We start from the raw sequence: 134071 nt of genomic DNA, 5'->3' as shown, positions 1-134071 counted from the left end.
CAGAACACAGGCTTCAGGCTCTGGCCATGCAAGGAGGAGAAAGCTGACACCTGTCCTTGCCTGTCCCTACTGGCCTCACCCTAAAACAGCAGGGTGTCCAGCCTACAAGCCTGAGGTCCCTGCCTGGCATGCCAACAGCACCCTATATTGAGAGGATGAGCAGACTGGGGGGAATGACAGGCATGTGGCCCAGCTGTCACAGTGAGCCCAGCCCAAGAAGGCCACTATCTCCCCACACCCTCCTTCCTGCCCCCAAGCTCTGGAGTTAGCGACACAGCAGAAGCTTGGGTCCAGTTCTGGGTACTTTTGGTCTAGAGGAGAATAAACTCTATGCAACAGAAAACTAGCACAGAGAGTGAATGAAGTCCACTTAGAAAAGTCAAGACACTGTATAAAGGAAGGTAGTATATTTTGTCCTCAACAGTAGCTCTAATTGAGAGGTCTGGAAGGAAAATATCCCCTTCATTCTTCTTTTTTCAACCAAGGTTGTATATGTACATCTCCCTCATTACCTGTGGTCATCCCTTCCTCTCTTTCTTTTATATTTTCAATAAAGGGTTAGAAATAGAGAGAGATAGAGGGGAGCAAGAGATGCCTGCATTAAGCTTCCCCACCCCCACCTCCCACTGATGGGGACCAGGAGCTCAAACCAAGGTCCTTGAACGTGGTAAAGTGTGTTCCACCAGGTGAGCCACAAGCTGATCCTTGCCCCTTTATCTTTCATCCAGAAAAAAACCCTGATCCACCCACCCCCAGGCATTCCATGACTTGACTTGACTGAGAAGTAGTAACAGGCTAGAGAAAGTAACTTAGTAGATATTTCTCCTGACAGGTAGAAGCAAGTAGTCCTGGTTTGAACCCCTCACATTAAAGCTCTGGGGGGAGCACCAGTGCTGTGATTTCTCTCCTTCTCTGTTTCTGTCCCTGAGTCTACCTCTATCTGATTTTTTTCTAAGTTCACCTGGAAGCAGTGCAAGAATAGAGAAACAGGGTAGCCTGGGACTCTACCATCAACTCTCAGTCTTATTTTTCTCAAATCTGAAGAATGGGCCTGCTTGGAACATGTTGCTTCTTGCTCACAGAAGGAAAAGCCCCCTGCCAGAGATCAGGATGGGCTGAAACACTGACACTCACTGTTTGGTTCAAGCCCGGCCTTGTAAAAGGAACTATCTGGGTTCTGGGGACCACATTATCAGAAAGTTTGGGCACTACTCTCAAGGAGCACTTGAAAGGAACAAAGCCCAGCCAGGCATCTGAACACTGGTTAGAAATATCCTAGCACTTCAAGGCTAGGCCACCTTTTTTCTTGGGCCAGGCACACTGCTATCTATCTGGGGGCATGGACTCATGTACATGGACAATACACGGGCTCCTGAAGAATCTGTTCAGGAAGACAAAACGTCCAGGAGCTGACAGGAAGACTGCAGTGAGCAGTGGGTTTCTGCTCTGTGACAGTCAGATACTTGAGACACTGAGAATAGCGATGGTCCCAGCACAGAGATAAGAGTGGGAAAGTTGGAGATTGCTTAGGCAGCATGTGATTTGAGTCCCATTGACCAGCCAGCATCTCTGCAAAGTGTACACTTTTTTCCTCTTCCCTAGGTCCACCAGAGCCACTCTTGGCTTAAAGTCTGAGTTTAAAGCAGTGCTGACTTTCCCAGGAAGATTGGGAAAACAAAAATCCTAAAGCAGGCACTTGTTGATGGCCCATGCTAATTTGTGTAAAGAGCAGACAATGGCCTGTACACAGAGTCCTCAGAAGAAGATGCCTGTGCTAGTGGCCAGGTGCCTGCTCTTGTGGGTATGATGTTTGCAGCACTTGAGTCATACAGCAGAAACCAAGGGCTTAGCCTGCCTTGCCCCAGCTTCAGTGCAAACACAGCCCTGAAGCCTTGAGACGGTCATCAGGTGAATATGGTGATTCTTCCTGAGGACACACCAGAAATACTCATGCTTATTCTCTGCCAGGCCCAGGATATGGGAAAGGACAGCGCACTAGTGTCCACCTAAGAAAACCAGGAAAGCACACATTAACCCTTTTCCTTAAAACATGGGGGAAAGTGTATGTTGCTTCCAGCTCAATTGACTCTTCCCAGCAAATGTATTATCCTCTTACAATTGCCTTTTAGGTACTTGAACATTTACCCTGTGTCTATATGCAAAGATGCTAACTGTAGGAACCAGGACCCACACAAGAGTCTGATCTGAATGCAATGAACAATCAACCTATTAACGTATAGAACCTCAGAAAATATACTATAGATGTGTTTTCTTTTTCTGGGTATGGAGGCTGAACCCCAAAAGGGACTCAAAGTCCCATGGTGAGGCAAATATGTCTTACCATTGAACCATATCAAAGGGAAGAGGGAGATTCATGAGGGTCCCTTCCAACACAGCTGATGGTAACACCACCCCCACCACCCCCAGGGTTATCGCTGGTCCTCGGTGCCTGCATCACGAATCCATTGTTCCTGGAGGCAATGTTTCCCATTTTTGTTGCCCTTGTCCTTGTTGTTGGAGTTATTGTTGTTGTTTTTATTGCTGTTGCTTTTGTTGGAAAGGACAGAGAGAAATCCAGAGAGGAGGGGAAGACAGAGAGGGGGAGAGAAAGACACCTGTAGACCTACTTCTCCACCTGTGAGGTGACACCCCACACACAGGTGGGGAGCTGGGGGCTTGAACTGGGATTCTCATGCTGTCCTTGCACTTTGGGCCATATGCACATAACCCACTGCACTACTGCCCAGCCCCAAATACTGAGTCTTTCTAGTCAGTGTTGTACACATACCCCCAATGCTGCAGAGCTGGTCATACTACCTGTTTCCCCATGTTGATGCTCCAAGAGGTCAAATAAATTGCACAAAGTAACATGGCTTGTAGAGTGGCAATTGTGGGCATCAGACTGAAATATAGCTTCTCACATGTGTTTCTGACCATCTGTTACCTTTGCTGCTGAGTGTGAGAGTAGTGCCCTTCCTACTGTCTGTTCGGGAGCCCTACTGCGCAGCGCATCACATTTAAGTGCCTAATAGCACAACTTCCCAAACCCTCTTGCAGCTGTCACCATCTCCCTGTGCCAGAGCCTACGTTGTTGTTCTGGTCAACTCTGCTCCTCTTCTCAAAACTGCTGCTGCTGCTGCTGCAGGAACCCTGGTAATTCCTGGTGCTCTTAAGCAGCTTAAAGTGCTTGGTTATTTAAACAGTGACTATCTCCTATTAAGAGAGAGAGATCACTCTGTAATTCCTATTTAGACTTCTAAATTATTCCCTCTGTCCTCGCTTTCTGCCATCAGATCCCCTCCACCAGTTGGAAGGCTTAATCAGTGAGACAGATATGAGCAGGCACAGATATAAAAATAGAGGCAGCGGTGGGAGCTGGCAGCATGACTCACCCACTGAGAGGCAGGCAGCCAGCCGGGGCTAAGCAGACAGCTGCAGCCTCCTCTCTTCCCTCTAGCTACCTTCCCCTTCTATCCTGCCCACTTTCTCCCCCTTCTCCTCCCACTTGTTTCCCTCTTCCTCCTTTCTTCTCTCCCCTTCCCCTATTCTCCCCTGAATCCTTCTCTTCCCTTTCTGCTTGCCCTCTTCCCCCACCTGCTACCCAAGACATACAACGTAGCTTCTCAGAGCACATACTAGAAAAAGGAGTGCTTTCTGAGACAAGTTGCTCCAAGGCTCATTTATCATTTAAAATCACTATGTTAGCATCTGAGATGGGAGGGGACACCAAAATAGCACAAGTCTCTCTTATAGTCTTTCTGGGTTTGCTTCAGAGAATATCCCAGTTCTAATGAGCTGCCCCTCCACCACCACTAGTTCCAAGGCAAGAATAAACTGAGAGGAAAAAAAGAGCTATCATGCAAGACACAGACTTTCATTTTAAGGCCCAGACTCCACACCTGCCTCTCTTCCCTCCATATCCACCATCCCTTCCCCAGACATCAGTCTCTAGTGCACCGCACCAGAACTCTCAGGCTTCTAGCACCCCAGTGTGCACCTTAGTATGACTTACACAACTGAGATTTATACAGCACCCCTTCCAGCACTCAGTGTTGCCAAGTTCGCTCTGTCTCTGCAGTGAGATACAGTCTAATGGCTTTGGGGCCCTTAACAACAAAGACAAAATGTACATTCAGTCAGAGGGTCTTCTACGACTAGGCCTGCCTCATTCTGAATCCACCTCCACCCCAACCCCAGTTCTCCCTCCTACTCACAGCCTTCTCCCTTCAGGGCTTGGATTGGCTGCTTCCTTTTAACACTTCATCATTTCCCTCCCCATTTCTCTGACATTGATCATGATCTCTACCTGACCCTCAGTTTAGTCTATACTGCTACATGCTGGGACTCTCCTTTGTCATATGTGCTAAATGTATCCACTTCTATTGATTTCTATTGTAATTTGATTTTGGTCTTCCATGTCACAACATAAGCTTAGTTGATGGCTGAGGCTCTTGGGCTTAATCTTATATTTCCTAGCATAGTGCCTGCATTTAGGACTTACTGAGCACCTGTCAGAATTCATAAACACAAGTACCAGTGACTGGAGAGTGTGCCGACAGTCAGGCAATGGTGGAAAGACAGGAGTTCTCAGTTCTCTTTGAAGGATAAGCTAAAGAGTACTTAAACTCAGTTTTGGATATCTAAACTTCTCAGGCTGAGAAAAAAAGGCAGCTCCTGCACATGAGTCCTATTTCTGTAACCAGAAAGTTGAGTGGTAGAAAAAAAAAAAAAAAAAAACTTCCCTGGCTGTGAACCATAACCCTGTGGCCTGGAAGAAACCCTGTCCTACACAGTGCCTGGATTGCCCTTTGGAAAGAAAGAACCACTCAAAGTAGAGCTGGGACTGGAGTGCAGGGAATGAGGTTCTCAGGATGCAGGGGAGACTGAGGGCCAAGCAGGTGCAAGTGGATTGTTTGTTTATTTGTTTATTTATTTATTTATTTATTTATTTTGCCTCACCAGTTTGTAGGTCCAGACCAGTGGGAGTCTTTCCAGATGACTGAGAGATTCCTGTAACTTCAGAGACTCCTATAACTTCAGAGGTGCTATGGCTTTCACATACCCTAGTCTCCAGTGGAATAGGAAGGTACGTGGATGCAGGATTCCTCCTGCTAGTACCCTAAGGGACATTCTAGCAGTCTTGAACACATGTTCTGCCTGGGGCATTGTTCCAACTTCCACCCCACCCCTTGCTCTAAGGACTGCACTAAGGACTAAAAGCCTGCAATAAAAATCATATAAAAAAAATCCAGATTCCAGAAGATCTTCCAGAAATATAAGACATGTAATAAGTATCTTTTTTTTCTTTTGCCTCCAGGGTTATTGCTGGGGGTTCGGTGCTTGAACTACAAATCCACTGCTCCTGGAGGCCATTTTCCCCATTTTTTTGCCCTTGTTGCTGTTCTTGTTATTGTTGCCATTGCTGTTGTTGGTGTTGGATAGGACAGAGAGAAATCAAGAGAGGAGGGGGAGACAGAGGGGGGAGAGAAAGACACCTGCAGACCAGCTTCACTGCTTGTGAAGTGACCCCCCCTGCAGTTGGGGAGCCAAGGGCTCACACCTGGATCCTTACGCCAGTCCTTGTACCTTGTGCCATGTGCACTTAACCCACTGTGCTACCACCTGGCCCCCTTCTTTTCTTTCTTTTTTTTTTGTTTATTTTTTCTTTTCTGATATTTTTTTTAATTGGGGAATTATTTTTTTTTATTTCTTTATTGAGGAATTAATGTTTTAAATTCAACAGTAAGTACAATAGTTTGTACATGCATAACATTCCCCAGTTTCCCATATAACAATACAACCACCACTAGGTCCTCTATCATCCTTCATGGACCTGTATTCTCCCCACCCACCCACCCCAGAGTCTTTTACTTTGTTTTTTTTTTTTTTTTCACAGAATGTGATAGTCTTCTTTTTATTTATTTATTTTTTTTAATTTAAGAAAGGATTAATTAACAAAACCATAGGGTAGGAGGGGTACAACTCCACACAATTCCCACCGCCCAATCTCCATATCCCACCCCCTCCCCCGATAGCTTTCCCATTCTCTATCCCTCTGGGAGCATGGACCCAGGGTCATTGTGGGTTGCAGAAGGTAGAAGGTCTGGCTTCTGTAATTGCTTCCCCGCTGAACATGGGCGTTGACTGGTCGGTCCATACTCCCAGTCTGCCTCTCTCTTTCCCTAGTAGGGTGGGTCTCTGGGGAAGCTGAGCTCCAGGACATATTGGTGGGGTCTTCAATCCAGGGAAGTCTGGCCGGCATCCTGATGACACCTGGAACCTGCTGATGCAAACTCTAGTGTACTTCTGCTTTCTTACTTTGGTGCCATACTCCAAACTCAGTCAATTTCTGCTTTGCGTTTCTACGTCTTCTTTTTTTTTTTTTTTTTTTTTACATGCATAACATTCCCCAGATTCCCATTTAACAATACAACCCCCACTATTTCATTCATCATTTTTCATGGACCTGTATTCTCCCCACCCACCCACCCACCCCAGAGTCTTTTACTTTGGTGTAATACTCCAATTCCATTTCAGGTTCGACTTGTGTTTTCTTTTCTAATCTTGTTTTTCAACTTTAGCCTGAGAGTGAGATCATCCCATATTCATCCTTCTGTTTCTGACTCATTTCACTCAAAATGATTTTTTCAAGGTCCATCCAAGATTGGCTGAAAACAGTGAAGTCACCATTTTTTACAGCTGAGTAGTATTCCATTGTGTATATATACCACAACTTGCTCAGCCACTCATCTGTTGTTGGACACCTGGGTTGCTTCCAGGTTTTGGCTATTAAATTGTGCTGCCAAGAACATATGTGTACACAGATTTTTTTGGATAGATATGTTGTGTTCCTTAGGATATATCCCCAGGAGAGGAATTACAGGATCATAGGGTAGGTCCATTTCTAGCTTTCTGAGAGTTCTCCAGACTGTTCTCCACAGAGGTTGGACCAATTTACATTCCCACCAGCAGTGTAGGAGGGTTCCTTTGACCCCACACCCTCTCCAACATTTGTTGCTGTTACCTTTTCTGATGAATGACATTCTCACAGGAATGAAGTGGTATCTCGTTGTTGTCTTTATTTGCATTTCTCTGACAATCAGAGACTTGGAGCATTTTTTCATGTGTTTCTCAGCCTTTTGGATCTCTTCTGTGGTGAATATTCTGTCCATGTCCTCCCCCCATTTTTGGATGGGATTATTTGTTGTCTTGTTGTTGAGGTTGGCAAGCTCTTTATAAATGTTGGTTATTAAACTCGTATCTGATGTATGGCATGTAAAGATCTTCTCCCATTCTGTGAGGGGTCTCTTGGTTTGGGTAGTGGTTTCTTTTTTTTTTTAATAATTTATTTCTTTATTGGGGAATTAATGCTTTACATTCAACAGTAAATACAATAGTTTGTACATGCATAAAATTCCCCAGATTACAATTTAACAATACAACCCCCACTATGTCATTCTTCATCTTTCATGGACCTGTATTCTCCCCACCCACTCACCCACCCCAGAGTCTTTTACTTTGGTGTAATATTCCAATTCCATTTCAGGTTCAACTTGTGTTTTCTTTTCTAATCTTGTTTTTCAACTTTGGCCTGAGAGTGAGATCATCCCATATTCATCCTTCTGTTTCTGACTTATTTCACTCAACATGAATTTTTCAAGGTCCATCCAAGATCGGCTGAAAACGGTGAAGTCACCATTTTTTATAGCTGAGTAGTATTCCATTGTGTATATATACCACAACTTGCTCAGCCACTCATCTGTTGTTGGACACCTGGGTTGCTTCCAGGTTTTGGATATTAAATTGTGCTGCCAAGAACATATGTGTACACAGATCTTTTTGGATGGATGTGTTGTGTTCCTTAGGATATATCCCCAGGAGGGGAATTGCAGGGTCATAGGGTAGGCCCATTTCTAGCCTTCTGAGAGTTCTCCAGACTGTTCTCCACAGAGGCTGGACCAATTGACATTCCCACCAGCAGTGCAGGAGGGTTCCTTTGACCCCACACCATCTCTAGCATTTGCTGCTGTTACCTTTTCTGATGAATGACATTCTCACAGGAGTGAAGTGATATCTCATTGTTGTCTTGATTTGCATTTCTCTGACAATCAGAGACTTGGAGCATTTTTTCATGTGTTTCTCAGCCTTTTGGATCTCTTCTGTGGTGAATATTCTGTCCAAATCCTCCCCCCATTTTTGGATGGGGTTATTTTTTGTCTTTTTGTTAAGTCTGGCAAGCTCTTTATATATGTTGGTTATTAAACTCTTGTCTGATGTATGGCATGTAAAGATCTTCTCCCATTCTGTGAGGGGTCTCTTGGTTTGGGTAGTGGTTTCTTTTGCTGTGCAGAAGCTTTTTAATTTGATGTAGTCCCATAGGTTTATGCTTGCCTTAGTCTTCTTTGTAAGTGTATTTGTTTCTTTGAAGATGTCTTTAAAATTTATGTGGAAAAGACTTCTGCCAATATTTTCTTCTAAGTATCTGATAGTTTGTGGTCTAACATCCAAGTCCCTGATCCACTTGGAATTTACTTTTGTATTTGGTGAAATACAGTGGTTCAGTTTCATTCTTCCGCATGTTTCAACCCATTGTTTCCAACACCATTTATTGAAGAGACTCTGCTTTACCCATTTAATAGTCTGAGCCCCTTTGTCAAAGATTAGATGTCCATAGGTGTGGGGGCTCACTTCTGGGCTCTCAAATCTATTCCACTGGTCAGTGTGTCTATTCATGTTCCACTACCAAGCAGTTTTGATGACAATGGCCCTATAATACAGTTTGAAATCTGGGAGTGTGATGCCTCTGGTTCTGTTCTTTTTTCTCAAGATTGTTTTGGCAATTCTAGGTCTTTTCTGGTTCCATATAAACATTTGTAGCATTTTTCTATTCTTATAAAAAATGTGCTTGGGATCTTGATGGGGATAGCATTAAATTTGTAGATGGCTCTGGGTAGTATATTCATTTTGATGATGTTAATTCTTACAACCCATGAACATGCAATATCTTTCCACTTCTTTGTGTCTTTTTCAATTTCTTTGAGTAGTAACTCATAATTTTCAGTATACAAGTCTTTCACTTCTTTGGTTAGGTTTACTCCTAGATATTTTATTGTTCTTGTTGCTATAGTAAAAGGAATTGATTTCTGGATTTCAATTTCTTCTAACTTAGTGTTTGCATAGAGGAATGCCACTGACTTTTGAATGTTAATTTTGTAGCCTGACACCTTACTGTATTGCCTGATGATTTCCAAAAGCTTCTTGCTGGAGTCCTTAGGTTTTTCCATGTATACTATCATGCCATCTGCAAATAGGTAGAGTTTGACTTCTTCTCTTCCAATCTGTATGCCTTTAATTCCTTGCACCTGCCTGATTGCTATGGCAAGAACTTCCAACACTATGTTGAATAGTAATGGTGATAGTGGGCAGCCCTGTCTAGTACCTGATCTGAGAGGAAATGCTTCCAGTTTTTCACCATTGAGTATGATGTTTGCTATAGGTTTGCCATATATAGATTCCACTATCTTCAGGAATTTTCCATCTATTCCCATTTTTGTAGTGTTTTGATCATAAAGGGATGTTGTATTTTGTCAAAGACTTTCTCTGCATCTATTGATATGATCATGTGGTTTTTGGTCTTGCTTTTGTTGATGTGGTGGATCACATTGATTGATTTGAGTATAATAAACCAACCTTGCATGCCTGGGATAAATCGCACTTGGTCATGACGAACAATCTTTTTAATATACTGCTGTATTCGGTTGGCTAGAATTTTGTTCAGTATTTTAGCATCTATGTTCATCAGAGATATTGGTCTGTAGTTTTCTTTTTTGGTTGTGTCCCTGTCTGCTTTTGGTATAAGAGTGATGTTAGCTTCATAGAAGCTGGCAGGGAGTATTCCAGTGTCTTCAATCTTCTGGAAGACTTTTAAAAGTAGAGGTATTAGTTCTTCTTTGAAGGTTTTGTAGAATTCATTTGTAAAACCATCTGGTCCAGGACTTTTATTTTTGGGAAGGTTTTTGATAACTGTTTCAATTTAATTGGCTGTGATGGGCCTGTTCATGTTATCCACTTCCTCTTTACTTAGTTTTGGAAGTTGGTAGGCATCTACGAAATCATCCATTCTTCCAGGTTCTCTAGCTTGGTGGCATATAGTTGTTCATAGAAGCCTCGCATGATATATTGAATTTCTGTTGTGTCTGTTGTGATATCTCCTCTTTCCTTTACCAACCAATTTATTTGGGTCTTCTCCCATTTTTGTTTTGTGAGTCTGGTTTGTCGATTTTGTTCACTCTTTTGAAGAACTAACATTTACTTTTGTTGATCTTTTGTATGGTTTTCTTATTCTCAATGTTATTTATTTCTGCCCTAACTTTAATGATTTCTGTCCTTCTGGTTGCTTTAGGTTTGTTGTTCTTCTTCGAGGTCTTTAAGATGTGCAATCAGTCTGTTTATTTGTGCCTTTTCTTGTTTTCTAATGTGTGCTTGTATAGCTATGAACTTCCCTCTCAGTACTGCCTTAGCTGTGTCCCAAATATTTTGATAGCTTGTGTCTTCATTTTCATTGAAGTCTTGAAACATTTTGATTTCTTCCTTGATTTCCTCTTTGACCCAGAAGTTGTTAAGAAGTGTACTGTTGAGCTTCCACATTTTGGGACTATTACTAATCTTTTGTTGATTGTGAAGTGTTAGTTTCATTCCACTATAGTCTGAGAAGATGCTTGGGATTATTTTAATGCTCTTGAATTTTCTGATGCTGTCTTTGTGGCCTAACATATGGTCTATCCTTGAGAATGACCCATGTGGATTTGAGTAAAATGTGTATCCCAGTTTCTTGGGATGAATGACTCTGAAAATGTCCAATAGTTCTAGTTTATCTATCTCTTCATTTAGCTCCCTTATGTCTTTATTGATTTTCTGCCTGGATGATCTGTCAAGTTGAGAGAGTGGGGTGTGGAAGTCCCCTACTATGACTGTATTGCTGTTAATATATTGCTGTAGCTCTTTCAGTAGAAGTTTGATGTATTTAGATGGCTTCTCATTGGGTGCATAGATGTTAATAATTGTTAAGTCCTCTTGATTGACTGATCCTCTGAGCATTAAGTAGTGTCCATTCCTATCTTTTTTAATCTTATCTATTTTAAAGTCTATCATGTCAGATATGAGAATAGCTGTTCCTGCCCTTTTTTGTGGGCCACTGGCTTGTTTGATAGTTTTCCATCCTTTCACTTTAAGTCTGTGTTTGTCTTGTTGAGTTAGGTGGGTTTCCTGTATACAGCATATTGTTGGGTGGTGTTTTCTAAGCCATCTTCCTACTCTGTGTCTTTTAATAGGAGAATTCAGATCATTGACATTTATTGATATCAAAGATTGAAGATATTTTAACACCATTCTTGTAGAGTTTTAGAGTTTTCTGATAGATGGCATATTTATAGTGCTCTGACTATTTATAGGAGACCTTTTAGAACTTCTTTCAGGGCAGGCTTGGTGATTGTTGATTCTTTCAACTGTTGCTTGTCTGAGAAGGTTTTGATGCCTCCATCTAGTCTGAATAACAGCCTAGTAGGTTACAGTTGTCTTGGTTGAAAGCCTTTCTCATTGAGCACTCGATAGATATCTTGCCATTCTCTTCTGGCCTGTAGTGTTTGTGTGGAGAAGTCTGCTGCTAATCTTATGGGTTTTCCTCTGTAGGTGTCTCTCTGTCTTTCTCTTGCATCCTTCAGGATCCTTTCTTTATCCTTATTCCTTTCCATTTTAGATATGCTGTGTCTTGGTGTCTTCAAGTCTGGGTTAATTCTGTTTGGGACCTTCTGGGCCTCTTAAACCTTTATGTCTTTTTTGTTGTCTAGACTAGATAAGTTCTCAGCTACTATGTCCTGAAGAATGCTTTCTTCCCCTCCTTCTCTTCCTTCCTCTGGTAAGCCAGTAATGTGTATATTGTTTCTTTTGAAGTCATCCCGTAGGTCTCTGTTGTTGTTTTCAGAATCTCTTAACCTCTTTTTGAGATCTCTTACTTCATTTAAAATTTTCTCTAATTCACCCTTGATGTTGCTAATTCTGTCTTTAACCTCATTTATTCTACTCTCTCTCCCCTCTACTGTTTTCTAGAGTTCATCTATTTTGTTACCCTGTTCTGATGCTATTTTAGCTTGTTCAACTAGTTGTGTTCTTAGCTCAGCTATTTCAGCTTTCAGCTCTCTAATAACCTTGAGATAATTAGTGTTTTCTTCCAGAGTCTCATTTGTTGTTTATGCATTTTTTTTATTGTTTACCTATCTGTCAGGAAATTGTGAGGATGTGATTGAGCTCTGCAGGCCTCACAAAGCACCCTGAATTCCTGATACTATGGCCTATCTACATAATCATTGTTTTGCCTGAAAGATCCCCACCCATTCCATTCCTTTGATCTATCTTCTCTCTACCCTCAAGACCCTCCCTGCCTGCAGGGTATTATTAATCCTACCAGTTAAAACCCTCACAACTGTTGCTAAGGAAGTTCCTACTTTTCCAGTCCCATTTAGCCTTTCTCTGCTCCTTTCCTAGCCATTTCCGTTTCCGACTTGCCACTTCTGAGTCTGCCCTTTAAAAACCTTGGCTTTCTCTTCAATAAAGATTTGCAATGCCTCGCCACCACATGTTTGGTTCCTGAGTCATCTTCCTCGTGTCACTGAGTGAGTAGTAGCCCTGGCTGGCTCCAGTCAAATTCTCTCCAACCCAGACAGTACATGCCCAGGAAGAGGCACCCCCATGCTATCCCAGCACCTATCTTTTTATTCTTTTGAGAGAAGGGGAGCAGAGCACCTCTCAGCTCTGGCACTTGGTGGTGCTGGGGATTAAACCTGCACATTCCAGTGCTCTGAACTGTCGTCCTGGCCCTCACACCCTGAATTCTATAACAGCATCCTTCTAGTTCTCCCTCTCTCAACCCCCATCTGAGCCACTTACCACCAGGAAAATCTGTTGGTCTCCTCTGTGACATATTGTGGGATTGGCTCTAGTGACTCTCACTGGAGGCTGTGGCTGTCCTGCTCCCCACCCCCAGGCCCATGCATCCTGTCCCCTCCCTTGTGTCACAAGCTGTGTTGTGTTTCTGCATTTCTGATGACAGTTCTTTCAAAATCTTTACTCACTCCTATGATTATTTCCTTAGCTAGTGTTTGGATGTTGACCTCATTATTTTATGCTTCACCCTTTGGGGGGATTTTAGCTTGACTCTTGTCCTGGTTCATTTCTCCAATATTTCTACTTGTTGGTTTAACCTTATTATATATTATGTTATGAGTTCCCTCTCTCAGGGCCTCCCTGCTGCTGCTCCAGATTCTGAAGGCAGTGGCAATGGAGACTCACAGTTGTACTTGGTGAGTCTCAGGGGAGTCCTCTCCTCCCTTGAGCTGTCCCCTTGTTGGTGGAACTGACTGGAGGTGGTGTCTCAACTGATAAACTGCTGGACTGTTACCAGCCACTTAATCTCTCCCTAGGTTCCCCTCTGTCCACCAGCCACACGTGTTTGCACTCACCAGTGATTTGGTGGGTTCCTGAAGTCATTCTAGTCCTATCTTGTTGCGGTTCCAGGTGGTCTCCTTTGGTATTCCTAGTTGACCCAGGAGAGGATAGGAGAGAAACACAGCTGCTGTTGCTCCACAGCCCTGCCTCCATGATCTAATATTCTAATTTGATCTATTGACTGATGTTCTCTGAGGTGTAAACCTCAACATATATGGAGAGAGGGAAGATGAAATAAAAATACAGGAAAAGATGATCATCTACAGGCTAAGGAGAGAAACATGAGGAAAAATAATCTGGTTATCACCTTAGCCTTGAATTTAAAGCCTCCAGAAAGTAATTAATTCTTTTTATTTTAAGTCACATGGTGTGTGGTTACTTATTGTGCCAGTCTCAGGAATATAATACAGGCACTACAAAGTAAATTAAAGAAGATGAAATGGTAAAGGTGTACAAGTGAGTTATAACTGCCCCTCAATACCAACTCCTGTAATTAGCAGCTTTTTGTATAGTAATTGGGGTCTAGGAAACTCCAATGAGTATCATGCAGAGGATATCATAATTTTATTGATACTAAGAGAATAACCAACATCTTCCTTTGTAAAATCTTCCTTTCACTCCCTCATCATCCCAGAAATTGTTTGATAGCATAATATGATGAGAAACTGAAAATAGGGGTAGGCGTAATCAAAAGAACTTGAGGCTCCTTCATCTAGTAATGGCCCCTCAACCTCAGTCACCCTTGATAAACTGAGCTCTCGCTCCACCACCTCACCCCCCACCATGTAATGTATTCATGTCCCACTAATTGCAGCTGCCATTGCTACATCATACCACCTTTGGAAGTTGTAGTCCATTGCCTGCCTGGGAGAGTAATGCTGGTTGTGGGTGACAAGGACTTAGTATTCTCTGAAGATATAATTCTAACTTCCAAAGGTTTAAATGAGAGAATCTAGGTGTAACCTCAATCACCAAAAATTTAATCTTGTCTATTTAACCTTAACCCCACTTTTAAACTCTGATACAGTTCATGTTCCCATTTTTATTCTTTGTACTTTCTTTCCTCGATTGGACAACAAAAATAGATAAGTTTTCTAAAGTAGCCATTTAATGAGCTTCAGTGAAGAGGAAATAGCCCACTAAGCCCTACTATTAAGTCTGAGGAAACACACCAGAAGCAATTAGTGGTGGTGGTGGTGGGGGGGGTGTGTGTCTTAATTACAATTCTCTCACACCTGAAAAAAAAATTCTCCAATAAGACTTTTCAGTGGAGGGGGTCAGGCAGTAGCACAGCTGTTCAAGCACACATGGCACAAAACGCCAAGGACCAGCGCAAGGATCCCAGTTAAGAGTCCCCGGCTCCCCACCTGCAGGGGAGTCGCTTCATGAGTGGTGAAGCGGGTCTGCAGGTGTCTATCTTTCTCTCCTGCTCTGTCTTCCCCTCCTCTCTCCATTTCTCTCTGTCCTATCCAAAAAGAACAACAGTAATAACAAGAGCAACAAAAATGGGGAAAATGGCTTCCAGGTGCAGTGAATTCGTAATGCAGGCACTAAGCCCCAGTGATAACTCTGGAGGCAAAAAAAAAAAAAAAAAAAATTTCAGTGGAGATTCCGCAATAACTCTATTCCATTTATTGCTCAGAACACTACTGCCACACAGGGGCTTCATAGTTTTTGTTTTTAGTTTCAAAGAACATTTGAAAATAGAAATTTCTCTCCTTTGTCAGCACAAATATTTGTATATTTTCAGAAGACGTACTAGTCAAGACACTCCTGAAAAATTCAGTTTCAGGATTGGCATAGGTAATATAACTTACCAAATACCTATAATCATAAACTAACAAGGAAACACAAAGGTTTAGTACACTGATAACATATAATGCTTGCTTCTTTTAATACACATATCAAATGGAAGATGGTAAAAATTATATTTTAGCATACTTCTAGTGAAATCACACAATTTATTATTTTGTGTGTGGTTTCAGTAACTGAATAATGTCAGATGTCAAGTGATCCCTAAAACTTACAGACAGAAAAGAGACTCAACAGGTAAAGTGCAGGACTTGCTGTATTTCTTCAGTACATGACAGTCCGTGTTTGATTCCTGGCATGCATACGCTGGAGCAGAATCGCAGTATGGAATATCTCTATCTTTCTCTCTCCTCTCCTCTCCTCTCCTCTCCTCTCCTCTCCTCTCCTCTCCTCTCCTCTCCTCCTCTCCTCCTCTCCTCTCCTCTCCTCCTCTCCTCTCCTCTCCTCTCCTCTTCTCTCCCCTCCCTTCTCCTTCTCTCTGTCTCACTCTATCTCTACTTCTCCTTCTCTCTCCCTCTCCCTCTCTCTCTCTCTCCTTCTTTCTCTCCCTTTCTCTCTCTCCCTCTCTCTCCCTCCCTTTCCCTCTGTCTTTCTCTCCCACATATACACATACTAAGTAAATCACATCTAAAATGTCAAGACCTCACTTTCTCTCTCTCTCTCTCTCTGTCTCTCTCTTTCTGTCTCTCTCTCTCTCACACACACACACACACACTCAATAAATAAATAAACAAGTCACTTCCAAAAAGCCAAGACTTATTTATTGATTATGATCACAACAGAAACTGCATTACTCTAAATTCTAATTAAGTGATTAAAGGATAGGGGTTGGTTAAATGTATCTAACATGAAGGTTAGCCAAACTGTGTAATTCTGATATTTTCACAGTCCATTGGTCTTTGGAATAAGTCAAGCTAGGTATATTTAAATTTTGTTTGCTCAGATAGGTTTCTGTGTGTTTATTATCAGTAAAAGTTGGTTTCTCCAATACCCAAACAAAGAGACCCCTCACAGAATGGGAGAAGATCTTTACATGTCATACATTAGACCAGAGTTTAATAACTAAAATATATAAAGAGCTTACCAAACTCAACAACAAGAATACAAATAACCCCATCCAAAAATGTGGAGAGGACATGGACAGAATATTCACCACAGAAGAGATCCAAAAGGCTGAGAAACACATGAAAAAAATTATCCAAGTCCTTGATAGTCAGAGAAAAGAAAAGAAAAACAATGAGATACCACTTCACTCCTGTTAGAATGTCATACAACAGAAAAGGTAACAGCAGCAAATGCTGGAGAGGTTGTGGAAGCCTGTATTGCTGGTGGGAATGTAAATTGGTCCAACCTCTGTGGAGAGCAGTCTGGAGAACTCTCAGAAGGCTAGAAATGGACCTACTCTATGATCATGCAATTCCTCTCCTGGGGATATATCCTAAGAAACCCAACATACCCATCCAAACAGATCTGTGTACATATATGTTTTTAGCACAATTTGTAATAGCCAAAACCCGGAAGCAACCCAGGTGTCCAACAACAGATTAGTGGCTGAGCAAGTTGTGGTATATATAGATAATGGAATACTACTTAGCTATTAAAAACAGTAACTTCACCATTTTCAGCTGATCGTGGATAGAGCGTGAAAAAAATCATGTTAAGTGAAATAAGTCAGAAACAGAAGGATGAATATGGGATGATCACACTTTCAGGCAAAAGTTGAAAAACAAGGTCAGAAGAGAAAACCTGAACTGGAATTGGCGTATTGCACCAAAGTAAAAGACTCTGGGGTGGGGGGGGCAAGAATACAGGTCCAAAAAAGGATGACACAGGACCTACTGAGGGTTGTATATGGAAAACTGGGAAATGTTATGCATGCACAAACTATTGTATTTACTGTTGAATGTAAAACATTAATTCCCCAATACAGAAATTTTTTTAAAAAGTTGGTTTCTCAACATTACTTAGAGGGAAATTCATAGCCATATAAGTGCACATTAGGGAACAAGAAAAAGCTCAAGTTAACAGCCTGACTGCAAGCCTTAAAGACTTAGAAGAAGAGGAACAAAAGAACCTAAAGCAACCAGAAAGACTAAGATCACTAAAGTAAGGGCAGAAATAAATAACATAAAAAATAAGAGAACCATACAAAAGATCAATGAAGTGTTTTGATCATGAGTGATTGTTGGATTTTGTCAAAGGCTTTCTCTGCATCTATTGAGATAATCATGTGGTTTTTAGTTTTGCTTTTACTGATGTGGTGAATCAGTAAACAAAACTGACAAACCCTTAGCCGGACTTACTTAAAAAAAAAAAAAGAGGGAGTCAGGTAGTAGTGCAGCGAGTTAAGCGCAGGTGGTGCAAAGCGATCAGCATAAGGATCCCGGTTCAAGCCCCAGGCTCCACCTGCAGGAGAGTCGCTTCACAAGTGGTGAAGCAGGTTTGCAGGTGTCTATCTTTCTCTGTCTTCCCCTCTTCTCTGTTTGCCCCTCTTCTCTCCATTTCTCTTTGTCCTATCCAACAGCAACGACATCAATGACAACAATGATAGCAACTGTGACAATGATAAAAGTGGGGGGGGGGCAACAAAAGGGAATAAATAAATATTTTTAAAAGGAAGAAGACTCAAGTTAATAGAATTGTAAATGATAGGGGAGATATGACAACAGACACTACAGAAATCCAAAAAAATCTGGTGCAAAGCACAAGGACTGGTGTAAGGATCCCGGTTCATGCCCCAGCTCCCCACCTGCAGGGGAGTCGTTTCCCAAGCGGTGAAGCAGGTCTACGGGTGTCTATCTTTCTCTCCCCCCCTCTCTTTCTTCCCCTCTTCTCTCCATTTCTTTCTGTCCTATCCAACAAGGATGACATCAATTACTACAACAATAAAACAAGGGCAACAAAAGGGAATGAATAAATAAATAAATAATATTTTAAAAAATAAGAAATCCAAAAAATCATGCAAAACTTCTACGAACAACTATATGCTACCAAGCTAGAGAATATGGAAGAAATGGAAGAATTCCTAGAAACATATATCCTTCCAAAACTGAACCAAGAAGAACTACAGAACCTAAATGTACCAACCACAGACAAAGAAATTGAAACAGATATTAAGAATCTTCCCAAGAACAAAAGTCCAGGACCGGATGGCATTACAAATTAACTCTACAAAACCTTCAGGAAACAGTTAATACCTCTAATTTAAAGCTTTTCCAAATGATTGAAGATACAAGAATGCTCCCTTCCACCTTCTATAAAGCTAACATCACCCTGATACCTAAAGCAGATAGGGACACAACAACAACAACAAAAAACTACAAACCAATATCTCTGATGAACATTGATAACATACTGAACAAAATGCTAGCCAACCATATACAGCAGTATATCAAAAAGATTGTTTATCATGACTAAGTGGGATTTATTCCAGAAATGCAAGGCTGGTTCAATATACATAAATCAATCAATGTGATCCATCACATCAATAAAAGCAGAATGAAAAACCACATGATTAACACAATACATGCAGAGAAAGCCTTTGACAAAATCCAACATCCGTTCATGAGCAAAACACTATAAAACATAGGAATAGATGGAAAATATTTTAAGATAGTGGAGTTCGGGGGTTGGGCGGTGGCACAGTGGGTTAAGCGCATGTGGAGCAAAGTGCAGGAACCAGCATAAGGACCCCAGTTTGAGCCCCGGGCTCCCCACCTGCAGGGAAGTCGCTTCACAGGCAGTGGAGCAGGTCTGCAGGTGTCTATCTTTCTCTCCCCCTCTCTGTCTTCCCCTCCTCTCTCCATTTCTCTCTGTCCTATCCAACAACGAACAACATCAACAATGGCAATAATAATAACCACAACGAGGCTACAACAACAAGGGCAACAAAAAGGGGGGGATGACCTCCAGGAGGGGTGGACTCATGGTGCAGGCACAGAGCCCAGCAATAACCCTGGAGGAAAAAAAAAAAGATAGTGGAGTTCATATACAGCAAACCTATAACCAACATCATACTCAATAGGGAGAAGCTGAAAGCATTCCCCCTCAGATCAGAGACTAGACATGGTTCTCCATTATCACCATTACTCTTCAATATAGTATTGGAAGTTCTTGCCATAGCAATCAGGCAAGAGAAAGAAATCAAAGGTATACAGACTGGAAGGGAAGAAGTCAAACTCTCACTATTTGCAGATGACATGATAGTATATATAGAAAAACATGAAGAATCCAGCAGAAAGCTTCTGGAAATTATTAGGCACTATAGTAATGTGTCAGGCTACAAAATTAACATAAAAAATCAGTGGCATTTCTTTACACAAAAGTCAGAAGAAGATATCCAAAAATCATTCCCATTAAATGTTGTAGCAAAATCAATAAATGATCTAACCAAAGATGTGAAAACCTTGTATATTGAAAACTATGAGTCACTGTTCAAGGAAATTGCAAGGAAAGCTATATGTAATAAACAAAACAAATCTTAAAAAAATGATGTATTGCATTAAAGTAATGACTCTGAGAGAGTCGGGCAGTAGCTCAGTGTGGTTAAGCGCACGTGGCGCAAAGCGCAAGAACCGGTGGTAGGATTTTGGTTCAAGTCCCTGGCCCCCCACCTGCAGGGGAGCCGCTTCACAGGCAGTGAAGCAGGTCTGCAGGTGTCTGTCTTTCTCTCCCCCTCCCTGTCTTCCCCTCCTCTCTCCATTTCTCTCTGTCCTATCCAACAACAAATGATATCAACAACAACGATAACCACAACAAGGCTACAACAACAAGGGCAACAAAAAAGGGGGGGAAATGGCCTCTAGGAGCAGTGGATTCATAGTGCAGGCACTGAGCCCCAGCAATAACCCTGGAGGCAAAATAAATAAATAATAAAAATGGTCATTTCACACACAAAAAAAAAACTCACCAAACTCAGCAACAAAAAAGCAAATGACTCTATTCAAAAGTGGGGAGAGGAATATGACAGAATATTCACTACAGAAGAGATACAAAAGGCCAACAGACATATGAAAAATTGCTCCAAGTCTCTGATTGTCAGAGAAATTCAAATAAAGACAGCAATGATATACCACCTCAACCCTATGAGAATGTCATTTTTTTTTTTTTATTGATGTCACTGTTGTTGGATAGGACAGAGAGAAATGGAGAGGTGAGGGGAAGACAGAGGGGGGAGAGAAAGACACCTGCAGATCTGCTTCACTACTTGTGAAGTGACTCTTTTTTTTTTTTTTACATGCATAACATTCCCCAGATTCCCATTTAACAATACAACCCCCACTATTTCATTCATCATTTTTCATGGACCTGTATTCTCCCCACCCACCCTCCCACCCCAGAGTCTTTTACTTTGGTGTAATACTCCAATTCCATTTCAGGTTCGACTTGTGTTTTCTTTTCTAATCTTGTTTTTCAACTTCGGCCTGAGAGTGAGATCATCCCGTATTCATCCTTCTGTTTCTGACTTATTTCACTCAACATGATTTTTTCAAGGTCCATCCAAGATCGGCTGAAAACGGTGAAGTCACCATTTTTTACAGCTGAGTAGTACATGTCATACATCACTTGGAGAATGTCATACATCACTTGGGTGGCACACCTCCTGGCAGAGTTATAGAAAGTAGATACAGTCCAGAGCACATGCGATAGGGCACACATGCACATGTATGTATAAGTTGGGGGAAAATATATACCTTAACGTAAAAGTGCACAATAGTCTACAGTGACTCAATAAGTGCAGCAAGCAAGTAGAAAGACCTAAAAGACAATATTTGATTAAAGTATTTAATCAAATATTTTCTTAGACTTAGATACCTTTCTCATCTACTTCCTATTTAACTTCCCTCAATCACTCCAAGGCTAATCTTGTCAGATAAAGTGAGGACTACAAAAGATGGATAAGGGCAAGAAATTGGCATACTTTAATTATGGCCCATTTAGTCACTAGCAGCCAACCACATCATCTGGGGCCCTAGTCAGGGAACCCTGGATTCCCACACAGAGGGCCCTAAGGACTCAAACAAATCCCTCTTTCCACCATCACTGATAATTTCCATCAGAAACAACATCATAAACCCTCTTGTGGGCCTCTACAGGGCCTTGCCTTCAATATAGAACAACAGTGGTAGAAACTATCTCACTCTCCAAAGGGAGGCTGGGTCAACAGACTCTGCCACTTGAGGAAGACTGGTCCTGAAATAAGTGCAGTTTAGAATGTTCCTAGCTTTGACCATGGAATTAGAGTTCATACTGATAGGAATGCAGAGGTTGCACAGGCTCCTCTGCTAAATATGAAGATACACAGGCCCTAGGTCAGATCAATAAGGTTTACAGTTAACAGTATTTATATACTTTTCCCATATTTGTGAACTACTCTCTCTGTCCTGACACATATTTCTAGTCCTATTTCCAACTCTAAAACCATCTTCCCAGACAATGTGTTGAGCCCACCTGCAAGTTAGCTATTGGACTCAGGCAAATATTAGTAAAGTTACAAACCCTTTGGGATATACCAAAAATAGACTTCCTAATGTCTTCCAACATGAAGACCCTAACTCTCATCTCCTATATTCTTACCTTTAGGTTCCTGATTATGAAAAAAAAAAATTGTTCTGCTTTTCAACCACCAAGTTGCAGATGATACCAACCTGACTTCCCTAGACAGATGGCCTCACCAATGAGTCCTGTAACTCCACCTCCCCAGAGCCCTAGCCCACTAGGGAAAGATAGAAACAGTTTGGGGATATGGATTGACATGCAATTATAGAATTTAGACTTTCCACTTTCTGCACCCCATAAAGATCTTTAGTCCATGCTCCCAGTGGGATAAAGAATAGGGAAGCTTCTAATGGAGGGGATGGGATGTGGAACTCTGGTGGTGGGAATTGTGTGGAACTGTACCCTTCTTATCCCACAATCTTGTTAATCATTATTAAATCACTAATAAAATAAAGTTGGTTTCTTTGAAAGACCAGAATTTATTCATTTTTTGTTATTATTCATCCTGGTTGGGATCATATATTTGTTTTTATAATATCTTAAATTCTACTGAATGTTTGATTCTCTTACTATTTGGATTTGGTAGTATTTCTTCTTTGAAGGCCTCAAATACTTCTGAAACTTTTCAATAGCCTATAAAAGGATGTAATGTGCATATAACCATCTATCATAATAACAAGTCTTATTAATTCTACTTGTTCCCTAATGATTTTATTACCTTTTGTAAGTCAGTGTCTATTATATTTAAGGATCACTGATTTGGGAATCTTGTACACATTGTTACTTTTTTACAAGCAGATTTTGTACTCTCCCACAGAAATTGAAACTCTTTTTTTATGCTTTTAAAACATGGATAGGTAAAGTTTGCTGCTTTTACTTTGCCAACTCTTCTTCTTCCAGTGCCAGTCTCAGCGCTCCTCCCTCCAGACACATCCTCATGAGTCTATCCTCCTAGCCAACCAGGCATTCCTTGTCTTTTCTGGAGAGTTCATTTAGCTCTTCCTGACTCCCTCCTTTCTCCAGAGTTCCTTCCCAGCCTCACACTGGAAGGGGTGCTCTATATCACTCTTAAGAAGACAAGGACATCCCAGCTAGGAAGAAAAATGATTATGTTTATTTTTATATTAAAGCAGGCTCATTAAATACAGAGCACAATTCTGTCATATCTGGTGATTCACCAAGGAACAGGGTCTTCTGTGAGCGAAGCAGAAATACTTTGGGAGTGAGATGTTTCCTGTCCTAGCACCATGGTCAGCACCACTGCTTGTGGCCAGTATGCAGGCATGGGCTGCTGAGGGGAGTGCCTGGGAAGGGAAAGGCCTCCACCCTACCCCCCCACCAGAAGAGCAAGTGTTTGGGGATAGCTCTGATCTGGAGCGGGAAGTGCAGAATAGTAGATTTATTTGTTTATTATTCATTTATTCACTCATTATTTATTTATAGAGACAGTGAAAGAAACCACATCACCAATACTTTCTTCAGTGAAGTGGGGGCTGGGCTGAACTTGGGTTGGACACAGCAAAGGAGCACACTATCCAAGTAAGCTATTTCAACTCAGAAAATTTAACTAAAGCTTTCATAAGGGGTATTGAAAATACTTTTCATCTGGGGTATTGAAAAGTAATTATTCCACATATAAGTGAAGTTATCTGGCCTTTACTTATTTCACTCTGTATAATTACTTCCAGTTGCACTCATTTTGTTCCGACCTTTAGGGGAGGTGTCATAATTATACTGTCTCTTAGACTGTTCTGAGAACTATATTGGGGGGGAGCACACAGGCCTTTGGTGGTGGGTGTAAGGACTGTGAAGTTTACACCTGAAAGCTTATAATTCTGTAAATCACTGCTAAATCATTAGTAATATTTCCCTCCTTTTTCCTACGTTCTACCCCCCTTGCCCTCTACTCCCAGAAATTAAATACAACTTAACAGAGGGTAAGAGAATGATTGAGTTTAATGCTTCAAGTTTTCCATTTCCTTCCACAGGGCTTTGTTGTAAAAATAACAAAATGAGGTAAGTAAGTTCATGTATGTACACCTTATAAACACTGTGTCAGTGTGTGGCAGCAGCAAGGCAAGTTGTTATAAAATTGCTGCAGGTGGCTGGGGTCAACCACCTGCAACTTGAGAGATGTGTCGTCCTGAGGAGAATTTGCACGCTGGTGGTGGCATGGGGTCTAGAAGCATTTGCGGTGGACGATGGAGGGGCCGGCCTCGTCGTACTCCTGTTTGGTGATCCACATCTGCTGGAAGGTGGACAGTGAGGCCAGGATGGAGCCACCAATCCAAACGGAGTACTTGCGCTCAGGAGGGGCGATGATCTGTAAGACAAAGGCTTCAGTTGGGTGGGGCCTGCACCCGGAAGTCCACATGCAGGCGTGGGGAACCAACACTCACCTTGATCTTCATGGTGCTGGGGGCCAGAGCCGTGATCTCCTTCTGCATGCGGTCAGCGATACCGGGGTACATGGTGGTGCCCCCAGACATGACATTGTTGGCATACAAGTCCTTCCTGATGTCAATGTCGCACTTCATGATGCTGTTGTAAGTGGTCTCATGAATGCCCGCCGACTCCATACCTGTGGCCCCAGAGAACAGTGAGCAGGTGAAGGGGCCCGGGAAGGGGTGGGGAAGGCAGTGGGGGCGAGGTGCTTGGGGACATCAAACGCAAGACTCACCGATGAAGGAGGGCTGGAAGAGCGTCTCTGGGCAACGGAAACGCTCGTTGCCGATGGTGATGACCTGTCCGTCGGGCAGCTCGTAGCTCTTCTCCAGGGAGGAGGAGGAGGCGGCTGTGGCCATCTCGTTCTCAAAGTCCAGAGCCACGTAGCACAACTTCTCCTTGATATCGCGCACGATCTCGCGCTCAGCTGTGGGGGTGGGGTGGGGGGACGGAAGGAGAAAAGTCAGCTCAGTCCAAAGGCCAGGCAGCGCCCCCCCCTCCCTCACGGCAGCGCGAGCCTCAGGGGGGCACCTGTGGTGACGAAGGAGTAGCCACGCTCGGTGAGGATTTTCATCAGGTAGTCGGTAAGATCGCGGCCAGCCAGGTCCAGGCGCATGATGGCGTGGGGCAGCGCATAACCCTCATAGATGGGCACGTTGTGGGTGACCCCGTCCCCAGAATCGAGCACGATGCCTGCGCAGAGACAGGGGAAAGGGAGGGAGTGAGCGGGCGCGGGTGGAGCCGGGGACACCCCCACACACACCCCAGGGGGGCGGGGAGGGACTCACCGGTGGTACGGCCTGAGGCGTAGAGGGACAGCACAGCCTGAATGGCCACATACATGGCAGGCACATTGAAGGTCTCAAACATGATCTGGGTCATCTTCTCACGATTGGCTTTGGGGTTGAGAGGGGCCTCGGTGAGCAGGGTGGGGTGCTCCTCGGGGGCCACGCGGAGCTCATTGTAGAAGGTGTGGTGCCAGATCTTCTCCATGTCATCCCAGTTGGTGATGATGCCATGCTCAATGGGGTACTTCAGGGTCAGGATACCTCTCTTGCTCTGAGCCTCGTCGCCCACATAGGAATCTTTCTGGCCCATACCCACCATGACGCCCTGCCGAGACACCAAGCGCTAATCAGAGCCGCAAGGGAGGGAGGCACGGGGCTGGGCCGTGAGCGTACCCGGCGGGAGAGGCAGCCTCACCTGGTGGCGAGGGCGGCCGACAATGGACGGGAACACGGCTCTGGGAGCGTCGTCCCCGGCAAAGCCGGCTTTCACAAGACCAGAGCCATTGTCGCACACTAGGGCGGTGGTTTCGTCTTCGTCACACATGGTGTTTGGTTTCTGCAAAGCCAAAACAGTAGAGACTCACTGCCTGTGAGCTTTGGGTACAGAGGCAAAGCCCGGCTCCCCTCTGGCTTCTCTGTCAGCTCCGGGCACTAGGTGAGAGAATACGCCAAAGAACCTTGGAAGCCCCAGCTGCCCAGAGCAGGGACAGGGGCACAGAGTCGTCCACACCACACTAGAATTCCTTCTGCCCAGATTGGAAGCACATTGTTCCCTGAGAAATCTCAGGCTACTGCTAGAGGCAGATGCTTGTACCCTCTGGCTTTCACTGCACCTTGGTGGCAAGTCCAGGGGTTTAAGGCCACTGCCTACTTCTTGGATGAATGGAAGGACATGCCCATGGGAAGGGCTGTTGTGCTCCATCCCATGGATGATGTCTTATTCTGTGCCCACCTTCCCCCACCCCAAGAATGTCCTATTCTGTACTCCCCCCCCCCCCAAGACATTCTAGATGAATATAATACCTTTGCTGCCTATGGTGAACCCTTACTGCCCTTTGAGTCAGGCACTGGGTTGGAAGAGAATTGCTAAAAGAAAACTTTTGATGAAAGGACAACTAAAATGAAAACTTTCATCTACCTGGACCCATGTTTGATGCCCAGTAGAGCACCCTGAAAAAGCTCCTCTAAAAGCCCATTGCCTCTGTCTCCTCTTTACATTAAATCTCACTAGGCTCTGGTCGTTGCAAGAAACAGCCCTGGGGTTGACCAAGTATCCCTGGGTTTCTGTTGGGGTGAAACCCTTTCCCGTATCCCCTGTCCACTGATGCCCTACCTGGGAGGTTGGCTACACCTGCTGCTCAGCTGCCCTGGTTGCCACGGGAGGGAAGCGAGGCTTCTCTCGGCGCTGTCCGCTGCTGTGACCCGCTTGCCCTGCACTTAGGTTTTATATAGCCCGCGGTCGCTCCCAGCCGCGCCGCCCCCGCAGGAATGTCGCTCCCCTTCTCGGACCATATTTGGGTGTTGGGCACTAAAGCCCCCTCCCCCTGCTGGTTCTCGGCCTGGGCCCCCTACCGGGTCCCCTACGCTGACCAAAGAAGGAGAGGCCTGGCCTGGGCCCAGGTAACGCGGGCTGGCCGTATATGGAGTGTCTCAGTCCAGTCGACTCTTCCCGACCCAGCCCAGTGGCCCGCGGGAGGGGACTGAGTGGGAGGGTCACAGCAGTGTGCCAACGGGTGTGTTTGCGCTTGCGCTCCCAGAACTGCACCTGTCTCTGAGGGCCTCCCAACCCTTGTCCACTCCGCGCTCACTGGACTTTCTGGAAGGTACCTCCCAGTTTCACCTTTTCTTCGGATTCTATACTCAGGTCCCTTAAGCCTACATGTGCGGGCACCGGAGGACAAGAGGAAACCTTGTTCTAAGTGCTGGGTCTAAGGGTAGAAAGGATCACCTCTTAGTGTCATAATTGCGAAGGAAGGCGACCAGCACCTATATTTCCCTAGTGAACTTTGTCGCTCCCTCCCCACTCTCGGCCCCCGTAATTCAGGGGCTAACTGCAGTCCCCACACCCCAGCTCGGAATGGGCGACCCGCAACAGTGAGGAGAGTAGCTGTATTAGCACAGACAACTGGAGAGGGGAGGCAAGGGCTAAGCAGAAGCTGGGAGGAGGCGCTGCCGGTACCCCCCCCCCCCCCAAAGCCCCAGCTGACTACAAGGGCAGGAGCTGTCCACCTTGGCGAGTAGCAGGTGAAGTGGATATGGGGAAATCTTCTCTTCCTCATCTAAACTGATCTGACCCAGGTTGGTGGGCTGAACTGAGTGCCCTACCAATATGTAGGCCTGCTCACCCTCACTTTTTGGTATAATCAACTGAGCATCACTCTCCTGAAACTGAGTAAGAGTTGGGGCTGGGGAGATAGCTTATGGCTATTCAAAAACATTTTTTATTCAGTGACTTCACCGTTTTCAGCCTATCTTGGATGAAGCTTGAAAAATTCATGTTAAGTGAAATAAGTCAGAAACAGAAGGATGAATATGGGATGATCTCACTCTCAGGCAGAAGCTGAAAAACAAGATCAGAAGAGAAAACACAAGTAGACCCTGATCTGGAATTGATGTATTGTATCAAAGTAAAAGACTCTGGTGTAGAGGTGGGGGGGAGAATACAGTTCCAAAAAGGATGACAGAGGATCTAGTGGGGGTTGTATTGTTATATGGAAAACTGGGAAATGTTATGCATTTACAAACTATTGTATTTATAGTCAAATGTAAAACATTAATTCCCCAATAAAGCAATAAAAAAAATTTATGCCTGAAGCTCCAAAGTCCCAGGTCCAATAGCCATAAGCTAGAGCTGAGTAATGATCTACTGAGTATCTATCATCTTTAATCTCTTTCTCATTAAAATAAAACAAATAAAATATATGAGAGAAAGAAAGGGGAAAAGCAAGAAAGCAAGGAAGAAAGGAAGAAGGAAGGAAAGAAAGAGAGAAGAAAAAAGAATTCAAGACCTGGAGGTGAAGAAGAGCAAACTATGGTTGCTTCCTTAGGTGAAGTACTTCCTAATAATGAGGACAAGGACACTGCAATTCTAAAATGGGTAGCATTTGTTTTTTTCCTTTTGCAAAGGCGAACAAACTCATCTTTATATTTAGAGAATGATACCTTTGCCAGGACCAGGCTGCTTCCCAGTCTACCTTGGACAGTCACCATCTACGAGAGGCTGTTGAAGCATTTCTATTTATATCACTGCTATATGGAGATATGTCTTTCAAAATTTTCTAGATTAATTTGAATCTACTTATGGTAAGATGGAGTGGGGGGGGTGGTCAGAAGAGGTTATCCAGTTGGTGTCTGTCTCATTTTCCATCTCAAGAACAGTTCACATCTTTATAGAAAGCACATGGAGAAACAATTTTCTGTGATGACCTCAGTGACATGCTTTAAGGGGGTACATCAGTAATGCAGTACAAGCCAAAATGAAATAATTTGTTTTTTCTGATGTGCTTAAGTGTTCCCAAAATAGTTGCAATTCATATTTGGCAATGGAATTCAGCAACTGGGACAGGTGTAGATTCTCTTGAGGATATAAAAACACATGTAACCTTCCCTTGTATCCTGCATCATAGTAACTTTTGCTAAAAATGATCAAAGTCAACTTTAAAATACATTTGGTTAGTATGGGACATCTATAGTGAGTATAAAAGGATCAGTTAAAATCTACCGTGGTTTCATATTTAACTTTTACAATTATTTTGTAGAATGATTACTTGACAGAACTACATTTCATTTTCAGCACTTCGTGCTCTGCTGTGTCAGTAGGTAGAAGACATTAAAAGAAAAACAGGCACATGAACTTATGCGTACAAAATAGGTGATGGTAACTGAAATACTGGTTTTAAAGATAGGAAGAAATGTGGTGTCATTCCCTAGATACACAAGGATTAGTTCTTATTTTAAAGGGGAAGTAGGTAGTCGATATTTCCTCAAATCTTTTGCTCCAAGCAACTTTTTTTCTTTTTTTTAAGATTTAAAAATTTTAATTATTTTTCCTTTTTGTTACCCCCCCCTTTTTTTGCTGTTGTTATTATTGTTGCTATTGATGTCGTGGTTGTTAGGACAGAGAGAAATGGAGAGAGGAGGGGAAGACAGAAAGGGGGAGAGAAAGACACCTGCAGACCTGCTTCACTGCTCATTAAGTGTCCTCCCTGCAGGTGGGTAGCTGATGCTCAAACCTGGAACTATGTGCACTTAACTGGGTGTGCCACCGCCCGGCCCCCACTCCTAGCAATTCTAATCTTTCCTATTTAAAGTGTGTCTACTGTCAGAGTATATTAGATTCAAATACACATTTAAAGCTATGAATGAAACACTCACACACTAATAGAATCTGTTAATATAGCAAGCAATGGGAAGATTGACCCTGTGAGGCCAGTCCAGACACCTGCTCTTTCTGCCTATGGTCAGTGTTGCTTTAAATAATCTCAAATGGGTCACCAGGGGGTCACTCTCTGTCCATTCTGGGCATGTTAGATTCTCATTGGCTTAAGAACCTGACCAATTTGGTAGGGGAAATATCTCCAAACATGTACACTCTTTAGGGAACACACCCACACTTGGCTCTTGCCTAAGTGGGTTATAGCCTGCACAACATTTTTAGAGGTATTACCAAGTAAAGGTTGGAGCCATGTGAGGTGTGCTTGACAGAGACAGAGCTCTTGATTCTAAGTTTTCATGTGCAGGCTCAGCTCTTGATGCTCTGACAGTAACTTTCTGCTATAAATCAAGTCAGTGATTACACCTCCTTTCTCTCTAGCCTTGTTCCCTCAACTCAGATATTTATATTCCCCAACCTCAGCCTAATTGTTTCCTATTGTTTTCCCTGTCATTTTAAATATGAATAATAATTAAAAAAAACACTTTCGGGAGTCAGGAGGTAGTGCAGCTGGTTAAGCGCTTATGGCAAAAAATGTAAGGACCAGCTTAAGGATCCCGGTTCAAGCCCCCAGATCCCCACCTGTAGGGGAGTTGCTTCACAAGCGGGTGAAGCAGGTCTGCAGGTGGCTGTCTTTCTCTCCCCCTCTGTCTTCTTCTCTCTCCATTTCTCAGTCCTAGCCAAGGGCAACAAAAGGGAATAAATAAATCGGTCTGCAGTTGGCTGTCTTTCTCTCCCCCTGTCTTCTCCTCCTCTCTCCATTTCTCAGTCCTAGCCAAGGGCAACAAAAGGGAATAAATTTTTAAAAAAAAAAAAAATTTTATTTTTTGTGGGGGCCAGGAGGTAGCACAGTAGGTTAAGTGCACATGGTGCAAAGCACAAGGACTGGCATAAGAATCCTGGTTCGAGCCCCAGCTCCCCACCTGCAGAGGGTAGCTTGACAAGCAGTGAAGCAGGTCTGCAGGTGTCTCTCTCCCCATCTTCCCCTGCTCTCTCAATTTCTCTCTGTCCTATCCAGCATCAATGACAATAATAATGACAACAACATAAACAAGGGCAACAAAAGGGAAAAAATGGCCTCCAGGAGCAGTGGATTCGTAGTGCAGGCACCAAACCCCAGCAATAACACTGGAGGCAGAAAAAAAAAAATGCATATTTTTGTGTTGTTCTCATTAATCCTTTCACTCATCTTCAGGTAAATAAGACCACACCACCACCATCTGAAGGGGACACATTTTAAGGATACCTGAAATTTTGGCTAGTAATGAATTTTATACATCCCTTTTTCCCTATATAGTCCTACGATAAAGTTTATGAAATACATTACTTAGTTAATAACTAAAATTTTAAAAGAACAATTAGTGGCTTGGGATTCTTGGCTCCAGACTACTATTTTGACTACTAACATAAACAGCTCCATTATCCTGTTTTCCTAAATATATTCAAATGTTGAAAAGAAAGCACACTGGCTGTACTCTGAGAAACTAAAAACTAAACCCTCTCTTCTCCATATTTAACATCTGACCATTTCTGATACTGTTTAGTTAGTATTCAACTGGCCAAGGTTACAATTACAACTCACTGTCCAATTTCTGGTCTTAATATAAAGTCAGATAGAAACTGAGTGATATCATTAGTTAGAATAAAGAAGCTTTGAGAACTATTACTTTTCAGTTAAATCAGTTGCTACAGTAAGAAACTAGTAAATGGTTTCCAGCATTACACATGGTTTAGATTAGCTAGGCAAAAGGGTAAAGGCAGAGTTCTGTGTAAATTATCCTAAAACTATTCCACATATATAAATAATACTACAATTCATTTTATACCTAGGCTAAAAAGCCACAATTCCACTGACACTCTACCTTTTACAGAAAAGTTTTCAGGCAGGGGTAGATAGCATAATGGTTATGCAAACAGACTGTCCAATGCCTGAGGCTTTGAAGTACCAGGTTCAATCCCCGGCACCACCATAAACCAGAGCTGATCAGTACTCTATTTTGTTTTTTTTTTGTTAAAGAAAGTTTTCATAATTCTCAATGAATTAATCAGTCAGTTAGCAATTAGCTCCATTCTTTTGTCATTCCAAGTCAGAAAAAATTGGTATTTATCTTAGTAGGTACTTCCCACTAGCCCTAGCTAAAATAGAAACTAAGCACTCTAGTCTTTTCTGGGGTATCCAGTGTTACTCCTATTTTTGAATGTCATTTTTTAGTTATAGAAACTGAAGCCTAGAAGTGATTTATGCAGGAGTTGGGCTGTAGCACAGTGGGATAAGCGCATGTAGTGCAAAGCGCAAGGACTGGCGTAATGATCCCGGTTCCAGCCCCCGGCTCCCCACCTGCAGGGGTGTCGCTTCACAAGCGGTGAAGCAAGTCTGCAGGTGTTCTTCTTCCCCTCCTCTCTCCATTTCTCTCTGTCCTATCTAACAACGATGACATCAATAACAACAACAATAATAACTACAAGGGCAACAAAAGGGAATAGATATTTTAAAAAATTTAAAAAAGAAGTGATTTATGCATGTAGGTAGCCATAACCAGGACATAAAAATCCAGAACTGATATGGATCAACCTGTCAATGCCCATGTTCAGCGGGGAAGCAATTACAGAAGCCAGACCTTCAACCTTCTGCATCCCACAATGACCTTAGGTCCATACTCCCAGAGGGTTAAAGAATAGGAAAGCTATTGGGGAGGGGAGGGGATACAGAGACCTGGTGGGAATTGTGCGAAGCTGTACCCCTCGTATCCTATGGTTTTGTCAGTGTTTCCTTTTTATAAATAAAATTTTTAAAAAAAAATCCAGACCTGAGTGAGATTTAAAAGGGGGGGGGGGTTATCATAATAGTTATGCAAAGAGACTCTCATGACTGAGGCTCCAAAGTCTCAGGTTCAATCCCTACCCCAGCCCCAACATAAGCTGATCAGTGCTCTGGTTAAAAAAAAAAAAAAAGTATGAAGCAATCACTGATAAGTTTCTAATGAATAAAAGGAGGGGCACCTGCAGGGGGGGCAGCCTCACAAGCCTCTCTCATTTTTTCTTTCTGTCTTAGCCAAAAAAAAAAAAAAAAAAGGGGAAAAAAACACCATGCAACTAAAAACCAAAACCATAGTCACACAAGTATTTTATATAGTAGCTTCCAAATACAGTATTAACAAACGTCAGCAATAACGAACTAGGGAGATAGTATATCAATTTACTGGTCAACAGAGTTTCATGACTACAGCTCAGATGTCCCATGTTCAATCCCTGGCACCATCATAGGCCCTAACAGTACTCTGGTGGGGAAAGGGGACAGATATGACAAACAGAAACACAGTAATACACAACTGTACAGGGTGAGAGGGAAATAGAATAATGGCATGAAAAGGATTTTCATGCCTGAGACTTTGAAGTGTCAGATTCAATTCCCCACAACATAAGCTACAGCTGCACAGTGCTCTAATAAAAACCAAAAAGTAAAATAAAGTATAGACATCCAGATGTTTATGGCCAAAAAAATTTTTATAATTACATATGTATACAAATTTCCAGAAACAGCAACCATTTTATGAAAAAAATTACATTTGTCCCTGTACATAATATTCGTAATTTGCTTTCAGTACAAATGCAAAGAAAGAGTTAGACTTTAAGCTTCCAAGTTGATCTGCTTGTAGAAGGTCTTTTACTTCTGGTAGGTATTCATTGAGCTGAATGCCTATAATCAAACACAGAAAAGTCATTTTTAATTTTCATAAACCTTCAAATGAACTAAGATGATAGATGACAAAAACACCTGTGCTTCTATTTAAAATAAAATTCCACTAAGCTATTGGGAAATATTCTGCTATCAATTCCTTCCATCTGTCAAACATACTTTCATTCTTAGAAGAGTAAAGTGTTTTCTCTCCTAGTGGCCAAAATACCCTGTATATTTAAAGTCTTCAATAGAACCTGAAGTGTCTGCATTTTTCTCCACAGCTTAAGTCATTCCTTTAATGCAGAAAAAATTTACACAAATAGTCATTTTAAAAATATTCAAAAGGGGGCCGAGTGGTAGCACAGCAGGTTAAGTGCACATGGTGTGAAGAACAAGGTCAAGGACGCTGGTTTGAGCCATGGGCTCCCCACCTGTGAGGGGAGAGGGGGTCACCTCACAAGCAGTGAAGCAGGTCTGCAGGTATCTATCTTTCTCTCCCCTTCTCTATCTTCCCCTCCCCTCTCTCGATTTCTGTCTTATCCACCACCAACAATAGCAATAACAACGACAACAAAATGGAAAAAATGGCCTCCAGGAGCAGTGGATTCATAGTGCAGGCACTGAGGCCCCAGAACTAACCCTGGAGGGAAAAAAAAATCCAAATAAACACATTTATTCATCTATTTGTGAAATAATTCTGCAAAACTACTATCTTGAGACCTACAGCTACAGGGGGTCAAGCAGTGACACACCAGGTTAAGCCATAAAGTGCAAAGCACAAGGACCTGAGCAAGGATCCTAGTTTGAGTCCTCGGCTCCCCATCTGTAGGAAGGTCGCTTCACAAGTGGTAAAGCAGATCTGCAGGTGTCTTTTCTCTCCCTCTCTCTATTTTCCCTCCCCTCTTAATTTCTCTCTGTCCTATCCAGTGAAAATAGAAAAAAAGGCCACCAGAAGCAGTGGATTCATAGTGCCGGCATTGAGCCACTGCAATAACCCTGGAAGCAGGAAGGAAGGAAGGAAGGAAGGAAGGAAGGAAGGAAGGAAGGAAGGAAGGAAGGAAAGAAGGAGCGAGCTACAGCATCTCAAAATGCATAATAGTTTTAAATATAGAGTTTGATAGGTGGAAGCATCATTTCTTTGTTAGTTCTCTATAGTACTGGAAAGTCAACAAGCACTGATTAAATGGGCTGTTTAAATTAAATGGGCTGTGTAGTTATGAAAAAGTATGTATAACTTCCCTCACTTGATAAAAACATATAACTTGTTAAAAACATATTAATTTACTCTAGACATTTTCACTTCTATTTTTAAAGTATATGTCTGTTTAGAATAATATTTAAGGGCAGGGGTAAATAGTATAATGGTTACGCAGAGACTTTCATGCCTGAGGCTAAAAAAGTCCCAGGTTCAGTCCCCAGTAGCATCATAAGCCACAGCTGAGCAGTGCTCTGATAAACACCACTGTCACTGGTCATCTCCATCAGGAACAACATAGTGGATATCCCTCTGTGGGCCCCTATCAGACCTGTCCTCAGTGTGAATCAACAATGGTAGGGGATGTTTCATTCTCCAAAGGTTGGATAGCATACTCTGCCTATCACCTGAGGATGATGGGTCCTGAAACTGGTGCAGCCTGGAATGTGAACTCAGATTTACAGGGATGCATAGACTCCTGTGCTGAATATGGGCCCCATATCAAATAGATGGGATTTACAGTTAACAATATTTATATACTTTTCCCATATTTGTGAGCGACTCTCTTCCCTGATCCAGCTTTCTGGCCCTTTTGCCAACTGTGACACCATCCCCCCCAGATAACAGTTTAGGTCACTGACATAATGGATGTCAGGCGTGGGCAAAAATTAGTTGGGTCATGGGCCCCTTGGAATATACCTAAAATAGACCTACTAGCTTTATTCAAAATGGAGACCCCCCAAATCTCCATCCATAATATTCTTGCCTTTGGGTTCATAATTAGTCAACAATTTGCTCTGCTTTCTATCTTAACTCTGTCAGTCATTAGGGTCCAGATGCTACCATAATGCCAAATGGACTTCTCTGGGCAGATGACCCCACCAATATGTCCTGGAGCCCCATGTCCCTGCCCCACTAGGGAAAGAGAGAGACAGGCTGGGAGTTATGGATCTGTCAACACCCATATTCAGCGGGGAAGCAATTACAGAAGCCAGACCATCCACCTTCTGCATCCCATAATGACCCTGGGTCCATACTCACAGAGGGAGTATTCTTTAGAAAGGAAAGCTATCAGGGGAGGGGATGGGATGGGATACAGAGTTCTGGTGGTAGGAATTGGGTTTTGTCAGTGTTTCCATTTTATAAATAAAAACTTAAAAGGGGGGGGGGGGGTCGGGCAGTAGCGCAACAGGTTAAGCGCAGGTGGCACAAAGTGCAAGGACCAGTGTAAGGATCAGGTTCGAGGCCCTGGCTCCTCACCTGCAGGGGAGTGACTTCACAAGCGGTGAAGCAGGTCTACAGGTATCTATCTTTCTCTCCTCCTCTCTCTCTCTTCCCGTCCTCTCTCCATTTCTCTCTGTCCTATTCAACAATAACAATATCAATAACTACAACAAAAAAAAGGACAACAAAAGGGAGTAAAAAAAAAACTTAAAAAAATAAAAAAGATAAATGAATGAAATGTTAAAAATAATTAACAAATAAATGTTTTAAGCAATTTAAAATATCACCATAAAAAATATGGCTGGGGGAGTCAGGCGGTAGCGCAGCTGATTAAGTGCAGGTGGCACAAAACACAAGGACTGGCATAATGGTCCCAGTTTGAGCCCCCGGCTCCCCACCTGCAGAGGAGTCGCTTCATAAGTGGTGAAGCAGGTATGCAGGTGTCTTTCTCTCCCCCTCTGTCCTCCCCATCTGTCTCCATTTCTCTCTGTCCTATCTAACAAGAAAATCAACAACAACAACAATAAAAAACAAAAGCAACAAAAGAGATAAATAAATAAATAAATGTGGCTGGATAATTCTGTAATTAGTATGAGCTATGTTTACATTTATGTATGAAAGAATAAAAATTTCTCAGCTCTAGTCTAACATACTCTATATCAAGTTCTCAGTTAAAAAAATTAAAGTAAATGTACTTTCTTTTTTTTTATTTAAAGATTTATTAAGGGAGTGAGAGAACCAAAGCACCAGTTGAGATGTACCAGGGTTCAAACTCAGGAGCTCATGCTTGCAAGCCCTACATTCTAACACTGTTCCACCTCTGGAACCACAATTTTTTTTTTAAATATTTTATTTACTTATTATTGGATAATGACATAGAGAAATTGAGAGGGGAGGGGAGACAGAGAAAGAAAGAGACAGAGAGACACCTACAACACTGCTTCACCACTTGTGAAGCTTTACCCTGCAGGTATGGCTCAGGAGCTTGAACCTGGGTCCTTGAGCACTGTAATGTGTGTGATTAACCAGATTCGCCATTGTCTGGCCCCACCACAATAATCTTTAATTCATCACTCTCCCTGAGAAGTACCATTTTATTCAAGGGGGATTACTTATGTTAAGCATGGTATACTTAGTTTAGTAAGAGAAATATATAAAAAAATATATCTTGTTTTTCAATTTTCATGAATTAACTGAAAAATTAAAAGAAATGATTACTTCTATCAGTATAGATTTTCAGTGTCATAACTAATATTTGTATCCATCCTTTGTCCATCAGCATGGAGACATCACTACACCTTGATGCATGCTCCTCTAACTGCAGAGGTAAAAAGTAAGCCTTTCCTTTGAACAGATCTAATTCTAAACATGCCTTTGATATATATATATATTTTTTAGGTACCATGGTCTCATGCATATGTGAGATCATCCCTTTGGAGGTCTGGGTTTCTCTCTCTTATTCAGACAATGAGGCTGAGAGAGGAGAATAAACAGACCAGAAAAAAACCTCCCATGTGGTCCTGAAGTTCAAACCCAGGTAGAGCACATGGCAAGGCAAACACTTACCTTGATGAGCTAGCTATCTAGCTATCTCTCCAGAGAGACCATATACTACTGAGAGAAGGAGGAGGGAGGGAGGGAAGAGGAAGGGAGGGAGGGAGGGAGGGAGGGAGAGAGAGGGAGAGAGAGAGAGAAAGAGAGAGAGAACGCGCATATGTCTCTTCAACACTCCAGACTGTGACGGAGGTACAAAGAGCTTTTCACATAAGCAACAACAGAAACAATTCATCACCACTAAACCAGATCTAACTTCAGACTTACTCAGTACCTGAAAGGCTGTTTCCAGTAAAGCTATCTGTATATTCCTCAAACATAACTGGGTGAAATGGGTAACAGTCCAAGGGTAGCAACAGCTCCCAGACACAAAGTTTTAACTCAATATGAAAAAGTCAGTAAGCTCTTATAAATAGTAGTCATTCATATGCTGAATTTAAATCTACTATCTCTAGGTTCAACTACTACACCCTATGTTTTGAGCATTTACCCTGTTGTATCTGGAATTCCTGATTTTTTTGTAAACCTTGCTAATAAAAGGAAGGGCTTTTGTGGGGCCTTGTCGACTCCTATGTGTTTAGGGAAAGTCACCTCCAGGCTTTCAGTCAGACTATGAAGTTCCTGAGAAATCTTTGAGGATAGTACAACTTAGGCAACAACAAAGTGACAGACAGAGGAGATGAAAAATTTGATTCTAAAACACTTATAATCTTGTAAGACAAGGTTAAAAATCTAAAATATCTAATTATCTAAAATAAGGTTAATTATCTAAAATAATTAATTAAAAATATTTTAAGCATATCTTGAAAAAAAACAAATCACTTACCATCTTTTAAAAGTTTCTGTAAGATTTTCACAAATATGCTGTCTTTAGATACTTCAATTGGATCATCTTTACCATCTGAACTGGACCAGCTAGAAAACAAAATCATCACAAAAGAAAAATGAAATCAAGGATATATTAGAAACAAATGACTTTGTTGTCCATTTTGGTAGTACTGGAGGGTAGAGAATCTCATGTTTTGGGATACTAATTCAGATTATTTAAAAGGGGGGCTTTAAATGCTGGATACTTAGAGCCTCCATATTAGAAAAAAGATGCCATGCCATACTCACCCAATATAACTATTATGTATTTGATGTCAGGAGTCAAATACTGGATTGTCAGAAAAGACACTGACATTTTTCTACTTTTTTCTTTTACATTATCTTTATTTATTTACTGGATAGAGACTGTTAGAAATGGAAAAGGAGAGGGAGATAAAGAGGGAGAGAGTCAGGAAGACACCTGCAGCCCTGCTTCACCACTTGCAAAGCCTTCTCCCTGCAGGTAGGGGACCCTTGCTCAAATTTTCTGTTTTTCAATGAGAAAATATATCATGACTTTTTCAAAAACCCAATAGCAAGGTTATCATTCCCATGAAAATCCTTTAAATAACAAATCTAGTAAGTATCCCAGAGTATGTTCTTTCAGAGCACATAATCTGTTTGACACCAGATGGGATTGCCATGACAATGGAGGGAAGTTCCAGTGCTGTGGGGTGCCTCTCTTTCTCTCAATGGAAAAAACAAAACAAAACAACAATAGCAAAAACTGGCCAAGAAAATTAAAATCTATCACATATATGAAGCCCCATCTCTGAAAATAGCAAACAGCTTCTTTTGCTGAAATTTATCTGCTTTAAAAAAAAAAAAGATTTATTTATTCATTTATGAGAAAGATGAGAAAGAGAAAGAACTAGACATCACTCCGGTACATGTGCTGCCGGGGATTGAACTCAGGACCTCATGCTTGAGAGTCCGATGCTGTATCTACTGTGCCACCTTCCAGACCATGAAATTTATCTGCTTTATCAAAAATTATCACAACTGAAATACAAAGATACAGAGCCATAGCTTTGTTGTATATATTCCACACAATATCTGAATTTTTTTTTAAAAAGTCAGGACAAGCAATTCTAGTGAGATGAAAGCACACTTTTACATGACTGAGAAGAATCAAATAGGCAGAGTTAGATGCTTTAGAGGATGATCTCCAATTCCAAATTTAATAGCAATTATAACTATTTAGGCATGATTGAGGAAGAAAATTTCTAGTGCAAATAGTTCTACTACAGCTGGGAGTAGTGCTATAGTTTTACCTTTCCTCTCTGTTTATCTCTCTCTTTCTTTAAAATAAAGAACAAAGAAATGGCCCAGTGATGCTGTTAAGTGTTAGTCTGGCTTATATGCAAAGCCTTAGGACAATTTTTTAAAGATTTATTTTTATCTATTGTATAAGCCAGAGGAAGAGAAACAAGTCAGAATAGCATTCTGGCATACAGAGTGCAGAGAACTGAGTTCAGGACTTTGTGCTTGCAAGTCCAGAGTTCGAACACTGCATGGTCTCCCAGGCCACCCAAACACTAAAGGGGGAAAAATACGAGCAGGTAAAGTCTTACCATTCGCGTCACATTTCCTTTATAATGTTTTTAAATCCATTCCTACAAATGACTGTCCCTAGTTATTTTTGCTGCTGTCTCTCACCACCACCATTCTATAGATTGAACTCCTCCTTTGTGGAAAGAGGTAACTGTGAAAAGTAAGTTTTGATGATGATGAAGAAGAGGGCACACAGATATTCAAATTGCAGTAATTTTTTAATGGAAGGAGAAGAGGGAAAATAAGGCAGGGGAGAAGGAATGGAGGAGGATGAGGAAGTGGAGGAGGAGCAAGAGGAAGAAGAGGAGGAAGAAGGAGTAGGAGTAGCAGCAGTCTGGTAGGTGGTGCACTTGGTAATTGGACTCTCTATTTTTAAATCTTATCTTTATATATTTATTTTCCCTTTTTGTTGCCCTTATTTTTTATTGTTGCTGTAGTTAGTATTGTTGTTATTATTGATGTTGTTGTCCTTGTTAGATAGGACAGAGAGAAATGGAGAGAGGAGGGAAAGACAGAGAAGGGGAGAGAAAGATAGACACCTGCAGACCTGCTTCACTGCCTGTGAAGCGACTCTCCTGCAGGTAGGGAGCTGGTGGCTCTTCAAGCCACGTGCACTTAACCTGCTGTGCTACCACTCAACTCCCAAAGCATTAGACTCTTAAGCATAGTCTTGAGCTCTATCCCTGGCATCTCATATACCAGAGTGATGTTGTTTCTCTCTCTCTCATTAATAAATCCAATCTTTAGAAATAAATAAATGAATAAATATTCAAAACTAGTTTTATGAAAACAAGGGAGCTATGTATTATCTAAATTTTGTGTCCTTACCCTCCCTCCAACAAAAGGTAACAAACCACCATAGTTTTCACAAGTCTTAGAAAAAGTCTGCTTGCTTCTGCTTTTTTGTTATTTGTATTTATAACCAAAGCACTGCTAACCTCTGGCTTATGGCAGTATGAAGGGTAGAGCATTGAACCTAGGATTTGGGGCCTCAGACATGAAATCTGCTTTGCATTAGCATTATGCTATATCTCCCCCACCCCAGTGGTCCTAAAAGGTTAAACTATTCTTTGATAACTAATGAGAAGTTTAAAATGACTAATGAACTTTTAATGAACCATTAAAACTTTCCTAATTTATTATTTCTTTAAAAGATTTATTTCTGAGAGAGGATGAAAGAAAAACAGAGTACCAGTCCCACACATATACCAGGATTTTATGCTTGAGAGTCCAACACTGTGCTGCCTCCCAATATATAATTACAATAAAGTTAGGGAGGGAGGCAAATGGTTAGCACACCCAGTAAAACACATGTTACCATGCACAAGAAATAGGTTCGTAGACCTCAAATAAATCCCTCTCTCCACTGTTACCAGTCATCTCCATAAGGAACAACAAAATAGACCCCTTTGTAGGCCCCCCATAGGACCTTACCCTCAACTTGGATCAACAACAGTAGAGAATGGTCCATCCTCTGAAGGTAGGATGGACAACATACTCTATGCTACCTGAGGTAGATGGGTCAATATTGGGGCAGCTTGGAATGTCCCTACTCATGACCACAGAATGTGAGCTCAGATCTACAGGGATGTAGAGGTCACATAGGCTCCTAAGCTGAATATGGGCCTGAGATCACATCAAATCGATGGAGTTTACAGTCAACAATATTTATATACCTTTCCCATATTAGGGAGCTATTCTCTTCCCTGATCCAGCTTTCTGTCCCTTTTCCAGCCATGACATCACCTCCCCAAACAATAACTTGGATCCATCTGTATATCAGATTTCAGACTCAGAGAGGAAAAAAAATAGTATAGCTACAGGCCCTTTGAAATATAACTAAAATATGCCTACTAGCTATCTACAAAATGGAGGACCCCCAACACTTCATCTGCACTATTCCAACCTTTAGAACCAGGATTAAACCAATTTGTTTGGCTTTGTATGTTAATTCTCTTTTCAGCCACCATGTTCCAGATGCTAGCATGATGCTGACCAGACTTCCCTGGACAGACAACCCCATCAAAGTGTCCTGGAGCTCTGCTTCCCCAGAGCCTCATCCTACTAGGGAAAGAGAGAGGCAGGCTGCAGGTATAGATGGACCAGTCAACACCCATGTTCAGCAGGGAAGCAATTACAGAAGTCAGACCTTCCACCTTTTGCATCCCACAATGACCTTGGGTCCATACTCCCAGAGGGATAAAGAACAGGAAAGCTAACAGGGGAGGGGATGGGATACAGAGTTCTGGTGTGAATTGTGTCAAGTTGTACCCCTCTTATCCTATGGTTTTGTTAATGTCTCCTTTTTTAAATAAAAATAAAAAAATTAAAAAAGAACTAGGTTTCAGCCCCAATCCCCACCTGCAGGAAAAACACTGATAGGTGACTATCTTTCTATCTCTCCTCCCCTCTCAATTTTTTTTTTCTATCAGAAAAAGAAAGTAAAATAAAGCAAAAAAAAAAAATCTGCCAGGAGCAGTGGATTAATTGTGCAAGCACCAAGCCTCAATGATAACCCTGATTGCAATAATAAAATAAAATAAAACATACAATTAGGTTACAAAGCCATCTGATATAAAGTACAATAATTTTCCTAAAAAGTCCTTCCCCAAAACTGTAGATACATGTTATAAAACCCAAAACAAATGAGCTTGTAGAAAAAAGAACAAAAACAAACAGGCAAATAGTTAAGACTGTCTCTTGTACAATTTGAGAAGATGGTTGGGGTGAAGATAAGGGGGGATGAGGGATATAGAACCTTGGAGCAGGTTTTGTAGGTGATTTACATATATTAAGCATGGATATGAAAACAGACCTGAAATCTGATAACTGTGTGAAACAATTGTAAATCACAATCTCTCTCTCTCTCTCACACACACACATACACACACACTTACTTATCTCTTTGAAGTGCTTTGCAAAGAATTTCCAGCTTTAAATTATTTATGTTTATATCTTCCTCCTTTAAAGCAAAACAAAAAAATTCACATTAGTTTTGATTTTTCAAAATAGTATGCTTTTATTAGTTATGCCAATTCTTAGTTCAACCTAAGTGTCTCTGCTTAAATTCATAGGTTTGAAAACTTTAAGTATATATGCACACATACATGCATGCAAAATATATGCATGTATATATTCATACTCCTATGTTCACAGCTGTACTACTTATAAAAGCCAAAATATGGTGGAGTCGGGCCATAGTGCAGGGGTTAAGTGCAGGTGGTGCAAAGTGCAATGACCAGCGTAGGGATCCCGGTTCAAGCCCCCGGCTCCCCACCTGCAGGGGAGTCGCTTCACAGGTGGTGAAGCAGGTATGCAGGTGTCTTTCTCTCCCCCTCTGTCTTCCCCTCCTCTCTCCATTTCTTTCTGTCCTATCCAACAAGGATGAAGGATGACATCAATTACTACAACAATAAAACAAGGGCAACAAAAGGGAATAAGTAAATATTTAAAAAAATTTTTTTTAAAAAGCCAAAATATGGAAGTAACCTGAATGTCCAATAATAGGTGGCTGGATAAAGAAATTATGGGAGATACATATATATATATGTATATATATATATATATATATATATATATATATATATATTCATTCAATAGAATAGTACTCTTCAATAAAAAAATAATAAATTTAAAGAAAAAGATGAAATCTTACCATTGAAACAAAATGGGTGGAACATGAGGTGATTATGCTAAATGAAATGAGTAAAGAAGTGAAGGACAACTAGTGAATGCTTTTGCTCATCATGTGGAAGACAGATGACTAAAGCAAGTGGACTTCTCCCCTCAAAAAAAGAAAACAAAAAGTGTCTTGAACTTTGTGAGAACTTTGAAAAATATTGGGGACAGGGAGACACAGAATTTTAGTAAAGGTGCTGGGACTTAAATGCACCATATATGGATGTGAAATCATACCTCTTGGGTTTTTTTTTTAACATTGTTAAATCACTAGTAAAAAAAAAAAAAAAATGAAAGAAAAACTTCCCCATTAGTACTAAAAAGATCCACTAATACTTTTTTGAACTAGTTTTTGATTATTCTGTGATAACCTGATTTTATCAAGAAACTTGCAAGGGCTAAGATTTCTTTATTTTGAATTGAAGTAACACTAGTCTGTAATGCTACATAGGTTTCAGGTGTACATATGTCAATATTTGTAAACACTACATTATGTCACTGAAAAAATCTGACATTACCATCAAAGTGACATTTGTTTGTTTATTTCTGCCAATAGGGCTATTGCTGGGGCTCAGTGCTGGCACTACAAATCCACTGCTGCTTGCAGCCATTTTCTTTTTTTCCCATTTTTCCCCTAATTTTTATTAGATAGGACAGAGAGAAATTGAGAGAGGGAGAGAAGATATCGACATCTGCAGACCTGCTTCACTGCTCATGAAGCGGATCCCCTGCAGGTGGTGAGCAGGGACTCAAACCCAAGTCACTGTGCCATGTGCTTGGTAAATGTGTGCTAACCAGGGAGTACCACAGCCACCCCTGTCCCACTGTTTAATTTACACACCAAAGATGATTTAGATTTCTAAACAAGGCAATGTGTATAAAGCCAATACAGGGCTAGCAAGATAGTTTACCTGGGTAATGTACTTGTTTTGTTTTCTCATGTATACAACCTAGGTTTGAATCTAACCCCCACTGCGTTGAAGGAAACTTTGGTGCTGTGGATCTTTCTTTCTTTCTTTCTTTCCTTTTTTATCTGTTTATCTCTCTCTCTCTCTCTATCTGAGATGGACTGGTATGGTGAAGTCCCAGTGACAACAAAACAACAACAACAACAAAGAGCCAATACAGAAATAGGTCAACTTAATAACTGAGAAACTAATAAAACTTGATAATGTGAAATAGGAAAAAAAAATCTTTAGAAGTTTAAAAAGCAACATTAATTTGTATGTGGATAATGGGAATGTGAAAATTAAAAGGCAATGAGGCTAGGGGAGATAGAACAGTGGTCATACAAATAGGATCTCATGCCTGAGGCTCTGGGGTACCAGGCTCAATCCCCAGCAACACCAGAACTGCCAAAACTGAGCAGTGTTGGGGGAGGGAGGTGAAGAGAGAAAAGGAAGAGAAAAAGAAGTGAAGTATGGTGGTGCACCTGGTTGAGCGCACACATCATAATGCACAAGGACCCAGGTTTGAGCCCTCAGTCCTCACCTGCAGGGGGAAAGCTTTTCAAGTGGTCAAACAGTGCTGCATGTCTCTCTCTTTCTCTTTCCCTCTCTACTTCCCTTACCCTCTCAATTTGTCTCTATCTAATGAATAGATAAAAAAATAATAAAATACATAAATTTTTAAAAATAAAAAGAAGTGGATTCTCTTGACAATTTTTCTAAAGAGCTGTATGTATTCCAAGAGTTAGGAGTAGTTGAACCAGAGTTCTTTCTAATGAATGTATTTTCATGACTTGACAGAAGAGATCATTTCCCCCCTTTATATTCAGTTTCACAGGAAAACATTAAGTTGTAATACTTGCCTGTAACCATATTGTGATTTTACTTACCTCATCAATATATTCCAGCAAATCCAAAGCTTTCTTGAAATCATATTCATTAGCTCTTCTGTTTTCGTCACAGATATATAGCTATGACAAGTTAGAACAGGGTAGAGGATTAAGGCTATAAGTAGGTGTAATACTCAAACTACTTTTCTAGACTATAGTCCACAATCTAGCTATGTTCTTAGAAATGTGCTGCAGAGAAGGATGAGGGAAGAATTAAGACCATATAGAGTCAATTAATTAAACTATTTGTCTTACAGGAGGAAAGAAAAGAAATACTGAAATATATCTCATGGTATCTATTTATCCATGAAAAATGAAAAATGCAAGTGATTTCTTCTGATCACCCGAATAAGGATCTTTAGGAGTAGGTAGAAATAAACAGGGAAAGGGATTAGGTGGTGGGCACACCCAGTTAAGTACACATATTACTATGTGCAAGGACCCAGGTTTGAGCCCTTGCTCCCCACTTATACAAGGGGGATGTTTCACGAGTGGTGATGCAGGCCTGTAGGTATTTATCTTTCTCCCTTGGTCTCTTATCTTCCCCTCCTCTCTCAATTTCTCTCTGTCCCATCCAATAAAAATAGAAAGAATACAAGAAGAGGAGGAGGAGAAGGAGGAAGAGAAGAAGAAATTAGAAAAAAAAATGGCAGCTGGGAGCAGTGGATTTGTAGTGCTGGCACTGAGCCCAGTGATAAACCTCCTGGAAGGAGGAAGGGATGAAGGGAGGGAGGAGGAGAGACTCATACATTGAGCCATTACTTTCTTTTTTTTTTTTGCCTCCAGGGTTATGGCTGAGGTTGTGTCTGCACTATGAATCCACTGCTCCCGGAGGTCATGTTTTTTCCACTGTTGTTGTTGCTGTTATTGTCGAATAGGACAGAGAGAAACTAAGAAAGGAGGGGGAAAGATAAACACCTGCAGACCTGCTTCACCACTTGTGAAGCAACCTTACTGCAGGTGGGGAGCCAGTGTCTTGAACCAGGATCTTTGTGAGGGACCTGCACTTAACTGGGTGTGCTACCGCCCGGCTCCCCCAAGCCATTACTTTCTATTAATTGCCGTGTTGAGCCCAGCGTCTAATACTTATTTTAAGGAAAACTTATCAGGTAAGTAGGAAGTAAAAATTCTTAGAAATTATACTACATGACCTAAGAAATACTAAAGAAATGCTGAGCCTAAATATTTAAAAAGCATGTACTTCAATGAGTTGTGGTGCAGTCAATACTGGCATTGCACTGAGACTTAGATGTTTCTCTGTTAGCAGCTGTTCAGGTAGGGTCTCCTGATGTAACAGAAAGCGTTCCTGCTCAGCCATTTCTAAAATGAGAGGGGTAGTGTAAATTTTTACTTTGAATATCATAAAACATCTATCTTAATTTAAAAATAAGGAACATCACTAAAGGTAATCTCATCAATATTCAAATAGAATTATAATGTTATTGACTCCTGATCAAGTTAAAACATTCCTATTTTTTATTGAAATCATACAAATTATCACAACAATAACAAACATGAATGGAGAGAAGAATTAAGATAATATCTGCTATTTCATGAGTTGTAAGTTCCCAAATAACCAGATGCACCACCATCTGGTCCCCATAACTTCCCAAATATGGAGTGTTTCAGTCCCATTTCCTGGCAACTTAGTAAACTATTTCTCCCTACCAGAGTTCCTAGTATGATTTCATTCACTATGGGAAATGGCCTTTTTAAAACAGTATGGAGGTCTAGGAGGCTGTACAGTAGATAGCATCTGACCTATGAAGGAAAGAGTGGAGAAGGATTTGGGGTTCTAGTACATGATGGTGGAAAAGGACCTAAGTTGGGAATGAGAGTGCTTTGCAGACAGCTATCACTGGGAGATAAGAAACCGTATCAATACCTATACTGTAATTCCCCAGTAAAATCATTAAAAATTTTTGTAATAAAAAAAAAAGTAAAAGACCAGGAGTCGGGCAGTAGCGCAGTGGGCTAAGCGTACGTGGTGCAAAGCGCAAGTACTGGCATAAGGATCCCGGTTCCAGCCCCCCGGCTCCCCACCTGCAGCGGAGTCGCTTCACAGGCAGTGAAGCAGGTCTGCAGGTGTCTATCTTTCTCTCCCCCTCTCCATTTCTCTCTGTCCTACCTAAAAAAAAAAAGTAAAAGATCAGGGGCTGGGTGGTGACACATCTAGTTTGGCACACATATTACAATACACAAGGACCCAGGTTCGAGCCTAGTCCCTGCCTGCAGGAGGAAAGTTTCTTGGGTGATAAAACAGTGCTGCAAGTGTGTCTCTGTCTCTCTCACCCTTCCCTCTTGATTTCTGGTTGTCTCTATCCAATAAACAAATAAATATAATAAAAATTTTTTTAAAAAGGTGCACACCACTGCCTAGTCCTAAAAAAAAGTAAAAGACCAGACAGTTTTACTTATATGTAGAATATATATAGACAACTAAACTTCCAAAAAAACGAGAGAGAGATAGGAAGAGGAAGAGAACATGGAGAAGAAATTAGTAGTAGTAGTAGTAGTAGTAGTAGTAGTAGTAGTAGTAGTAGTAGCAACCAAACTATCTTTTAGACTTTATGAAAGACTATAATGCAATTATGGGGGCAGGTGTGCGCACAGGAACTTTACTGGTGGGAACAGTGAGTTACACACACATATAGATGTGAGTTTATACCCTGGAAGTCTGGTAAATCCTTAATAAAATGTTCTCCAGAGAACAGGTTCTATTCCGTAACAGAACATTCTGAATCCACTGATAATCTAACTGATCTATAATTCTTGTTCAATCTTTTTCTTTTACCTTCAATTTTTTCTTGTAACGTATTCTCTGAAAATTCTGAAGCTAATGCAGCCAATTTACTCAAGCCAAGAAGTGTTTTTTTCTTTGCAAAATAACGTGTTTCCATATTTGCCAAACCCAGAAGTGTTGCATGAGCCTATAATAAACACAGTAAGAAAACAGTGTAAGATCCTGAGTGTTAAGTTAGTTCAAAAAGAGGTTAAGTATATCTCAAACTTAATTGACCCCAAATTATATCAATAAGAAAAATATTCAGGGGAGTCAGGCTGTAGTGCAGCGGGTTAAGTGCACGTGGTGCAAAGTGCAAGGACCGGCATATGAATCCCGGTTCGAGGCCCCCAGCTCCCCCACCTGCAGGGGAGTCACTTCACAGGCGGTGAAGCAGGTCTGCAGGTGTTTGTCTTTCTCTCGTCCACTCTGTCTTCCCCTCCTCTCTCCATTTCTCTCTCTCTAAAAAAAAAAAAAAATTATAAAAAAAATATTCATACAAGAAAAACATCCAATAAAAAAGTGACTGTTATTCACATATTAGTAAAATATTTTGCTTCTACTAGTCAAATCATAATGATTAGTTTTTAATGAGGTATCACAAATAAAAAAAATTGTATTCAAGTCACATGAGCAAAGAGGAGAAGCAATATATCTTAAACTCTGTAAATAGTATTTTAATTACTGAAAACTAAACTAACAAAAATAAGTTAAAAAGCTAAATCTTTACATAACTTACCTTTTCTAATTCTTGGCTGTTAATTTCATGTAACCAGCTGAGATGTTCATGAGCTTGCAAAAAATTTGTTAGTTGTCCATGCTGAGAAATGGGCTGAGATAATAATTTGCCTCTCTTTCCTTTCTCCAGATACCAACGGAAGAGAAAGTCTGAAAAATTCTACATAAAATAGTCAAGAATCCAGTAGTATTTAATAAGAGTTCCAAAACTGCATCTTATAATGTAGTTAAACATAATTTAAAATACAAATGCTATAGCACATTTAAAGTACATAAAATACTAAATTTCTCTCCAAAGTTTAAAACTACAAAATAGGGCTGGCAGGCTGGGGAGACAGCATAATGGTTATGCAAGACTTTCATGCCTGAGGCTCTGAGGTCCCAGGTTCAATCCCCAATACCACCATAAGCAAGAGCTGAGCAGTACTCTGGTCTTTCACTGTGTCTTTCTGTATTTCTCTCTCATTAAAATAAAATTTAAAAAAATAGGGCTGGGGGAGTCAAAATTTAAAAAAATAGGGCTGGTGGTGGCGCAGCGGGTTAAGTGCATGTGTCGCAAAGCGCAAGGACCAGCATAAAGATCCTGGTTCGAGCTCCCGGCTCCCCACCTGCAGGGGAGTCGCTTCACAGGTGGTGAAGCAGGTCTGCAGGTGTCTATCTTTCTCTCCCCTTCTTTGTCTTCCCCTCCTCTCTCCATTTCTCTCTGTTCTGTCCAACAACAACTACATCAGTAATCACTACAGCCATAAAACAACAAGGGCAACAAAAGGGAATAAAGAAATATTAATAAAAAATCTTTAAATAAAAAAAAAATAGGGCTGGTAAATAGTTCACTTAGATAATGCACTGCTTTGCCATGTACACAATCCAGGTTCAGGCTTGGCATCAGAGCATGGAGGAAGCTTCAGTACTATGGTTGGTGTGTTTATCTATCTCTCCTTCTCTGCCTCTTTGTCTACTTAAGAAAAAAAAAAGTCACCTCAGAGCTGTGAAGCCCTGATTATGATAAACAATCACAACATGAGCTACTTCTTTTTTTATTAGTGATTTTCTTCACAGTAATAGGGTTATGTGTGGCTTGGAGGGGAAGAGAGGACTGGACCTGGAAGAAGGGGGGAGCAATTATGTACAAATGTAGACAGATAGTTGTAGAGATGATATTTAACCCATGTCTACAATCTTAGGAGAATGCAGTGATTGGCAGTGGATAGATTTGGGATTCAGAGCTCTGGTTGTGGGAACAGTATGGAATTATGCCTGTTGACATGCAATTTTGTAAATCAATATTAAACCACTAATGTTTTTGGGCTGCATAAGGTAGAAGTTCTGACTTCTGTAACTGTTTCTCTGCTGGACATGGGCATTGTCAGGTCAATCCATACCCCCAGCCTTTTTCTATTGTTCCCTAGCGGGGTACAGCTCTGGAGAGGCAAGGTTCCAGGACACATTGGAGAGGTTGTCTGCCCAAAGAAGTCAGGACAGAATAATGGTAGCATGTGCAACTTGATGTCTGAGGCTTCAGATCTTTCAACTGTAGATTATTAATTCAATTGGGTCTCTTGTATTTATACGTTCTTTTGGGAGGAGAGCCAGATCCTATCCATTACTCTATGAGCATGCCTCCCAGAAGTCTGAGCTACTTCTTATACTGTAGGGCATTTAAATATTAAATAAATGTTTGACAAATGAAGACATTAAGACTCAGAGAGGGGCTTGTGCTCAAAGTCACTTAGGATGTGTATTATCCAACATGGTAGATGTAGCTGTTTATATTAAATTAAAATAAAAAATTCAGTCCCTTGGTCATTCATTTCAGTGTTTGATAGTCACTTGTAGCTGACAAATTCTATTTTATTTTTAAATTTTTAAATTTACTCCCTTTTGTTGCTCTTGTTCTATTGTTGTAGTTATTGTTGTTGATGATGTCATCGCTGTTGGATAGGACAGAGAGAAATGGAGATAGGAGGGGAAGACAGAGAGGGGAGAGAAAGAGACCTGCAGACCTGCTTCAATGCTTGTGAAGAGACTCCCCTGCAGGTGGGGAGCCAGGGGCTAGAACTGGGATCCTTACGCTGGTCCTTGCGCAGGTGTTTATCTTTCTCTCCCCCTCCTCTGAGTTTCTCTCTGTCCTATCCAACAATAACAGCAACAGCAGCAGCAACAATAATAACAGCGACAACAGTGGAAAAAACATGACCTCCAGGAGCAGTGGATTCATAGTGCAGACACAACCTCAGCCATAACCCTGAGGCAAAAAAAAAAAAAAAAATTAATGGCCACCTGCGCTTAACCTGCGGCTCCCAGCAAATTCTACTTTTGATAGTGTAAGCAAGAGTCCTACTATCATAACAGTTTATTTAACAATCCCAAGACTCCATCTTTCCATAAGATCTCAGAGGCAACATTTGGTACCAAATAGCAGTGTGCACTGGGATAATTAATTTGAATCTAGAGAAGCCCCAAATACCCAGTTTCTTTATATATTCACTCACTTTTCTTGTAGTTTTAGCAACCAAGTCCTGGACAACCTCTATTCCTTAAATTAAAAAAAAAAAAAATCATACTTGGGCTGTCAAACAGAGACCCAAAAAGGGACAAAGGAAACAGGGAGATTGGCTCTTTTGCTAGTTCCCAACCCCCACACATGCTACTGCTGCTGGAACTCCTGTGGAGGGAATTTCTTTAGCAAGATTCCTGGATCAGCAGGGGTGTCTTTCAAATGTGTGTCATTCAAAAGACACTGAAGGTAGCAGGAACTTTATCTGAGTGACAGAATACCTGACCAATCAGAGCCTTGGTCTAGCCTGGGGTAAGGCATCTGTGTTCTGCTCACACTTGAGTTTGCCCCATAGTTACTGCTTATAATTGCTTATTTTTTAGTTTGGTCTAGGAAAGAGACGAAGCTGTGTGGAGCCAATCTGTACTGGTTCAATCTGCAGACTGACAGGGAACTGTATTCAATTTTATTCTATTATCATTATTACCTGTGCTTGTGTGTGCCGCCCCCCACCCCCCAACTTGAGAAAAGTACCCATTGTTGTTTCTTCCTTGGATAAGTGATTGGGTGTGCTACACATTCTGGGAAGGACATACCCTTCCCCAATCTTTTCTTTCTTTTTTTCCTTCTCCAGGGTTATTGCTGGGCTCGGTGCCTGCACCATGAATCCACCGCTCCTGGAGGCCATTTTCCCCCCTTTTGTTGCCCTTGTTGTAGCTTCGTTGTGGTTATTATTATTGCCCTTGTTGACACAATTCGTTGTTGGATAGGACAGAGAGAAATGGAGAGAGGAGGGGAAGACAGAGAAGGGGAGAGAAAGATAGACACCTGCAGACCTGCTTCACCGCCTGTGAAGCGACTCCCCTGCAGGTGGGGAGCCGGGGGCTCGAACCAGGATCTTTACGCTGGTCTCTGCGCTTTGCGCCACATGTGCTTAACCCACTGCGCCACTGCCCGACCCCTCCCCAATCTTTTCTATACTTCTCTTTTTCTTTCTTTAAAGTTGATCTAAAACAATCTCTCCTTTCACTATTTTTTTTCTTTTCTCTCTTTTTTATTCACTGGCACTGGTTTGTGAATTATTTTGTAGAAAAAGTGTGACTGACAGTAGATTCTTTTTTTCTCTCTCCCACTGTGTATCTCTCCTCTTCTCTCTCTCTTCCCATTATCTCTAGAATTGATAGTTGATAGATTATTTTCATACTTGTCTATTCTTTTTTTTTTTTTAAATATTTATTTTATTTATTTATTCCCTTTTGTTGCCCTTGTTGTTTTATTGTTGTAGTTATTATTGTTGTTGTTGTTGGATAGGACAGAGAGAAATGGAGAGAGGGAGGGGAAGACAGAGAGGAGGAGAGAAAGATAGACACCTGCAGACCTGCTTCACCACCTGTGAAGCGACTCCCCTGCAGGTGGGGAGCCGGGGTTCGAACCGGGATCCTTATGCCGGTCCTTGTGCTTTGCGCCACCTGCGCTTAACCCGCTGCGCTACAGCCCGACTCCCTATACTTGTCTATTCTTACTGTTCCTTGCTTCTTCCTTTTTCTTTCCCTTTGTATTGTTGGTATTTGTTTTTAGAGTGGAGGTGTTGCTTGACTATCTGGTTTTGGTTGAACTGCATTAATCTTAGCTTCAGCTGCTAGTGTACTTTACAAGGTTTGTGACTATATCTGAGAAAAGACTCTAGTGTGGCCTATATTCACACAACACAACTGAAGAGCGATAGGACAGAAAAATACAAACCACATCAACTAAAAAAAAAAAAGTCAAATCAAGAGCAACAAATAAAATTGGCTAAAATAATGAATGAGGATAGGATCCCAGAAGAAATTCCAAGTAAGTCATAAGCAATTATAGATAAGAGAACTACCCAAACAGTAATGGAACTATAAGTTACAGAAATGAGGGCAACTAGGGAGGCGGGGCTATGGTGCAGCAGTAGCTGTGTTTCTTTCCTCTCCTCTCCCTGGTCAACTAGGAATACCAAAGGAGACCACTTGGAACTACAACAAGACAGGATTAGAATGACTTCAGGAACCCACCAAAATACCAGTGAGTTCAAATTCTCCTAAACAGAGAAGAACCTAGGGAGAGATTAAGTGGCTGATAACAGTCCTCCAGTTTACCAGTTGAGACACCACCTCCAGTCTGTTTCACCAATAAAAACACGGCTGAAGGGCGGGGGGGGGGAGAGAAGCCCAATGCTGACACCAGGGGACAGAGAACTGACAAGGAAACTCAGGAGAAGATATATACCTCAGTGGCCTAGAGGTGGGGCTGTAAGAGTCTCCTTGCACAACCACTGGGTTATCTCTACCCCACCCTGCTTAATCGCTTGGTCAGGAGTAAGGGATTAAGCGAAAAAGGCTACAATTTCCTAGATAACTAGCAACTTCCAAAACTAAGTAAAGAGGAAGTAGATAACATGAACAGGCCCATCACAGTTAATGAAACTGAAAGTTATCAAAAACCTTCCCAAGAATAAAAGTCCTGGAGAAGATGGTTTTACAAATGAATTCTACAAAACCTTAAAGCAAAAGTTAATACCTCTACTTTTAAAAGTCTTCCAGAAGACTGAAGACACTGGAATACTCCCTTCTATCTTCTATGCAGTCAACATCACCCTAATATCAAAAGCAGACAGGGACACAAACAAAAAAGAAAACTACAGACCAGTATCTCTGATAAACATCAATGCTAAAACATTGAACAAAATTCTAGCCAACCGGATACAGCAGTATATTAAAAAGTGTGTTCATCATGACCAAGTGGGGTTTATCCCAGGGATGCAAGGTTGGTTTAATATACATAAACCAATCAATGTTGCCAGGCTGAGCTTCACGGGCGGGAGACAGAGACAACCAGGGACTCATGGCTGAGTGGTACGCAGTTCAGTCTTTATTCATGTGGAACGCAGCGCAATCTAAGCTATCTCTAATCACAATCTTGTCCTTCTCTATCCTGAGGCAGAAGAGTCAGGTCCAAAGAGGATGTACGTAGGATAGGGAGAGGGGAGAAGGAAAAAGCGCGAACCAATGAGGATTAAACCAGTGCCCTGAAGGCAGGGTGGTGCTTAGTTAACAGTGGTTATATAAATAGAATACAGTGTTAAGCAGGGGGGATTAAACCAATGAAACAGAAGGGGTCTTAAAAGCAGAATTTAAAAGCATACCAACACAATGTGATCAACCACATCAATAAAAGCAAGACCAAAAACCACTTGGTCATATCAACAGATGCAGAGAAAGCTTCTGACAAAATACAACATCCCTTCATGATCAAAGCCCTACAAAAAAATGGGACTAGAGGGAAAATTACTCAAAATAATGGAGTCTATATATGGCAAACCTACAGCTGACATCATACTCAATGGTGAAAAACTGGAAGTATTTCCACTCAGATCAGGTACTAGACAGGGCTGCCCATTACTATTCAACATAGTGTTGGAAGTTCTTGCCATAGCAATCAGGCAGGAGCAAGGAATTAAAGGTATACAGATTGGAAGAGAAGAAGTCAAACTCTCCTTATTTGCAGATGACATGATAGTATACACAGAAAAACCTAAGGAATCCAGCAAGAAGCTTTTGGAAATCATCAGGCAATACGGTAAGGTGTCAGGCTACAAAATTAACATTCAAAAGTCAGTGGCATTCCTCTATGCAAACACTAAGGTAGAAGAACATGAAATCCAGAAATCAATTCCTTTTACTATAACAACAAAAACAATAAAATATCTAGGAATAAACCTAACTAAACAAGTGAAAGACTTATATACTGAAAATTATGAGTCACTACTCAAAGAAATTGAAAAAGACACAAAGAAGTGGAAAGATATTGCATGTTCGGGGTTGCAAGAATTAACATCATCAAAATGAATATACTACCCAGAGCCATCTACAAATTTAATGCTATCCCCATCAAGATCCCAAGCACATTTTTTAGGAGACTAGAAAAAAATGCTAAAAATGTTTATCTGGAAGCAAAAAAGACCTAGAATTGCCAAAACAATCCTGAGAAAAAAGAACAGAACTGGAGGCATCACACTCCCAGATTTCAAATTGTGTTATAGGGCCATTGCCATCATAACTGCTTGGTACTGGAACATGAATAGATACATTGACCAGTGGAATAGAATTGAGAGCCCAACAGTAAGCACCCACACCTATGGACATCTAATCTGTAACAAAGGTGCCCAGACTATTAAATAGAGAAAGCAGAGTCTCTTCAGCAAATGGTGTTGGAAGAAATGGGTTGAATCATGCAGAAGAATGAAATTGAACCACTATATTTCAACAAATACAAAAGGAAATTCCACATGGATCAAGGACTTGGATGTTAGACCAGAAACTATGAAATACTTAGAGGAAAATATTGACAGAACTCTTTTCCACATAAATTTGAAAGACATCTTCAATGAAACAAATCCAATTACAAAGAAGACTAAGGCAAGTATAGGTTTATGGGACTACATCAAATTAAAAAGCTTCTGCACAGAAAAAGAAACCACTACCCAAACCAACAGACCCCTCACAGAATGGGAGCTCTTTACATGCCATATATCAGACAACAGTTTAATAACCAGAATAAATAAAGAACTTGCCAAACTCAACAACAAGAAAACAAATATCCCCATCCAAAAATGGGGGGAGGACATGGACAGAATATTCACCACAGAAGAGATCCAAAAGGCCAAGAAGCACATGAAAAAAATGCTCCAAGTCTTTGATTGTCAGAGAAATGTAAATAAAGACAACAACGAGATACCACTTCACTCCTGTGAGAATGTCATACATCAGAAAAGGTAACAGCAGCAAATGCTGGAGAGGCTGTGGAGTCAATGGAACCCTCCTGCACTGCTGGTGGGAATGTAAATTGGTCCAACACCTGTGGAGAACAGTCTGGAGAACAGTCTCAGAAGGCTAGATATGGACCTACCCTATAATCCTGCAATTCCTCTCCTGGGAATATATCCTAAGGAACTCAACACACCCATCCAAAAAGACCTGTGTACACATATGTTCTTAGCAGCACAATTTGTAGTAGCCAAAACATGGAAGCAACCCAGGTGTCCAACAACAGAGGAGTGGCTGAGCAAGTTGTGGTATATATATATATACAATGGAATACTACTCAGCTATTAAAAACGGTGACTGTTTTCAGCCAATCTTGAATGGAGCTTGAAAAAAATCATGGTAAGTGTAATAAGTCAAATGATCTCACTCTCAGTGAAGCAACAGTTAAAGGAGGCAACTATTACCAAGCCTGCCCTGAAAGAGGTTCTACAAGACCTCTTATAAACATGAACATCCCCAAAATATGTGCCATATATCAGAGAGAGAGAGAGAAAAAAAAAAAAAACTGTTGAATATGGCACTGCAATATCTTAAATCCATAATAACAATAAATGTCAGTGGCTTAAATTCACACATTCACACAGAGTAGAATGAGGTATCAGAAAACACAAGCCAACCATATGCTGCTTGTAAGAATCTCACTTGACCCAAGAAGACAAACACAGACTTAAAGTGAAAGGATAGAAAACTATCATACAGGCTAATGGACCACAAAAAAAGGTAGGACCAGCCATTCTCATGTCTGACACAATAGACTTTTAAATTAAATAAAGTAATAAAAGATAGGCAAGGTCTAACCAGTGGCGTTACTTTATAAGATATATATATATATATATATATATATATATATATATATATATATATATATATATATGACATCAAAGGACAAATTATGGTGATGTCGTGTATGATACAGCAAAGCCTAACAATAGGATTTTCAAAGTCAACCCAATTGCCAAATAATTTGATTACAGCAATAACTTGCCTTCTTAAACCCTAAGACAGCAGGAATCTCCCACTTCCTCTATAAAGCCTAAATTTCCTCCAGTCCTGGAACCTCTAGGGTGGGGGCTCACTTTCTAGCATGCTTCTCTCAATTCATACCAATTGATAACTGCATCTTGCTAATCCCAGCCTACTCAATGCAATGAATACCACCTTGACATGATTTACCTCAGTATGTGTTCAGAGATGTCAGGCATGATATGTAAACCCTTCAGCATCATTACTCCGCCACTAGGTTCCAAATGCTACCATGATGCCAACCAGAATTCCCTGGACAGATGACCCCACTAATGTGTCCTGGAGCTCTGCTTCCTCAGAACCCTGACCCACTAGGGAGAGAGATAGGCTGGGAGTATGGATCGACCTGTCAACACTCATGTTCAGCGGAGAAGCAATTACAGAAGCCAGACTTTTCACCTTCTGCTCCCCATGGTGACCCTGGGTCCATACTCTCACGGAACTGAATAGGAAAGCCATCAGGGGAAGGGATGGGATACGGAGCTCTGGTGGTGGGAATTGTACCCCTCTTATCCTATGGTCTTGTTAGAGTTTCCTTTTTATAAATAAATAAATTAAAAAATAAAAAAAAGGGAAAAATTTAGAAATTCCAGGCTGAAACCTGGGTTGAATGTTTGACAAAAGAGTGCTATATATTTATATATATATATATAGGCCCTGGGTCAGGTGGACGGAGGTAAATAGCTAATTTTATCCACAGAATTTTTTTTTTCTAAGAACAAGAGCTACTCACTGCCCTAACCCAACTTTCTAGCCCTTTTCTCTATTCTTGACACCATTCTCTCAGACAATATTATTATCCAACTTTAGGTTAGCCACCAAACTCAAGCAAAACTATCATAGTTGTGTGCCCTCAGGAACATGCCTAAAATGGACTTCCTAGCTTTCTTCTACCCTAAGATCCCTAATCTCATCTGCTCTAGTCCTACTTATTGGTTCCTGTTCATTAACCATTTTATCTCAACTTATGTCCTGCCATCTTTCAGATGCCAAGTTACAGATGCTACCATGATTCCATCCTGACTTCTCTGGGCAGATGACCTCACAATTGTGTTCTGGAACCTCACACCTCAAAAGCTCTGGCGCACTATGGAAAGACAGAAACAGGCTGGGGGTATGGATTGACCTGCTGACGGCCATGTCCAGCAAAGAAGCAATTACAGAAGTCAGAACTCCTACCTTCTGTACCCCAAAAACAACCTTGATCCATACCCCAGCAGGGGAGAAGTGACAGAATGAAGATATGAAGGCTCTGCAGTGCAGTGGGTTTAGCACACATGACACAAAGCACAAGGGCCAGCATTAGGATCCCGGTTCAAGCGCCTAGCTCTCCACTTGCAGGATGGTCGCCTCACAAGTGGTGACACAGGTCTACAGGTGTCTTTCTCTCCCCTTCTCTGTCTTCCCCTCCTCTCTAAATTTCTCTGTCCTATACAACAACAGTGACAGCAATAACGACAACAATAATAACTATAAACAACAAGGGCAACAAAAGGGAAAAGGTGGCCTCCAGGAGCAGTGGATTCATAGTACAGGCACCGAACCCCAACAGTAACTGTGGAGGAGGGAGAAAAAAAGAGAGTTCTGAACTCCAGCTCCATCAGCACCCAGAGAAAGAGAAGGAAAAGAAGAGAGACATATGCAGGTAATTACATTGTCATGAGTGGCTTGGAGGGGAAGAGAGGATTGAATCAGGGAAAAAAGTGGTAATTATGTATAAATATAGACAGATAGTTGTAGGGATGATGGTTGGCCCATGTCTACAACCTTAGGGGAACTGAGGTGGATTGCAGTGGGGAGACTGAAGATTCAGAACTCTGGTGGTGGGAATGGTGTGGATTTAAACCCCTATTGACATGTAATTTTGTAAAATAAATAATGTTAAAAATAAAGTTGAAAGTAAAGATGAGGAAAAAAAAAAAAAGGCACATTATCCAAGTGAGATATTTCACCAGCACCATCCTCTGATTTTGGCAGATATATGAGCACCATTAAAATTTGAAAAAATGTGATTGAACAAGAGAATATAAAGGAAAATCAGAGAATGAACAGGATAAACTTCTTATAAGGAGTACAATAAGCTATGCAAATCTTTAGAAAAGCTATAAATCCTAAATGGAAAACTTTGACACAAAGAGTAAGGAAGAAACACAGAGCAGAAGCTGAATATATTGACAATGTTTTAATCACAAAAGGAAAGAAAACCAATAAAAGAGAAGGAAGCACACAAAAGATATTTGCATTTCCTGAAGTACTTTTTGTTGTTGTTGTTTGATAGAAACAAAGAGAAACTAAGAGGGTAGAGGGGATAAAGAACAAGAAAGGGAGAGACCTGCAACAATATTCTACTCATGAGGTTTCCTCCCTGGAGGAAAGGGCTAGGAGCTTAAACCTAGGTCCTTGCACATGGTAATAAGAGTGTTTTACTGGCTGTACCACCACCTGCCCCCTCTGTAGTACTTTATAGTTGTGGAATTTTTAAGAATCATGATCAGCTTCTTTTATTGTGTGATATCTATAAACTTCATTGCCATCTTGACTGTTTGAACATTCCTCTTACAACGATACCAGGAGAGACCAAAAATAGTTATTGGTGATATTTTTAAAATAACCAGACAGAAAGTAGTAACATAGAAACAGACAAGGCGGGGGCCATGTGGTGGCACACCTGGTTAAGCACACGTTACAGCACACAAAGAGCCAGGTTCGAGCCCCTGTCCTCACCTGCAGAGGGAAAGCTTTGTGAGTGGTGAAGCAGGTGTCTCTATGTCTCTCCACCCTACCACCCCCTTCCTTCTCGATTTCTGGCTGTCTCTATCCAGTAAGTAAATGTAATTTTTTTAAAAAATTAAAAAAAAAAAGAAATAGACAAGGCCAGGAAAACCTCACCAGATAGCACCAAATGAGTAAGGAGGCAGCAAAATTCATTCCACAGGATATGCCTCCAGAACCCAAGAAGATCCCAATAAGAAATACAAGAATCAGACAAAGAAAACAAAGCTTCACCATTAAGTAAGAAAAATCTGTATTGCAAAAGAAACCCCAAAACTGCAGATTTACAAACTGAATGTGCAACCAGCATGAGAAATAGTGGTAATGAAAATCTTATTACAACATAATGTTAACCAGGAGTCTGAACCAGTATTGTATAGTTATTCTTGAAAACCCAGATACTACAATTCTAGCCATTTGACTCTTCCTGAGATGAAGAAATCACTCAAAGCTCTGGGCAAAAGGTAGGGTAGAAGTGAGCAGTGAACAAAAAAAAAAGTTTATCTAAAAGTAGTATTATTCTTTTAAAGGACAGTGACAGAAAGAATCCTCTTATATGTTAAGGGAACCCTTACTGATTTCTGAAAGAAGCTGTCTTTCAGTAAAGACTGCACAGTTAACATAACTAGTATATAGAAACTAAAGATTTAAAAAATTAAATTGATAAAGCATATATTAGTACTATTTTGTGGTTTTAAATGTTTTGTTCCATTATTTAGAATATAATTTATGTTTTAATTACTCAAATAAATAATGCATTTTAAAAAGCTATAATACTTGAAAATACATTGAGTAAGATTTGAAATGGTAAAAACCTTGCTGCAGGATCTACTTTCTATGTTCCCAATGTTATTACCTGATCTGAAAATTGGGTCATATAGCGCTGAAGTCTGGTCTGGTTGTCAGTCTGCTCACACATCTGTACTAAGATATCAAAGTCACAGTACTTTTCAGCTAAAGCAGCAGCCCATGGGTACTGGCCTAGTTTGACTATAGAATTGAAAACAAATAGGGGAAAAAACTCTGTTAACAAAAACTCAGTAAGTAATTAAAATGACTTGAAATTTTACCTTTTAATTCATACCACATAATAAGAATAATTAATGAAAAGAAAATCCTTCTAGTTAATGATACTTAATTTTATAATATGTGTAAACTTATTCAAGACGCAAATCCAGCCCGTCAATTCATCATTCACCATAAGCTACCTCTTATAATCATAGCCTTCAAATAAATGGGTCCCTTGCTGAGTATTCACACTACCTGTTCCCTCTAACAGACCTAAAATGCTCTACTTAGCAGTCTAGCTGTTCATGCCTGTGTTGATAAACTTTCTGAGGGTAATCTCCACATTGTTACTCATTTTTTAAATATATTCACCATCCTCCACAGTAATTGTACCTGACAAATAAAGAAAACAAGCTTGAAGGAGTCAGGCGGTAGCACCGCGGGTTAAGTGCAGGTGGCGCAAAGCACAAGGAGGATCCCAGTTCGAGCCCTTGGCTCCCCACCTGCAGGGGACTCGCCTCACAAGTGGTGACGCAGGTCTGCAGGTGTCTATCTTTCTCTCCCCCTCTTTGTCTTCCCCTCCTCTCTCCATTTCTTTCTGTCCTATCTAAAAACAATGACATCAATAACAACAACAACTACAACAACAGTAAAAAACAAGGGCAACAAAAGGGAAAGTAAATATAAAAAAAAAAACCAAAAAACAAGCTTGAATAAATCAACACAGAATGCTGTATATATGTGCTTTGGTATAAATTGTGGGTTACACTTGGATTAATAATACTACATGGAACACACCACATTAATGATACATTTCCTAGGTAGTAATAACATAATGGTTATGCAAAGATGAAAAGACACTCTCATGGCTGAGGCTCCAGAGTCTCAGGTTCAATCCCCCGCACAACCATAAGCAAAGGCTGAGCAGTGCTCTGGTTAAAAAAAAAAAAAAAAATGAGGTCCTGAGTTTAATGCCAGGCATCACATGTACCAGAGTAACGATACATTTCCTTTATCCATTCTGCAAATTCAAAGACAAAATAGTCCCCATTACATATCATGCACTTACGAAGTGGAGATAAGAGATCTGATCTTTTCTGTTGGTATTCCATTTCCAGATTGTCATATCTTTCTTGATCACTACATTTGTCCAATGACTTAAGTTGAGAAACATATCCATCCAAGAAACAATCAATCAGTGCCACCAGTTGCTCTGTCAAAATGTTTCGAAGGTTGCTGTCTGCCTGAGGATAAACCATTTTCAAGACAATCTCATGCTGGTGTACTATTGCTGTTCGAATGCCAGCAGGACCACTTGTTGCTGTGGAATCACATAAATTAATATGGTAAGGGCTCTATAATGGAGAAGGGTTGTAGCTGGAAAAAATAAATCAAAGAGAGATTAAGTACTTACCTTTCTATCCTTGCTTGAACCCCCATTATAAAATTTTTCATTGCAAAGTCAGATAAATATGGTCTTTCTATATTCCTCTAATGTTATTTATTCTATTTCCTTCTTGTAGTAAATCAATATAAAATGCAGTCAATATCTCCAATGCCAAGGCTTGTTTCTATGATTAACTACATGTAATACAACTATAAAGATGTGCATTAAGTAGAAGTTAAGTAATTTTATAGAGAGCTCAATAAATTATTCTAAGTAGCTCTCATAAGAAATATTTTGGAGATGACACAAGTTCATTTACGAATATGTACTAGAGAAAATATACATCTAAAATTATGAAAAATTATATTTTGAACAGATAACAAACAAGTAGGACTTCTGGAGGCATGGCCATGTACTAGTACCAGGTACACAGTTACTCTCAAAAACAATTAGAAAAGTGAAAAAGAACACATCAAATCTTGTTAAGTCACAGCTCGGACTTCCGTGATCAGTAAGCAGAAATGGGGACCATGAGAGTCCTAATAAGGAGGAAGCCGTGTGTTCTTGGCAGCAACACAGTGGAGCACAGCACCAGTTGTAGAAGAGTGGGAAATCTCCGGACTCTTAAACCATGACCTCAGGGAAATGACTAAGAAGAAAAGCCTTGTGGTCTTTCCCTGCCCAAAAGATTAGTAGATTAGGACAGCTGCTGGCTGGGAAAGTAAGCCCTGATTCTTTGAACACTCAGAAGAAAATAGCTCTAAAGCAACTAGTACTAAGAGGTCTGGGTATAGGGTGAAAGACTACAGAGAGGTTCTATATTATGCAAGTATAAAAACAGCTTGGCGTGGGGGTCAGGCGGTAGCACAGCAGGTTAAGCTCACGTGGCGCAAAGTGCAAGGACCAGCATAAGGATCCCGGTTTGAAGCCCCAGCTCCCCACCTCCAGGGGAGATGCTTCACAGGTGGTGAAGCAGGTCTGCAGGTGTCTATCTTTCTCTCCCCTTCTCTGTCTTCCCCTCCTCTCTCCATTTCTCTCTGTCCTATCCAACAATGACATCATCATCATCAACAATAATAACTACAACAAGGGCAACAAAAGGGGGAAGAAAAAAAAAAAACAGCTTGTCGAGAGGGCTGGTTGGTAATGCACCTGGTTAAGTGCACATATTACCAAGCACAAGGACCAGTGTTTGAGCCCACACTCCTCACCTGCAGGGGGAATACTTCATGAGTGGTGAAACAGGTCTGCAGGTTTCTCTCTTTCTCTCTCTCTCACCCTCTTCTCTCTATTTCTCTCTGTCCTGTCCAATAAGACAGATTGATAGATAGATAATAGAAAACAGCTTGGGGGCAGGGGTAGATAACATAATTATTATGCAAACATACTCTCATGCCTGAGGCTCCAAAGTCCCAGGTTCAATCCCCCACATTACCATAAAAAATATTTTTTAAACCCAACTTGATGAAAAACTAGAAACATCCATTATATCCTCCCCTGCCCATACTCCCCAAACATGGAATATATAAACAATGGGAAATTCACCACTATAGTCAAAACACCACCTGCTGGAAACAGGAAACACACTAAATGCACAAGTAAAGGAGAAGTTTCCCAAACCTGACCAAAAACATGACAGACCCTACAAGAAAAAAGGAAACAAAAGAACTTCAGAAATATACAGAACTGGAAGGCTTAACAGAGAAAGAATTTAGAAAATTCACTATAAGGGCAATTCAAGAACCTAAACTTTACACACTCAAGAACTTAAAGATTATTTCACTAAGAGGTTAGAGAACGTGAAAGAAATAACTCCAAGCTGAATTTGCTAAGGAGTTAGAAAACATGAAAGAACAATTCCATGTACAGTTTACTAAAAAGGTAGGAAGTGTCAAAGAAAAACTACAGTTAAACGGTGTGAAATACACTTTGAATGAAGGTCAGGTTCAGGTAATAGGCCTAGAAACTAGACTGAGAGAATTTCAGGGCTAGAAGAAACAATGAACTCTGTGAATTCCTAGATGATGGAGAAAGAAGCCAATTATCTTTGACATTCTGTGAGAACTATAGTGGTTATCACTGGGGGAGGGGAGTAAAGAACTTTGGTTTAAAGAATAGGAAAGCTATCAGGGGAGGAGATGGGATATGGAGTTCTGGTGGTGGGAACTGTGTGGAGTTGTAACCCTCTTATCCTATGGTTTTGTCAGTGTTTCCTTTTTATAAATAAAAATTATAAAAAAAAAACTTTGGTGGGGGTTGCAGGATGGAACTATACCCTGTAACATCCCCCCCCCCCCTTTTTGACAGTGACAGAGAGAAATTAAAAAGGGAAGTGGAAATAGGGAGAGAAAGAGACACCTATAGCCCTGCTTTACCACTTGTGAAGTACTTAGTACTTCTTAGTACTTCCCATTTGCCAGTAAGGGCGGGGGCTTGAACTGTGTTCTTGTGCGTGGTAGTGTGTGCAATTAACCAGATACACTACCTCCCAACCCTATTACTACTGTAATCTTATTTTAAAAAAAAATAGTCAAACTGAAAAACTATCTCTAAGATTTCATGAGAACTACAGTGGTTACTGCTTGAGGGAGAAAGTGGGCACAGAACTTTGCTTGTGGGTATAGTATAGAACTATAGTGCTGTCATTTTATAAACCACTATTAAACCTCTAGTTAAAAAAAAAATTAAAAGAAAATAAACAAGGACATCTGGGCTCACTGTTGACTTGACGATCATACCTGTCCAAGGAATATACTCAGGTTCTTTTTCTAGTGGTTTTTCTTTTTTATACAAGGAGTTTTTATTTTGTCGATAATGACTAGCAGCCTGCAGCATGTCCTAAAGGGGGGGGAAAAGTACATTATCACAGGCAGAAAGCAATGAATTCTAGTGTTTGTTAATATAATTTGAAACATGTACAAAGCCTATTAATATGACAAAATTCTCAAGTGTAAAACTGTAGAATTACTTTTTGCTTCCTTTTTCATTCCCTTTTTTTTTTTTAACTCACAGTTTAACTTCAAATTTGGAAAGTTATAACCAAAACAGAAACATCATTACTATAAAATTCTTTATCTAAAATTAGGTGCACCATTTTAATTAATAATGTAAATAGTGAATTTGTGAATAATTAAAGAATGAAAATGAGAACTTCTTAGGCAGTTGCATTAAGATTAATACATTTGGGGCCAAACTACTTCTAAGATTTTGTGAGAACTGTGATGAATATCACTGGAGAATGGGGGTCACAGAATTTTGTTAGTGTGTGTATTGTAGAATTATACCCTGCAATCTTATAAATCATTATTAAATACATTAATAATAAATAGAACATTTGTAGTTCCATATATACACATACATATCCTTTTTCAAATATGGTTTTATTCTACCAAACAGAACTCAAGATTATAGAATATTTTAAAACTACTATTTATTTTATTTGATAGAACAGAGAAGTTGAGAGGGAGGAGGAGATAAAGACAGAGAGACACCTACAGTATTGTTTCACCACTCATGAAGATTCCCCCCTACCGGTGGGGACCGGGGATTTGAATCTGGACTTGCACTTAAACAGTGTGCCACCACCTGGCCCCCAAGATTGTAGAAATTTTAACATGAACAAGCTAAATTGTTATAGTCAAAACATTAACTAACAGATAAAATGACTTATTTTTCGCAACTAACAAACTGCTAAACTTTTATAAATAATTACTAGTACAGAGCAGGAACATGGAAACAATTTTCCATCTGCACTGTGACTTTTTTTTTTTGACAGACAGAAAAATATTGATACTGAAAAGGGATGGGGGAGATAAAGTAGAGAGAAATATCTACAGCACTATTTTTGTACTTGTAAGCTTCCCCCCACAGGTGGGAACTAGGTGCTTGAACCCAGGTCCTTGTGCACTATAATGTATGCAATCAAGTGTACCACCACCCAGCCCGTGTGGCATTTGACTTGATGAAATTTTCATAGTATTTCTGTACCTTAAGAATATTGTTCACATTGATCACCACCTCAGCCCATTCAACTGATTCTAATGGTGTATCCTTTAAGACTTGCTCCTCATGCTCCAGTAAACACTCACAGATGGTATCAACTTGGGACACCTGAGGAAGTATAGAGAAGTCAACTATCACAAAACTTCTGTTGGTTAACAATTATGGCTAATGAGAATCTACTTAATGGACTTTTCTCATTAAATCATAAATTTGAAGAAAATAGTTGATGGTGAGAATAAATTTAAACATTAAAGGGGAGGAGTCACCTTTATATATGAGGTTACAGATGTCTCCACAACACAATATAAATTCCTACTAAAGAAATGAAGTAAAAGAGTGACTAAAATTGATGAACTTGATTATTTTCCCTTTTGAGAAGCTCCTCTTTAGATTAAGAGAAATTTTAAGATATTATGAGAAAAGGGAGAGGAAGAGAAAACCAGAGTATCACCTTGGCATTTGCAGTGCCAGGGATCAAACTCACAACACCAACCCCCTTTCTCCATGGCACAGTAGAAAGGAGTGGGAGAGTCCAGAAAAAATGGCTCATCAATAGAATGCATGCTCTGCAAAAGTGAGACCCTGGGTTTGATTTCCAGATGCACAGAAAAATAAGACAACAACATACAGTATCATAAATGGTGGAGTGGTATTCTGGTCTCACCAAAAAAAAAAAAAAAGTAGATTTGAATAAATACCTACGACACAAAAGGATCTTTTTCATCAACTTTGTTTTAATTCAATGAAATTAATGATAATTGTTAGTGATAATTTATCCAGAAATTGCAGTCTAATTTAAAGCTTTAACAAAAATCCTTTGTCCTAACTCATCCCCTGCTTGAGGCGGCATGAACAGTAAGTGGAACAGTTTTATGAAACCACATTAAGGAAAGCAAGAGGACTCACCTCTCTAAAAAAGACATCTGCAGGAGTCAGGCTGGATGGAATTTCACAGTCCCTCTTATTTAAAGCAATCAATACTGCTGTATTCACCAGTTCAGAAAGCTGTGAATGGTAATTCTTAAGAACAATAGCAGCAGACAATTTTTCAGCATGCTCACAAAGCAACAGTCGAGTTGCCATTGGCATTCCCCTTACTGGAAAAGTGCCTAGTCGTTCAAATAAGCCAACCTTGTGAAAAGATAGACACGTGTTATTAGAAGCATTTACAGTAGCATACAAAATAATAGTATAGTCATTTTTCCAGTAGAAGCACACTGGATAAAGAGCCACTTTCCCAGAAAAGTATTGTGAGGTCCTCTGATTATTCAAATATATACAAAATTCAGTCAGGGACATTGATACCTGGAAACATACAGACTTTCCTGTTCCTATTTAAGATTATAGTTACTCCAAAGCTTCTGTCCATCACTATTATCTCTACTTCCCTCGTTCTTAGTATCATTATTTATCAAAAAAGAAAAAACTTGTTTTTTCATTTCTTTTTTATCAGTTAACTCCTTTAGATTCTGAACATTTGGGAACTAGAAACTTAAAAGCATCAACATTCAATGGTAATTTCCAGCAGCCCTAAAGATCCAAGGAGGGTGGGGAACTAACACTTTGCATTTCCTACTTTTGATTTGCTTGATGCTCATTTCTAGTGTATTTCTAGGTTCTAAGAATTTTCCAAAGCTTTCTCATTGGGTAAAGCATCAAGATAACTTAAACTCAAAAGAAGCCATAAGACAGATGTAAATAATGAGTATTCTTCTACAGTTTAAGAATGCTCATTTCATTAAGAAGTGGCTTAAGAGTAAGACAGCTCACTTGAATAATGTCCTTATTTTGTCATGTGCATAACCCAAATTCAAGCATGGCCCCCACTGCACTGAAGGGAGCTTCAGTGCTATGTTTTTCCCTGTGTCTCTGTCTTTGTATTTCTATCTGATAAAGTCAGCCTGGAGTGGTGAAGCCCCAGTGATGACAAAAGGGAGAAAGGAAAATAAGTGACTTGAAGTTTATATACTGATGTTTATTTTAAATATATAGAAAAGTATGGGAAGGGCAGGCGGTGGTACACCTAGTTAAGTGCACACGGACCCAGGTTCAAGCCCTGGTCCCCACCATAAGGGAGAAGGCTTCATGAATGGTCATGCAGTGCTGCAGGTGTCTCTCTGTTTCTCTCCCCTGCTCCTCTCAATTTCTCTGTCTCCTCAATAATAAACAAAAGTATGTATAGAAAATTACACAGGAAGCAAAAAATAATAATAAAACTATTATTATTATAAATGAATAATAAAATTCCTTCAGGATTCCTACTAATATAAAAATAATTATGCAAGTTTAGAAAATAGTAGTGGGTGTGGTCCAGGAGGTGGCACAGTGGCTAAGGCACTAGACTCTCAAGTATGAGGTCCTGAGTTCAATCCCTGGCAGCACATGTACCAGAGTGATGTCTGGTTGCTTCTCTCTCTCTCTCCCCTATCTTTCTTATTAATAAATAAATAAAATCTTTTAAAAAAAAAAAAAAAAAGGGAGCTGGTGGTAGCTCAGTGGGTTAAGTGCAGGTGGCGCAAAAGGCAAGGACCAGAATAAAGATCCCGGTTTGAGCCCCGGCTCCCCACCTGCAGGGAAGTTGCTTCACAGACAGTGAAGCATGTCAGCAGGTGTCTTATCTTTCTCTCCCCCTCTCTGTCTCCCTCTTCTCTCTCCATTTCATTGTCAACAACAATGACATCAGTAATAACTACAACAATAAGACAAGGGCAACAAAAGGGAATAAATAAATAAATAAATAAAAATTAAAAAAAAAACAGTAGTGGGGAGGGGGCTAGTATTGCAGTGGGTTTAGTGCAGAAGCTAAGCACAAGAACCACCCTAAGGATCCACGTTCAAGCCCCCAGGTTCCCCACCTGCAGGGGGTTCACTTCACAAGTGGTAAAACAGGTCTGCAGGTGTCTATCTTTCTTTCCCCCTGTCTTCCCCACCTTTCTCGATTTCTCTCTGTCCTATCCAACACAACAGCAACAACAATAATAAAAATAACAACAATAAACAAGGACAACAAAAGGGAAAAAAATAGTCTCAAGGAGCAGTGGATTCATAGTCCAGACACTGAGCCCCAGCAATAACCCTGAAGGCAAAAAAAAAAAAAACAGTAGTAGGGCCAGCAAAGTAGCTCAGACTGTCAGATACAAACTTGTACATCTGAAGCCCCAGAGATTCAATCGTCAACACTTTATTCCAAAGCTGAGTGGTGTTCTGCCTCAGACTTCTCTCCTTTTGCTTTTTCATAATAAATATTGGGCCAAGAGATATCTCATCATATAGGGTGTCTGTACTGCCATGAGCACAACCCAGGTTCACCTTGCATCATATGGGAGGTGCTATGGCAAGGGAAGGCTTGGTGCTGTGGTATCTTTCCTCTCTCTGCCACTATCTGAATGAAAAAAAGTATATTATAGCAAGGAAATCATGCATGCTTGAGATCCCAGATCCACAAACTTTTTTTCACCTCTCAGATAGAGATATAGAAACAGAGAGGGGAAAGACAGAGACAAAGAAAAAGAGAATAGAGGAGAGAGGGAGAATCTCCGATAGCTACCACAGCGCTGCTCCACCACTTGTGAAGTGTGCCCTTTGCATGCTTTGCATGGTGCTCTCATGTGGTGGCCAGACACTAAAGCGCAGGTCTTTTTTTATTTTGAGAGACAGAGAGAGAGGGAAAACACACAACCAGATATCAGATATATGATGCCAGGGATCAAATTTGGGAACTCATACTTGTGAGTCCAATGCCCTTATCTGCTGTGCCACCTCCTGAGCCACACAAACCTGGGTCTCTTGCATATGGTAAAGTGTGTGCTCTCCCAGGTAAGCTATTTCCCATCCCTTAAATTCTTTTTTTTTTTAAATTTTTTTATTATCTTTATTTATTTTATTGGATAGAGACAGTCAGAAATCGAGAGGGAAGTGGGATAGAAAGGAAGAAAGACAGAGAAACACCTGCAGCACAGCTTCACTGCTTGTGAAGTTTTCCCCTGCAGGTGGGGAACAGGGACTCGAACCTGGGTCCTTGTGCATTGTAACATGTGCACTCAATCAGGTGCACTACCACCTGGCCCCTTAATCCCTTAAATTCTTAAGAAAGAAAGGAAGGAAGATGAATGGAGGAAGGAAAGAAAGAAAATGTAATAGCACAGAAAGGCAAAAGGTCTTAATTCCTAGTCCATTCTTCTTGCTATTGAAGTTACTGTAGAGCTTCCTTCATATCTTTTCTTTCATGAATGTCTTTGTGGTTTAATAATTTGATTTTTTTAATTAACTATTTTACTTTATAGAACAGAGAAATTAAGGGGGCGAGATAGAGAGGGAAAGACAGACAGACACTTGCAGCACTACTTGACAACTTGTGAAGCTTCCCCCTTGCCAGTGGGGACTGAGGTACAGAACCCGGGTCCTTGTGCATGATAATACATGCAGTTAACCAAGTGCACCACCACCTGGCCCCAACATCTTTGTGTATAGTATTAATATACTAGGATATGGGTTTATTTTTTTTAATACAAATTCTACCATACATACACACACATCCCACATAGGCACACTGATCTATACCTTATTCTGGTAGCTTCTTGTTTTTCATAAAACACTTCTATTTTCTTTCTATCAGAGTTTTTGTTTGTTTGTTTTTTACCAGAGCACTGCTCAGCTCTGGCTTATGGCAGTGTAGGGGATTGAACCTGAGACTTATGAGCCTCAGGCATGAAAGTCTCTTTGCATTAACCATTATGCTATACCCTCACCCCTCTGCCAAAATTTTTGCTGGGTTTCTTAACATAAAATGTAACTGCTCCCAGCAAACTTTTTGTTTTAATTTTTCTGGATAGAGGATGAAAGACAGAGAAAAAGAGAAAGATACTACAACACAGTTCCACCACTGGGGAAGCCTCCCCTATACAGAGACTCCCATATGGTGGCCAGAGGTTCGAATCTGGACCCTCAAGCATGATTCACTGCAAGGCCTACTAACTAGGTGGCTATCTCCTAAAAATCTTTTTTTGAAAGATATAGTTCTTTTTATGAGAGAAATGATATTGCTGCTCAGTGTAAGCAAAAGGAGGTGTCAGGGATTGAACCTGGGGCTTCTTGGGTCTCAGGCATGCAAGTCCTGTACTCTAATGATAAGCAATCTTCCTCACCCTCATTTTTTGTTTGGGGGAGTGAAGCAGGAAGCATTTTCACTGGCATTTCACCACTATAGGCTGACTTCTTTTTACTCTTTTTTTCCAAAATCACCTTTTTTGTGTGAGGTTTATGGTTTACAGACATGGATACAATGGGTTCACACATGGGTACAATTTCTCACCTCTCTGTGACATGTCTGAAAAACACTCTCACCTCCAATTTAGGTCTTTTTCCATAATCATACACCCAGGCCCCAAGGCACTAGGTCAACTGTTTAAGTAGAGAGAGATAGACAGAAAGGTAAAAACATGATAGCACTGAAACTGTCTCCAATATGGTGGAGACAGGACTTGAACCTGGGTTAAAGTCATGGCAAAGCAAAAGCACTATCTAAGTGAGCTATGTTGCTGACCCACTCCTTGCTACTTTTAATGATTGTGGAATATGGCACTGTGCCGGGCTAGCTTCGCGGGTGGGAGAGAGAGACGACCAGGGACTCATGGCTGAGTGGTACGCAGTTCAGTCTTTATTCATGTGGAACGAAGCGCAATCTAAACTAAGCTCTAATTACAATCCTGACCTTATATATCCTGAGGCGGAAGAGTCAGGTCCAAAGAGGATGTACGTAGGATAGGGGGTGGGGAGAAGGAAAAAGCGTGCAAAACAGTGAGGATTAAACCAATGCCCTGGAGGCAAGGTGGTGCTTATTTAACAGTGGTTATGTAAATAGAATACAGTGTTAAGCAGGGGGGATTAAACCAGTGAAACTAAGAAGGGGTCTTAGAAGCAGAATTTAGAAGCATAACAACAGCACTGAATCAATCTGTCTTAATTCATGCAACCTGTTTACTTAATTATTCATTATTATTGCCACCAGGGTTATTGCTGGGCCTCACTGTTCCTAGTGACCTTTTTTTTTTTTGATGCAGAAATTGACAGAAAAGGAGAGAGAGAGAGAGAGAGAGAGAGAGATATCTGCAACACTGCTCATGAAGCCCTCCCATGTAGCTGGAGATGGGAGGTTTGAACCTGTATCCTTATGCATGGTAATGTGATTACTCTACTGTGTGAACTACCATCTAACCCTAACGTATATATATTTGTCTCCAGGGTTATTGCTGGAGCTTGTTGCCTACACTACGAATCCACTGCTACTGGAGGCCTTTTTTCCCCAATTTTGTTGCCCTTGTTGTTGTTCTTATTGTTATTGTTGTCATTGCTACCGTTGTTGTTGGATAGGGCAGAGAGAAATCAAGAGAGGAGAGGAAAACAGAGTGAGAGAAAGATAGACACTTGCAGTTCTGCTTCACCACTTGTGAAGTGACCCCCCTGGCAGGTGGGGGCCAGGGACTCAAACCAGGATCCTTACTCTGGTCCTTGCCCTGCACGCCATGTGCGCTTAACCTGCTGTGCTACCACCTGACTCCTATTTTATACTTTTTATTATCTTTATTTATCTATTGGATAGAGACAGCCAGAAATCAAGAGGGAAGGAGAGATAGATAGGGAGAGAGACACCTCCAACACTGCTTCACCATTCACAAAGCTTTCCCCCTATAGGTGGGGACCAGGACTCAAACCCAGGTCCTTGTGCTTTGTAACGTGAACTCAAGCAGGTGAGCCACCATCCCTAATTATTTTAAAATAAGAATTACATTATCTTTCCTGATTTGAATTCATCTCTTGGTCCCCTCACAAATACTATAAATTTAGTGTTTATTCCTACCGCCTGCTTTTATTTGCCTAGGCGTTGCAAACACCTTTCCTGTCACATAGTGAAGAGAATCATATTACCTTTTTATTAAGCCATGACTTTTTAAAAATGTTTTTCTATTCAAAAATGGGTCATAAAACAAAAAAATAATAATAATAAAGAAAAGCAAAGGGGTCATGACCTTTTTTTTTCTTTTCTTTTTTGTTTGGACAGGACAGAGAGAAATCGAGAGAGGAAGGGAAGACAAAGACACCTACAGATCTGCTTCACCCTGCAGTCAGGGGCTCTAACTGGGATCCTTACAGTCAGTCTTTGTGCTTTATGCCATGTGCGTTTAACCCACTGTGCTACCATCTGGCCCCCTCATATTAACTTCCTGATTCTGCTTTTACTAAGTATATTTAGGGACACAAAACTTCCCCTTTACCTTACTTCCCTTCTCCCCCTCCCCCCCCCTTTTTTTGGTTATCATTGAGGCTTCACTGCTCCAGGTCAACTTTTTCAGATAGAAAGACACCACAGCACTGAAGCTCCTCTCAATACAGTGGGGACTGGATTCCAACTGGATCATGCCCCTGAGACGTGTCCTGGTCATTCTTATTCTCAAAAAGTGGAATGCCTACCTGGTGAATAAAGTCCATAAGGAAAGAATGTGCTTTCATCTTATCTTCTAGTTGGTGAAGAATTATCAGTGACGTATTATTGAACCCAGGTGCTTCTATTGAAACACAGTAACAAAACTTAAAAATAAACATACTGGTTTTATAATTATTTATCAAAGTTAAACATTAAGATCAATCAGGGGCCAAGCAGTGGCATACCCAGTCAAGCACACATAGTGCTATGAGGAGGACTGGTGCAAAGACCCAGGTTTGAGCCCTTGCTCCCAGCCTGCAGCACGAATTCTCCTTCTCTATCTCCCCCATACCCTCTCAATTTCTCGGTCCTAGCAAAAAGAAAAAAAAAAAAAAATCAAAAAATTGGCTGCCGGGAGCAATGGATTCTTAGTGCTGGTGCAGAGCCCCAGCAATAACCCTGGCAAAAAAATAAATAAAGGCAAATCGACAATATTTCCTCCTTATCTGTCCTTTTATCTTCTGAAGTTTCAGATATTCCTGATCAACTACAATTGAAAAATATTACATACATCCAAGAACTTTTTAAATTTAGAAAAAAAATTGTGGTCTCTGATATAATCACATTGTATGTACTCAAAACTCAAGATGTCCTTATAGTTGTAATAATGTATAGTTCTAAGCTTACAAAATGTCCTTATAGTTGTAATAATGTATAGTTCTAAGCTTACAAAATAAAAATATGATATTCTTCTTAACTTTCTAATGAGGCTTAGTAATGTACTAAGAAGAAAATAAATTTTCACAGTTCACTGGCACTTGGGAACCCTCTGAGTAGCCTGGATATTGCAGTAAAAGTAATAGTAAGTCGGCAAGTAACCTAGGGCTAACAAAAAAATGTGAGGCAAAAAAAATGTAACATGTCCAAGTCTACATGTTCACATTTGCTCAATGCCACTCTTTGGGAATGTTTAATTTTTACTGCCCAGATGTAGTAGTTATGCCAAAACAATCATTTAGTTTTGGAGTTTACAAATTTCCTTTTAGAAATAAAATAAAATGGGGAGCCAGGCGGTAGCATGGTGGGTTAAGCACACGTGGCTCATAGCTCAAGGACCAGCTTAAGGATCCCGGTTCCAGCCCCTAGCTCCCCACCCGCAGGGGAGTTGCTTCACAAGCGATGAAACAGGTCTGCAGGTGTCTATCTTTCTCTCCCCCTCTGTCTTCCCCTCTTCCCTCCACTTCTCTCTACCCTATCCAACAACGACATCAATAAGAACAACAATAAAACAAGGGATATGCTTCAGATATAACAAGTAGGGTTTCAATGATCCCTCAGTTTCCATTATACTACTGACTCCATTTTAATTCTTTACTATAATGTTACAACCTTTCAAATTTTTGAATATTAAATTGTTTCAAAAATTTCAAAACACACTGACAGATTCTTTAATAAAGAAAAAAAGGAGCCTGGGAAAGAAGTCATGCAGAAGAGCACATAGTTTATCATGTGCAAAGGCCTCCACATGGTCTTGAACACCATGTTAAGGAGGAGCTTCATGAGTAGTGAAGCAAAGCTATGGTGTCTCTCTCTCTCTCTCTCTCTCCCTTTCACATTATAACTGGTGGAGGCATAGGCACGAAGTCTTAACAAAGCCATGTTGATGAAGCTAGTTTATTGACTTAGCAAGAACTTATTGTTCCTGGCTGCCTTTCATAGATGAGGGAGCTTTCAGAATAAAAATCAGCTTTTCGGTAGTGTCCACTCAATCTACTAAAGATATTCAAAACAAAGATCATGCAAACATCAATGAAAAGGGATGGGTCTATCTTCTGATAATTAGTTCTGAAAATCTGGAACTAGCAAGCAAAACCAACCAAGAAAACTAGCACTGGCAAATGACTTAGCCTGACCACTTAGGGTTGACATAGCTGAAGAAAACTCAAAGATATATAATAATTATTTAAGAAGGCCAAAGAATTTACCAAGAAATATGGGGGAAAGTGATGTGTGGACTAAAATCTTCCATGACTGATTCCAGTTAGCCTGAGTAGAGAACCCAAAATTGCTTTCAGATATTCTGCAAAGCAAGACACCGGAATACTGGCATGTGCTATCACCTCTCATTTGTGGCAAGGCAACCTACGGTTTTCTTTTTTTTTTTTTTTTTTTGCCTCTAGGGTTATTTCTGGGGCTCGGTGCCTGCACTATGAATCCACTGCTCCTGGAGGCTATTTTCCCCTCTTTGTTGCCCTTGTTATTTTATTGTTGTGGTGGTTATTATTTTGTTGTTATTGATGGCATTGTTGGATAGAACAGAGAGAAATGGAGAGAGGAGGGGAAGACAAAGAGGGGGAGAGTTAGACACCTGCTTCACTGCCTGTGAAGCGACCCCCCTGTGGTGCGGAGCCTGGGCTAAAACCAGGATCCTTATGGGGGTCCTTGCGCTTCGCGCATGTACTTAACCCACTGTGCTACCACCCAACCCCGCAACCTACATTTTCTTAATCAATAACAATAATAACGACAAGGGCAACAAAAATGGGGGGAAAATAGCCTCCAGAAGCAGTGGATTCATAGTGTAGGGTGCGCACCGAGTCCCCAGCAATAACCCTAGAGGCAATAAATAAATAAATAAATAAATATTGATAGTAAAATAAATAAAATATGAGAGAGAGAAAGGAAGGAAGGAAGGAAGGAAGGAAGGAAGGAAGGAAGGAAGGAAGGGAGGGAGGGAGGAAGGAAGGAAGGAAGGGCACAAAGTAAAATTTGGACTGGATTTGGTGTATTGCACCAAGGCAAAAGACTGTGGGGATAAAGGTGTAGGGCAGAGAAAGGAAGAAAGAATTCTTCTTAAGACAGATGTTCTATGCTACTAAAATTAGAATGTTCTTACCTTCAGGAACAGACTCAGCCCATCGTGGATCAGAAGCTGGGAAGTCATCTACCAGGTCCACACTGATTTGGGTAATAGCTCTGTCTAATTCACAATCATGAGCCAAACCAGAGTGAGAGGAATAGAGCTCATCAATCATCTTTTGAGCATAAACTAAGTCTTTTCTGAAATAAAATAGGAAAAATAAGGTATTAACACAAAAATACCTTTTTAAAAAAATTTTTTATTTATAAAATGGAGACATTGGGGAGTCGGGCTGTAGTGCAGCGGGTTAAGCGCAGGTGGCGCAAAGCACAAGGACTGGCATAAGGGTCCCGGTTCGAACCCCGGCTCCCCACCTGCAGGGGAGTCGCTTCACAGGCGGTGAAGCAGGTCTGCAGGTGTCTATCTTTCTCTCCTCCTCTCTGTCTTCCCCTCCTCTCTCCATTTCTCTCTGTCCTATCCAACAACGACAACAACAATAATAACTACAACAATAAAACAACAAGGGCAACAAAAGGGAATAAATAAATTAAATAAATATTTTTTTAAAAAAATGGAGACATTGACAAGACCATAGGATAAGCCCTCTATAATCCCACACAATTCCCACCACCAAAACATCCTATCCCATCTGCCCCCCTTACAAAAAACATACTTACTTTAAAATGAAATTTATACAAAACTTAAATCATGCTACAGAGTGGTAGCACAGCGAGCGTTAAGCGCTAGGACCAGCCTAAAGATCCCGGTTCGTTCAAGCCCTCAGCTCCCCACCTGCAGGGGAGTCACTTCACAGGCGGTGAAGCAGGTCTGCAGGTGTGTATCTTTCCCCCTCTCTGTCTTCCCCTCCTCTCTCCATTTCTCGCTGCCCTAGCTAACAATGACAACATCAATAACTACAACAACAATTTAAAAAAAAACAAGGGCAACAAAAGAGAAAATAAGTATTAAAAAAAAAAAAATTAAGGCTCTTGCCGGCTCTTCACTTCGGTGTTTAGACGCAGGAAAGGCTACTGTGTGAGGTGGCCATTTTTGCTACCTCCACGTGGCCCAACCTGTTTCTCTCTCACCCAACTCTGAGGTGCCAGCGCAAATAAATATTTGTGTTTCCTCTTCGCTCCAGATTTCCTCTCTCTCTTCTCCACGGTGCAGCCCGACAACTGGAAGCCAATATGTGAGCTGAACCACCTGGGCACAGCTGGTGGAGGTAAGAACATCGACACAGAGAACTGGGACCCACCCTGTCCAGCTCTATGCCTCTACAGTGATTTATTAAAATGAAAATAACAGCATATTTGAGCACAGAACTTGGTACATGTGTGGTTCTGATGTTTGATTCCCATCACCTCTTATGCCACAATAGTATCTGATATTTCTCTCCCTCTCTCATTAATAAACAGCAGGTCCAGGTGACATCTCAGACTGTTAGAGCACAGTATTCACATGTCTGCAACACCAGAGACCACAAATTAAATCCCTTGAACCGCCATATAAGACAGAGCAGTATTCAGGTCCCCCTCCTCCCAATTCTTTCTGTCATAATACATAATTTAATAAAATAAATACAGGGGGTTGGGTGGTAGCGCAGCAGGTTAAGTGCACATAGTTAGAAGTGCCAGAACCCACACAAAGATCCTGCTTCGAGCCCCCAGCTCCCTACCTGCAGGAGGGTCAGATCGCAAGTGTGGAAGCAGGTCTTCAGGTGTCTGTCTTCCTCTCCCCCTCTCTGTCTTCCCCTCCTCTCTCTCTCTCCCTCTGTCCTATCCAACAACAATAGCAAGAAAAAAAAAAATTAAGACATTTTAAAAAATCATGCTACGAAGACAGTAATATTGCTAGCTACCAGTTCTGATCTCCATCAAACATTTGTAATGACTAAAGATAATTTTAGTTTTCACAATTTGGGAATAAAGATGTTGCTGGCCATCAGGTGTAAAGAAGCCAGGGATTCTAGCTACTACTATTCACAGGACAGCCTCACCACAAAAAAAAAAAAAAAAGAGAGAGAGAGAGAGAAAGAAAAAAGAAAAATCAATAGTTGGTGGTGCTACTAGTATATATGAAGAGTTGGGAGATTGGAGGTATCTCAGTGGTAAAGAATAGAATTTTCATGCCTAAAGCACAAGGCTCTATCCCTGATCAGAACTGATAAGTACTTCAGTATCTCTACTCCCTGTCTTATAAAATAATAATAATAATGTGAAACTATATATACACACAGAAAAAGGCACAAAGTGACAGTGGAGGCATGATAATGGTATATCTACAAATCAAGGAAGGTTAATGTTCAGCGGGGAAGTTACAGAATTACAGAAGCCAGACCTTCCACTTTCTACATCCCACAATGACCTTGGGTCCATACTCCCAGAGGGTCAAAGAATGGGAAAGCTATCAGGGGAGAGGATGGGATACGGAGTTCTGATGGTGGCAATTGTGTGGGGTTGTACCCCCCCCCTTATGGTTTTGTCAATGTTTCCTTTTTATAAATAAAATTTAAAAAATAATTTAAAAAAATTATTATTAAGAGAATGCCAAACAAAGAATCTTTAGAAAAGAATCCTTAGAGGGAGCATGGCCCTGCTTACACCTAGAATTAAGACTTCTGGTGACAGCTTAGTTGCTGTTCTTTTATCTATAATATTATATATGCACCAGAAAATGCTTTATTACTACTTAAGGCATACAGTTTCTGTTTAAATCACTTCCTTCAAGTCCACAACAGTCTGGCAAAATGCAAACAGACATTCCAAGTTTTCTTCCAGTTCTCTTTCATAAGAAGTTGACTTTGTATAACAGAGCTAGTCTTTAAAATTACAGTATTCTCTTATAACGGTGAAATGTTCAACATTGTTTGTAATTCTCTATCACACGCTGTACTGCCCTAATAATTCCTAAGTCAAAAGTCTGCTTCTGATTGAATAGGGGAAGTTATACAAAAGCAAACATAAGAGGAGAAAGTTTTTTATTTATTTTATTTATTTATTATTGGATAGAGACAGAAATGGAGAGGGGAGAGGGAAAGAGAGAAGGAAAGAGTTGAGAGACACCTGCAGGCCTGCTTCACCACTCATGAAGCTTTCCCCTGCAGATGGGGACTAGGGGCTTGAACTTTGATTCTTGAGTACTGTGATGTGTGTGCTCAACCAGGTGAGCCACCACCTGGCCCCTCCAATAAATAATAATTATTATTATATTTATTTTAATAAATAATTATATTATTATTATTATTATCAGAGCCCTGCTCAGCTTCGGTTTATGGTGGTGGGGGGATTGAAACTGGGACTTTGGAGCCTCAGTCAGAAGAGTCTCTTTGCATATCCATTATACTATCTACCCCCACCTCCAATTAATTAATTATAAAAGGGTCTCCCCACTCAGGAAAGAGGAAGGCATCCCCCAGAAGGCCAGAGCCCCAATTTCATATGAGAAAGTTTGCTAATGCACTTCCTAAACTTAACTCAGTTACAGTGATGTGCCTACAAATGCTTCTGGAAGGCAAGTCTTCCTTCCCATTCCAACTCCTGTTCTCAGACTGTCCTGAAGTTTCTGGAATTTGTTTTTGTGTCGTTTTTTTTCCTGAAATTTATCCTTTGTATTTTATTTAAGTGATTTTCACATCTGTCATGGCATTGTACAAGTAAGTAGGTTCTAGAATGTGTATTATTTTGCACTGTAAACCCAAGTTTCTTTGTATCATAGCCAAATTCTCTACAGCCAGACCTTTTCTCATGGCCAAAGAAGTGCACTTGTTGTATACTTCTGAGAATTAACACTATTTACTACTCCATAGGTGTGCAATTTATATCCCATAGTCTGTACATTTATTTCTTCTGCCCAGAATGAACCTGTACCCCCCACAGCATCTACCTAATAAACTTCTATATATCACTTAAAAAAAAAAAAAAAAAAAAAGGCTTCTGGTCTCCAGAATAGGAACAGAAAAAAATTCTTTTTTAAAAAAAAGAATTTATTAATTTACTCATGAGAAAGAACTAGGCATCACTCTGGTACATGTGCTGCCGGGGATTGAACTCGGGATCTCATGGTTGAGAATCCAGTGCTTTATCCATTGTGCCATTTCCTGGACCACAGAATAGAATAAATTTCTATGACTATAAGCCACCCAATACCCAACAACCACAGGAAATTGTTTTCTTTCGAAAACATCTATGTCCTTTTAATTTTTCAAAATTTTTTTATAAATTGGGTTTAAGTATTTCTCTGCCAACCTGGGAGCTTTAGCATGTAAGTAAATGGCTCTCTCTCTTACTGCCCGTGTGGGTATTCTAAAATTTCCTGAGTAAAGTTTAAAATTCCTGGGAAACAAAAAATTGTTTTTATGTTGTCTCAGTCTCTTTAAAGGTTTCTGCTGATTTAGCACTGATTTTAGGAGTATAACTTCACAGTAGAAAAAAAAAATAAAAATGGTATTTTGCTCCAGTCATTTAAATTAGAGATGTCACAAATTTGCCAGAACTGTTCAATAACTGATAAACTTGTTTAAGATCACAGTGTTTTAATCAGATCTTGATAATAAGATTGAAATAAACACCACACACAGAGTAAGATTAAACGTGTCTAATGGTGCCCTCTTCTGGACAAGAAACTAAGCTCTGTAGATTATGATAGTACAGAATGCTAATTAACAAACTATAGTGAGGTTTCATTGTAACTCCTTCACGTAAATCAGACACCCAGCAATAGTCACAACTCTGTAACTGGCTTTAAAGGATATGTATGTAGTTCAGCATATTTCTCTTTAAAAATTTTATTTATTTATTATTGGATAGAGACAGATAAATCGAGGATAGGTGGATATAGAGGGAAAGAGACAGATAGACACCTGCAGCCCTACTTCACCACTTGTGAAGCTTTCTCCCTGCAGGTGGGGACCAGGGCTTAAACCTGGGTCCTTGTGCACATTTGTGTGAGCACTTAGTCAGGTGCACCACTGCCTGGTCCCCATTCAGCATATTTCTCCAAAACAAAGATCTGCTAGCTAAACTAAGGTAGCATTACAATTGCTACCTGACTCAACACTTCACCAAGAAAAAAACATACATGAGGCAAGAATAAATAATATGCAGAACACTTAGAACACATGAAATGAAAACCAGAAGTACAAGGTCAGTAAATGTGACCCACACATAATGCCACTGAGTTCCCTCCCACTACAGCTTCACCACTGACTTGTCTTGGTAAATGGAATATCAGCAAAGATGACTCAGCAAAGACTTTTATAGCATTTGTACACCAAGGCTTAGCCTCCTGCCATTTCTAGAGCCCTGTGATATGTAAACAGAGACAGGGTAAAATGATACATGATTAAAGATAAATGTAAAATTAACCAGCTAAAGCCCTGAAATGTCAGCCAATCTAGCTGGGACAACTAGCAGTTGACCACAGCTGATAAGTGATTTCAGGAAAAAAAAAAAATCAACAAAATGAGCATTTGAGTTCAACTTCTAACAGTCAGAGTATATATAGTCATGAACTATGGAGAAATGTCATTACAGTCTTTCTTTTAAATAAATTTTATTAAATTTATTATTATTATTAATTATTATTTATTTATTAAATTTATTGTTAATTTATTATATTAATGAGAGAGGGAGGGAGGTGCAGAGGGAAGGACAGAGAAGGAGACAGAATACCACAATATCACTCGGACACATTTATTACAAGGAATTGAACTTGGGACATCATGCTTATAAGTCCAATGGTCTAACTACTGTGCCACCTACCTCAAAGGCCAATATACTAAAATGTGTGCTGGTTTTACACACAACAAAATATAACTAACAGACCAAGTCTAATTCCTTTATTACACTGACAAAAATTGGTATGCAACTTATCTGCCTTAACATTCTAGATAAAAGATGCTTACAAATTGCCTTCAGATCATCATTTATTTTATTTTTATTTTGTGGTTATCACCAGGATTTCACTACTCTGGGCTGACATTTTTTAGATAGGGAGAAAAAGACTGTGTGTATGTGTGTATGGGGGTAAGTAGTAGAGGTGGAGAAACATAGTATCAAAGCTTCCTTCAGTATAATGGTGGCCTGGCTCAAACCTGGGTTTTATGAAAGGAGGTAGGGGGGAAGAAACTATCCAAGCAAACTACTTTATTGGTCCAATCACCATTTTTAAAACTATACTGTATTTTATTGACTGTATCTCTCTAGCCTACTGGAAACCTCCTAAAAAAAGTTCAAACTGATAGTTGTCAAAGTACTAAAACTCAAAAAAGCACTTTGTCCTTGAAGACACCACTCTCTTTTAATACTTATATTTTAAATATTTTAATTCATTTTTATTAATTATTTAATATTTATTCACAAATTTATAAGATAACAGGGATATAATTCCACACTGTTTTCACCACCAGAGTTCTATGTCCCCATTCCCTCCATTGGAAACTGCAGTAGTTTTTCCAAGATTACAGATATAGGCTATCATTTTTATAATATACATACTTTTTCTTCCATTTTTTTCTGTAGTCCTGCCTTCTCTTCCTTTCTAAGTCACAGCTACACCTATTACTACTTATATGTGTCCTTCCTTTTCTTTTCTCTCAGGGTCCTGTGGAATTAAGAGTTCAGAGCCCTATAACATTTCTCTCCTTCTAGAAGTATGGACCAAAATTCTTTTTGAGGTACAGAAGGTAAGAGTTCTGGCTTCTGTAATTGCTTCTCTGCTGCAGGTCAATCCATACCCCCACCCTGTTTCTATCTAACCCTAGTGGGGTAGGGCTCTGTTGAGGTAAGGTTCTAGGACACATTGGTGAGGTTCTTTGATGGCACCATTCATACAATTTGTTCCCACCAAGCATTATGTCAGTAAAATGAATCTTCAGACGTAATATATGCCATGATTTTAAAGACTTACTACATGTTACAATATGCAAAGATCCACGTTCAAGCTCCAAGTTCCCACATGCAGGGGGGAAGCCTCACTAGTAGTGAAGCAGTGAAGCAGTGCTGCAGGTCACTCTCTCCCCTCTCATATCCCCCCACACACACACACACACCCCGCCATCTGCCTCTTACCTCAATTTCTCTCTGTCTCTATCTAGTAAAATATATTAAGAAAATAATAAAATATTTTAAAAATAAAATACAGGATTATTATACCTGCAGTATTGTAGAAAAGCAGATTTTAGTAATTTAGTTTTATCTTCCTGGATTATAGTTTCATTCTTGGCAGAGGGTTCAAAAGCCATACTCTGTAAAAATAACAAACTATAATTTAGAGGCAAAGGTATAAGAATATTCATTACTGCATTAAAAACTATCCCCACCTTTGACAGCAATAGCACAAAGAGCTAATTACCAAATTCTCTATATCAGTAGCTTATATACTTAAGACATTTACTGAAACAAAATAACATGTAACAAATGATCAACCAAAGTCCTACATAAAAGATACATACATATAAATTATTTAAGAATTATTTGGGAATTTTATCATAACCAGCACAACATTTTTATAATTTTATATAATTCATTACTCTTTTATATAATGCATTACATGTATATTCCTCTTTCTTGCTAGATCCTCTTCCTCCCTCCATCCCTCCCAGCTCCCCCATCTTCCACCTCCTCCAAATTAGAGCACTGCTCAATTCTATTTATTGGAACCTCAAGCACACAACTCTTCTGCATAACTACTGTGTCTTCTCCCCAGAATAAAATGTATTTCTTTTCTTAAAAATATTTATTTATTTATTCCCGTTTGCTACCCTTCTTGTTGTTACTATTGTCGTCGTCGTCGTTGGATAGGACAGAGAGAAATGGAGAGAGGAGGGGAAGACAGAGAAAGGGAAAGACAGACACCTGCAGACCTGCTTATTTTTTAGTCTCTTTTGAATAATGAAAAAAATCTCATGACTCAAGTTATGTCAAATTTAAATATAATAGGAAAACAAACACCAAAAAACAAACCAAAAAAAAGCAACTGATGGTTTGACCCTGCTAACCTCCTCCATGAAATACAACCACCCTCAACAACAAGACAACAAATAACCCCATCCAAAAATGGGGGGAGGACATGGACAGAATATTCACCACAGAAGAGATCCAAAAGGCTGAGAAACATATGAAAAAATGCTCCAAGTCTCTGATTGTCAGAGAAATGCAAATAAAGACAACAATGAGATACCACTTCACTCCTGTGAGAATGTCACACATCAGAAAAGGTAACAGCAGCAAATGCTGGAGAGGGTGTGGGGTCAAAGGAACCCTCCTACACTGCTGGTGGGAATGTAAATTGGTCCAACCTATGTGGAGAACAGTCTGGAGAACTCTCAGAATGATCCTGCAATTCCTCTCCTGGGGATATATCCTAAGGAACCCAACATATCCATCCAAAAAGATCTGTGTACACATATGTTCTTGGCAGCACAATTTGTAATAGCCAAAACCTGGAAGCAACCCAGGTGTCCAACAACAGATGAGTGGCTGAGCAAGTTGTGGTATATATACACAATGGAATACTACTCAGCTGTAAAAAATGTTGACTTCACCGTTTTCAGCCGATCTTGGATGGACCTTGAAAAAAATCATGTTGAGTGAAATAAGTCAGAAACAAAAGGATGAGTATGGGATGATCTCACTCTCAGGCTGAAGTTGAAAAACAAGATCAGAAAAGGAAACACAAGTAGAACCTGAACTTGAATTGGCATATTGCACCAAAGTAAAAGACTCTGGGGTGGGTGGGTGGGGAGAATACAGGTCCAAGAAGGATTCAGAGGACCTTGTGGGGGTTGTATTGTTATATAGGAAACTGGGGAATGTTATGCATGTACAAACTATTGTACTTACTGTTGAATGTAAAATATTAATTCCCCAATAAAAAAATTTAAAAAAAGAAATACAACTACCCTAATATTTGTGATTCCAATTACAACACAAAAAGATGGAAACCAGAAGAAATTATAAATGGCAGAGCAAAAAAGACAAAGCAAACCTCTGTGTATATGATACTGATGAGAATTTGAGGACAGTGAAAAGTAGTTTCAAAGGGGCCGGGCGGTAGCACACCGGGTTAAGCACACATAGTATGAAGTGCAAGGATCCCAGTTCGAGTCTCTGCTTCCTACTTGCAGAGGGTCACTACACAAGTGGTGAAGCAGGCTTGCAGGTGTCTACCTTTCTCACCCACTCTCTATCCTCTCTTCCTCTCTCAATTTCTCTCTGTCCTATCAAGAAAAAAAAAAAAAAAAAAAGGAAAAACTAGCCTCCAAGAGCAGTATATTGTAGTGCCAGCATGAAGCCCCAGCGATAACCCTAGAGGCAAAACAAAAACAAACAAAAAAGTAATTTCAAGATGATGGTAACTTAAGTTTCTAGAGACCTGAACATGAGAACTGTACTGAAAAGCACTTATACAGCTAGTGGAGAGTGTAGGCAGACTAAACCTGACATTAAATTATACTTGAAGAGCCACACAAAGTTTTATAATAAAGGGAATAATGCATTACTGACTCGATGATAGACAAACAATATCGACTATCATTAAAATGGAAAAAATTCTTTAAAAGCTTATTGGGATGATAAAGGCAGATGAAAACCAATAGATCTCTACAACTGGCAAGTTATGAAGCAAAGCATATTCATATTACTTAAAACTATAGAGAAAAATGCCAGGAATAGCTAAAAGTCTTAAAATTAGTTGAGACTGCAAAAGACAAAGGGGTCAACAAGAATATGCTGTTTTAGCACAGCTCCTTTAAGAATGACTTTAAAAAGTATTTGCAGAAAAATGTGACAAAGATTTTAAAAGCACATGGAGTCATAAAAACTAATAAAAGTTATTCTTGTTTAAGAAAAAAACAGGAAACCATATTACCTCATTGTTTGGTCCAGCAACTGATGATGCTAGGGATTCTTCAAGTTCCTCTGCTAACATGGACACATTTTCCCTTGAAGCTATAGATACCAATCCACTATTTCTAGAAAAAAGGATAGGAACACCACCACAGGGACCAGCTCCTAAAATACTATCTCCTAAAAGAATAAAATATATATAATGTAAGTATGAAGTATGTTTTTTAAAGTTTACTACCCACAGCAGAAAATAATACTGGCGTACTAAGAATATTTCTTCCCTTACAACATTCCAACCTACTTTAAACTTATCTTTCCTGCTGCCCCCACCCCTTACTGTATTATCCCATTCAATTTTGACTGCCACGGTCAGGTAGGCTAAACAAGATAGAATACTGTTTTCTTGTATCTATAGTGGAAACCTTGGTAGCAGACAGTAGCTGTTCCAGGTCTTCAAATAGATGCACTGAGCTGGGGTTTTTAATCCCAAATATTAAAAACTTGTTGCTATTTGAAGTAGCAGGTTTTATGTTCTTCAGCTTTAGAATGATAGAGCTATCTTCCCTTGGAAGAAATTAGTACTTTCTATATATCAGTAAAGAAATTTTTTTCATTTAACAAAATGCTAAACAACAGCTTTTCAATCCAATGGAGTCCTTTAGCCTAATTCTGTCTTACTGAGTAACTCAAAAAGAGGAAGAAAATCTAAGTTTCATACTGTTTGCCTCAACTAGATTTTTTTCCTCAGTCCAATCCTTATAGAAAAAAAAAAATATATATATATGATTATACTATCTACTTTCTTGACTCCTGGTTGACTCTTCCAACCTGCCCACCTCCATTCTAATTTTAATGTCCTTTGTACTATCTAAGATTTTTCTTATGCAGGAGCCTGCATAAGAAAATCAACTCTTGGGTGGGGGTAGATAGCATAATGGTTATGCAAAGGGACTCTCTTGTCTGAGGCTCCAAAGTCCCTGGTTCAATCCCCCGTACCACCATAAGCCAGAGCTGAGCAGTACTCTGGTGTTTCTTTCTGTGTTTTTCTCTCTCTGCATCTCTTTCAAAAATAAAACAAATAAAATACTTTAAAAAAAAGAAAACCAACTCTTGGGATTCGGCTGGTAGCGCAGCGGGTTAAGTGTATGTGGCGCAAAGCGCAAGGTCCAGCACAAGAATCCCAGTTCGAGCCCCGGCTCCCCACCTGCAGGGGAGTCACTTCACAAGCGGTGAAGCAGATCTGCAGATGTCTATCTTTCTCTCCCCATGTCTGTCTTCCCCCCCTCTCTCCATTTCTCTCTGTCCTATCCAACAACAATGACATCAAGAACAACAATAATAACTACAACAATAAAACAAGGGCAACAAAAAGGAAAATAAAATATTTTTTTTAAAAAAGTCTTTTAAGAAAATCAACTCTTGCTAACTAGAAAGAAAAAAATATTTGCCACAATATTTACTTGGGAATTCCACTACACCCTCTGTTTTTTCAATGGCATGTACTTCAACTACTGTAGCAATGTTATTAAATTTCTCCATAACACTTGGATGTGTCATGTTTGAAGCAACACTTATGGAAAAAGAAATGTTAGTAAGTGCACTAACTGTGTTTTCTGAAACTACTACTATACCTTGTGCATTAAAGACAATTTTCTCCTGAGGAGGAGAAAACTTCCCAGTTCCTGTGGAGCACACATAGACAGTATTTTCAGTATACAGATAGGCGGTCTGGTTTGAAAGATCTGGAATCATCAACCGACACATAACCAAGTCTTCAGACTGAAAAATTAAATTTAAAATCACATTCAATGAGCATTAACACAGTAATATTTGTTTATATGAATCTATTTGATTTTTTAAATATTTATTTATAGGGTGGTGGTAGACAGCATAATGGTTATATAAAGAGACCCTCATGCCTGAGGCTCTAAATTCCAGGTTCAATCCCCATACCACCATAAGCCAGAGTTGAGCAATGCACTGGTAAAAAAAAAAGAAAAAAGAAAAAGAAAAGAAAACTTATTTATAGAGGTGATAGTGTGCCTGGTTAAGTATATGTATTACCATGCACAAAGACCCAAGTTCAAGCCCCTGATCTCCATCTGCTGGGAGGAAAGCTTCATGAGTGGTGACATAGGTCTGCAGGTATCTGTCTTTCTTTCCTTCTCTGTCTCCCTCTCATTTCTCACAGTTTTATCAGATAAAATAAATAGTTAAAAAAATAAAACAAAATATATGAGAGAGAGTAAGAGAGAAAACCAGAGCATCACTCTGGCACGTATGATGTCAGGGATCAAATCTGCTCACACTTTTTTTTTTTTAAATTTAGGGGGCTGGATGATGGTGGTGCACCTGGTTAAGTGCATACATTACAAATGATCAAGGACCTGGGTTCAAGCTGTGAAGCCTGTCTGCAGCAGAGAAACTAGTGGTAAAGCAGTGCTGCAATCATCTTCTCTCTACCCTCACCCTCCAATTTCTCTCTGTCCTATCAAATAAGTACATATTTTAAACATTTTTCAAGTTAAATTTTAGTTTAACTATAGCACTGCTCAGATCTGACTTATAATGGTGCTAGGGATTGAACATGGGATGCTGGAACCACAGACATGGAAATCTGTTTGCATAGCCAATACATATATATTTATTTTCCCTTGCCCTTGTTGTTATTGTTGTTGCTATTGATGTCGTCATTGTTGGATAGGACAGAGAGAAATTGAGAGAGGAAGGGAAGACAGAAGGGGAGAGAAAGATAGACACCTGCAGACCTGCTTCATTTTGCCTGTGAAGGTACTCCCCGGCAGGTGGGGAGCCGGGGCTTGAACCAGGATCCTTACGCCAGTCCTTGCGCTTTGTGTCAATGTGCACTTAAACCGCTGCGCTACCGCCCAACTCCCCATAGCCAATATATTATCTTCCCAGTCCTTTACCCCTTAATCGAAGAGTATAACACTTTATCCACTGTATGTAGGTTGCTTTATGATTGTTAACTTATATTTCTATGAATTGATTATCCTTATGAAGCTTAAATACTACTTATGAGATCATTTAAAAATGAGTCGGTTATAAACATTGATTACAGAAAGAATTTAACAGGTTGCAAATAGGTAGTAAATTCTGAAAAGATTTCCAAATATGGATAAAAAAGGTCATATGATAAATATGATTTAAAAATTGGCACTTATAAATGATCCCTTATTAATAAACACTGGTTCTTACCTCACTATAAAGACAAAAAACACAAGAAAAATTTAATTTCATGTGTATATACATATATATGAAAAATGAATTTGTTCACATATCAGAAGCAGAAATCAAACTAACAAAATGCTTAAAATGAAATGCTTAAAGTGCTCCATTGATTTCCATTAAAATAATTTTACAAAGAAAATATTAAAAGTTGTAACCTATAAAGTTTTCTCAAAGTAGTCCAGAAGGTGACGCAGTGGATAAAGCACTGAACTCTCAAGCATGAGGTCCTAAATTCAATCCCTGGCAGCACATATATCAGAGTGATGTCTGGTTCTTTCTCTCTCTACTCCTATCTTTCTCATTCATAAATAAATAAAGAAAAAAGAAAAAGTCCTGACTCTCCACCCAAAGAAAAAAGAAAAAGAAAATATTAAAAAAATAAAATTTTCACAAATTATGTTCTTTGTATTTGCGTGCACAGTATAAAAATTCTGAACACCAAGAAATTGCATAAGAAATTGCCATCAGGGGTTCGGGTGGTAGTGCAGCGGGTTAAGACACATGGCTCAAAGTGCAAGGACCAGCATAAGGATCCCAGTTTGAATCCCTGGCTCCCCACCTGCAGGGGGTTGCTTCACTACGGTAAAACAGGTCTGCAGGTGTCTGTCTCTATCTTCCTTTCTGTCTCCCCTCCTCTTTCATTTTCTCTCTGTCATATCCAACAACAACAACAACAATAGTAATAATGACAATAAGGGCAACAGAATGGGAAAAATTGCCTCCAGGCAGGTACCAAGTGCCAGTGATAACCCTGGAGGCAAAGAGAGAGAGAGAGAAAGAAAGAAAGAAAGAAAGAAAGAAAGAAAGAAAGAAAGAAAGAAAGAAAGAGGGAGGGAGGGAAGGAAGGAAGGAAGGAAGGAGGGAAGAAAAGAAAAAAGGAAGGAAGGAAGGAATTGGAATCAGTTGTTTCTACTCTAATTTTTCTTTAGTTAAGGTTGAACAAAGAGACAAACATAAATGGTATATAAAATGCAATGTCTAAAAGTACAGGGATGGGGGCCAAGAAATGGATCACCTGGGAAATCACGCAAGTTACCATGTATGAAGAACTGGGTTTGAGCCCCTGGCTACCACATGGGAACAGCTGCAAAGCAGATACTTCACAAGTGGTGGGTTGGTGCTGTGGTATCTCTCTCCTCCTATATAAATGAATGCCACTGGAAAGGGTGGAGTCCCACAGGCATGGAGCCCCAGCATATCTCTCCAAGCAAAGTGGTGGGGACAGGGGTGTAGTTCAGTAGTAGAAGTCTACCTTTACATGTATGAGGTCCTGGGTTTAACCCGCAGCACACCCCTTCCATGTGTAATGTCTAAAAGCTAATTATTTTAAAATACTTCCAAAACCTACAGATGTACTTCTTAAAATTCTTGTAGTGGCGGGGAGAGGGGGGGGAGGCTGGCTTCTCAATGCTATTCACACATAGTAATTTAACTTATAGATAGAAATCTTACCTGGAAAGGAGGATTATACTGAGTGACTTCTACATTTACAGAATCTAACATTTGGTAGCCATTATCTTCTACTGTTATCAGAGTATAGTAGACAAGGCATGGGTTGTCTGCTGGGTGCCATGCTGCTGCTAAAATCAAGAGTCCATCACTAATGAATGAAAATAAAAGATCTAGTTGGAAACCAGTTCAGCAGTTTCTTATAAAGCTAAAAAAAATGTTCTTACAATATGGCCTAGCAATCCCACATGTATATATATTCAATAAAAACTTAAGTTTATAATAAAACTTGCCTGCAGGGTCTGGGCATTGGCTCACTCAGTAGAGAGCAAACATTATTATGTGTGAGAATTCAGATTCAAATTCCAGTGGGGGGGGACTTCAGGAGGCGGAGCTACGAGCAGCAGCAGATCTCTTCCTCTCCTCTCCTCTCCTCTCCTCTCCTCTCCTCTCCTCTCCTCTCCTCTCCTCTCCTCTCCTCTCCTCTCTTCTCCTCTCCTCTCCCGGATCAACTAGGAATACTAAAGGAGACCACCCAGGACGAAACAAGACAGGACTAAAATGATCACAGGAACCCACTAAATCACCGGTGAGTACAAACACGTGTGGCTGGTGACAGAGAGGAGCTTAGGGAGAGATTAAGTGACTGCTAACAGTCCACCAGTTTATCAGTTGAGACACCACCACCAGTCTGCTCCACCAACAAGGGGACAGCTGAAGGGAGGAGAGGACTCCTCAGAGACTCACCAAGTGCAACTCTGAGTCTCCATTGCTACTGCCCTCAGAATCTGGAGCAGCGACAGGGAGGGACACCAGGGGACAGATATCTAACCGGGAAACTCAGGAGAAGACCTATACCTCGTTGGCATAGCTGAGGGGCTGTGAAAGTCTCTTTGCATAACCACTGGATTATCTCTGCCACACCCTGCTTTATCTCTTGGTCAGGAGTCAGTGATTAAGGTAAGAAGCCTACTTATAGTTTAAAAGCCCTCAGACTCCCATAACCTACAGGGAAGAAAAAAAAAAGGCTTTAAATCACTGAGCTCCAACTCAGGGATTAAAATACTATTGAAACAACTGTTAACTTCCACCACTGTGAACCCTTTAATTAACTTACTTAGACACAAGTCAATCTAGGCAATAGTGATCAGTAATTTGAAAAGTACTGAGAGAGGGAACTCATAACATAATATATAAAATGGTTAAAACAACAAGAAAAAATATTGGAGAATCTAACCAGGACAAGAGTCCAGCTAAAAGTACACCAGAGGGTGAAGCACAAAATAACGAGTTCACCATCCAAACATTAGCTAAGGGAATAATAACAGGAGTGAGTAAAGAATTTGAAAAAATTTAATCAGAAATACAGGAATAACAAATGAGACTATGGAAGAAAATACTAATTATCTCAAGGTTATTAGAGAGCTGAAAGCTGAAATCACTGAGCTAAGAACACAACTAGCTGAACAAACTAAAACAGTATCAGAAGAGGGTAACAAAATAGATGAACTCAAGAAAACAGTAGAGGGCAGGGAGAATAGAATCAATGAGGCTTAAGACAGAATTAGCAAGATCGAGGACGAATTAGAGACAACTAAAAAAGAAGTAAGAGATCTCAAAAACAGATTAGTAGATGCTGAAAACAACAACAGAGAGACCTATGGAATGACTCCAAAAGAAACAATATACGCATTATTGGCATACCAGAGGAAGAAAGAGAAGGAGAGGAAGAAAGCAATCTCCAGGCCATAATAGCTGAAAACTTCTCTAGTGTAAAAAACATAAAAGACATAAAGATTCAAGAAGCCCAGAGGGTCCCAAAAAGAATTAACCCAGACCTAATGACACCAAGACATATCATACTTAGAATGGAAAGGAATAAGGATAAAGAAAGGATCCTGAAGGCTGCAAGAGAAAAACAAAGAGTCACCTACAAAGGAAAACCCATAAGATTAGCAGCAGACTTCTCACACAAACACTACAGGCCAGAAGACAATGGCAAGACATCTATCAAGTGCTCAATGAGAAAGGCTTTCAACCAAGAATACTGCTAGACTATCATTCACACTAGATGGAGGCATCAAAACCTTCTCAGACAAGCAACAGTTGAAGGAATCAACCATCACCAAGACTGCCCTGAAAGAAGTTCTGAAAGATCTCCTATAAACAATCAGACCACCACAAATAGGACATATAGCAAAACACTCTAAAACTCTACAAGAATGGTGTTAAAATATCTTCAATCTTTGATATCAATAAATGTCAATGGCCTAAATTCACCTATTAAAAGACACAGAGTAGGAAGATGGATCAGAAAACACCACCCAACAATATGCTGTCTACAGGAAACCCACCTAACTCAACAAGACAAACAAAGACTTAAAGTGAAAGGATGGAAAACTATCATACAAGCCAATGGGCCACAAAAAAGGGGCGGGGGGGTGGGGCTGTAGCGCAGCGGGTTAAGCGCAGGTGGCGCAAAGCAAAAGGACCGACATAAGGATCCCGGTTCAAGCCCCGGCTCCCCACCTGCAGGGGAGTCGCTTCACAGGCGGTGAAGCAGGTCTGCAAGTGTCTATCTTTCTCTCCTCCTCTCTCCATTTCTCTCTGTCCTATACAACAACAACAACAATAATAATAAATACAACAATAAAACAACAAGGGCAACAAAAGGGAATAAATAAATTAAAAAAAAAAAAGGGGCAGGAACAGCTATTCTCATATCTGACATGATAGACTTTGAAATAGAAAAGATTAAAAAAGATAGGAATAGACACTACTTAATGCTCAGAGGATCAGTCAATCAAGGACTTAACAATTATTAACATCTATGCACCCAATGAGAAGCCATGTAAATACATCAAACGTCTACTGAAAGAGCTACAGCAATATATTAACAGCAACACAGTCATAGTAGGGGGCTTCAACACCCCGCTCTCTCAACTTGACAGATCATCCAAGCAGAAAATAAAGACATAATGGAGCTAAATGAAGAGATAGATAAACTAGAACTATTGGACATTTTCACATTCATTCATCCCAAGAAACTGGGATACACATTTTACTCAAATCCACATGGGTCATTCTCAAGGACAGACCGTATGTTAGGCCACAAAGACAGCATCAGAAAATTCAAGAGCATTGAAATCATCCCAAGCATCTTCTCAGACCATAGTGGAATGAAACTAACACTTAACAATAAACAAAAGTTTAGTAATAGTCCCAAAATGTGGAAGCTGAAAAGTACACTTCTTTAACAACCTCTGGGTCAAAGAGGAAATCAAGGAAATCAAAATGTTTTGAGACTTCAATGAAAATGAAGACACAAGCTATCAAAATATTTGGGACATAGCTAAGGCAGTACTGAGAGGGAAGTTCATAGTTCATATAGTTCATAGCTATACAAGCACATATTAGGAAACAAGAAAAAGCACAAATAAACAGCCTGATTGCACATCTTAAAGACCTAGAAGAAGAACAACAACGGAAGCCTAAAGCAACCAGGACGAAATCACTAAAGTTAGGGCAAAAATAAATAACACTGAGAATAAGAAAACCATACAAAAGATCAACGAAAGTAAATGTTGGTTCTTCAAAAGAGTGAACAAAATCGACAAACCTTTAGCCAGACTCACAAAACAAAAAAGGGAAAAGACCCAAATAAATTGGTTGGCAAAGGAAAGAGGAGATATCACAACAGACATTGCAGAAATTAAACATATCATGCGAGGCTTCTATGAACAACTATATGCCACCAAGCTAGAGAACCTGGAAGAAATGGATGATTTCCTAGATACCTACCAACTTCCAAAACTAAGTAAAGAGGAAGCAGATAACATGAACAGGCCCATCACAGCTAATGAAATTGAAAGTTATAAATAATCTCCCTAAAAATAAAAGTCCTGGACCAGATGGTTTTACAAATGAATTCTACAAAACCTTCAAAGAAGAACTAATACCTCTACTTTTAAAAGTTTTCCAGAAGACTGAAGACACTGGAATACTCCCTGCCAGCTTCTATGAAGCCAACATTTCTCTGATACCAAAAGCAGACAGGGATACAACCAAAAAAGAAAACTACAGACCAATATCTCTGATGAACATAGATGAGAAAATATTGAACAAAATTCTAGCCAACTGGATACAGCAGTAAATTAAAAAGACTGTTCATCATGACCAAGTGGGGTTTATCCCAGGCATGCAAAGTTGTCAATCAATATGATCCACCACATCACAAAAGCAAGACCAAAAACCACATGGTCATATCAGTAGATGCAGAGAAAGCCTTTGACAAAATACAACATCCCTTTATGATCAAAACACTACAAAAAATGAGAATAGAGGGAAAATTACTCAAAATAATGGAGTCTACATATGGCAAACCTATAGCCAACATCATACTCAATGTTGAAAAATGGAAGCATTTCCCCTCAGATCAGGTACTAGACAGGGCTGCCCACTATCACCATTACTATTCAACATAGTGTTGGAAGTTCTTGCCATAGCAATCAGGCAGGAGCAAGGAATTAAAGGCATACAGATTGGAAGAGAAGAAGTCAAACTCTCCCTATTTACAGATGACATGATAGTATACACAGAAAAACCTAAGGAATCCAGCAAGAAGCTTTTGGAAATCATCAGGCAATACAGTAACGTGTCAGGCTACAAAATTAACATTCAAAAGTCAGTGGCATTCCTCTATGCAAACACTAAGTTAGAAGAAATTGAAATCCAGAAATCAATTCCTTTTACTGTTGCAACAAAAACAATAAAATATCTAGGAGTAAATCTAACCAAAGAAGTGAAAGACTTGTATACAGAAAATTATAAGTCACTACTCAAGGAAACTGAAAAAGACACAAAGAAGTGGAAAGATATTGCATGTTCATGGGTTGGTAGAATTAACATCATCAAAATGAATATACTACCCAGAGCCATCTACAAATTTAATGCTATCCCCATCAAGATCCCAAGCACATTTTTTAGGAGAATAGAAAAAATGCTATAATATTTATAATATTTATCTGGAACCAGAAAAGACTTAGAATTGCCAAAACAATCTTGAGAAAAAATAACAGAACTAGAGGCATCACACTCCCAGATTTCAAACTGTATTATAGGGCCATTGTCATCAAAACTGCTTGGTACTGGAACATGAACAGACACACTGACCAGTGGAATAGAATTGAGAGTCCAGAAGTGAGCCCCCACACCTATGGACATCTAATCTTTGACAAAGGTGCCCAGACTATTAAATGGGGAAAGCAGAGTCTCTTCAACAAATGGTGTTGGAAACAATGGGTTGAAACATGCAGAAGAATGAAACTGAACCACTGTATTTCACCAAATACAAAAGTAAATTCCAAATGGATCAAGGACTTGGATGTTAGTTTAGAAACTATCAGATACTTAGAGGAAAATATTGGCAGAACTCTTTTCCGCATAAATTATAAAGACATCTTTAATGAAACGAATCCAATTACAAAGAAGACTAAGGCAAGCATAAACCTATGGAACTACATCAAATTAAAAAGCTTCTGTATAGCAAAAGAAACCACTACCCAAACCAAGAGACCCCTCACAGAATGGGAGAAGATCTTTACATGCCATACATCAGGTAAGAATTTAATAACCGGGACCGGATGGTAGCACACCTGGTTGAGCACACATTACAGTGCTCAAGGACCCAGGTTTGAGCCCCCGGTCCCCACCTGTAGAGGGAAAGTTTTGCAAGTGGTAAAGCAGGACTGCAGGTGTCTCTCTTTCTCTCGCCCTCTCTGTCTCCCCTATCCTCTCTATTTCTGGCTGTCTCTAGTCAATAAATATAAATTAAAAAAAAAAAAGTTTAATAACCAACATATATAAAGAGCTTGCCAAACAACAACAAGACAATAACCCCATCCAAAAATGGGGGGAGGACATGGATAGAATATTCACCACAGATCTAAAAGGCCAAGAAACACATGAAACACAAGTCTCTGGTTGTCAGAGAAATGCAAATAAAGACAACAACGAGATACCACTTCACTCCTGTGAGAATGTCACACATCAGAAAAGGTAATAGCAGCAAATGCTGGAGAGGGTGTGGGGTCAAAAGAACCCTCCTACACTGCTGGTTGGAATGTAAATTGGTCCATCCTCTGTGGAGAACAGTCTGGAGAACTCTCAGAAGGCTAGAAATGGATCTACCCTATGAGCCTGCAATTCCTCTCCTGGGGATATATCCTAAGGAACCCAACATATCCATCCAAAAAGACCTGTGTACACATATGTTCTTGGCAGCACAATTTGTAATAGCCAAAACCTGGAAGCAACCCAGGTGTCCAACAACAGATGAGTGGCTGAGCAAGTTGTGGTATATATACACAATGGAATACTACTCAGCTGTAAAAAATGTTGACTTCACCGTTTTCAGCCGATCTTGGATGGACCTTGAAAAAAATCATTTTGAGTGAAATGAGTCAGAAACAGAAGGATGAATATGGGATGATCTCACTCTCAGGCTGAGGTTGAAAAACAAGATCAGAAAAGGAAACACAAGTAGAACCTGAAATGGAATTGGCGTATCGCACCATTATTTCATTAAAATGAAATAAAGTATCTTTAAAAAATGAAAAAGACATATCACACCAAAGTAAAAGACTCTGGAGTGGGTGGGTGGGGAGAATACAGGTCCAAGAAGGATTCAGAGGACCTAGCGGGGGTTGTATTGTTATATGGGAAACTGGGGAATGTTATGCATGTACAAACTATTGTACTTACTGTTGAATGTAAAACATTAATTCCGCAATAAATAAATTAAAAAAAAAACACAGGAAATTAACTACAAAAAAAAAAATTCCAGTCCCCACCTGTAAGAGGAAGCTTCACAAACAGTGGAGCAGTGCTGTAGGTGTCTCCCTTCCCTCCAGTCTCTATCTCCTATTAAAATGCGAGTGGGGGCGGAGGCAGGGGGAGAGAAATGGAAAAAAGGGCTTCCAGAAACAGTGGAGTCTTCATGTAGGCCTTGAGTCTCAATGATTATGCTGGTGGCAATGAAAGGAAGGAAGGTAGGAAAGTAGGAAGGAAGGAAGGAAGGAAGGAAGGAAGGAAGGAAGGAATGAAGGGAGGGAGGATGGATGGATTATGCTGGTGGCAATGAAAGGTTGAAAGGTAGGAAGGTAGGAAGGCAGGAAGAAAGGGAGGGAGGGAGGGAGGGAGGAAGGAAGGCAGGCAAGAAGGGAGGGAGGGGAAGAAATGAAAGGGTGAGAAAGAGAAAGCACTAACAATATTTATAGTGTTTTCATTCATAATTGCATAACCGGAAACAATCCAATATCCTTCAAGTTTTCCCCCTATAAACATTTTTATTTTGTGGTCTGGGAGGTGGTGCAGTGGATAAAGCATTGGATTCTCAAGCATGAGGTCCTGAGTTCTATCCCGGCAGAACATGTTCCAAAGTGATGTCTGGTTCTTTCTATCCTCCTATCTTTTTCATGAATAAATAAATTCTTTTTAAAAAATTATTTTTATTGGAGGGATTAATGGTTTATAGTAGATATAGTTGTTGTAATATGTGTAAAATTTCTCAGTTATCTGCAAAACACTCACCCCCAGCCTAGGTACTCCTCCACCATCATGCACCAGGACCTGAAAGGTTCCCCTCCCCAACCCTCCCATTTCAGAGTTCCTCACTCTGGTGCAACATACCAGATTAGTTCTATTTTACTTTGTGTTTCTCTTTTCTGTTCTTTTTTTTTTTTTAAGATTTTATTTATTTATAAGAAAGATAGGAGAAGAGAGAAAGAACCAGACATCACTGGCACATGTGCTACTGGGGATCAAACTCGAGACCTCATGCTTGAGAGTCCAAAGCTCTACCACTGCGCCACCTCCCGGACCACTCTCTTTTCTGTTCTTATTTCTCAACTTCTGTCCATGAGTGAGATCATACCATATTCATCCTTCTCTTTCTGGCTTATCTCACTTAACAAAGATTCTTTCAAGATCCATTCAAGTTGAGGTGAAGAAGGTGAATTCATCATTCTATATAGCTGAGTAGTATTCTATTGTGTATACCACAACTTGCTCAGCCACTCATCTGTTGCTGGACACCAGGGCTGCTTCCAGGTTTTGGCTATTACAAATTGTGCTGCTATGAACATAGGTATACACAGGTCTTTTTGGATGGGTGTGTTTCTTAGGACATATCCCCAAGAGAGAAATTGCAGGGCCATAGGGTAGATTCACTTCTAGAGTTCTCTATCCATCAATGTTTGTCAGTGGGTAAAATAAAAGGCAGGGGAAGGGGGGCTTACCAAAGTAAGGAACTCTGGGATGAGAGGGGTGGAGGGGAGGGGTTTCCAGGCCCTGGTGCACAATGATGGACCCAGGCTGGGGGTGAAAGAGTTTGGCAAAAATCTGAAAAAGCGTGGTCCAGGAGGTGGTACAGTGGATAAGGCTTTGGGCTCTCAAGCATGAGGTCCCAAGTTCAATCCCGGCAGCACATGTACCAGAGTGATGAATGGTTCTTTCCCTCTCCTATCATTTCTCATGAATAAATAAAATCTTTTTAAAAAAATCTGAAAAAGTTATATACATGTACCAACAACAACACTTACTGTAAACCATTAATCCACTAACCCCCAAAAAGAAAACTGCATTATGACTTTTCTGACAACCAAATAGAATCACTAATAAGGAATACAAAACCATTTAGTAACACATAATTCTATGTAAGATTAGCACCAGAGGGGCCAGGAGCATGCTTTCATGAGCTTGAGGCCCTAGGTTCAAACTCCTATGCCAGATGGGAGCAATACTACACCAGGGAAAGTTCTAAAATAAAATGAAAAAGCCTAGGAGTAGTGGAGTTTTGCATGTATGAGGTATTATTACCACATACAGACACACAAAAAAATTAACTGAAAATAACTTATCTTTTTAATAACAAGCATCAGTTTATTTTTCCATATTGTCACCTATATTAGTACAAATAAAATGCTTACCAACTTTGCTTTAAATCCAAGTACCAAATGTTGACCCCTCCTTTAACGGCTTCATAGTTACTTTCAGATCCCTATGTAAAAATATCAATAACATAAATTCCTTGAATCTAGTAATTATTTTTTTATCTGTGCATCCCCAGCACCCATTACTGCTGCGTCACCCACAGTAGGTCAGTTATTCTTTAAAATATTTTATGCATTTATTATTGGATAGAGACAGAGGGAAATTGAGAAGAAAGGGGGAGAAACAAAAGGAGAGAGAGAGACTTGCAGCCTTGCTTCACCACTCATGCAGCTTCCCCCTGCAGGTAGGGACCAGGAGCTTGAACCCAGCACACTGTAATGTGTACGCTCAAACAGGTACGCCACTGGCTGGCCCCTATGTAGTAGCTCAGTTACTATGTACATTTTAAAACTTATTATCTAAATCAGTTCTGGAATTTAAATAGCAGTCACATTTCTGCTTCGACAGCTAAAATATTTTTTTATAAATATTTTTTAAATATTTATTTTATTTATTTATTCCCTTTTTGTTGCCCTTGTTGTTTTATTGTTGTAGTTATTATTGTTGTTGTCGTTGTTGGATAGGACAGAGAAAAATGGAGAGAGGAGGGGAAGACAGAGAGGAGGAGAGAAAGATAGACACCTGCAGACCTGCTTCACCGTCTGTGAAGCGACTCCCCTGCAGGTGGGGAGTCGGGGTTCGAACCGGGATCCTTAGGCCGGTCCTTGTGTTTTACGCCACCTGCGCTTAACCCGCTGCGCTACAGCCCGACTCCCAATAGCTAAAATATTTATCTGTACAATATGCTGACGTGTTCTAATAAAATTAAAGAAACAAACATTATCAAGTAACTACAGATATGATGAATTTAACACAGATGAGTATTACTGTTCCTTACCCAAATAGCATCAGTAATGTTTTCCTTCAGGACTCTATTTATATCCCAACTGTGTACATGCTTTTCTGAAGAGTCATCTAATTCCCATTTACTTATGTTTGAACTTGTCAGGATATAAAAACTTGATCTCTCTCTATGCCAGAGGACACTTGAAAGCTGTATAAAAAGAAAAGGAAGCTCTGTGTCAGCTTTTTTTTTTTTCTTCTTCAAATTTCACACATATTGTAATTATTTGATTAGTAACCCTAGTAGAAGTTTGTGTTTAGGACACAAAGGACAGGGTGATTCTGAAATATACTTTGAAGCAAGGGAGAATTTCCATAGGCAAAAGGATAAAGGCAAAAGGCCATGAACAGCAGAGGTGTAAATTATAGAGGCTTCAGAGAATCAGAATTAAATTGGAATGTAGGTTATAACTGGCAAAGAAGCAAAAATAATGTTCAAATGGGAGAAAAAAATTAGTAGGGCCAGGGAGATAGCACTATCAGTAAGACAACAGACTCTTCATGCCTGAAGCACAGGGGATCCTGGCTTCAATTCCCTGGCACTACTCTCAAGGCCAGAGCTGAGGAAAGAAGGAAGGAAGAAGAAAGGGGGGAGGGGGAAAAAGGGAGGGAGAAAAACCCATCAGGGTGATATTATCAATGCCTTTTGAATGTAAAGCAGGGATATGTGCAGTTACACATGACTATGCTTCTCTTTTTTATTTTTTTATATTTATTTTCCCTTTTGTTGCCCTTTTTTTAATTGTTGTTGTTACTGATGTCGTCACTGTTAGATAGGACAGAGAGAAATGGAGAGAGGAGAAGACAGAGAGGGGGACACCTGCAGACATGCTTCACCGCTTGTGAAGCAACTCCCCGGCAGGTGGGGAGCCGGGGGCTTGAATTGGAATCCTTACGCCACATGCGCTTAACCCGACTCCCAAATATGCTTCTCTTAAGTATACGCTTGCTTACAAAGTACAGAAGAATTTTTTTTTTAAAGATGAGAAAGCATGATTATTTTGACTTAAAACTCTAATCATCCCTATTTCTCCTGTAAACATGAAACTAGTTGCAAATGGGCTAGGAGAACCAGTAATAAGTAAATTAGATGGTACCAAGAACTTAAAGAAAATTTACCAAGGTTGTAGATTAAAGCAAAACAATGAAAGCAAAAAGATGGAAATATAAGTGAGAAATTATGTAAACCAAAGCTACAGTGCTTGGTACATATGCTAATGTGCTAGAGGAGAGATGGAAAAAAGAGGTCAAAGTTTCATAATTACCTGAGTCACTAAATAAGTGACAATGCCATCAATAAGATAAAAAACAATCTTTCCAAGTTTTTGTGCAGTCAAAGGAGACAATAGGAATTTGCTTTTACGTAAGTTAAGTACTAGGCTTAAAAACTATTTAAGGAAGGGCTGGGTAGTGGCACACATGTTTGAGTGCACATATCACAATACTCAAGGACCTGGGTTCAAGCCTCTGGTACCCACCTGCAGAAGGGAAACTTCAGGAGTGGTGAAGCAGGATTGCAGGTGTCTATCTCCCTACCCTCTCCATTTCTGACTATCTCTATCCAATAAATAAATAAAGATAATTAAATAATTAAAAAAAAACTGGGAGTCAGGAGGTAGCACAGTGGGTTAAGTACAGGTGGCACAAAGTTAAAGGACTGGTGTAAGGATCCCGGTTTGAGCCCCTGGCTCCCCACTTGCAGGTGGGTCACTTCACAAGGGGGAAGCAGGTCTACATGTGTCTATCTTTCTCTTCCCATCTCTGTCTTCCCCTCCTCTCTCCATTTCTCTCTGTCCTATCCAACAACGACGACATCAATAAAAACAAGGGCAACAAAAGGGAATAAATAAATATTTAAAAGACAAAAACTAGAATACATTCCCCAAACTATTAAAAAGAAAGAAAGAAAGAAAAAAGAAAAGAAGATGTGCTTCTAATACAAACAGACATTGGGGGAGTCGGGCGGTAGTGCAGCGCCTTAAGTGCAAGTGGCGCAAAGCGCAAGGACTGGTGGAAGGATCACGGTTCGAGCCCCTGGCTCCCCACCTGCAGAGGAGTCCCTTCACAGGCAGTGAAGCAGGTCAGCAGGTGTCCATCTTTCTCTCCCCCTCCTCTCTCCATTTCTCTCTGTCCTATCCAACAACAACATCAATAAGAAAAGGGCAACAAAAGGGAATAAATATTTTTTTTAAAAAAACCTAGAATATATTCCCCAAACTATTTAACAAGAAAAAAGAAAAGAAGATGTGCTTCTAATACAAACAGATGTTGGGGGAGTCGGGCAGTAGCGCAGCAGCTTAAGCGCAGGTGGCACAAAGCGCAAGGATCGGTGGAAGGATCCAGGTTCGAGCCCTGGCTCCCCACCGGCAGGAGAGTTGCTTCACAAGTGGTGAAGTAGGTCTGCAGGTGTCTATCTCTCTCTCCTCCTCTCTGTCTTCCCCTCCTCTCTCCATTTCTCTCTGTCCTATCCAACAACGAAGACAGACAACAATAATAATTACAATAATAAAGCAACAATGGCAACAAAAGGGAATAAATAAAATAAATAATTTTTTTAAAAAACAAAAACAAACAGACATTGGGTGATCTGGGAGGTGGCGTAGTGGATAAAACATTAGATTCTCAAGCATGAGTTCCTGAGTTCAACTCTAGCAGCAGACGTACCAGAGTGGTGTCTGGTTCTTTCTCTCTCTCCTCCTATCTTTCTCATTAGTAAATAAATAAAATCCTTAAAAAAATAAAAATGAAATAAAAGACCTTGGAATCACTATTACTGATAGTTCTGTAATCTTCCACAAACAACTTATTAGCCTCACTTAGGACATTTCCTCATGTGCAAACTAAAAAGAAAGCTCTCTACATTACTGAGCACTGTGATTACACAAAGCACCTAGCAGACAGATTATGATTTGAGTCATTCACAGATAAAGTTGATTAAAGACACTTGGTTAAGTCTAAAAAGCAAAATTAACTCTTAAATACATCTACAATTTGACATAACTTTAAAGACTATATAATCTATATGATGTAAAAATTTTAAAGATTTATTATTTAAAAATATTTAACTATTTCTCTTTCTTATCTAATACAAAGAAAAAAGAAAAGAAAAAATGGCTGCCAGGCACCAAGTAGTAGTGCAGGCATCAAGCCCTAGCAATAATTCTGACGGTAAGGTAAATAAATTAATTAGTTAAATTAATTTACAGGGTGTGCAAAAGTGTTACCATGAATGCATTTGATCATCATATGAAAATGTTTTAGGCTGCCTGGAAGGGGCTCAGTGGCAGAGTACATGCCCAGCATGCATGAGGGCATAGGTTCAATGGCCAGCACCAAATATAATAAAATTAAACTCTCTGGTGGTCTAGAACGTGGCGCAGTGGATAGAGCATTGGAATCTCAAGCATGAGGTCCTAAGTTCAATCCCTGGCAATACATGTACCAAAGTGATATCCAGTTCCTTCTCTCTCTCTCCTCCTATCTTTCTCATTAATAAAAAAAAATATTAGTATCTTTAAAAAAAAAAAAAAAACTATCTGGCTTTTCTAACTTTCACTAAAAAATAAAATTAGCAGCCTATAAGGTGGTACAGTAAGTGAAGCACTGGAAGCTTAGGAATAAGGTCCTAGGTTTGATCCTCACTGTTTTATGTGCCAGAGTGAAATTCTGGTCCTCTTTCCTTCCCATTGATTAATAAATAATGATAAAATAAAGAAATGACATTAGAATTAATTTTGCCTCCATGGTTATTGCTGGGGCTTGGTGCCTGCACTACAAACACTGTTCCTGAGGCCATTTTTTTTCTCATTTTGTTGCCCTTGTCATTACTGTTGTCATTGTTTTTGTTGTTGTTGGATAGGACAGAAACAAGCTGAGAGAAGAGGAGAGACTGAGAGAGTGGAGAGAAAGACAAAACACCTGTAGACATGCTTCACCACCCTTGAAGCAACCTCACTGTAGGTGGGGAGCCCGCAGGCTCGAGCCGGGATCCTTACGCTTCACGCCATGTGTGCTTAACCCGCTGCACTACCGCCCGACCCCCTAGAATTTTTTTTTTAATGAGCTGAGGGTACACTATTCCTGGAAGTAGTGCAATATCAGGTTGATCCCCTATTCCAACTCCCTGCTCCAAAAATCCTTTTAACATATTGTCCTCAGTTAGAGGACGTATCAGATATTAAACTGATTAAGAACAGATACCAACTGGATCTTAGCCAAAAGGCCGAGAAGTGATACATTAGAAACTTTTTTTCAAATAGATTTCAAGGTAGCTAAGCAGTAGAACACATGCCTTCAATACACGAGGGTCTAGGTTTAATTTCAGCACTACCTGGGAACATCATAAAAAGCACCTAGAAGGACCAAGTGGTGGCTCACCTCGTAGAGCATACACGTTAAAATGCACAAGGATCTGGGTTCAAGCCCCCGGTCTCCCCCTGTAAGGAAAAAGCTTCACGAGTGGTGAAGCAGTGTTGCCGGTGGTTCTCTCTTCTCCCTTACATCCCCCTCCTCTTTCAAATTGTCTCTATCTCTATCCAAATAAATCACTTTAAAAAAAGAAAGACAGAATCACCAATGACAAAAACTGGGGGGAACCCTGTGAATGGTGAAGTAATATACTAGTGTTTCTTTCTCCCTCTCTGTCTCTAAAATTATGGAATTAAGATTTGGACTGGGGAGGGGGGGCACCTCAGCAATACCAAGCATGCATGAAGTTCTGTTTGTTACCTGGCACTGCAAAAAATAAAATGAGTAAATGAAAATGCTCCACTGAGAAATGAGTAAGAAACAATTAATGTTGAAGAACAATTAATGGTTGGTTGCATTTATAAGTAGAATGCAAATAAAGCAAACAAACTATCAAAAACTAGCAAGGCCAACTCTTAAACTCACTGAGAAGTTTGGTGGTCACTAGAAATAAAGAGACATTGAGTGAGAGGAAAATATAAAGTGTGAGATGATACTAGAATTTTGATGGTAGGTACACTGAGGTCTATACACACACACACACACACACACACAGTGTGAAACTATACTCCTGAAATTTTTTTTTAATTTTTAAAGGTTTTTTTTTTTTTTTTAATCTTTTTTTATTGGATAGAAACAGCCAGAAATGGAGAGATAGAGAGTAAGAAAGACAGACGTGCTTCACCACTCACAAAGCTTTTCCCCAACAGGTGGGGACTGGGGGCTCAAACCTGGGTCCTTGTGCACTGTAATGTGTGTGCTCAAACAAGTGCACCACCACTCAGGCCCTTCCCCTTGAAATTCTATGGAACTGTAAAACAATGACTGTTGTTTTCGATGGGTTAGGTTGTTTTCGCCGGGCTGGCTTCACGGGCAGGTAACAGACGACCAGGGACTCATGTCTGGGTTGTACGCAGTATCTCTTTATTCATGCAGGACGCAGCACAATCTAAGACGAGCTAAGCTAAATTCAAGGTACAGTACTCTAAAACTCACAATGCTGTCTTTATATATACTTGCCAAGTAGGGTGGAAACAGGGTGTGACATAGAGAGGGTGGAGAGAAAAGTGACTGGTGACAATCAGAGTGTGACAAGGAGAGGATCAGGGTGTGACAAGGAGGGGGGGTGGAGCAAAAACATATCATGAAACAGTGGGGATTGAACCAATGCCCTGGAGGGAGGTGCTTGTTAACAGCGGTTATATAAATAGAATGAAGTGGTTATGTAAATAGAATAGTGTTAAGCAGGGGGGATTTAAACCAAATGAAACAGAAGGGGTCTCATGCATACCAACAAATGACTAATTACTAAAATGAAAGTACTTCACTGAAAAAAATCAAAGAGGGCAGGGGTAGATAGCATAATGGTTATACAAAGAGACTGTCAAGACTCTCCAGGTTCAATCCACTGCACCACCATAAACCACAGCTGATCAGTGCTCTGGTTTAAAAAAAAAAAAAAATCAAAGGTATACTACTGTCCATACAGAAGATAATACTAAATTTATAGGAAATTTCCAAGATCCTGATGTCATCAAGAAACAAGATTATTTTATCAACTTACCATGAGATCACTACTAGGAGATAAAATTCCCAAAAGAGAGGACACTCTCCTACCAATTCCTGAAAGCATGCCATTCCCTTGAGGCAGGAAATGTTGATTAATCTTTCCTAAATTTTCAGGTATCAGTCGAATCAGCTGGCTCCCGGATGAGGACAAAATAAAACTTCCTCCCTGTGAACAAATATGAAATTATTTCATTAAAGGGGATTGGGGGATGTAGTATAGCAGATAAGGTGCAGGACTTTAAAGCATGAGATCCTGAGTTGAACCCCTGACATCCCATGTACCAGCCAGAGTGATACTCTAGTTCTCTCTCCATCCCATTAAGAAATAAACCTTTTAAAAAATAATTTAATCAACAATTTTTTTGGCTCTATGTTAATTCTTTTTTCAGCCACCAGGTTCCAGATGCTAACATGATACTAACCGGACCTCCCTGGGCAGACGACCCCGCCACTGTGTCCTGGAGCCCCACTTCTCCAGAACCCAAACCCACTAGGGAATGAGAGATAGGTTGAGAGAATGATCGACCTGCCAACGCCCATGTTCAGTGGGGAAGCAATTACAGAAGCCAGACCTTCCACCTTCTGCACCCCATAATGACCCTGAGTCCATATTCTCAGAGAGATAAAGAATAGGAAAGCTATCTGGGGAGTGGAAGGCATACGGAGTTCTGGTGGTGGGAATTGTGTGGAGTTGTATACCTCTTATCCTATGGTTTCCTTTTTATAAATAAAAATTAAATAATAATAATTAATTAAAGCATGTAACATTAAGATAAAGAAAACTGGGTGGGGTTAGATAATATAGTGGTTATGCAAATAGACTCCCAAGTCCCAGGTTCAATCTCCTCCACCACCATAAGCCAGAGCTGAGCAGTGCTTTGGTTAAAAAAAAAAAAAAAAAGTTTTCAATCACAGAAAAGCTATTTGTACCTTAAATTCTAAATGAATTTAAAAAAAACAAACATATTTTGGGGCCCTTGCTGATGGTAGTATTTGAACTCTACCTGTTGTGTCACCATCTGGCCCCCCCCAGACTGTCTTTTCCTCCCCCCCCTTTATTGGGGGATTAATGGTTTACAGTTAACAGTAAATACAATAGTTTGTACATGCGAAACATTTCCCAGTTTTCCACGTAACAATTCAACCCCCACTAGGTCCTCCTCTGCCTTCATATTCCAGGACCTGAACCCTCCCACCTCAGTCTTTTACTTTGTTGCAATATAACAACCCAGATAGTCTTTTTCATAATGTCTAGTAAGCTTTTATTCACTCTCATAAAACATTTCTGAAAGAAATGAGCAGAGCTCTGTGAGAGGGGTCTCCTGAGACCCTAGGATCAATCTATGGCATTCTTGTCTCTTCTTGATCTATTCCTCTCTAGTCTATTCAAAATCCCACACTTTTAGTCATTCAAATTCTACTTCCAAAGTAAATCATAGCTTTTTAGTAAATAGAAAAAAAAAGTATCAGTCTATAGCCATACCATCCTGAACACACCCAACCTCATCAGAAAAGAGTATCTATGTATACCTACCTGTACTGCTGTTAGGAAACTGTAAGTCTTATCACCACCCAAATCTACAAAAGTCTCTGCATAAGTGTCTTCACTAGCAAGACTTGGCCAGTAGCGGATGGATCCTTCTCTGGTGGCAACCATGACAGCAACAGCCTAGAAATAAGATTTTAACACTCATAATAACAACAGATGGGACACCAAAATAATCTTATGAACTAATAAAAAGGATTTTATTTTTATATTTCACTAACAAAACCTATTTTTAAAATTATACAGTGCAGTACAGGAAGCAACACAGTGGATGGTGTTAGATTCTCAAGCATGAGGTTCTGAGTTCAATCACATATGCCAGAGTGAGACTCTGGTTCTTGTTCCTCTCCAGATCTTTCTCATTAATAAATAAATCACACCATTTTAAAAAAGTTATAGAGCAAAATGGGACTTTCTCCCTTTGTTGTACAGTTCTATGAATTCTAACATACACTATATATAGACTCATTTAATTGTATGCACAAAAAACCTTAGGATACAGAATAGCTCTTTCAGAATAGCTCTGTAATCTCCACAACTCCCTAATATTGTTGCTTTACAGTCACTTTTCACCCCCTGCCCCCCTCCTATACTCATGCTAATTTTATTTATATCATTTATTTTTTATCATTCTGAGAATGTCAAACTAAAGAAATCAGAATAACTTTCTGGCACTAGCTCACAACACTTAACATAATGTTCTTGGTAGTCATTCAGGTTGTTGCAGGAATCAATAATCCATTCCTTCTTTTTAATACACTTTATTAGAGGGTTAATGGTTAGAGTACAGTTGTTGGCACATTGGTATAGCCCCTCATCTCCCCATGACAGGTGTCTAGATACCTAGATTACACTTGCTTCCCCAATCTAGGTCCCAGTGCCCTTTCATCCTATCCTTTTCCCACCTTCCCCAGAGTCCTGTGCTTTGGTGTAATACACCACATCCAATCCAAGTTTCACTTTACGTTTCCCCATATTGTCCTTTTTATTAGCAGTACCTATTCTATGGATGAGCCAGTTTGTTTATACATTCACTTGCTGCAGAGTAACTTTTGTCACTACAAATAAAGTGTCATGTTATTTATTTATTTTGAACATATGCTTTTTTCTAAGGCAATTTCTGGCCATGTGGCAAATATATTCTAAGTTTATGAAAAAATAAAAATCAAGTCACTGTACCACAGCATTTCTAACACCAATATATGAGTTCTGGTTACTCTAGATTCTTGCCAGCACTTGGTGGCATCAATTCTTTTTGTTTATGTAGTAGGGGTGTCATGTTATTTCAGCTGGTAGAATTAACATGCTCTCCAATGGCTAGTGTTTTTATTTGCATACATGACAACCTTATGCACTTTATTTTAAAGTGTCCAGAGAGTTGGCTTACTGGATAAAGCATAAAACTTGCAAATAAGAATGAGGTTTAACCCCTGGCACTCCATATGCCATGCCAGAATGGCTTTCTGGTAGAAAGCCTCTTATAGAACCAATCCATAAAAAAAATAAAATAAAAAATAAATGGGGGCCAGGTAGTGCACCTGGCTGAGTACATGCTACAATGTGCAAGGACCCAGGTTTGAGCCCCCAGTCCCCACCTGCAGGGGGAAAGTTTTGTGAGTGGTGAAGCAGTGCTGCACGTGTCTCTCCCTCTCTGTCTCCTCCTTCCCTCTTGATTTCTAGCTGTCTCTATCCAGTAAATAAAGATAATAAAAAATATATGTAAGTAAATAAAACTTACTTTAAAAAATAAGAAAAAAATTTAAATATTTATTATTGGATAGAAACAGAAATTAAAAAGGGGAGGAGATAGAGAGGGAGAGAGACAGAGAGACACCTGTAGCCCTGCTTCACCACTTGTGAAGCTTTCCCTCTGCAGGTGGGGACCAGGGGCTTGAACCTGGGTCTTTATGCACTATAATGTGTGTGCTTAACCAGGTGCAACACTGCCTGGCCCCATAAGAAAAAATTTTAAATAACATATGATGACAACTTGTCTTGTAAGCCATTATTTCTCTAATAAAACACACAACAATAGGGGAAAAAAAAGAGGTTAACAGTGGTTTGTACAATAGACATTTTTTAAAGTTTATTTTATTTTTAAAGTTTATCTTTATTTATAGAGACAGAAATTAAAAGGGAAGGGGGAGATAGACAGGAAGAGAGATAGAGACACCTGCAGCACTGTTTCACCATTTGCAAAGCTTTCCCCCTGCAGGTGAACCTGGGTCCTTGTGCACTGTAACATGTACGCTCAACCAGGTGCACCACCACCTGGCCCCTACAACAGACTTTAGTGCCTAAGGCTTCATAGGTCACAGGTTCAACCCCCAGCACATATTAAAATGGATTCTTACAACTTCCAAACTCCTTTTTTATTAGAATAAATAGAAATTTTATTTATTATTATTAAATAACATAACTTTAAAAAAATAGTGTCTATGCGGCAGGGTAGATAGCATAATGGTTATGCAAAGACACTTTCATGCCTGAGGCTCCGAAGTCCCAGGTTCAATCCCCTGCATCACCATAAACCAGAGCTGAGCAGTGTTCTGGTAAAAAAAACAAAAGTTTTTATTCAAATCTTATTATCCTATCTTTTAATTAAAGTGTTTCATTATTCAGCTTTGAAAGTTCTGTATTCTAGATACAAGTGCTCTATAACATAGTTTTGTTTAACACTATTGTGACAATTGTCAAGAAAAAAATGCTAGCTGACATTAAACATGTTAGACAAGGAGCTGTTTTTTTTTTTTTTTTGCCTCCAGGGTTATTGCTGGGGTTCACACTGGTGCCTGCACTATAAATCCACTGCTCCTGGAGGCTATTTTTCCCAATTTGTTGCCCTTGTTGTTGTGCTTGTTGTAGTTGTTGTCATAGCTGTTGTTGTTGTTGTTGCTGGATAGGACACAGAGAAATGGAGAGAGCAAGGGAAGACAGAGAAGAGGAGAGAAAGATAGACACACCTGCAGACCTGCTTCACTGCTTGTGAAGCGACCTGCTGGTGGGGAGCCAGGGGCTCCAACTGGGATCTTTACGCTGGCCCTTGCGCTTTGCACCATGTGTGCTTAACCCACTGTGCTACCGCCTGACTCCCTTTTTTCTTTCTTTTTTAAAGATTCTGTTTATTAATGAGAAAGATAGGAGGAGAGGGAAAGAACCAGATTATCACCCTGGTACATGTGCTGCTGTGGCTTGAACTCAGGACCTCATGCTTGAGAGTTCAGTGCTTTATCTACTGAGCCATCTCCTAGACAACAAGGAGCTGGTTTTCCTACAAGCTGTTCCACTTAAGTCAAAAGTAAGTTTACAAAGAGTCAGGCGGTAGGACAGACGGTTAAGTGCATGTGGCGTAAAGTGCAAGGACCAGAGAAAGGATCCCGGTTCGAACCCCTGGTTCCTCACCTGCGGGGGTGTCAATTCATAAGCGGTGAAGCAGGTCTGCAGGTGTCTTATCTTTCTCTCCCCCTCTCTGTCTTCCCCTTCTCTCCATTTCTCTCTGTCCTATGCAATAACGATGAAAACAATAATAACTACAACAATAAAACAACAAGGGCAACAAAAGAGAATAAATAAATAAATATAAAAAAGGGGGAAAAAAGTAAGTTTACAAGAAAGTTACTAGGAAATTAGATAAGTCTACAAATATTTTCTACAAGTCTGTGGCTTGTTCTTTGTCTTGTGTCTGGAAATTTTGTTAGGTCTTACTCTTTTTTTTTTTTTCCACCAGAGGCTCTGTGCATGTACCAAAAATCTGGTACTCCCGGTGGTCAGAGACAGGACAGAGAGAAACTGAGAAGGAAGGGGGAAATAGAAAGGGGGAGAGAGGGAGTCAGGAGGTAGCGCAGTGGGTTAAGCGCACTTGGCGCAAAGCCAAGGACCTGTGTAAGCATCCCGGTTTGAGCCCCCAGTGCCCTGGGCTGGGGGGGGGTCACTTCACAAGCAGTGAAATAGGTCTGCAGGTATCTATCTTTCTCTCTCTATCTCTGTCTCCCCTCCTCTGTCCTATCCAACAACAATGACATCAATAACAACTACAACAGTAAAACAACAAGGGCAACAAAAGGGAATAAATAAATATTTTTTAAAAAATAGAAAGAAAGGGGGAGAGAAAGATAAGACACCTGCAGACCTGCTTCACCGCTTATGAAGCATTCAAACCCAGGTCTTTGTGCTTAGTATGTGTGCTTAACCAAGTGGTGCTCACCCACCACCCAACCCCCAAGTCTTACTCATTTTTTCCTTTTTTTTTTTTTAGCTCTTATTCATTTATTTTATTATATATATTGCCTCTAGGGTTACTGCTGGGGCTCAGTGCCTGCACTACGAATCCACTGGTCCTAGAGGACATTTTCCCCATTTTTTATTGCCCTTGTTCTTATTGGTGTCATTGCTATTGTTGGATAGGACAGAGAGAAATCAAGAGAGGAGGGGAATAGAGAGAGGAAAGAATGACACCTGCTGACCTGCTTCACCGCCTGTGAAGCAATCCCCCTGCAGGTGGGGGGCTGGAGGCTCGAACTAAGATCCTTAAACCGATCCTTGAGCTTTGCACCATGTGTGCTTAACCTGCTGCACTACTGCCTGACCTCCTTATTCATTTATTTTTGTCATCACTGGGTTTCACCACCCCAAGTTGACTCTTTCAGGCAGGCAAAAAGAGAGATGCAAAAGACAGAAGGGAAAGACACTAAAGTTTCATCTAATATAGCGGGAGCCAGGAATGAATCTATATTATATACATGACAGAGTAGTCTCCCTCTCAAGAGAGCTATCTAGCCAATCCACAAGGTTTGTTTTTTTTTTGTTTGTTTTTTGATGAAGTCAATTGTATTCATGAATTTCTTTCATGAATCATTTTTCATGGAATTGCGCAGGTCGTTAACCCTACATTCTGTTTATATTGGCCTATGTTATCATTTCCTCAAAATACCACAGTATCTTAATCCCTGAAGTACTATAGTTATGTCTCAAATTTGAAATTGGTTCTTCCAACTTTAGAATTCTTTTATTTTGATAAAAATATTTCAGCAGACTTCTTGTCTGCATTTACTTCATTGCTCAGTGGTGCACTATCCCCTTTAACTAAGTTTTCCAATCAAGTCCTTATTCTATATCTTTTTATTTTCTTTAACTAAATGTATTTTCTACCCCCTACAAAGCTTGAAGTCAGGCTTTTACTCTTTTTTTTTTTAATTTCTTTATTGGGGGGTTAATGTTTTACAGTCAACAATAAATACAATAGTCTGTACATAACATTTCTCAGTTTTCCACATATCAATACAACCCCCACTAGGTCCTATGTCATCCTTTTTTGGACCTGTACTCTCGCCCCCACCGACCCCAGAGTCTTTTACTTTGGTGCAATACACTTTTTTCTCATTTTTTGAGATCAAGCCCACACTTGGACTTTAGTGAGTGAGTCTTTTCTAAATAAATCTATATTCCCTGGCCCCACTCCAAAAAAAGTAAAACATTTAGTAACTTACTTGAGTAGAATGTGCTTCACCTGAGGTAGCAGAATAAGATAGCGCTACCAAGTCAGCACTCCAGTGGAAATCACTAGGTGGCAGCTGAAGTTCTTTGCAAACAGATAACTATAGAAGAAAAACAAACAAATATATTATCAACCAGCAGGATGGTTTTGAGGATAGAGGACAGAACTTGCATGCATGAAGCCCATGTTTGATGGCCCACATAACATACTAAAGTGGTCTTCTGGACTCTCTCACATAAAGTACAGAATATAGTGCCTGGGAGGCAAAGCAGTGGGTAAGATGTTGGACTCTCAAGCACATGTTCCTGAGTGCAATCTTTGGCATCACATGTGTCAATGATGGTCTGGTTCTCATTCTCCCTCAGTCAATAAATCTTTAAAATATTTTTTGAAAAACCTAGAATATAGACTTCAATGACAGTAAAATTATTTCACATTAAATCAAATTAAAGAATATGCATCCAACTTCATTGCTGGAAATACCATTCTACTAATACTCTTTCTACTTTAATTAAGATTTTCAATATCTCTAATAAGATTTTCAACAACTTTCAGTATTTTTAAAACAAATTATACATTTTTAAATTTTTATTTATTTACTTATTTTGGATAAAGACAGAAATTGAGAGGAAAGGAGATAGAGAAAAAAAGAGAGAAGGGCCAGGTGGTGGTACACCTAGTTGAGCACACGTTACAGTGTACAAGGACCCAGGTTCAAGCTCCCGGTCCCCATCAGCAGGGGGAAAGCTTCACAAGTGGTGAAGCAGTACTTCAGGTGTGTCTCTGTCTCTCATCCTCTCTATTACCCCTTTCCCCTCGATTTATGACTGTCTCTATCCAATAAAAAAATTAAGATAATAATAGAGAAAAATGTTTAATTTTTATTTATTTTCCCTTTTGCTGCCCTTTTATTGTTGTTGTAGTTATTGTTATTACTGTTATTGATGTTATTGTTATTGTATAGGACAGAGAGAAATGGAGAGAGGGGAAGACAGAGAGAGGGAGAGAAAGATAAACACCTGCAGACCTGCTTCACCGCCTGTGGGGAGCCGGGTGCTCGAACTGGGATCCTTACGCCAGTCCTTGCACTTTGCGCCACGTGTGCTTAACCTGCTACACTATAGCCCGACTCCCAATAAGAGAAAAATTTTAAAAAGAGAGAATGACCTGTAGTGCTGCTTCACTATCTGTGAAGCTTTCCCCCTACAGATGAGGACTGGGAACTTGAACCCAGGTCCTTGTGCATTGTAGCATGTGTGTTCAAATGGGTGTGCCACAGCCCAGCTCCTAAAAATATGTATTTATGAGACAGAGAACCAAAACACTGCTCTGGCTCACGCAATGCCACAATCTCATCTGATGCATCAGCTCCCAGGTCACAAAAACTGACATCACTGTCTCCTACTTAATAATATCCTACTTAATAAAATATCTTTCTGGATATTCAGTGAAACACAACCCTATCTTCTGTTTATGACCTTGTGTGCAGAGCATTTAGTCTTAGATTTCATTAAGTAAACTGATTAGTATACAATCATGAAAATTCAATCTTAATTTTATAATAAATACAATGTGGATATTACTTTACTATATTAAAGGGATGTAGCTAGGAAAATAGTTTAACTGTTATAGCACTGGACTTGTACACCTGATGTACCTGGCTTGCTCACCAGCATAACATACCTGAGTGGTGGTCTGATTTGTCTCTTGCCCCCTCTTTCTGTCTCATATGTAGTAAACAAAATACATTTTTAAAAATTGAAGGTGAGAAATATTTTCTGCACTACAAAAATATGTATGCTGGGGCCAGGTGGTGGCACACCTGGTTAAGTGAACATGTTACAGTGCACAAGGATCCAGGTTCAAGTCCCTGGTCCCCACCTGCAGGGGTAAAGCTTCACATGTGGTGAAGCAGGGCTGCAGGTGTTTGTCTCTCTCCCCCTCAATCAGCCTCTTCCCTCTCAATTTCTGGCCATATCTATCCAATAAATAAATAAAGATTAAAAAAATTAAATAAACTAAAGTATGTATGCACACTTAGTATCTCATATTGTTTCTTTACCAAATTTTTTTTAACAAATCCACAAAGTTTGAATACATTCAGATTACTATCCTCTCAGTTAATTAGGTCTCGAAACTTTACATCAGGCTCAACCTGACGCTGTTGACTGGCTACGGAAGAAAGGCAAACAACGCTAGAAGAAGTAGTTAATTGATAACTCTCTCTGGCATGTTTTAAGGGCTATTACCTTAGTAACAGGTGACAAACCGATCTTCCAAACAATGAGTTTCTCTTTGCAGATCAGACAAGCCCATCCACTTTCATCTATGTGAACAGTCAACTGATCATCGACTGAAAAAAATGAGAAGTATAATTAATCTTAAATATTCAGGAGAAAAACTAATTAGCAAGCAAGATAGTTTACCAGGTTAAGTCCCCAGTCCTCACAGAAACAGATTAGTACTCTTTTCTCTGTGTCATGAGAAACTCTCTCATCTGTAGTAAGCAATATAATTTTTTTTAATTTTATTTTTATTAGTGACTTACACATTTACAAAATGGGGGCCAGGTGGTAGGGCAGCAAGTTAAGCGCACATGGCGTGAAGCTTGAGGACCAAAGTAAGGATCCTGGTTAGAGCCCCTGGCTCCCCACCTCCAGGGGGTTGCTTCACAAGAGGTGAAGCAGGTCTGCAAGTGTCTATCTTTCTCTCCCCCATCTCCCCCTCCTCTCTCAATTTCTCTCTTTCCTATCCAACAAAAACAGCAATAGCAACAATAATAATGACAACAACGATAAACAGGGCTAACAAAAGGGAAAAAATAGCCTCCCGGAGCAGTGGATTCTTAGTGCAGGCACTGAGCCCCAGTAATAACCCTAGAGGCAAAAAAAAAAAAAATTTACAAAATAACAGGGGTACAATTCCACACAGTTCCCACCACCATAGTTCTGTGTCCCCATTCCTTACACTGGAAACTGCAATGATTCTCCCAAGGTCACAAATGGATTGATTATTATTTCTACAATTATCTATCTGTCTGTCTATCTATCTATACATTTTCCCCCATTTTTTTTACATGTCTTATTTGATTTTATTTGAGCTTTCCATGATTATCTATGGAAATTTTTTTTAAACATTTTTTTTCCTTTATTGGGAGATTAATGTTTTACAATCACCAGTGAAATACAATAGTTTTTACATGAATAACATTTCTGTTTTCCACATAACAATACAACCTTCACTAGGTCCTCTGTCATCCTTTTCCAGGACCTGTACTCTCCCCATCACCCACCCCAGAGTCTTACTTTGGTGCAATACACCAGCTCCAGTCCAGGGTCTGCTTAGTGTTTTCTCTTGTTTTTCCCCATTTTTCCTACAGTACTGCCGTCTCTTCCATTTTAAACACCTGCACCTATTACTACTTCCAAATGTCTTCCCTTTTTTTTTTTTTTTTTTTCCCCTTTTCTCTGTCTAGGTCCTGATGGAATTGAGTTTCAGAGCTCTGCAGTCATCTTCCCCCTAACTTTTCTCCTCCTCTGGGAGTATAATTTTTTGCTTTAATGAAGTAATTTTAAAAAATAAAAGAGGGAGTCGGGCGGTAGTGAAACGGATTAAGCGCACTTGGCACGAAGTGCAAGGACAGGTGTAAGGATACCAGTTCCAGCCCCCGGCTCCCCACCTGCAGGGGAGTCGTTTCACAGGCGGTGAAGCAGGTCTGCAGGTGTCTGTCTTTATCTCCCCCCCTTTGTCTTCCCCTCCTCTCTCCATTTCTCTGTCCTATCTAACAAAGATGACATAAATAACTACTACAATGGGGAGTCGGGCTGTAGTGCAGCGGGCTAAGCACAGGTGGCGCAAAGCACAAGGACTGGCATAAGGATCCCGGTTTGAACCCTGGCTCCCCACCTGCAGGGGAGTCGCTTCACAGGCAGTGAAGCAGGTCTGCAGGTGTCTATCTTTCTCTCCTCCTCTCTGTCTTCCCCTCCCTCTCTCCATTTCTCTCTGTCCTATCCAACAATGACAACAACAATAATAACTACAACAATAAAACAACAAGGGCAACAAAAGGGAATAAATAAATAAAATAAATATTTAAAAAAAAATTTTTAAAAAAAGTCTGCCAGGGGGAGTTGGGTGGTAGCGCAGCAGGTTAAGCACACGTGGACCAGCATAAGGATCTGGTTCGAGCCCTGGCTCCCCACCTGCAGGGGAGTTGCTTCACAAGCGGTGAAGTAGGTCTGCAGGTGTCTATCAAAAAAAAAAAAAAACTACTACAATGAAAAACAACAAGGGCAACAAAAGGGAAAATAATAAAAAAAATAAAAGAATGAGGGGTGGGGGAGATAGTATAATGGTTATGCAAACAGATTCTCATACCTGAGACTCTAAGGTACCAGGTTCAATCCCTCATACCACCATAAACCAAAGCTGAGAAGTGCTGATTTAAAAAAAAAAAAAAGAGAGAGATTCTGGGGCCGGGTGGTGATGTACCTGGTGGAGCACATATGTTACAATGTACAAGGACCTGGGTTTGAGCACCTGGTGCCCACATGCAGAGGAAAGCTTTGCGAGTGAAGCAGGGCTACAGGTGTCTCTCTGTCTCTCCCCCTCTCTATCTCCCCTTCCCTCTTGATTTCTGGCTGCTTCTATCCAATAAATAAATAAAGATAATAAAAAAATTACAGGTTAAGCTCAGGTGGCACAAAGCTCAAGGACCCACGTAAGGATCCCGGTTTGAGCCCCCAGCTCCCTACCTGCAGGGGAGTCACTTCACAAGCGGTGAAGCAGGCCTGTAGGTGTCTCTCTTTCTCTCCCCCTTTCTGTCTTCCCCTCCTCTCTCCATTTCTCTCTGTCCTATCCAACAACAACAGCATCAATAATCACTACAACAAAACAACAAGGGCAACAAAAGGGATTATTTTTTTAATTTTAAAAATGGCATTCCATATTAAATGACAAAATTAAATTAGCATACTGCTGCCTTGAATATGATAAACCTCTGTAAATGTGTTAACAGTTATGAAACTTTAATTTACGACTTCGTTCTCTGTTTAAATGCAAGACAGAATAGCAAAATAAAAAGCATCAAAAATGTGCAGGCTAAAATATTAAATCATGCCTAGTCCTAGTGTGGACTTTTTGTTGAATTAGATTACATGTTCAGTATTTTCTTTTTTCTTTAGATTTTTTTATTATCTTTATTTATTATTGGATAGAGACAATCAAAAATCAAGAGGGAAGGGGAAGATAGAGAGGGAGAGACATAGACACCTGCAGCTCTGCTTCACCACTCATGAAGCTTCCCCTGCAGGTGGGGACTGGGGGGCTCGAACCTGAGTCCTTGTGCACTGTAACACGTTTTCAATGAGCTGCACCACCACCCGTTCCCCATGTTCAGTATTTTCTTTCCTGCCTTCCTTCCTTTCTTTTCTCTCTTCCTTCCTAGTGATGTAACAGTGGTTTATAAGATCTAGTTCTGCACCACACTCACCACCAAATGCTGTGCCCCTAACTCTCCCAATGATAACCATCATACTTTTCATTTTAAGGCTTATAGTTTGGCTGCTGCTATTTTGTTTGTTTTTCTGTTTTTTTAACAGAGCACTACTCAGCTCTGGTTTATGGTGGTGCGAGAAATTGAACCTGGAAGCTCAAAACCTCTAGCATGAAAGGCAGTTTGAATAACTATTGTGCTGTCTCCCCAGAAACCCTTTTTGTTTGTTTTGTAAGTTCATGTACTTCATGTCTCTAGATTCTGCATAAGTGAAACCATTCAGTTCCCTTCACTTCTTTACTTACTTCATTAAGCATAATCATTTCCAGCTCTACCAATTTTGACCCAAAGGACATATGATCTTTAGATAGAGACAGAGAGGCAGAGAGATGGTGAAAGAGATCATAGCACTGAAGCTTCCTTCAATATGTTGGGGGCCAGGTTCAAACCTGGTTCAAACCTATTTCACCTGCCCAGATAACAGTTTTTAACTGCAGAGTAGTATTCTAAAGAGTTCATAACCTGTATTTTTTTTTTTTTTTTTGCCTCCAGGGTTATTACTGGGGCTTGGTGCCTGTACCACAAATCCATTTCTATTGGAGGCTACTTTTTTCCCTTTTTTTGTTGCCCTTATTATTTTTTTAATCACTGTTGTTGTTATTGCTGTTGCTGTAGTTGGACAAGACAGAGAGAAGTTGAGAGAGATGGGGAAGACAGAGAGGGAGTGAGAAAGATAGACACCTGCAGACCTGCTTCACCACCTGTGAGGCAACACCTTGCAGGTGGGGAGCCAGGGACTCCAACAAGGATCATTACGCTTCGCACCATGTGCGCTTAACCCACTGCACTAACACCCAACCCCCAATCTGTAACTTTTAATCCAGTCATCTGCTGATGGGCATTTAGGTTGCTTCCACACTTGGGCTATCGTGAATATTGCAGCTATGTTATTTGGTGTTTCCTTTTCCTGAAGGAACCCAGCAGTTCCTCTACTGCTAAGCCATGAGTCATGAATTAACACATAATCACCTCTACAATTCATACTTCCTGATTTCAAGAGGTTTTCTCCTCTGGGTTGTATATTATTAACACATCTGGTAGACATGTATCAGGAGTATGATAAAAAGTTTAAATATGAGGTCAAGAGAAAGCTCACCTCATTAGAGGACAGGTTTCACATAAAAATATCATGAATTGTGGAACAGTGCTGTGGTGTCTCTCCTTTTTGTCTGACTCTATATCTCTACACACACACACACATTCACTCTCTCTAAAATAAAAGAATGAAAAAGTTGGCCCAGGGAGACTGCCCAGAAATGGTACCATGCATAGCCCTGATGCCATATTAGGGGGAGAAAAGTCTAAATCAACATAAGCTTCATTTCTAGAGAGGAAATGAAAAGTATAATGAATACTGTGTTTACTTAAAATAGAACCAATGCATGACAGCAGGATGGAGGTTAATGGAAGCTTAGAAAAAACACTATACCCCCCAATACAGAAATAAAAAATTAAAGAAAGAAAGAACACTATAGCCATAGCTCCCAAGGACTAATAGTTAAGAAGTGCATGTTCAGGGACTGAGTGGTGCACACCAGGTTAAGTGCACATGTGCAAGGACCTGGATTCAAGCCCTGCTATACGGGACCCAAAGATATGATATGGAAATATGATACATTTACTAAATTACTCAGTTGTCAGAAAAGTCATGATGCATTTTTCCATAGAAAAAATGCGTCACTGGATGGGGAGATATAGCAGAATGGTTATGTAAAAAGACTCTCAAGGGCAACAAAAGGGAATAAATAAGTATTAAAAAAAAAATTATAGGGAGTCGGGCGGTAGCGCAGCGGGATAAGCGCACATGGCGCAAATCGCTAGCACCAGCATAAGGATCCTGGTTTGAGCCCCGGCCCCCCACTTGCAGGGGAGTCGCTTCACAAGCAGTGAAGCAGGTCTGCAGATGTCTCTCTTTCTCTCCCCTTCTCTGTCTTCCCCTCCTCTCTCCATTTCTCTCTGTTCTATCCAACAACAACGACATCAATAACAACAACAATAACCACAACAAAGGCAACAAAAGGGAATAAATAAAAATATTTTTAAAAAAATTTTTTTTAATTTATATTAAAAAAATAAAAAGACTCTCCGCACCAAAGTAAAAGACTCTGGGGTGGGTGGGTGGGTGGGGAGAATACAGGTCCAAGAAGGATTCAGAGGAACTAGCGGGGGTTGTATTGTTATATGGGAAACTGGGGAATGTTATGCATGTACAAACTATTGTACTTACTGTTGAATGTAAAACATTAATTCCCCAATAAAAAAAAAAGAAAAAATAAATAAAGTTCTGCTTAAGTATGACAGAAATGTCTGCCTGAGCTTGATTCAGCATCAAAAAAAAAAAAGTTCAGTCTTAAAGTTTAGTGTTCATCATATGAAAGATAATGTGATTTTTAAAATAATGTCTGGAACCTATGACCAAAGACAGGAAAGTTCTTAAGAAGGAAAAAAAAAAAACTTTCTTGTTTGGTTGTGGGAGTGAAATTGGTAATTTGTAGATTTTTTTTGTTATATTCTGAATTGTAGAAAATAGAAATTTGAGGAAATTGGAGAACTTCTCTTACTCTTTTAGCATTTTTTGTGTTTGCTTTTTGTTCTATGTTAGTATCAGTTTATATAATTGCATTATATAATGTTCTCTTTCCAACAACAAACAAGTAAATAAAATTCAGTGTGTTATATCCTTGAGAACAAAAAAATAAAAATTAAAAAAAATAAAAACTCTCATGCCTGAGGCTCCAAAGTCCCAAGTTCAATCTCCCATATAAACCAAAGCTGAACAATGCTCTAATGAAAGAAAAAGAAAAACATATATAACATACTTAGCTTTTGAAATTAAGCCTGATTTTTACATATGCAGTATTTACAAGCATTAAAAAATAATTTGTGCTAAAACGATGTCATTCTGCTTCTCAAAGTTATTATACTTATCAAGTACAACAAAAAGCCAAATAGGTGACCTGTTTCTCTGCATGTGAGTGAAGATACACCAGAGAAAGTACAATTTTAGTGCTCGTGGAGGTGGTGAAGTGTATAAAACATTGAACTCTCAAGTGTGAGGTCCTGAGTTCAATCCCCAGCACCACATGTACCAGAATGGTGTCTGATCCTTCCTCTCTCTTTCTCTCTTTCTCATATCTTCTTCATGAATACATAAAATCTTAAAAGAAAAAAAATAAAGTACAAATTTAATTTCCATGCTAGACATAGTTTTCATATTCAGTTGCTAATAGAAATAACAGATGGCACTCACAGGGGCCAGGCATTAGCGCACTGAGTTAAGCGCACACAGTGCAAACTGCAAAGACCTGCACAAGGATCCCGGTTCAAGCCACTGGCTCCCCACCTGCAAGAGGTCACTTCGCAAGTGGTGAAGTAGGTCTGGAGGTGTCTATCTTTCTCTTTCCCTTTGTTTTCCCATCCTCTCTCAATGTCTCTCTGTCCTATCCAACAACAACAACAAAACGGAAAAAAAGATGCCAGAAGCAGTGGTTTCTTATTGCAGGCACCAAGCCCCAGCAATAACCCTGGAGGCAAAAAGAAAAAAAAATGGTACTCACCTTCAGACAACGTTAGGGCTTCCATGACTTTAACAGGGAGAGAAGATCCAAATGTTTTCACCTCATAGTTCATAGACTCAGTTACAGAGTGATGTGGGTATATTCGTGTTGGTGTTCCTCTAAAGAAAAGAGGGGCAATAAAGAAATAAAATGAAAAAAAAAGAAAAAGAAAAAAAGAAAAGAGAGGCAATGTTACTTCACTTATTACTTAAAACTTTGCATTTTCTTAATTTTTTATGTTTGCACAATAAAGAGTTTTAATGAGAGGGGCTCCGTGGTGGCTTACCTGGTTTAATGTTCATGTTACAGTGCACAAGGACCAAGGTTGGAGGCCCTGGTTCGCACCTGCAGGAAAAGCTTTGAGGGTGGTGAAGCAGTGTTGCAGGTATTGCTCTGTCTCTCTCCCTCTCTAGCACCCCTGCCCTCTTGATTTCTGACTGTCTATCCAATAAATAAATTACGATAATAATTTTTTTTAATTTTTTAAATTTATTTCTTTATTGGGGAATTAACGTTTTACATCCAACAGTAAATACAATAGTTTGTACATGCATAACATTCCCCAGTTTCCCATTTAGCAATACAACCCCCACTATGTCATTTATCATCCTTCATGGACCTGTATACAGATTCTCCCCACCCACCCACCCCAGAGTCTTTTACTTTGGTGCGATAAGATAATAAAAAATTTTAAAAAGTACAAGGACCCAAGTTCAAGCCCCTGCTTCCCACTTGCAGGGGGAAAGCTTTGTGAGTGGTGAAGCAATGCTGCAGGTGACTCTGTCACTCTCCCTTTCTACCACCCCCTTCCTCTCAATTTCTGACTATCTCTACCAAATAAATAAATAAAAGATAATTTTAAAAGAGCTTTAATAAGCAAAAAGGAACAGGAGCTTAAAAAAACAACTATGATTTGAGGGCTGGTGTGATAGTATAATAGTTATGTAAGGTTCTCATGCCTGAGGCTGTGAGGTCCCAGATCCAATCCCCACCACAAGCCAGAGCTGAGCAGTGTTTCTAGTGTGTGTTTCTATCACTTTAATATATATATATATATATATATATATATATATATATTTTTTTTTTTTTAAGTTTACTGAGAGATACATATGGGTGGAGAAAGAGAGAGAAGAGACATCAGAGCACTACTCAGCTCTGGCTTATGGTGGTACTGTTGATTAAACTTGGGATTTCAGAGCCTCAGTCATGGAAGTCTTTTGCATAACCATTATGCTGTCTCTCCAGCCCCCTACCCCCTCCCTTTCTCTGTATCCTTATTAAAATAAAAGTAAATATATATAAGCCAGAACTCCCACTTTCTGCACCCCAAAAAAGAAATTTGGTCCATACTTCCAAAGTGGGGGAAAATGTTAGAGGAAGATGACTAGAGGGCTCTGAACCCCAACTCCATCAGGATCCAGAGAGAAGAGGGAAAAAAGAAGGAAAGACATTCAAAAGCAGTAAAAAGTGTAGGTGTGACTAAGAAAGGAAGACAGGATCATAGAAAAAAAAAATGGGTAAAAATACAGCTATAAAGATAGTTAGCTAGATAAACAGATGGACAGATAAGATAGTTATAATAGTCAACTCATACCTGTGACCTTGAGAGAACCCAAAGTCCCAATAGAAGGAATGGGGACACAGAACTCCGTGGTGGGAACGGTGTGGAACTGTACTCCCCTTATTTTGAAATTTTTATAAATCAGTATTAAATCACTAATAAAAATAAATTTAAATATAAAAGTAAATAAAACATTAAAAATAAATTTAAAACTATGATGTGACCCAGGAGGTAGTGCAGTATATAAAATGTTAGACTATTAACCATGAGGTAATGACATCAATCCCTGAGCACTACACATGCCAAAATGGTACACAGATTCTCTCACTCAATAAATAAATAACCTTAAAAAATATGCATATATTCTGTGTAAGTAAATATGTTTTTCATTATAAACTGGTAGGATTAATGGAGTTTTGGCTTTAGACAATTACTAGCATAATCTATTCACTTAAAATCTACAACTTTGAGGGGGCCAGGTGGTGATGCCTTGGGTTAAGCACACACATAGCAGTACACAATGACCCAGATTCAAGCCCCTGGTCCCCACCTGCAGGGGGAAAGCTTCACAACCTCTCTAACTCTTCTCCCCTCTCAATTTCTCTCTGTCTCTATCCAATAGTAAATAAATAAAAGTACATTTTTTTAAAAAATCTACTTTTATTTCCTTAGCTGCAAAAAAAAAAAAAAATCAGTGTTTTCAACCTGTGGGTCATTCAGAGATTTTCTATTTACATTTATGAAAAAAAATTATCATACATTGTGGTTAAAAATTTTTACAAACATTGAGTTTGATAATCATTAAACTGTCATCCCCAGAATTATAAGAATCTGCCAGATCTGTACAATCAAGAAATTAAATGGAGTACCTATTGTTCCCTAGCCTAGAATAGCAGATACCACAGTAGAAATATTACCTTCTCACCTTAACATCCTCAAATATATTGTAAAGCTACCAATATAAAGTTATTTATTGGTTAGGGAGACAGTATAGTGGTTATGCAAAAAGGCACCCATGTCTGAGGCATGAAAAGTTCCAGGTTCAATGCCTAGCACCACCATAAACCATAGCTGAGCAGTGCTAATAAAAATAAAAGTCGTTCATCTCTTATGAGAACCAAGTAAGGAGATGTACATATAGGATGATGAAGTTTTCTTTCCTGACAGGGTACGGGGTGAGGGGGCTTTAAATGATCACCAGAATTTAATTTTTTTAAGTATAGCTTTTATTCTTTATGACTTTTTCCAAAAGGAGTAGAAAATGCTGACAGTTATGATCAGCTCTTTGACTTTCAGAACGTACAAAAAAAAAAAAGGTATCAAAACTGGGGGGGGGGGTATAGCATAATGGTTATGCAAAGAGACATTCATGCCTGAGGCTCTCAAGTCCCAGGTTCAATTCCCCACACCGCCATAAGCCACAGCTGAGCAGTGCTCTGGTAAAAAAAAAAAAAAAAAAAAAAAGTATCAAAACTGTGAGTTCTTTAGAAATCATTTCTCCTTTAAACTCAGGACCCAAAAGTATAATGTTCCTGCAGGGAAAATTCTTTCTTTGATTAATTCAGAGGAAACTGAGAAACATCTTACCTTCTTTCTTTAGTCCAAAAGTTAAAATAATAAAATAAGTGGTGGTGCGGTGCATAATTTCACAAATGATGTGACTGTCGTGCCAGCCATTCATTTGTTAACAAAATTTACCTCATTATTCATGAAAAGGCCTTTTCCAATGAACACTGCTACAAAGTCAAAATAAGGAATCACTGCCAAAGGCAATGAACATGTCTTGGCCAGGAAGTTACCCCTAGCCGGGCCTTCCTCGGGTCTGTGACTTACCGAGAGCTCAATGAGCTACGCCGGGCCGGCGAGAAGAGCACGGGGGAGCTGACTGCAGACCCCAGGGACAAACCCTTCCGGCCAGCCGCCCGGGGCGTGGAGCCTGGCCCGACTGCACTCAGAGGACCCCGTCGGGTCGCTGGTCCCGGGGTTCGTGGAGAGGAGACTGCCGGGAACATGACTGGAGAGAGCCAAGGCAATGAACGCAGGGCTTCCGACCTCGCCGCTAAACCAGGGATACCGCCCGGAGGTTAAATTTTCAGGAGGCGCGCACGGTGAAGACGTCAAAACTGAGTGCCAGAGCGCGAAGCGCGGTCTGGAGGGCTGGGCGTCTCCGGATGATGATGTCAAAGCACAGCGCCGAATCGGAGGACGTGGTGGAGGCGGTATCTTTGCGTAAGCGTGTAGGTAGGTAGACCGAAAGTGAAGATACAAGAGTCGGTGGATAGGCTGGCCTGTTGGCAATTTAGACCTTGACCCTGTCATCGGGCTCTCGTTGAGCTCCCCAAAAGTGAAAAGTTGGTTCCCTGGACCAAACTGAAAACAAAAAAAGAGAAAAACTGCACCGCTCACAACTGGTTTCTTACTGTTCCACTTGTTATTTAGGTTTATCGCTTTACCCTTCAGCTCTGCACAATCTCTTCTACAGACATGACACCACCTGCACAATCTTTGACCCAGACTCAACAGAAAAATCCTTACCCCCTTGTTTTTTTTTTCTTTTTATATTTCTTTATTTGGGGGTAAATATTTTACAGTCGACAGTAAATACAATAGTTTGTACATGCATAACATTTCTCAGTTTTCCACACAACAATACAACCCCCACTAGGTCCTCTACCATCCTGTCTCTTTCTTTCTCTTCCTTTTCTTTTCCTACCTACCAAATGTTATTCTACACTGCTCCTAGAAATCATTTTTTTCTTTCTATTTTATTTGATAGAACTGAGAGAAATTGAGAGTGGAGGGCAGGTTGAGAGAGAGATAAGACAGACATTTGTAGACTTGCTTTACTGCTAGTGAAGTGTCCCCCTGCAGGTCGGAAGTTGAACTCTAATCTCGGTCCTTATGCATGGTGATGTGTGCCCTCAACCCAATGCGTCACCTCCCCACACCCTCCTGATTTTTTTTTTAACGTATTCATTATTCATTAATGGAGAGAGAGAACCAGAGCATCACTGCAGCACGTGCAGTTCTCAAAAATCCAATTCCTTACGCTTCCCTGGTGCAGGCTTATCATCTGATTTTACCCAAGGCAAAAAAAAAAAAAAACTGTCCTAAACTTATTTTCTACTTTATTTCCACTGTAGCATCCTAGTACATTATAGCCCCTGAGTAGCTAGTAATTTTGCATTTGTATAGCAGCTGCCCTGGTTCAAGTAACTGCCTTTCCCTGTTTTCTCTCCTTCCTTCCTTCCTTCCTTCCTTCCTTCCTTCCTTCCTTCTTCTTTCTTCCTTTCTTTCTTTTTCTTTCTCACTTTCTTTCTTTCTCTTTCTTTCTTTCTTTCTTTCTCTCTTCCTTCCTTCATTCCTCCTTACCTTCTTTCCTTTCTTTCTCCTCTAGTCTCAGGTTTTTTGTTTGATTGTTTTAGTTTGGCTATTTATATCTCCCTGCTTCTGTATACTTTAAGATGCATTTAATGGAAGAAAGAAACAAGAGCTCCACTTGGATTTGACATTATATAAGGTATAGATGGAAGCCAGGGCCTCAGCGTACAAATTCTATGCAGTGCAGTTGAGCCACTCTGGGGCAGTAGTCTTATTCACTCATCCCTCCACACTGCCAACAAAGTGAGCTAAGGAAATCAGAAGCTGTTCTTGGGATTGTAAATGCCCTACTGGTTGACTATTGCCCATGGGTGACTTACTACACATATTTGCAAATTCCGTTGTAATTTAACTAGTTGGTGTTTCTGTCTGCACTTCACCACTTACATTCCACAGTCCCAAAATAACAGGGACCCTAATATCTGGTAAGCCCACTCTTGCCTATTGGTCAGGTTTCCACCTCACTCAACAAATTGTACTTCAGTGCTGCCTTTTTATTGTTGTATTATTTCCTTTTTTAAAAAAAAAATCACTTTATTTTAAAAATAATTTTATTCACTTGCAGTACAATTGTTGCTTCATAAGCACAATTTCTTTTTTTAATTTTTATTTAATATTGATTTACAAAATTATAAGATAAGGGCATAGTTCTACACTTCTCACACCATTAGAGTTCTGTGTCCTCATTCTTTCCATTGGAAAAGTTCACTAGTTCTCCCAAAATCACAGATATGGCTTGACTATTTTTTTTTGGCTTGACTATTATTAACATAACCATAATTATATATACATTTGCCCATTTATTCTATGGCCCTGCCTTTTCTTCCTAAGTCACACCTTCCAAGTGTCCTTCCCCATACCCCCTTCTCTCTCAGGGTCCTGATGGAGTCAGAGATCAGAGCACTTTGGTCATCTTCCCCTAAAATTTACCCCTCTGAGAATATGGACCAGCACTTTGGTCATCTTCCTCTAACATTTACCCCTTTGGGAATATGGACCAAAATTCTTTATGGGATGCAGAAGGTGGAAGATCTGACTTCTGTAATTGCTTCTCCACTGGACAATGGGTGTTGACAGGTCAATCCATATCTCCAGCCTGTTTCTATCTTTCCTTAGTGTGGTAGGGCTCTGGAGAGGTGAGATTCAGGGACACATTGGTGATGTCATCTGCCTTGGGAGTTTGGCATGAAATTATGGTAGAAACTGCAGACTGGCAGCTAACAGGCAGTAAGAAATAAAGCAGGACAAAATGTTTAATAAACAGGAACCAAAAAGTAGGAGTAGAGCAGATGGGATTAGAAATTTTGGGGGTGCAAAGTTAGGAAGTTTAGGTATGTTTCTAGGGGTTTGTGACTTTGGTAATTTTTGCTGGAGCTTGATAGCTAACATGGAGGAGGACTAAAAATATTGTCTGAGAAGATGGTGTCAGAACTGAGAATAGGACTAGACAGCTATAACAGGGGCTGGGACAGATAGCATAATGTTTATGCAAGCAGACATTCATGCCTTAGGCTTCAGGTCCCAATTTCAACACCCAACACTACCATAAGCCAGAGCTGAGCAGCCCTACGCTAAATAAATAAATAAATAAGTGGTCCAGGAGGTGGCACAATGGATAAGGCATTGTAATCTCAAGCATGAGGTCCTGAGTTCAATCTCCAGCAGCATATGCACCATAGTGATGTCTGGTTCTTTCTCTCTATCCTCCTATCTTTCTCATTAATAAATAAAGTCTTTAAAAAAAATCAGGGCAGAGAATATCTCATAGGTATAATTTCTTATCTTGCCATAACAGGTATCTGCAGAACATTCTCCCAGTTTAAGTCCTTTTCCACCATCATACACCAGGACTCCTATCCTCTTTCTTCTTCATTTTTGTTTGTTTGTTTATTTACTGCCCTTTTTGTTGCCCCCCCTTTTTTTTTTTACTATTTATTCATTTTCCCTTTTGTTGCCCTTGTTGTTTTTCCCTATCCTCTTTCTACCCCTTCCCTCCCCCTCCTTCTCCACAGTCTTTTACTTTAATGAAATACACCACACCCAGTCCATGTTTCTGCAGGGCTGACCTTCTCAGTAAAGCTTCTCACATGATTAGTTATGCTTCTATCCTTTGTCTCTGTGCTCCTTTTATAACATTTTTACTATGTATAGTAGTTGTTTACTTAAGTGCCTTGCACATAGCTCCTTTTAAATATCTTTTTTTATTATCTTTATTTATTTATTGGAAAGAGACAGCCAGAAATCAAGAGGAAAGGGTTGGGTAGAGAGGAAGAGAGACTCCTGCAGCACTGCCTTACCACTCATGAAGCTTTCCCCCAGCAGGTGGAGACGGAGGCCTCGAACCTGGCTGCTTGCGCATTGTAAGATGTGCGCTCAAACAGGTTCGCCACCACCTGGCCCCTTAAATATCTTAAAAGTATCACCCAGAGGTGGTGCAGTGGATAAGGTGTTGGACGCTCAGGCATGCATTCTAGGTTTGATCTTTGGCATGTGCCTGCCAGAGTGATGCTCTTGTTCTCACTCTGTCCTCTGCATCAGACTCTCTAGTGAATAAATAAGTCTTCAAAAAAAAAAAAATGAAATGCCGGAGGTCGGGCTGTAGCGCAGCGGGTTAAACGCATGTGGCCCAAAGTGCAAGGATCGGCTTAAGGATCCTGGTTCCAGCCCTGGCTCCCCACCTGCAGGGGAGTCACTTCACAGGCGGTGAAGCAGGTCTGCAGGTGTCTGTCTTTCTCTCCCCCTCTCTGTCTTCCCCTCCTCTCTCCATTTCTCTCGGTCCTATCCAACAACGATGGCCTCAACAACAATAATAACTACAACAATGAAACAACAAGGGCAACAAAGGGAAAGTAAATAATAATAATAATAATGAAAATGAAATGCTTTGAGGGGCAGGTGGTTGTGCACTCAGCTGAGCACCACACATCACCATGCTCAAGGACATGAGTTTGAGCCCCCATCCCTACATGCAGGGGGGATGCTTCATGACTGGTGAACATAGTCTCCAGGTCTTTCTCTCTCGCAATCTCTCCATCTCTTCTCAATTTCTCTCTATCCTATCAGGTAGAAAGAAAAAGTAAAAATACATTGGAAGAGGTGGATTCCTAGCGGCAGCATGGCACTGAGACCCAACAGTAAAAATAAAATATTTACAATATTTTATTGTAAAATAAAATTACATGTCTTAACAGAGACAGTGGCTATTATCTTTGTACAGATCACAGCAGGTAAACTTTCATTAAACTGTTGTTGGGGAGAGGCATTATTTTGTGCACATGAATAGCATTTTGGTAGTCATTTCACCAAGATTATACAGAATAACTACTTTGTTCCTTCTCACATCTAGGTTTTCTTTCTTTTTTCTTTTTACCAGAGCACTGCTCAACTCTGGCTTATGGTAGTGTGGGGTATTGAACCTGGGACTTTGGAACCTCAGACATGAGAGTCTCTTTGCATAACCATTATGCTATCTACCCTGCCCCTCAGCTACATTTTCTTATCTGACTTTTCTTACCAATAGTTCAGTCCAGTTCAGTTCATGAGACTATAAGTAAACACACAAGAGAACTTAGAAAAAGAAAATTTTATTCTTTAACCAGGGAAGAAGAGATAGTATATGTGAGAAAAAGAGATCCTCCTGCTGAAATAGTAAGTGGACACAAAGAACTGATAATTTTATAACAATGGCACAGAATATTATTTCTTTGTGAATAGGGCACTTTCTTGGAACACAATGTGTTTCTGTATCGGGGGGCAGTAAATGGCCAATGATGCTGAGTAGGTTTTGTGAAAGGATTCATAAATATTGGAAGGGAAGTAGGTTTATTAAAGGAAATATGCTGAAAGATAGGTCTTCTAAATTAGGAGTACAGAGACTTGGGGTTTATAATGGAACTTACAACTTTGATTGCATCTGTGCATATATGAATATGTGCTTACACATACACTATATTTTCTTAAATTAGCTTTACTTCTATGTAAACACAGGGGTGAGCTTACAGTGATGCCAAACTGCAGTTTATGGCTTTAAGCTACATACCATTTGTGCTCAAGTGCTTAAAATTTATATATAAAATGGTAACACAGGGGCCAGGTGATGGTGCACCTGGTTGAGTGCACATGTTACAATGTGCAAGGACCCAGGTTTGAGCCCATGGTCCCCAACTGCATGGGGAAAGCTTTGCAAGTGGTGAAGCAGGGTTGCAGGTCTGTCTATCTATCTATCTATCTCTCCCCTCCCCTCTCAATTTCTGGTTGTCTATATCCGATATATAAAGATAATTAAAAAAAATGGAAACACTGACAAAACCATAGGATAAGAGGGGTACAATTCCACACAATTCCCACCACCAGAACTCCATATCCCATCCCATCCCTTAATAGATTTTCTACTCTTTATTCCTCTGGGAGTATGGACTCAGGATAATTATGGGGTACAGAATGTGGAAGGTCTGGCTTCTATAATTTCTTCCCCACTGAACATGGGCATTGACAGGTTGATCCATACTCCCAGCTTGTCTCTCTTTCCCTAGTGGGGCAGAACTCTGGGGAAGCGGGGCTCCAGGACACATTGGTGGGGTCTGCTCAGGGAAGTCCAGTTGGCATCATGGTCGCATCTGGAACCTGGTGACTGAAAAAGAGTTAAGACATAAAGTCATACAAATTGTTGACTAATTATGAACCTAAAGACTGGAATACTGCAGATGAAGATTTGGGGGGGTCTCCATTTTGGAAAAAGCTAGTAGGTCTATTTTAGTTATATTTCAAGGAGCCCATGACTTTACAAGTTTTTGCCGAGTGCTTTAATTTTTTAAAGAGATATTTTTCTTTTCTTTATAAATATATATATTAATATTTATTTATTCCCTTTTGTTGCTCTTGCTTTATTGTTGTAGTTATTATTGATGTCGTTGTTGCTGGATAAGACAGACAGAAATGGAGAGAGTAGGGGAAGACAGAGAGGAGGAAGGAAAGAGAGTCACCTGCAGACCTGCTTCACCGCTTGTGAAGTGACTCTCCTGCAGGTAGGGAGCCAGGGGCTCCAACTGGGATTTACTCGGGTCCTTGCGCTTTGCACCACCTTTGCTTAACCCACTGCACTACCGCCCAACTCCCGTGATTTTTTTAAAAATTTTTTTATATTTATTTATTCCCTTTTGTTGTCCCTGTTGTTTTATTGTTGTAGTTATTATCGCAGTCATTGTTGTCGGATAGGACAGAGTGAAATGGAGAGAGGAAGGGAAGACAGAGAGGGGGAGAGAAAGATAGACACCTGTTGGTATGCTTCTAAAAACCCCTTCTGTTTCATTGGTTTAATCCCCCCTGCTTAACACTGTATTTTATTTACATAAACCACTGTTAACTAAGCACCACCCTCCCTCCAGGGCATTGGTGGTTCAGTGGTTTGTTGCAGCCTGATTTTCACCAATCTCTTTTTGCTCCACCCTCTCTATGTCACATCCTGTTTACACCCTACTTGGCAAGTATATATATAAGGACAGGATTGTGATTAGAGTTTAGTTTAGTTTAGATGGCTTAGATTGTGCTGCATTCTGCATGAATAAAGACTGATCTGCATACCACTCAGCCATGAATCCCTGGTTGTCTGTCTCCCATCAGTGAAGCTCAGTCCAGCAGACACCTGCAGGCCTGCTTCACCGCCTGTGAAGTGACTCCCCTGCAGGTGGGGAGTTGGGGGCTCGAACTGGGATCCTTATGCCAGTCCTTGCGCTTTGCGCCACGTGCGCTTAACCCACTGTGCTACCATCCGACTCCCCAATTTAATTTTTAAAAAGATTTTATTTTAAAAATAGGAGAAGAGAAAGAGCCAGACATCACTCTGGTACATGTGCTGCCGGGGATTGAACTCAGGACTGCATGCTTGAGAATCTAGTTCCTTAACCACTGCGCCACCTCCCGGACCACCCGTGATTTAATTTTTAAGTTAATCCTCAGCATATAGATACCACCCTCTTTTGTGCCCTTAAATGGTCGGGCCCAAAAGTATCATGGTCATGGTGGGTTGGAATTTAACTTAAGTGAGGGACACCTCTGCCCCTTAAGTCCCAATTCCTGCCCCTTTCCCCAGTGCTCC

At 40.2% G+C, this 134071-nt stretch overlaps 2 protein-coding genes and 1 pseudogene across 2 annotated transcripts; all 3 read right to left on the bottom strand.

The window, feature by feature from the left end:
* Positions 1 to 23748: 23748 nt before the first annotated feature.
* On the bottom strand, positions 23749 to 26526 carry ACTA1 (actin alpha 1, skeletal muscle). Its single transcript, XM_007538840.2, has 7 exons — positions 26377 to 26526; positions 25459 to 25599; positions 25044 to 25368; positions 24787 to 24948; positions 24491 to 24682; positions 24210 to 24391; positions 23749 to 24133 (listed from the first exon to the last, which is right to left on the bottom strand). Exons 2-7 carry the CDS (start codon positions 25585 to 25587, stop codon positions 23990 to 23992), a joined length of 1134 nt encoding a protein of 377 aa, XP_007538902.1. The 5' UTR covers positions 25588 to 25599; positions 26377 to 26526; the 3' UTR covers positions 23749 to 23989.
* Positions 26527 to 32953: 6427 nt separating this feature from the next.
* On the bottom strand, positions 32954 to 126738 carry NUP133 (nucleoporin 133). The gene is made up of 26 exons (XM_060192026.1): positions 126430 to 126738; positions 123036 to 123154; positions 116174 to 116277; positions 113917 to 114024; positions 108419 to 108553; positions 106880 to 107050; positions 100844 to 100999; positions 99942 to 100012; positions 90958 to 91105; positions 87885 to 88032; positions 86276 to 86433; positions 83560 to 83651; positions 76442 to 76605; positions 73593 to 73687; positions 67032 to 67256; positions 66111 to 66233; positions 64862 to 64961; positions 61806 to 62057; positions 60585 to 60718; positions 48585 to 48743; positions 47858 to 47993; positions 46265 to 46383; positions 45064 to 45144; positions 42446 to 42510; positions 37954 to 38042; positions 32954 to 33172 (listed from the first exon to the last, which is right to left on the bottom strand). The coding sequence occupies exons 1-26, from the start codon at positions 126606 to 126608 to the stop codon at positions 33036 to 33038; spliced, it is 3468 nt and encodes a 1155-aa protein (XP_060048009.1). The 5' UTR covers positions 126609 to 126738; the 3' UTR covers positions 32954 to 33035.
* Positions 104913 to 105082, bottom strand: LOC132539216 (U2 spliceosomal RNA; annotated as a pseudogene).
* Positions 126739 to 134071: the final 7333 nt, after the last annotated feature.

The sequence above is a fragment of the Erinaceus europaeus genome, chromosome 6, assembly GCF_950295315.1.
Source record: "Erinaceus europaeus chromosome 6, mEriEur2.1, whole genome shotgun sequence".
Lineage (NCBI taxonomy): Eukaryota > Metazoa > Chordata > Mammalia > Eulipotyphla > Erinaceidae > Erinaceus > Erinaceus europaeus.
The sequence above is the reverse complement of the archived record's forward strand: the minus strand, read 5'-3'. Positions and strand labels throughout refer to the sequence as shown.

Coding starts and splice junctions, on each gene's coding strand:
- ACTA1 (XM_007538840.2), bottom strand. CDS start 25,587: ATGTGTGACGAAGACGAAACCACCGCCCTAGTGTGCGACAATGGCTCT. Junction 25,369..25,458: donor TCGGCCGCCCTCGCCACCAG/GTGAGGCTGCCT, acceptor GTGTCTCGGCAG/GGCGTCATGGTGGGTATGGG. Junction 24,392..24,490: donor CTTCCAGCCCTCCTTCATCG/GTGAGTCTTGCG, acceptor CTGGGGCCACAG/GTATGGAGTCGGCGGGCATT.
- NUP133 (XM_060192026.1), bottom strand. CDS start 126,608: ATGTTCCCGGCAGTCTCCTCTCCACGAACCCCGGGACCAGCGACCCGA. Junction 64,962..66,110: donor ATGTGAACAATATTCTTAAG/GTACAGAAATAC, acceptor CCCCCCCTTTAG/GACATGCTGCAGGCTGCTAG. Junction 45,145..46,264: donor CTGCACCACAACTCATTGAA/GTACATGCTTTT, acceptor AACTTGTCATAG/CTATATATCTGTGACGAAAA.